The 121,896-nt window shown below is 40.1% G+C and overlaps 4 protein-coding genes across 4 annotated transcripts in view; 2 read left to right on the top strand and 2 right to left on the bottom strand.

Annotated features, from left to right (window-relative positions):
• Positions 1-1,075: 1,075 nt before the first annotated feature.
• dbnlb (drebrin-like b) lies at positions 1,076-49,908 on the bottom strand. Its single transcript, XM_080854629.1, has 14 exons — positions 49,716-49,908; positions 46,293-46,348; positions 39,307-39,419; positions 38,741-38,815; positions 33,325-33,471; positions 21,122-21,199; positions 20,839-20,990; positions 19,906-19,960; positions 13,800-13,893; positions 13,080-13,196; positions 11,097-11,162; positions 10,474-10,565; positions 6,185-6,260; positions 1,076-3,517 (listed from the first exon to the last, which is right to left on the bottom strand). The coding sequence occupies exons 1-14, from the start codon at positions 49,796-49,798 to the stop codon at positions 3,381-3,383; spliced, it is 1,341 nt and encodes a 446-aa protein (XP_080710755.1). The 5' UTR covers positions 49,799-49,908; the 3' UTR covers positions 1,076-3,380.
• Positions 49,909-63,957: 14,049 nt separating this feature from the next.
• Positions 63,958-97,272, bottom strand: ap1b1 (adaptor related protein complex 1 subunit beta 1). The gene is made up of 22 exons (XM_080854387.1): positions 97,238-97,272; positions 94,006-94,066; positions 92,418-92,523; positions 92,021-92,156; positions 88,300-88,545; positions 85,203-85,393; positions 83,343-83,564; positions 83,079-83,199; positions 82,511-82,606; positions 77,972-78,087; positions 77,232-77,397; positions 75,220-75,318; positions 74,245-74,504; positions 73,342-73,546; positions 70,819-70,848; positions 70,020-70,157; positions 69,424-69,569; positions 69,186-69,315; positions 68,052-68,136; positions 67,549-67,635; positions 65,677-65,831; positions 63,958-65,219 (listed from the first exon to the last, which is right to left on the bottom strand). Exons 2-22 carry the CDS (start codon positions 94,040-94,042, stop codon positions 65,145-65,147), a joined length of 2,847 nt encoding a protein of 948 aa, XP_080710513.1. The 5' UTR covers positions 94,043-94,066; positions 97,238-97,272; the 3' UTR covers positions 63,958-65,144.
• Positions 97,273-100,602: 3,330 nt separating this feature from the next.
• On the top strand, positions 100,603-106,431 carry pxmp2 (peroxisomal membrane protein 2; the record flags this gene model as incomplete). The annotated part of the gene is made up of 5 exons (XM_080853580.1): positions 100,603-100,712; positions 101,236-101,358; positions 102,289-102,451; positions 106,150-106,269; positions 106,363-106,431. The coding sequence occupies 5 exons, from the start codon at positions 100,603-100,605 to the stop codon at positions 106,429-106,431; spliced, it is 585 nt and encodes a 194-aa protein (XP_080709706.1).
• A 12,543-nt stretch (positions 106,432-118,974) lies between these two features.
• gas2l1 (growth arrest-specific 2 like 1) overlaps positions 118,975-121,896 on the top strand; it is a gene marked incomplete at its 3' end in the record, with an annotated part of 19,530 nt that continues 16,608 nt past the window's right edge. Inside the window, exon 1 of the mRNA XM_080853871.1 lies at positions 118,975-119,894. Within this exon, the coding sequence (XP_080709997.1) occupies positions 119,226-119,894 (669 nt within the window). The 5' untranslated portion in view covers positions 118,975-119,225. The remainder of the gene's footprint in view (positions 119,895-121,896) is intronic.

Below are 121,896 nucleotides of genomic sequence, written 5' to 3'. Positions count from 1 at the left end.
ATGATGTCTACAGTTGAAAGATGAGTGTATGATGCCTACAGTTGAAAGATGAGTGTATGATGTCTACATTTGAAAGATGACTGTAAGATGTCGACAGTTGAAAGATAAATGCGAGATCAATTTCGAACCAAACCGACAATTCATAAAATCAGTCATCTGATTTTCAAGTTCACAAAGCCCTGAACATATAAATATTGGTTTAGGAATAGAATATCTGCACTGGAATCATGGAGGATGGACTTCTGTCTGAATATTCTATGTAGGCTCTTAACACTTCCAACCCCAAGGGCTTTTTTTGACTCTGTTAGGTAGTTTGCCATGCCTGATATTTTTGTATATTTTATCTAACTAAAACCCATGAGGCAAAAGTGGCATTTATGATTATATTCAAGAACAACTCAGCAATAATACAATGAGAGTAAAAGGATTGTAGTAAAACAAAGTTTTGTATTAAAATGAAATATAAAGACACTAAAATGAAATCTAGTTTTAGAGGTGCTCAAACTTTGTACAAAAACACATTGTAAATATTTTGGAAGTTTTCTTTTTTACTCTGAACCTTGTAAACAAAGGTGTTTGCTCCAAAAAGGTGAGTTTAGCATTCAAAAAGTGTGTGTGGTTTCTATACTTATTATAAGTAATATAGAAAGTGACACTTTTCTTCACTTGGACCACTATGCATATTGATGAGAGAGGTGTGAACATTCTGGGACACCTTGGTCAAAAGACAATGGCCAGCACGTAATGGCCCTGGAATGTCTTTGTGGCCCTCTACCCCCTTCAGGTTTTCTTGACACATCATGAACCAATGGTGATCACTGAATTTACCATCCCCTTATCATATGAATAGTTGTAATTTGCTAATGGGAGGGTCAAAACCTCACTCAGATGCTGAAATGTGCAAAGGATAAGTTATACTCTCCTTACAAAGTGATTATTTCAACTTTAGTTTCAAACTGTATATATTTAAAAAGAAACAGGTTCAAGGTTGCTGTGGGTGTTAGTTTTATGTTTGTAGGACAAAAACTTGCGGAGATTTTTAATTCTATTAATAAAAATACCACCAAGTGCCCCACGGGGCCCCTTCGTTTTGGAAGGGTTAATGGCCGTAGACATAGTGAGACACGAGTGTATGATGTCTACAGTTGAAAGATGAATGCATGATGTCGACAGTTGAAAGATAAATGCATGATGTCGACAGTTGAAAGATGAATGTATGATGTCGACAGTTGAAAGATGAATGCATGATGTCGACAGTTGAAAGATGAGTGTATGATGTCTACAGTTGTAAAGACCTCACAATATTATCAAAATAGAAGTCAGGGGATAAACAACTTTAGCCACAAATGACTAATGAAACTATTATTCAAATGCCAAATTTGCCTAATTGCCACAATTAGGTTTCATATGCCCCCCTCATTTAACCCATTCAACAGGACAGAGGGGAGGACATTTCTAATGATGATAACAAAAATTAAATATTGTATCTTTATGCACCGTGCTTTACAGTGGGAAACAAAAACGATCATCTTAGGAGGAGAGCTATAAGTTAGGCTAACCACAATACTGCACTGTGGTCTGAAATGACACAGCGGATTGTGGATTACATTTTAGAACGGTGTTTCAACTGCTTAAGGATGAATGGTGACATTTTAATAAGACAGAAAATACCAACACTTAATGAACCCTTCAACTTAAAAAAAATCTCATCAATAACTGATGTTAGCTAAACAATTCCGTTTACAGGGAACATAATACAGAAGAAGAGCTATGTCAATAGCATCTTCTAAACAGAGATACTACATGACAGAGGAATGTTTTACAGCAGGTTACCTGATTTACAATTGATTTGAGAATTTAAACAGTAATTTGCGATCCTCACGGGGAGTTGGCCAGCACATTAACATGAATACAGTACACAACAGAAGTGACGACAGCCCTGTGCAATATCACTTACATGGCAAAGCATTCAAAATTAAATATATTAAATATTTCCAGGTTGACAAGAAGAGTATTTCCTCTTATAAACAATCAAACTTAAAAGGCCGTATTGAAAAATAAAGGCCTCAAAGCAGAAATGGCATGAACATGAAAGAGGCCTCATGAATTATGAAAGCTCACTTTTTTGTTGAGATGAGACGAGATCAATTTTTTTGGCTCAGATGTAGTCCAGCATGTTTGGCGTGAACGTGAAATATTTCCAGGACCACCACAGTGAGTGCATAGTCCCTCCAGTGAAGCACGAGGGTGGGAGTGCTATCATATGGGGCTGCATGAGTGCAAAAGGTGTTGGGGAGATGACATTCCTTTCCCCTTCTGCCACACAACCCTCCCCCATCCCCCCTTTCTATCTCCTCCCGGCCGACCTCAAGCAGATGGGCCCCCCCTTATGTGACGTGGTTCTGCTTAAGGTTCCTTCCTGATTAACAGGGAGTTTTTCCCTTGCCCCTGTTGCCACTGTGCTTGCACTAAGGGGGTTCAGGCTCTGTAAAGCGCCTTGAGACAAACTTCATTGCTCTGGCGCTATATAAATCAAATTGAATTGAATTGAATTGAGTTGAGTTTATAGACGGCACCATAAATGCCTGTGAATTTACCGAAATACTGTCTGCCAAGATGAATCCCAGTCTCCAGACGCTTGGCAGAAGAGGAACATTCCAACATGACAACAATCCAAACAGTCCCTGATATCCATGCTGAGGAGATTGAGTCTTTCATCATATATAAGGTGGACATAGGTGTTTGAATCTCAGTAATGAAAGGTGGACATAGGTGTTTGAATCTCAGTAATGAAAGGTGGACATAGGTGTTTGAATCTCACTAATAAAAGGTGGACATAGGTGTTTGAATCTCACTAATGAAAGGTGGACATAGGTGTTTGAATCTCACTAATGAAAGATGGACATAGGTGTTTGAATCTCAGTATTGAAAGGTGGATATACTGTAGGTGTTTGAATCTCACTAATGAAAGGTGGCCTGACGTCTGTTGCATTGAATTTCTACAGTGTGGCCTATGTTTTTATTTTAGTAAATCTAAACTGTTGGTCTTTAATTTGACATAAGAGTAAATACCCTACGGTCAAAAGTTATGCAATTACGGTATGGTGAAACAATTTAGACTCATTAGACATTGAAGTGATATTGCACAAGGGTGTACTCACCTCTGTTAAAGTTTACACACCCAAACAAAGTCACACAATCACACTTGCATCAGCAAAGAGAACCATCAGATGGAAAATATTCTACATATCTTATTACATGATTGTTGTTCATGAACTAAATTTATAATTGCACTGCAGGTCCTTCCAGTGGAAAAGGAGTCTTTCACGGCTGGTTCTCTGTGGTCCACCTGTGTTCGGTCACTGCCCTGAATGACTCCATTAGGCCAGCTCCACATAATTGGCGGGGAACATCCCAAAGTGGCCATCTGGACCCACGCCTCGCCACCAGCCTTCATCGATCATCTCAATACCAGTGATGATGTCATCAGGGTCAAAGGAGATCTCTGTGTCATCCGCTAGTGCACAAACAACACATAGTTAACACAACCTCAGAGTTATTCTCCAAACAACACATAGTTAACACAACCTCAGAGTTATTATCCAAACAACATGATGAAACAACATAAAGTTAACACAACCTCAAGAGTTATTCTCCAAACAACACATAGTTAACACAACCTCAGAGTTATTCTCAAAACAACACGTAGTTAACATAACATCAGAGTTATTCTCCAAACAACACATAGTTAACACAACCTCAGAGTTATTCTCCAAACTAAATGATCAAACAGCACATATTAAACACAACCTCAGAGTGATCTAACAAGATGATCTAACAACAAATATTGAACATAGGATCCTAGGATGCTCGAGTAAGCACATAAAAAAAACTCATCTGAAGGAATATTTTCATGAACGACGTATCATTAAGATTGCTCTCAGAAACATAGCCCTGTGTCTCTACTTTTACCCTGTACAACCAAAATTACTGCTGTTGTCCCTCTTAGTGACAACTCATCAATGACATTTACATATCCACTTAATGTTCATATCTATTTCATCACTTAATGTATGTTCATATTTATATCATCACTTAATGTGTGTTCATATCTATGGAATCACTTAATGTATGTTCATATCTATGGAATCACTTAATGTATGTTCATATTTATATCATCTCTTAATGTATGTTCATATCTATTTCATCACTTAATGTATGTTCATATTTATATCATCACTTAATGTATGTTCATATCTATTTCATCACTTAATGTATGTTCATATCTATGGAATCACTTTATGTATGTTCATATCTATGGAATCACTTACAGTTTTTCTCCATTGCTTTAATTTCACAAAACAGAAATTCCCAAAAATCTTAGTGCATTTGGCAAAATAGCCTTTATGGCTCAGCACAACTACCTTCAAATGTTCATATCTCACCCAAAACAGTTTACCCAAGCTTCAAAACCAAATCATTTTCTCATATGAATAGTCATTGGCCCAAAAATGAAAGGTTCCTTCTCGATTGCTGTGGCTCATCTCTCTCGAAAAAAGCACATTCTCAGGGCTTTAAATACATTTGCCAAAATGACCTAGATGGTTTAGCAAAACACTAAGGCACACCTGCAAAAGGTCATATCTCTCCCAAAACAGACAACTCATCAGTCAAAACTAATTCCTTTTCTCATACAAATAGTCGGTGCCCCCAAAATGAAAAGTCCCTTTGGCATTGTTTAAACTCTGCAGGTCAAAACGTTTAGATGTTTTGTCAGTATGGCAGTGGACCATAGAAATATCCCTCAAGCGCACATTTCAATCTTGGCTCAGTCCTTTGACACTGAATGTTTACTGCAGTAGATGTTTTCTTTCCAGAATATTTTGTGTATCAAACAGAAAAAAGAATAATTCAAGCGTAGCCTACAAGGTAGCACTCATACTGCCATGGAAATTGTTACAGTTATTGCCATACATTGTGGTTACAGTAACAGAAAATGTCTACAGCACAATATACTGTCATACAATAAGCACATCAAAACTAAAATGATGTATAGCCTACACTATCAACACAACCTGGAGCTTCTGGGTATTTTATGGGCCAAGACTGGGAATGTGGGTGACTACACCATTCTCTAAAATGGCATCACACATGGTGATGTTGCCCCCGCGCTGGCCTGGGACATCCGTTGCTCCTCTTCTTCTTCTTCCTCGAACAGGCAGCTGCCCCTGGTTGTTTCTCTGGCCAGGTGCTTCCATGTTCATAAATTGTACTGAACTTGGTCAAGCTCTAGATATTTGATGGAAGCATTTATACTTCTGGATAGGACCTGTCAGCTAACTAAACTAACCTTGTGATTGGTGATCGGATGTGTGAATCTCCCCCTTGATTAGTAAAGTTCTAGTTGCACCTGAAAATGACTGTAAGCTGATGATCCAAGAGATCCATATTACAGTATATAGCTTGATGTTTTTAATGGTATTATGTGCTTGAAAGATTTTGACAGGAGTGAACTATTTTGCAGGTGATGATGTACACAAGGAAATTATGCCAACATGTTTTGCAGAGAACAGCGACTTGACTGAGAAACAACAGTCAGTTTAGACCAACTATTCAATTGGTAATTGGGCTAACGGAAGGCAATTGAACCTAACCATTTTCAAAGATGAACTACATCATTTGAAATGTGTGCAAACTGTAGGCAATTGTACTTGTCATTTACAAGGATGTGCAAATGCAATTGCAATGTGATTAAAGGAATGAGAAATTCCAATCTGTTGTGAACAAGTGCCCAGTGGTTTGGAGAGATTTGCACGTGTTGTTTCGAGAATGTCATTTCTGTTTCGTGAAATTACCCAAAGCAATGGAGAAAAACTGTAGTGTTTGTTCATATCTATGGAATCACTGCTTGCATCCTCACAAGGCACATTCCTATATGGGGCAAAGTAGTTGGAATGGCCCTTGTTTTCTACCCAAGGGCTTACCTGCTTGATAGTTGTATAGTGCCCGTGCACAAGGGCTTACCTGCTTGATAGTCGTATAGTGCCCGTGCACAAGGGCTTACCTGCTTGATAGTCGTATAGTGCCCGTGCACAAGGGCTTACCTGCTTGATAGTTGTATAGTGCCCGTGCACAAGGGCTTACCTGCTTGGTAGTCGTATAGTGCCCGTGCACAAGGGCTTACCTGCTTGGTAGTCGTATAGTGCCCTTGCACAAGGGCCCCTGTTGTCTACGTCTGCCTCACTAGTTTGCTCTTGCACCTGTGGATTCAGAGAATTTCCAACAAAGGTTAATTTCACTTCCTTGGAAAGATGCTTTTCAAGTCGAAATGAGAAATATAATTTAAATCAGTAAGTATTCAGTATAAACCAAGTACTGTTATTTCCTGACTATTCATTTATACATTGGTACATACTGTTTATACATTGATTTTGCAAAGTAAAAAAATAATACTCAGGTGCGGGGGTGGGGGTTGAGGGTAATTAATACTCAGGTGCTGGGGTGGGGGTGGAGGGTAATTACAGTTTTTATCCATTGCTTTGGGCAATTTCACAAAACAGGACTAACATTCTCATAACAACACGTGCAAATCTCCAAACCACTGGGCACTTGTTCAAAACCGATTGGCATTTCTCATTCCTTTAATCAAATTGCAATTGTTTTAGAAACTCCTTGCAAATGACAAGTACAATTGCCTACAGCTTGCACACATTTCAAATGATTTAGCACATCTGTGCAAATGGTTAGGTACAATTGCCTTCAGTTAGTCCAATTACCAATTGAATACATCTTGCTGGTCTAAACTGACTGTTGCTTCTCAGTCAAGTGGTTTTTCGCTGCAAAACATGTTGGCATAATTTCCTTCTGTACATCATCACCTGCAGAATAGTTCACTCCACTGTCACAATCGTTCAGGCACATAATACCATGAAAAACAACATGGTATATACTGTAATATGGATCTCTTGGATCATCGGCTTCATTCTTTCAGGTGCAACTAGAACTTTACTAATCAAGGGGGAGTTTCTCACATCCGATCACCAATCACTCAGTAATTTTAGTTAGCTGACAGGTGCTATCCAGAAGTATAAATGCTTCCATCAAACATCTAGGGCTTAGCAAAGTTCAGTACAGTTGACAAGTATGAACATGGAAGCACCAAACGAACAAGGGCAACTGCCTCACAATGTGTGCTGCGATATCCGAAAACGGGGTAGTCACCCACTTTCCAAGTATCGGCCCATACAACACCCAGAAGCTCCTGGTGTTCTTAGACCGCCTTTACGTTGATCTTATCCCTCTACTTAAGGGGGGTTTGGTAGGGCCTCACTTGCCGACATATGTGATTGTGTGGGACAATGTCAACTTTCACCGTGGCCCGCTCATCAGGGCGTGGTTCGCTGCCCATCAAAGGATAGTGATGGTGCTCCTAGCCCTTTACTCCCCATTTCTAAATCCTATTGAGGAGTTTTTTTCAGCTTGGAGGTGGAGGGTCTACGAGCATCGGGCTCTAAATCAGAGGTCCCTCCTCCAAGCAATGGATGCTGCTTGTGAGGATGTAACGGCTGATCATTCCAGGGGATGGTTGCGGCATGCACGCCGATTCTTCCCACGTTGCATTGCAAGGGAGAACATAAGATGCGATGTAGATGAGAATCTGTGGCCAGACAGACATGAGCGTGAGGCTGAGCAGGAGAGTGACGACCAAGACTGAAGACTTCCTTTTCTTCTGTATGTTTTGTTACAGTAGTGTAGGCTATACTTAATTTTAGTTTTGATGTTCTTTTTGTTTGACAGTGTTTTTTGCTGTACACATTTTCTGTTTCTGTTTTGCAATTACATACTGTAACAATTTCCATGGCATGATATGAGTCCAATACAGTTCGCCATGTGAAACCTTGTTGGCTCCTCTTGAATTTGTTTCTGTTTGATACATATAGTATTCTGGAAAGAAAACATCTACTACAGTAACCATTCAGTGTCAAAGGACTAAGCCAAGATTGAAATGTGCACATGAGGGATATTTCTATGGTCCATTGACATACTGACAAAACATCTAAACGTTTTGACCTGCAGTGCTTAAACAATGCCAAAGGGACTTTTCATTTTGGGGGCACTGACTATTAGTATGAGAAAAGGAATTAGTTTTAATTGATGAGTTTGTTTTGGGAGAGATATGACCTTTTGCAGGTGTGCCATAGTGTTTTGATAAACCATCTAGGTTATTTTGGCAAATGTATTTAAAGCTTGGAGAATGTCCTTTTCTTTTCGGGAAGGAACTTTTCATTTTGGGGGCACTGACAATTTTTATGAGAAAATGATTTGGTTTTGAAGCTTGACTTTGAGCTTTGACCAAAACTGTTTTGGGTGAGATATGACCTTTTGAAGGTGATATATGTAGTTGTGCTGAACCATATAGGCTATTTTGCCAAATGCACTAAGAGCTTTGAGAATGTAATTTCGGTTTTGTGAAATTGCCCAAAGCAATGGATAAAAACTATAATTACCCTCAACCCCCACCCCCACACCTGAGTATTACAGTTTGTATCCATTACTTTGGGCAATTTCACAAAACCGAAATTACATTCTCAAAGCTCTTAGTGCATTTGGCAAAATAGCCTATATGGTTCAGCACAACTACATAGATCACCTTCAAAAGGTCATATCTCACCCAAAACAGTTAAGTCACGCTTCAAAACCAAATCATTTTCTCATAAAAATAGTCAGTGCCCCCAAAATGAAAAGTTCCTTCCCGAAAAGAAAAGGACATTCTCCAAGCTTTAAATATATTTGCCAAAATAACCTAGATAGTTTATCAAAACACTATGGCACACCTGCAAAAGGTCATATCTCTCCCAAAACAGACAACTCATCAATTAAAACTAATTCCTTTTCTCATACCTATAGTCAGTGCCCCCAAAATGAAAAGTCCCTTTGGCATTGTTTAAGCACTGCAGGTCAAAACGTTTAGATGTTTTGTCAGTATAGCAGTGGACCATAGAAATATCCCTCAAGTGCACATTTCAATCTTGGCTCAGTCCTTTGACGTTTACTGCAGTAGATGTTTTCTTTCCAGAATACTTTGTGTGTCAAACAGAAAAAAAGAATAATTCAAGCGTAGCCTACACGGTAGCACTCATACTGCACTCATATTGCCATGGAAATTGTTACAGTTACAGTATTGCCATACATCATGGTAACAGAAAATGCGTACAGCACAATATACTCTCATACAAGAAGCACATCAAAACTAAAATGATGTATAGCCTACACAAACAACACAACCTGGAGCTTCTGGGTATTGTATGGGCCAAGACTGGGAATGTGGGAGACTACACTATTCTCTAAAATGGCATCACACATGGTGATGTTGCCCCCGCTCTGGCCTGGGACATCCGCCGTTGCTCCTCTTTTTCTTCCTCCTCTTCCTCTAACAGGCAGTTGCCCTTGGTTGTTTCCCTGGCCAGGTGCTTCCATGTTCATAAATTGTACTGAACTTGGTCAAGCTCTAGATATTTGATGGAAGCATTTATACTCCTGGATAGGACCTGTCAGCTAACTAAACTTACTGTGTGATTGGTGGTCGGATGTGTGAATCTCCCCCTTGATTAGTAAAGTTCTAGTTGCACCTGAAAATTACTGTAAGCTGATAATCTAAGAGATCCATATTACAAGATATACCATGATGTTTTTCATGGTATTATGTGCCTGAACGATTGTGACAGTGGAGTGAACTATTTTGCAGGTGATGATGTACTCAAGGAAATTATGCCAACATGTTTTGCAGAGAACAACCACTTGACTGAGAAACAACAGTCAGTTTAGACCAGCAAGATGTATTCAATTGGTAATTGGGCTAACTGAAGGCAATTGTACCTAACCATTTGCACAGATGTGCTAAATCATTTGAAATGTGTGCAAACTGTAGGCAATTGTACTTGTCATTTGCAAGGAGTTTCTAAAACAATTGCAATTTGATTAAAGGAATGAGAAATGCCAATCTGTTGTGAACCAGTGCTCAGTGGTTTTGAGGTTTGCACGTGTTGTTTTGAGAATGTAATTTCTGTTTTGTGAAATTGCCCAAAGCAATGGATAAAAACTGTAATACTCAGGTGCGAGGGTGGGGGTTGAGGGTAATTAATAATCAGGTGCGGGGGTGGGGGTTGAGGGTAATTGATATACTTGGCTACAATAAGTGTGGGTGCTACTTTGCCTGAGCATAAAGTACTGTTTGTCCTAGAGGGATATGTGTGTACTAAATGAACATCAACTGGGTGTGTGATTTGATCTAGTGTTATTGTCCCAGAGGGATATGTGTGTACTAAATGAACATCAACTGGGCATGTGATTTGATATAGTGTTATTGTCCCAGAGGGATATGTGTGTACAGTACTTAATGAGCATCACCTGAGTTTGTGATTTGGCCTAGTACTATTGTCCTAGAGGAATATGTGTGTACTTAATGAACATCACCTGTGCCGGCTCCTCATCCACGCTCTCTGGCTCTGGCTCAGGCTCAGGCTCAACATGTCTCTTTTCTGGCTCTTTGTGCTGCTTAGAAAGAACTGTAAAAACATGAACAAGAGTGAATGAGCCACAGTGTTTACAGCTGCTGTAATCTTAATATAAGGGTCAGAGTAGGAGGCCACATGAAACAGGTTGTTACCTCCCTCAATTTCGCTTCCACTAATAGTACTGAATTGTGCACACACAGGATGTTCATTTACAGTTTTTCACTACAGATTTAAATCCAGTGTCCTAAGACCATAGAAAGATCTACCCGCCTTATCATTTTGTTATAGAAGACAATAGGACTTATTTTTTCTTGGGTGAAGCAAAGTCATCTGAATATGGCAAGATTCACTGCAATCATTCAGCAGTAGAACAGACAAAGCAGGTAACGTCAATAACATCTGACCTACCTGGGAGTATTTGTTTTCATATACACATTTCTACACACACTGCCCTAGCACCCATCAGTTGTCATTTATTTACTAAATGATGGCAGAGGAAGTGCTGGGAGCACTAGGGCTCTAGAAGATCGCATGTAATGCAGTCAGTGGAGACAGAATGGGTGATGGGGTCTGTTTTCCTACCTGGAGCTTCTGCCTTGGTAGTGACAACCTCCCTTTCATCATTGGATTCTTCCTTAACATTCAGCTCTGAATATATGCATTAACAAAAAGACCACATAATGTAAGGTCATGCCCGTAAACAAAACAGGACACATACGTACGTGATCACAGGCAGAAATAGTTTCACATAATGCAAGAGAAGCATATAGGTAGATGAATAAACAAATAGAGAGTCACAGAGAGAAGGAGAGTATAGAGTATAGAGAAAAAGAAATATAGAAATGGGTGATGGTGGTGAAGACCTAAAAACCTAAATTATAGATAGAGTTAAAGAAGGGATAAAAAAAGAAAGGTAGGTGGATAGATAGATAGATAAATAGATAGGGAGTGAAGGAGAGATGCAGGGAATAAAGCACTGACAGGTGACTGTTGACAATGGACAGTTTTACAATGTTAAAGTCATGAACACTCCACCATTAGTAACAATGGGAAGATGCTACTTTTAAGTTTAAAATGTACAAAATCCCAAAATAGATAGCATAAGACTGCATAGGTCTTGCTGTAAGCAGGAATGAGGGGGCCACGCAGCAAAGCAGGGCATAGTTGTCATGGTGTCACACATGTGATGTCACTATGTCAAGGGCATTAACGTTAGCACTAACAGGAAGTTTTATGTTAATTGACCAAAGATCAGCCAAGATTGAGCTCACTGCATTCAGCCAGACGGGCATAGTTGCCATGGAAACTTGATGTGATTATGTCAATTTAATGGCTTTCAGCACTCACAGCAGTTGTCATGTCAATTGATCAAAAATTGGCTGCAATATAATCATACTTCCTGTTGGGCAGCTTTGCTGCTGATTTCGATTGGCTGTAATGAACAAACAATAAAAAGAAATATTGAAATCCATCAGATCATCTTTGGTGAGGCTTGGTCTGAAGATCATATGTGCCAATTGTGGTGAGGAATGGAAAAAATCTGTGACCAGTTAACATTTTGTTTACTTTTCCTAAAACCCAATATGGCAGCCACATCAATTAGGTTAACATGCGAGTTGCCATGACTGGACCTTGGGACCTTCCCTGGTATTGCTAGCCATCATTATTTATAAGGCAAAAACATCACAGTTCTTGGCCAAAACACATTTTTCCTTATTGCAGTCCGCCATTGTAGTCAAATGCCAAACATTGTGCTTCCTCAAAATGGGTTCCAGAGTACATGTACCAAGTTTGGTTTTGATATATCAGTGTTGGTCTGAAAATCATCTGTGCCAAATTTCGAGAATATTTGCCAAAATGTGTACAAAATGCCTGTTAAAAAAAAATGAAACATGGCGGAAAAACCAATATGGCTGAAATAGACTAAGTTGAACTTGATCCACAAATCCAGTGGCACCTTGTTCATTGTGAGGATTAGAATGATTAATAGATAGAGGGAGACAGTCAAAAAAGGATAAAGAACTGGAAAGTCTTGCATGAAGGAGAACAACAGTGCCAATTGATAGACAGAGTATTAGAAATAAAAATGGAAGTGATTGGTTAGCATATTATTGATGCTGTTGTCAGGATAGTGCCAATGTTATCTTGGTGGCCCTCGTGAAGACAGTATTACTATTTATGCACAATTGCACCCACATTTATTTTGCGCCCACCCTTATAAGGTAAGGTACCTCCATTATCCTGGTGCCCATATGAGGCTGGTACCCATTGTACCTACACTTTGAATGGGACTTGCTTTTCTACCTCATAGAGTGAGACAGAAAAAAAACAGACTGCAAATCACTCTAAACGTCACAAAACCCCTCTCCTACAGTGTCACAATACTATATTTCAATACTGAATTACACGTAGAATCATCCAAATAACCTCTATGGTAGTCTAACATAGCACTGAAGTAGTTCAGAAGTTAGTGTGCACTTTTGCTCAATAATTGTGTGAAGTGTAATCAACTTTTTAAAAAATACACTCTGAAAAAGGGCTTGGGAATATAAATCCACTGTGTACCTCTGGCAGGTACAGGTGAGAGAGATGTGGCGGGCATCAGGATAGGTTGGCGGAAGGATGATGGTGGCCTATCTGGCTCACACGGCAGCTTAGAGAGAAAAGGGCTGTGCAATCGCCCTGAGGCATAGACACAGAATGGGACAAAGAAGAGCATAACAGACACGGCAAGCACAGAGGCTCCAGACAAGAACCCAGACTAAATCAATAATGTCAAGGCCTTAAGACAGACAGTGTAGAAAAGACAGAAAGGACAGCTGACGTTTAGTTATTGCAAGCTGGTAAGTTGAAGAAGTAAAAGGTGTATGCAGGTACACAAAAACATACAAAGTTTGGCGACGATACATTTGAAAACTTTACCCCATAGTGGTCATGAAGGAATGCTTATCTTAGTCTCTTAAGACTGCTTAACAGGTTTGAAATGTTTACAAATGGCAGGCATTGGCATACTGCCTGATAAGACATGTTTGAACATTGATGGGCTTCTACATGTTTCTGTGTCCTATTAATACTACTACCCATTACATGACCATCATTTCAAATATGGTCATTCTGCCAGCCTGGACAGAAATATGACCAGTATACTGCAGCTGTGAGTATGGCCTTGTCTGTAAGTGCAGTTGCATTGAACTGCTCTTTGTGTGACTGCTGCATTAGCTGTGAGTACGGCCCGGCTGTAAGTGCAGTTGCATTGAAGTGCTCTTTGTGTGATTGCTGCATTACCTGGCTGTGGACAGGAGGGGGCGCTGTCAGCGGTGTCACCAGGGGTGATGCCTCTCTCCCTCTGTTTGAACATCTCTCTGGAGTTGGTAATGCTCTAAAAATATAATAATTGCAATTCAAATGAATAACAATAGCAACAACAATTAATCATAATAACTAACAGCAGAATACAGAGGGATTCAACAGATTTCCAGATTTGTGGAAGGTTTCATGACGTTTGGAATCAGAGATCAGAGAAGATATTGAGGAGTCAACACACAGAAGCAAAAAGACACAGACACAAATGTAACAGCAATGTAGGCATGCAGAGGTTTGGTGCTACTAAGTGAGAACTTGCAACACTTCTTTAACCGATATCACCACTAACAACTGTAAGAGTCTTTATTCTTGATTTTTCAGCAACTCTTGATTCCTTGCAGATCACCTCATAAGTAGTCTTTTTCGTCTCCAAATGAAAAGTGGGTGTTTGAACGCTCTGACAATTAAACATTTTCTTTTTCGTCTCCAAATGCTTCAAAAGGGTCTGTTTGAACACTCTGACAGTATAAAATGTTCTGCAAAGGTGAGAGCCCTTTTGTTTTTACTTCCACAAAAATGGAAAGTCAGTGATAACATAAACATAAACACCAGTCTGCCACGACATTAACTTAATATTAACTTTCTAAACATTTGTATCAAGCAATAACAACATTAGCTTGCGGACAAGTGTGTGTACACTGTGCTCCTGCAATTAGTAGCCTACTACCATAACCTGTATGGTTTTACTATTTTATTTTTAAGCATTGGTAATCCTTCACTTCAAGGAAACAGTCTTAACCAGTGTCCTCTGCCACCATGCAGTTGGATCCCAGCTCGACCTCAGATAATGTCCGATCATGGCCGAGCGGCGCTGTCGGTCAGTAACAAAGCTCGTTTTGCGTTTGGGTCAGTGGCGGTTTTAGGCACGGGCCACCCGGGCGGTGGCCCGGGGCGGCACTTTTTCAAGTCACATGGAGGGCGGCACGACCAAGTAAATAAATAAATAATAATCTGGGCCGCGAAGTGGTTTTCTATTATCTATCATATCACTGTGTGGGGAATTGGCGAATTGGCGCCCCCTTCGGCTGCAGGCGCTCCTGCTTGCGCCCCTGCTTGCTAAGAAGGTGCCATATGTGTGAAAACGGGGAAGGGGATGGAGCGCGGGGGAAAAGTTAACCTCTGGGACTCCCAACTGGAACAGACAAGTTGGGGGACGGGGGGATCCACTCTAGGCTATAGAGCAATACTCTGATACAATTAGTGGGCGCCAGTCAGTCACACCTCGACTTTCTTGCAAAAAACGCACATTCATAATATTATAATTACAGGCCTATAATTCCTGCACGTTTTTTTGTTTTTCTGAATTGTGTGAAATGGCTTATACAAATAGGTAATACTGAACGATTATGTGTCACCAAGGTCAAGGTGAATTGGTTTAGTCTTAACTTCTGTACGAGTGACGGTGTTGGGGGATGGAGAATGTGTTGATTGTTGAGTGCAAAATAAGCACAGGGATGGATAGGAAAAGGCAAAAATCCGTCAGGTGCCAAATTTCAAAAAAAAAAAGAAAAGAAGAAGAGGAGAAACGAGCAAAACATAAAGGTATGCCACTATGCTCTCTCTGTTTGATTACGGTATCCATGAAGTGATGAAAGGCTAATGTTAATTGGTGGTAGGCTATAACTCTTACATTTGTTAGCCTGCCATTCTGCTGCCTATGATTATACAACAATAAATCGGTTTTAACTCAACAAACACGAGATTTAATTTCGTGATAAGACTGTGCTTTGCAACAAAACTGTTACACGTTTACAGTATTTCTCTGTTCCTAAAACACATTTTTTCAAAGCATGCCTCGGTTTCTCTTAGCTCTAAACACAAATCCCAAAACCACTCACACAAAATGCAAAACCCTTTATATCTCCTGCAAAAGGCCACTTTGGTTTCAAAACACTATTATGTCACCTCAAAAGGGCATTTTGTTTTCAAACAACAAACACAGACCATTATTTGAGTAGACATTCTAAGCATTGATTGAACACTGATGTGCTCAATGGAAAACACTACTATGAAATGGGAAAACACTAGTATGAAGGCCTTATCAGGAGTATTATGCCTTTTCATCTCCAGTGTTACTGTACGCTTTCTCCTGTTGTAAAATATTGTAACTGTATAATGTTTTAACTCAAATATAAAACAACTCACAAACAGTTACGACTTAAAGTAAAGATTTCTTTTTTTTTTTCAAAAGTGCTGTAGCCTTTACATCAGAGCAAACACAACCAAATGTGTAGATGATTTACACAGAACAAACAATAGGATATTGATACAGTCAACAAAAAAAGAAAGAAAAATGTAAAATAAAAAAGGACAAAAAAACTAGACCGCATCCTGTTCTTGCTCAAGAACAATATCGACAATTGTTGTGTTGTGAAACATCTGAAAATACAGTAACATTTGATAAGATTACAATACAGTAATGTTTCAGTGCTGATAGGACGTAATCAGTTGTGGAAACGTATATGACTTACTTGCACATAGTCGTATCATACTGTAATTATTTGACTCTATCAGAGTTTCTGTCAAAAGGCACCCTGTACACCTGCTTCATTCTCGAGGTGTTCTGCCTAAGAACATGGTCCTATGTGGCTAGGCTCACTGTATTGATGTTTAGGAATATGTCTTGGTCATCAATGGTTGCACTTTGTATTTGTTTATAATTTTACAAATACAGTACAATGTAAAATATTCTAAATACAAGAATACTATGCTCCTGATAAGGCATTCAAACTAGTGTTTTACGTACTGTCATCGTAGTGTTTCTTACCCATTCTCTCTTCTGAATGTCAGGAGAATCGGTGCAACTGAGAAGCGGCTTATGTTTGGTTGAACCCTCTGGCCAGCCTTACCAGCCTCCTGCATGGTCAAACCCATGTTGACCACATGTTTGAACACATTGGCCTGAATCTCATCAGAGATACAGTAATGGCTCTCCGTCTTGCTCTTCATCATTGTCCTCCTCCTCCTCCTCCTCTTACTCTCACTCCTCTGCCTCTCTGATCACCACTCACTTCAATGTTGCCATAAATTGTTCTCCAAACTAGGAGCTAAAGTTTTGATTTCAAATTGCACAACAGCCTTGGAAATGGAAGTTTTGCCAATTGATTAGCAGTGTTTTCTGTTTGAACACAAGGAGGTTTTGGCATTGATGAAGTATGCAAAGTAGAGAGGATGGTGTTTAGTGTGGTTAACAATTGAAAACTGTGTCTAAAGCAGAGAATTGTGTGTTGTGTTTTGAAGAAAGTGCGGTTAACAATTGAAATCTGTGTTTAAAGCAGAGAATTGTGCTTAAAGTTTAGCAGAATTAGTTTAGAGAGTTGGCACTTGGGTTTAGTGTTCAGAGAAACCGAGGCATGCTTTGAAAAAATGTGTTTTAGGAACAGAGAAATACTGTAGTTTTAGGTTCATCATTGCCGTTGGACCGTGTAATTAGCCAACGGAATGTTCATATCTTCTGTAGGCAGTTTCAAAGACGGAATATTTGCCATTTGCTTTCGTGACAAAGTATAGTTTTCCAGGAATAAGTTGAAGTGTGGCATGCATACAATTCTAGGCAGTAACCAAGCAGCTAATTGTTCCTCCCTGAAAGAAGTTAATATAGCGTTTAATGACAGATATTTAGCATGTAGGCAGTAAGGGCATGTTTTTTTCCCCATTGATTCCCTTAAGTGTGTTATTTAAACTTCTCTGTGAAGGATTTGTGCAATTGTGCAAATTTTATCTTTAATTTATTTAGTTATAAATATATATATAAAATATATCGGAGGGGGTCTCGCCCGGGGCGTATTAACCTGTAGAACCACCACTGGTTTGGGTGGACGGGCCTCAGCATCATCTACGGATTCCTCCAGTATGGGATTCAGTTGACTCTTTTGCTGTCTTTTGCCTGTAGTCAATGTTACGCATACGTTCTGTTTTATAAAATGAGTGTGGCAGTGTTGCTTGTTAAGGCTGGTGGCATCAGAAAACCTGCTTTCTAAATGAAGGGATGATCTTTCTGGAAGTGCGTTTTGTGGACCACTGGATTATGACCCCTGGCTTGTCATACTACCTACTGGTCTCTCCCAGGCCACTTCTCTACTTCCTCCTGTTTGATACTCTGCTTACGTGGTTGGTAACTATTTCATACATTGCTGTTGGTATCTGTTGGAGGAAGATACCGACAGTATCTTATACAGTGAATATCTTTTATTTTTTTAAGATTTATTTATGGGCTTTTTAGCCTTTATTTGGATAGGACAGTAAAGTATTTGGACAGGAAGTGAGGAGGAGGGGAGAGGATCGGGAAACGACATCAGGCCTGAATCTAACCTGTGTCCCCACGGGCATTGTAGCCTGTAAATGGGGGGGCTTATTGGCTTGCGTCCTACAGTGGATGTCTTCACGAAAAAACCAAGCCGTAACGAGTGACAGGATTCGGAAATCATAGATGTGGGGATATCCTTTACCTCATGACTTCATGAACACGAGTGTCAACAGTTATACTATCCACTAACTGAGCTTAAAGACACCAGATTGTATTTTCTTTTGTTTATTTTGATTTTATTTAATTCTCCACCCTTGGTGTCAAGTGTTTCTAAGCAACGAGTACAGTCACTCCATCCAAGCTGATCAGAATGGCTATTTGTGCACATTCATTTGTACACTGACCTGTTGTCATGCTTGTACATTTCCCCAACACCATTTGCTCCCTTTCCTCACTCGAAAACTGTTAAATGTAACAATATAAAATCGCTGCCTGCCATTCTGCTCTGTCATGTTGACGTAAGGGTATGGGTAAGTGAGGTGTGTGAATTAATGAGTAAAAGTAAAAGTTAAAAATCTAATTCGACAAAAGTGTGTCAGACATTTGTGCACGATGAGCTAAGACCCTGTTACCCAATAACTATATCAGACATAGCACCAGTAATAGCTGTATGTTGAGGATGAGCTTAGACCCTGATACCCAATGACTAGATCAGACATAGCACCAGTAATAGCTTTACGAGGATGAGTTGTCATGCAAAACTGCACTCCGTGTGTCCCCAAAAACTCGGAAATTGAAGGTTGCTGTGGATTTTTAAAACCATAACATCTGAAACCATTGCATTTGAATAAGCATAACATTAACATATGATGTTGGATGTCATAGCAAGCTAATGTAACAGCCTCAGTTGATTAAATTAGTAGCTGTAGGCTAGCAGAACATGCTAATTGATCCTTGCAATAAATTAGCTTTAATGATCATCCAATCTGAATTTGATGGGTATTAAACATCCGTACACATTGTGTTAATTTGGGCCAGTGGTGTGTTGTATTCAAATATGAATCATGAAACATGTTGCCTGTGAATTTCCCCCTGCAGAGCTAGTCTCACAATTATCCCCTTTCTAATAATACAGATAATACAGTTGCTTGAGAGACACGTGTCTAATTGTCTGCAGTAGTAACAGATGTGAGCCATGGTCTTGAGCTCTCTGCTTAAAGCTCTCTGATTTAAAGTGCATTTCGGTATAGGATGGATGATACAATGTAAATGTAAATAACTTTGTTGTGTAACTTACTTACACATTCCTGTCGATCAATTTGGACATTAGCAAGATTGGCTGAAGCAAGTTCTCCAAGAACATGGAAATTACTCGGCTTTAGTGTGATGCATTTGCTACTGTTGCGTGTGTTCGTTCGTGTTTGTATTTGTTTTATTGAACATAATATAATTTTTAGAGGGGCACCAGCCTCTTGTGCACATCCCTGGTGGGTTGCTTAAACAGCCTGATTGTAATACAATGTTTCATGATGGAAAAAACAGAACTATTATGAACCTGTAAGGCAGCAGTGCATTACACTTTGTCGTTGCTCATATAATGGGTTGTTAGTTATTGACAAATTCAACGGAAGCATATATTGAATGCTTAACTTCTTAAATAAATGTTATTAAAATGGTAAATAAAATGTTACTTTGTTTTCAGGAAAAAATTGAACAGATATAACAAACATTCTAGATGACTTGACTGAGCTGCCTAAACTGGCAGACGGGAGGAAGACTTACCGACGGCTGTCTCTCATCCTCACTCTTGGAAACTTCCTGTTGCTGCTGGTATTTCCTGTAAAAAAATTAAACTCAGTGGGGCCTCCTTCTTCAAGCATTATTGAGTTCAAAATGACTGAATGGGGATCAGGACCCAGGCTAGTTATGGTGACATTGGCCCAACACTATTCTGCATTCAGCACTTGTGTTCAGAGAAGGGTAGCAAACACAAACAGGATTCATGTCTCTCTAGAGGCATGTTGTCATAATCGTGAGTCAGTCCACCAAGGTTGGTGTCGAAACATAAAAGTGCTGCTGAAATATGGGCTCACTTCCTCTTTGCCTGTTTCTGATAGGCTGTTATGGGATAATGCTTTTGAAAATCAAAAATTCATGGGATCATTTTTTGAGGCTGTCTTAAGAAAATCAGTGACCAATACAGCTGAAATTGACGTCAGGGTGCATTGAACTCGTTATGACCCAATGAATCCAGCGATACTTCACTTTCGAATTTGACTCAACAGGTATGTGTGTGAATGTAACTTCAACTTTGACCCAGATTTCTTGAGTACATCAAACTTGCAAAACAGAATCTGTGTAGCAAATCATTGTGCCAAATTTCACATTTAACATATATTTCTAGTAGCTGTCATAGACCTACATACAACCTTTTACCAGAAACATGTCAAGGGCAGGGCTGTGAGCACTCGATTTAAAAACAAATACTTAATCTACACATCTAACCTGGTGGGGATTTGCCATTCATTATGTTTGCATATGTTTGAATATATTAAGTAGATCATCCGTCACAGTTTGAAAAAAAAGCTTTAAAATCTAAGGAGCTATATAGGCCATTATATTTGAAAAGACGTTTGCGATTAGAAAAGTGGTTCTTAGTCTGACCCATGTGTGTGACAAATATTGTATATGTAAATCAGTGTTGAAAAAACTGACTTTTGCTCATTGATTTGAGAGGCTCTCTCTGTGTCCCTTTTGTCCCTCAGGATGGTTTCCTTGGCCTCCCGGTCTTTTCTTTCTTGGTCCAGCAGCTGACGCTCTTCGTCTGCCTTACGCCTCTCTTCCTGACGCCGCTTTTCCTCATCTCTCTAAGACAAACACAGACAAGCAAGAAAGTGATGCTAAACATAAGTGAGAGATAGAAGATGCGTGGAAGGGAAACCATTAAACTAGAGAGAAGATAAGAGGGCTAGTTTAAGAAGATGAAATCTGGCATTACCTCAGTCTGGGCCCAGAAATTGTCTTTGTTTATTTTCTTGATTTCTGACATGGCGTTGGTCTTCTGATACACAGAGCCCTGTTAAAAGAAAAATGACTTTAGACAGCCAGTGGTGTTTTAATGTTTCAAACCCATTAGACTCATGTTTTACAAACCAATCAAAACTGAACTAATGAATCACTGCTGTAGAAGAAGCACGATGGTATAATTGAGCACATTCCATTACAAAGACCAAGATGATGGTTGCGTCTCTATATAGCCACTTCATGGACAGCCTGGCCCTCTGAAACTGAGAACACTTTGAGGGCTCCATTTGAAAACATGGCATGATGTCTGTCATACAAGCAGTACTGTTAACAACTCAGGCCCACAGGTGTATACAAACAGGCAAAACACATCCTCAGAAGCCTCACAAGTGACAGTGCAAATATTGCAAATTGCTAAAATAAACGAGGAGAAAGTCTTTGGGCCCTATTTTAACGATCAGAAACGCAAGTAGGACAGCGCCAAACGCAAGTAGCTGTGTGGGCGGCTCTATGGCGCATTTGCTATTATAACGGCGGAAAAAACTGTAAAAGGAATTAAGTGTTAAAGGAATTAATCATTAATAACCCTGTCTGTTTATAAGCTTAAAGCTTTGTATTAAACATTAGACACTCATGTGAAGAAACACTGAGTGGAAAACTACTGATACATGGGAATAGAAAAGTGCTGTGAATGTTTTCGTCCACGACCTTGGCGTTATCAGAGTGGCTTCATTCCATTGCTAACATGTGAGCAATAAAACGACTAAGCCAGCCAAGGGAGATCAGAGCTCTTCTAGGGACTTCCCCAAACAAGACCTCTCCTTTGACTGTCAAGGTTCATTTAAACGTTTGTTCTGCCTCACAGTGTGGTTTGTAATCTAAACTTAAATGTCTAGAAGAGGGATTTTTCCCTGACATAACTTGGTCCTTCGAGCCGGATCCCAACATATCGACGAACCGGGAGCGGGAATTCCAACGCATCGAAGACTGTGCACAGCCTCCTCACTAGGTGGTGGAGAAAAACCTGTAGAGTGAATTCTCTGCAGGTCGGTGTGGGGACGCCCGCCTCCCGGGACGAAGATTGGCGGGATCCGACAAAAGAGAGCAACACACTGAGGGGTGAGTATAAGAAAGTAGTGTGCAGATAGGCTGCCGTAGGGGATCATGTTGCCTAACATTACAAGAGAATGCTAGCAAAGTACAAATAGTAAATATGGCCAGTTTCCTGTAGAGAAAGTCTAAGGAAAAGAGGGTTCGACTCCCCACTATTTGTGACTAAGAATTGTGTGTGTGTGTGTGTGTGTGTGTGTGAAGAGGTTGACTGTGAGTTAAAACAAATGAAAAGCCTGTGAGGCCGGACCTCGGTCTAGAAGCTCGCTTCCCAGGCTCTTATTTGCCCTAAGAGGACGTCACAGTACAACCCCTTATTTGCAACAAAAGTAAAATGGGCAATTCGTGCACCAAACAGACTCCTATTTTGGAGCACGTAGGCGATGTAAAATGGATGAAAGGACATCATCCAAACCACTGTAAGTGGTTAGAGCGATGGGCAAAGAAACATGGGTTTACAGGAAAATTAACCATGGCGGATTGTGATAATAAAGACAATACTGCTTAAATAAAATAATACAAGTGCATAACGATTTGAGGATGAGGAGTTTGGCCTGATCAACCAAAAGTCTCTATCCAATGATTGAAATTGCCTAATAAAGCCGCAGGGGAGAGGTTGCGGGGATAAAAATGTATGTTTTCCAACAATGGACGCATACAGAAACTGTGATGATAACGGGAGTTCGTTACATGCACTGGGGAATTTCGTTTTTAAATGTAAAGTTGTTATAAAAAAATCGTGTGATTACACTAAAATACATGCTACGCAACAAAAAGAAGACGAAGACGTGTGGGAGTTTAGAGACCGTTTTGAGAAAACTTTCAAAGCTTACAGCGGACTGAAAGACAGCACACCAGATGAAAAAGCGATCTATGACCAACAACTAAAACAGGATTTACTGCAAAGTTTTAGACCAGAGATAAAGGGTTGGATCGAAAAACATTTCATGACGTTTAGAAGTTCTGCAATGCCTGAATTCATGGAACAGGCTAAACACGCTGAGAAAACGGCTAAAAACAAAAAGCAAGACAAAGAAAAGAAAGATTCCAAACAATTAGTGGAAGCGTTTGTACACGCAGTAAGCGCCCCTGGTCGTGGTCGAGGCAGAGGCCGAGGCCGTGGCAGAGGAAGGGGCAGAGGAGGGAGTAGAGGACGCGGGCGAGCAGGCAGCAGTGGAGGAAAAGCGCATGACCAAAGTTACCACTCTAACAAAGAGGAGAACGATCGCAACAAATGTTACAAGTGTCAAGGCTACGGCCATTGGGCTAGAGATTGCCCAACCAAAGACGATACAAGTGGGCATTACGCAGACGACGAGTACACAGAGGAATGACCTCAAATAGGCCCTGGGGAAATGAGCGACGAGAATGAGGGTCTAGTTGTGTGAGGAATTTTTAGACTTGGCTGAAATTTGTTTAAGCGAAAAACCAGAAAAAATGGTGTTCATAAATGGAGCACCGGTGCTGTTTTTATGCGACACAGGAGCGTGTAGAACAGTAATGAAAGATGTGGAAGGCTTAACAAAGTCAACTCAAGCTATTTTTGTAAAATCTGCAAATGGCCAAACTCAAAGACAGTATTTCAGCGAACCTGTTACCGTGTCACTCGACGAAACAGGGGACACAGTGCATGCACAAGTAATCATAGCTCCAAAATGTCCGTACAACTTATTAGGCAGAGACCTAATGACCAAGCTAAAAGTGGCTATTTTCCCGAACCTACAGGGAGGTATGGAAGCTCGACAATGCGACGAAGCTGACATACATCTCCTGGAAGGGCATAACACTCCAATTTACTCCTGGGTCCTAAAACCGTCGTGTCAGGACCCTGGAAAAACGTTAGAAACAATTCTAAGAAAAACCACAGACAGAATAAACCCTCTAGCAAAAGTTTTTGACAAAAACGAGTTGAAAATAACTCTGAGAACGAACTTAGGGCCCGATCACAAGTATGACGAATATGTACAGAAATTAGGGCCCACCAGAGTGACAGTAACTTATCTGTGCTGGAAAGATAAAAACTCGCATTGTCAAGTAACATTGCCGCCCCAAGTACAGAAACTGACAGCTTGGGAGCCTCCCCCGTACATGCAGCTGTCCGCCATACCAAACGAAAAGAGGAACAACTTAGACAAAGAAGCAAAGCGAGTGAAACAAATACGAGACTGGAATCCTGAAAAGGAAGGCGTGGAGAAAAGCACCACCACAGGGTGGAGACGAGTCAATCTAAATTACGTAATAACATGCACGCCAACCGTAAATGTTTAGAAATTTTACAAACAAGACAACAACAAGCGTCACAAGCAGAAAAGAAACTATGGAAAAAACACGGCTATACAATGCAAGACAGAATCTATGTTAGTATGGAGGGAAAACCAATTCTACCAAAGTCTATGTATAAATGGGCTGCAATATTGAGCCATGGGTTGACACATGTCTCAACAGGAGGGATGTGTGGCCTGGTGCACCAATATTATACCACATATGGCTTTCACTCATACTCAAAAAAAATTGTTTGCAATGTGAAACATGCATACGGCATAACCCGAAGGGTGGGGCACGCCCTGACAAGGGACAGTTCCCCACCCCGCCTCATCCGTTTCATACTATCCACATGGATTTTATACAACTAACAAAACAACAGGGGCTAGAATACGTTTTAGTCATAATTGATGCTTTCTCAAAGTGGGTTGAACTATTGCCTTGTTCAAGCCCAGATTCAGCAACCGTTGCGAAAGCACTGTGTAGGCGAATAATACCGACGTTTGGCAAACCCTGAGTAATACGAAGTGATAATGGATCGCATTTTGTAAACCAAACAATTGACAAAATAGCTCAACACCTACACAATGACCTAAAACACCACACTGCGTACCACCCCCAGTCAGCAGGGCTGGTGGAAAGGCATAATGGTACAGTGAAACTCAAACTAGTCAAAGCAATGAAAGAGACAGGATTAATGTGGCCTGAGTGCTTAGACATAGTCCAATTGAGCATGAGAATAACCCCAGTGGGACCACACAGGTTAACACCGTTTGAAGTACTGTATGGAAGGCCATATACACTGCCTGACTTTGATCAAAGCAAACATTCACCTGACGATGAGTCTTCTTTAGTGGATTACTTAAAGAAGGTGCTGCAAAGAAAAGAAGTGTTGGCTGCAAGTACTGTTCCTTCTCTCTCTGTGTCCCCACAGGCAAAGCCAGTCAGTCCAGGAGACTGGGTGTTCATAAAGGCTGTGAAACGAAAGTGCTGGAGATCCCCCCGTTGGGAAGGCCCCCACCAAGTACTCCTCACCACACCCACAGCCGTTAAAGTAAAAGGACGCTCCACGTGGGTCCATCTCTCTCACTGCAAACTACGTCCGACGCTGCAGGAGCCACTTGTGGAAACAGAGTAAGCCCGGTTACAAAGGGAGGTCACTGTTTTAGAGGTGGCTTGTCTCAACCCGGTGAAGAAAACCAACCCTGTTTTCACAACTAGGGCACCTGTGACCATGGCCAACGCAAGACTCAACAGAACCCGAGTGGGGCTTTTTAGCCTAGGAATCGTATGTATATGTGTTCTAACCTATCTCAGAATGTGTGCTCCACAACAGGAGCACCGGGACAGACGATGGATAGCGCTGACCTCGCTGAATGGCACAACAGGCACAGTCTACCATCTCAACTCCTGGTACCGTTATGTTCATGGTCTAGCAAAAGGATTGAATAGGTCTGACTGTTATGTGTGCACAAGAATGCCTGTGTCCTCCCATTACCCTAGACTCACGATAATACCGTTGTCTAAAAGACAGAGTGAGTGTGTGGCTGTTGTCTCGTCTGATGAACCCCTCTATGCAAACCTTTCTGAGGTACTAATGGCCCGAGGTAACGATACTAACAGCACTGTAGTTGCCTCTTGTGCAGAAACCCACCCACTGACGGCTGTTCCCGTAGATGGGGTGATATCACCTTACGCTGAAGTCACCCCAGGGACAGTGTTTCCTCTTTGCTTCAAAGGAAGTGGAAACTATTCGATTGGCGCTGTTCCTCCTCACATGTGTAACTACACAGCCTATTGTGCAAATGATACTACCTGTTACAAATCAGTGCACGGGCTAAAGTGTTGGGGATGGACCGGGGGTCTGCCAAGTCAAAATGGCACAGTTCACCTCTTAACTGGTGGAGGGGAAGACATATTTTGGTTATGTGGTCACCAGCTATATGATGGCCTGCCTCTCCATTGGGAAGGAGTGTGTGCACCGGTGTTGGTTAGTGACCATACCGTAGTGATATCTCATAGGCCAAGGACAGGTGGGCGTAAGAGACGAGACATTAGGCCACATGACTCAATCTGGGGCACTGACGTGCCCGATGCTTACAAGTTGTGGGGGGATGGCACCAAAGTTACTCTGTCACTGTTTCCCTGGGCGGGGGTAGGAAAGCTCATGTTACGTATGGAAACACTCAATTACACGTTTGGAACCTTTGTCAATGCCTCCATCATGGAAAATGAAGCCCAGAACAGAGATATTGAGAGCCTTCGCTTTATGGTTTTGCAGAATCGATTTGTTCTTGATCTGGTCACTGCTCCCGCAGGAGGGGTTTGTGCCCTTATAAATGAAACTTGTTGTACATACATACCAGATGAGATTAATGCACATGCTATAACCGATGCGCTTGCTAAAATGAAACAAGTTAGTGCAGCAGAGACCCAGGACTTCGTAACCAAGCAAAGCTCAGGCTCATGGGATTGGCTGAACTGGTTCCGTTCTGGTAGCTGGCTAATCATAGTACTTAAAGCATGTACACCTTTTGTGGTGCTGTTAATTCTACTGTGTGCCTGCCTTGGTTGTTTGAAAGTCTGTGTACAGGCTCTGGTGAAACGGACCATGACTGCCATCTTCTTGGAGGAAGAAGTAGCGGCCCTCTTTGGTGACAACGACGAGGACGATGCTATTTGACGAGACAAAGGAAAATCTTCACTGAAAACTTTGTATTCTGATGTTTTGCATCTGTATGGTTATTAGTATGATTAACAGGAGGGAAATGTAAAAGGAATTAAGTGTTAAAGGAATTAATCATTAATAACCCTGTCTGTTTATAAGCTTAAAGCTTTGTATTAAACATTAGACACTCATGTGAAGAAACACTGAGTGGAAAACTACTGATACATGGGAATAGAAAAGTGCTGTGAATGTTTTCGTCCACGACCTTGGCGTTATCAGAGTGGCTTCATTCCATTGCTAACATGTGAGCAATAAAACGACTAAGCCAGCCAAGGGAGATCAGAGCTCTTCTAGGGACTTCCCCAAACAAGACCTCTCCTTTGACTGTCAAGGTTCATTTAAACGTTTGTTCTGCCTCACAGTGTGGTTTGTAATCTAAACTTAAATGTCTAGAAGAGGGATTTTTCCCTGACAAAAACACACTTGCGTCCGGCGCAAATGTCAAATGGGTTGGTCCAAAGGAGGTTACTCAGCCATAGGTGTGGTTTGGGCGTAATATGCAATAAACCAATCAGAGCATCATCTCACATTCCCTTTAAATGCGAGGAGCGCATATTCCATAGCGGGTTGTTATTATAATGGCGGATTTACCTGGAGGAAGACCGGAAAGGTTCACATATCACTTTTCTATGCAATATTCGTTAATTTAGCCAACTCTGGTTTTGAATATAGGGTACCGTTCGTGCGAAGGAAATCACCGGCAGATTGTCGCAGGACATTTCAAGCACTGATAAAGCATGCATGCGTTGGCTATCATAAAAGTATTTTTATCATCGCGATTCAGTGTATAATAATAATCTGAATTAAAGTTCATGCTTGTGAAATAAATGCATTTATATGTGTATGAGTGTTCAATTCATTGGGATGTGCATGTGGGCCTTAGTGGTTCACGTTGCTGTGCTCACAATTTCGGAACAACGGGCTGTCGGAATAATGGGCTTTCGGAACATTGACATGGAACCATTTGATTCAGTTCTACACTACTGTTCCACCCTGTTCTATACAGTCCTATACTCATTGGTGGACAGTAACGAAGTAAATGTAATTCGTTCCTGTGCTTAACATATCTATGTATCTGTACTTTACTCAAGTATTTCTATTTGGTGAGACTTTATACTTTCACTCCACTACATTTCAAAGTGAAACTTCGTACATATGTGTATGAGTGTTCAATTCATTGGGATGTGCATGTGGGCCTTAGTGGTTCACGTTGCTGTGCTCACAATTTCGGAACAACGGGCTGTCGGAATAATGGGCTTTCGGAACATTGACATGGAACCATTTGATTCAGTTCTACACTACTGTTCCACCCTGTTCTATACAGTCCTATTCTCATTGGTGGACAGTAACGAAGTAAATGTAATTCGTTCCTGTGCTTAAGTAACATATCTATGTATCTGTACTTTACTCAAGTATTTCTATTTGGTGAGACTTTATACTTTCACTCCACTACATTTCAAAGTGAAACTTCGTACTTTTTACTCCATTACATTAAGTAAAACCTTTCGTTCCTTTTTACCAAAGCGAATCAAATAATGAAGGGTCAAAGTGAGTTCACAATCGCAATTTTTCTTCACGTTTGGTAGCACGTTTAGTAGCACGCGCCCTTAACAATGCGCCTCTGACATTAGACTAGTTTTTTTCTGGTCTACGGCGCACTGTTGTTTTGAAACTGCAAAATACCACTTGAGCCTGAGAAACGCCTTATCTGTTCCGCCCCGCCCATTTTGGCGCAAGTTAATTTCGACACGCGCCTCTGGAGGGAAAATCCCACTGTGTGCAGGGTGCAAAATAGGAATGATACATGCGTCGGTGACAATGTCAATTGCGCTGGGTGCAAGATAGGGCCCATAGAGTCACTAAGCAGCTCTTGATGAAATACCAATTAGCATCCATTCATATGTCAATACTATCGTTTATCTGGGTTTGTTATGGAGGACAGAGGCATAGCAAGGCAATGGCGGTTGAAAGCATGCTTTATTATTATGGTATTATTATGGTATCTGTGGAATGTTCAGGCCCATACATTTAGTGTGTGTATATACATAACATATTAACATTCAGTGGTGCATTTAGTGTGTGTTTATATGAAATTATACATTACATTATTACAGTCATTGATGCATTCAGTGTGTGTATATATTAAATTATTGGATTCATTGATCCATTTGTTCAAAATAGTTGCTGTGTGTTGCTGCTGACAGCCCTGGTGAAATGTCACATTTCATTGATATTCATGAAAAGACTCAATGGTCCTTAGTTAGTTGGTGCTGTTCAAGACCAGGTGCACCCTTTCTTAATAACAGCATGCCATTTTAAAGGCCAGCCTAAGCAAATTTGTTTGCCATGTGTTGCACTCTTTAGTGACACAGCTGTTTGGTTTGGTGCCACATTTAATGGACTTCTCAGTATCCCATTCTCATCAGGTCATTTCTGTCACTTCATTTAGGCCTGCTTGAATACCCCAGTGAAATGCTCACAAAGGCAGCTTTGATCGGCTTCTGTCTTAAAAAAACACTCTGGCATTCACTGCCTCACCATGAAAGGGAAATACACTTTTAATAAAAAGCCACATTGTTTCTTTGTTTTGTCTTATTTTTTTACTTGTATTGGAAGCTGGCTGAAACCAGTGCTTATTTCATATGAAACCCCAGTGCATTAGCTAGCTAGCTAGTTCATCTGCCAAACTAGCTATTACAGTTTTTCACTGTTGCTAAAACCCGTTTTTTCAAAACAATAACGGCTTTCTCAAAACTGCACACAGAAAACTGAAAACCTCACACACAAAATGCTAAACCTGACACTCCCTTTGCAAGATGACTCTTTGCTATCAAATCTCTTAACTGTTCACAATATGGAACTCGTGTTTTCATTTGGTACACACAGCCATATTTTCAAAACACACACACATACATTCATTTAGTACACACAACTAAGCCTTTGCTGCACACTACCAAGCATTTAAAGCACACGGAAGTACAAAATTGAAAGCACAATCATCGAATCACACCATATGAATGACAATGACTCATTGAGCCATTTCTCCTTTTGTAAATTGTATCAGTGTAGGCCTACATTGTTCATAGTCAAACATAAAACAGCAATACCGTTGTTCTCACAAACCATATTTACAATTTCAGTCTCCTGTTCCACCAAACACTGGATTGTATTGACATAAAATTGTATACAAAATGCTTACAGTTTTTCTCAATTGCTAACACACATTTTTTTTACGTAAAGCCTGCCTCGTTTTCTCAAAACTCTGATCACAAATCCCAAAACAACTAACAAAAAATGCAAAACCCTTTATATCTCCTGGAAAATGCTACTTTGCTTTAAAAAAAATATTGAAAGTGTGTTTTCTTCCTCCACAGTGTGGTTCTCTTTCAGTCCTGCAAAATACAAATACTGTGAGCACAGCACACTATATTCTATTGATATGCAGTATTACAGTACACAAGGCAAACAGATTTCGTACTTGTTCTCCATCCTGAAGGTTCTAATGAAAAACCATGAAAACATGGTCTACCACAGCGGCCCAAATCTCATTAGAGATGACCATTCTCCTTCTTCTTTCTCTTCCTCCTCTTCCTTCTTCACCTTGTCCTCATTCTCTTCCTCCTCCTTGTCCTCCTCTTCCTTCTCTCTGTCCTCCTACTCCTCAACCTCCTACTCCTCTTCCTTCTTGTCCTCCTCTTCCTCCTCTCTCTCTTACCCCTCTCCTTCTCTGGTTGTCGATCTTTTCAAAGTTTTCAATAGTTTACCAAACAAAACAGAGGCTCAAGACACTTTTATGGTGCAGTCCTCACTGCAAATTGGTCAAAAGACCTGAAAGTTTAGAGATTTGACTATATGTGTCTTGCAGGAGATTTTACTTGAAAATTGTGTGCAACAACAGAACTTTGTGTACAGTGTTTTGACAACAACGTGATGTATAATTGACATCAGTGTGTTCACAAGGAAAATCAGAGTCTAATGCAGATAAGGGAGTCTTAAGTATTTCCCACTTGGGGCGAGCGATTGATACATGACGTGAAGGTTGTGCAGATTGTGCCGAATTTTCGCTTTTTACTTCTTAACAATAGTGAAAAACTGTAAGGTAGAGGAATGTTATTGCTGGTGAAAGTATATAATAATGGCAGTATAACATGATGTCACACCAACTCTGACATCTTCAATTTGTACATTATTTATACAGACCTTGACCAGCTTTGACACTTGCTCAGAGTGACTGTGTTTTAGATCCAGCTGTTACTGGCTACTTATGGCCTGCAGTTCATACTTAGAATTAGATGAACTGCAGGCCATAAGCAGCCAGTTTCACTTTCCTGCTGCTCAACATTTCAGCATGTACTCAATAGCAGGTGTCAACAGGTCACAGTAACAAGTATCTCATTTCGGCATACTCAATAGCAGGTGTCAACAGGTCACAGTAACAAGTATCTCATTTCGGCATACTCAATAGCAGGTGTCAACAGGTCACAGTAACAAGTATCTCATTTCGGCATACTCAATAGGAGGTGTCAACAGGTCACAGTAACAAGTATCTCATTTCGGCATACTCAATAGCAGGTGTCAACAGGTCACAGTAACAAGTATCTCATTTCAGCATACTCAATAGCAGGTGTCAACAGGTCACAGTAACAAGTATCTCATTTCGGCATACTCAATAGCAGGTGTCAACAGGTCACAGTAACAAGTATCTCATTTCAGCATACTCAATAGCAGGTGTCAACAGGTCACAGTAACAAGTATCTCATTTCAGCATGTACTCAATAGCAGGTGTCAACAGGTCACAGTAACAAGTATCTCATTTCAGCATGTACTCAATAGCAGGTGTCAACAGGTCACAGTAACAAGTATCTCATTTCGGCATACTCAATAGCAGGTGTCAACAGGTCACAGTAACAAGTATCTCATTTCAGCATACTCAATAGCAGGTGTCAACAGGTCACAGTAACAAGTATCTCATTTCGGCATACTCAATAGCAGGTGTCAACAGGTCACAGTAACAAGTATCTTCTTTCAGCATGTACTCAATAGGAGGTGTCAACAGGTCATAGTAGAAAGTATCTCTTTTCTTTCAGACAAGTATCTCTTTTCTTGAGGAAACAATACTGTCTGGTTTGAGTTGTGATACCGACCAAAATCTGTTTTTCTGGTATATGTCTTAACCCACATGTACTCCACGGACCCAATGGAACTCCATGTTAATGATATGTAAAGAGCAATGTGTCAAGAACGTGAACCACTCACGTATAGGTCTTTGACAGTGTGGGTGCAAGTAACAGTTTATCTAATAGAGATTGAACTTGTACCAAAAAAAACCTCATTAGCGACAATAAATGGCATCAGGGCCAAAATGGAACCTCAATCACTCAGCTTCAACCTACATGTGTCAACAGTATTTCAGGCCTAAAACATAAGTGATAAGACAATGACACATTTTTTTAGAATTACATTTAAACTCAAAAAAGCCTATATTAAAATGAAAGTAGCGTGTGTACTTAGAGTCCTATTAGTAATCATTATCACAATGATGACAATTATTATTATTTAGGTTTCCTGATTGTTAGATTTAGGTAAATTGTTTCAAATACTTTCAACTCATATAAATTCCTCCCCCACAAGAATGTATCACATTCTCGCCACCTTCATTAACACACAAATGGTCAGCAAGAGCTTCCCTGTTTGCTGACATTCACACCTTTTCATACATAGGTAAACCCTTGCCCAGCATGCCCCCATCTTACACCGTGACCCAGACCACAGACACACCCATTATGCTAAGTTGTGTATTCTACTATAACTAAAATGGAACTTGTATGCTGAGTGGCGTAGAGACACCGACCGTTGCGTGTGGTGAGAGAACGGAGCAAGGAGCATTAAGGAGACATTGCAGCCTTTGAAGACAAGGCCAACAGAGAAAAGAAACTACACTATGGACCATATCACCTAATCGCTCCTTCTCTCTCTCCATCGTGGCGTGTTGTTTGTGCTCGAGGTCTGTTACTGAGAATAAACCATTGGAGTTATTTTTTTCGAAACTCAGGCAATGACTGGATAAGGACTCTTACCACAGGGGCCTGAGGTCCGTCATCTTTAAAGCGGTTCGACTCTTTATGAAAGCTGTAGTTAGCACCAGAAGCCTTGGCCACTTTCTGCATAATGACCTCAGGTTCCACATCCTCATCTGCACGTGCATTAATGGTGATATGGGCCCCCTGAGGAAACAAAACTCCATTGGTACACATCCTGACACATATACACAGACACACACACCCTCTCCCTCTAATAACACACACAGGTGTTAAAACACAACTATTAATATCATTATGACCATGACTTCTGACTTGATCTATGTTTACTAATCTGTTTTGTGTGAATGTTCCCTTAAGTGAATTTCTTGTTTCTGATTCATATAATGTTGAGCTGTCTAACCAGTCTACCCTACCCCCTACCTGACACCTGTCCGCCCACAGATAATTAAGTCACCATAGTGACAAAATATTAAATAGATTATAGAAAAAAAAGTAGAGTATGAGTGCCAATAATTCAATCTCAGAGGACCTAAGGGACATAGGCTCTTAAAAACCTTTGTGTCAGCCCCTGTAGTGCTTTAAAAGTAAAATCTTAAAACAATTCAAAAGGCACATCTCGCCAATTAAGCAAAGCAAGGATAGGGGTGAGCAGCCTTTTTTTGAGTTGATAGCGGTTCTAGCAGCTGTGTTTTCAATAAACTGCAGCTATGCAATGGTTTGGCTGCTAGCAGAGTATTGCAGTAGTCCAGACAGTAATAAATTAGTGTAGCATTTGTTAAAATAGGTCTAATTTTAGGGGTGCGTTTCTCCACATAGGGATCACAATTCTTATTCCTACAAAATCCTATCGAAGATAACTTTTACTGTGATTTGACAAACACTAAGAGGGACAGGAAGAGGGTAAGTCTGTTAGAGTTCTTTTCTAAGCCAGTAACAAGGACTTCTGTTTTATTCGAGTTTAACAGTAGGAAGTTGGTCTGATCTCTGACTTCTGCTAGAAAACAATGCAGTGCGGTGATCTTCTGGCGATCATCTGGTAAAGCAGAGACATCTGTATATGACTGGTAAATGGAACTGTGCTCTGCAGAAAGGGATCCGGATCTTAAGGCGAGACACGGCAGGCAAAAACATTTGAGTTTGAGCTAGTTCACTCCCTAAACATGTAATCTTTCATACTAGCATAAAGAAAATATCCCTATTATAAATGAATGTGTATATTTATTCACATTTTGTCTGTTCGCGGCGTCAGCATTCTCCTATGGTTTCCTGGAAAGTTAGCATTCTAACGTAACGTGCAGTATATCGTCTTTCTGATGCCATACATGTTTGGTATGGTTGAAAAGCTAAGTTTCTCCCACACAACGCTATGTACTCCAAATAAGGACATTTCCTTTCCAGCAGTAACCAATGATGTTAGCAAAAACGGGGCTTTAAACCTAAAGACGCAATTTCATTGGTTTGCGGTGGTTTCTGATAACGTGATTCGTTCAGACGCATCACGTGGTATGGCTTGATACTTCCTGGAATCTTTAAATGCGATTTTCCAAGGAAAAAATCTCCACTTCAGTTCAACCTATATATACCAAACTTTCCAGTCTTGTACCCAACTATGTTATGAAGACATTTACAGAGGGATTTGTAAATATATTATTCCTAGCCTGAATTATATAACATTATATCCCCAAAAACATGGCGAAAATCGAAAAACAAAAGTAGATATCCATAAATCCCTCTGTAATTTTTTTCCCATCTAATATGCCAACAAAAGGGAAAAGTAATTTTTAACCTAGCTTTAACCCATGATCAGATTTGTTATTTTAAACATTATGCAAATTAGCGCATATTCAATGAGATAATGCCTAATTTGCATATTCAAACATCAAAATACAAAAACTTGTAATACATTTTTTTCTCATCTAAACATGAGTAATCAACTGAGAAAGTTTCATGGTGATACCTATTATTTAAGATTTTTACCCTATTCACCTGTAGTGTCTCGCCTTAATAGCTCAGACTGTGTGCGTGTGTGTGGGGAGGGGGTCATTCACATGCTGGACTTTTCAAAAGTGTAGAGCTGTTTTCCTAGTTTGAATGTGGTAATCATTGGTGTAAAGTCTATACAGAAATGACATACACGTGCATTTTACTGAATAGAAACGAAAGCGGGTTCTCTCAAGCACTACCATGAACATTATCTAAATGTGGCTAATGAAAGCTATGTCCACTAACTGTGGTCTTATACTCATGGTACACATCACCAAATGAACACTGAGACATGACAGGGCATACAGCGTTTGATACAGTACTGAATTGGCCTGGATACCAGCCCAAACCCCGCCCACACAATTTTTGGTCTGGGAGATTGGGTCTGGCGTTGAGCTAGTTGGGGAGCGATATCAGAAGGTAGGATTCTGTCGGACCAATCAAATTGTCAGGGCGGGCTTTATACGATGATGGACAGATGATCAAGCGGTAGATTCGAAATTCTCCCAAGATGGCGGCGTATCGAGAGCTTGTAAGTGGGACATATTTTATGTAAATTATGCTATCTACCCGACTTTTTTATGTCTACATTGACTCGGTTAGTTGTATATATATTCAGTCCTTCATAGAGGACAACAGCTCATCTTGTCATGGGTGATTTTAATGCTGACATGTTAGATAAATCTTTATTCGCAAAACATCTGCAGCAGTTCTGTACTGAAACTAAATTAATTATATCAAGTAAAGTTGTTTTGCCTGATACAAGTTTTACCTATGTAAGTGAAGCTTGGCACACAACTTCCTGGCTAGACCATATTGTGACAACAGCCGATGCTCATGACTCGCTGGAAAGTATAGAGATATGTTATGGACTGGCCACCACTGATCAGATACCAGTTGCTATGCTGCTACATGTTGAGAGTGTACCCCTGCTGGCCAACAATGGTAATGCTGCTCCCTCAAAAAAACTGGACTGGTCAAAATTGACCAAAGAGGATATGCACAGATATTCTTTATTAACTGATAGCTTACTCAGTGATGTTGAATTGCCTAGGGATGCCCTTATGTGCACGGATATGAGCTGCAAGGATAAACATCATACTGAAAAGCTCTGTGCCATGTATGATGATATTGTCAAATGTCTTTATACTTCCAGTGAACCTTTTATTAATTACAAGAGGAAGGTCCCTAACATACGGCCTGGCTGGAATTAATTTGTGTCTGAGCAACATGCTGCTGCTAGAGAGGCATTTAGACTCTGGTCAGAGGCAGGCAGACCGAGACAGGGAGTGTTGCTTGAAAACAAAAAACTCACAAATGCTAGTTTTAAATATGCACTTCGTTTTATTAAGAAAAATGAAAATACAATGAGAGCAGACTCGCTGGCCAGAAAGATGCAGAATAACAATCTTACTGACTTCTGGAAGGAGATCAAGATCATAAATAATAACAGAACTCCCCTTCCTTCTGATATCGAGGGGATTAGTTGTCCAGAGAAGATTCCATCCACATGCTTGACAACAACAAAGCTTGTGGTATGTATTGCATTTCTGCAGAGCATCTAAAAATATCCAGTTATAGACTCAGTCCATTACTAGCCATGTGTCTTACTGGAATTATGGTTCATGATGTTCTACCGAACTCTATTATGTCAGTGCTGTTAGTGCCTGTTCTTAAGGATAAGTCTGGTAAACTGAACAGCAAAGACAACTATAGACCCATTGCATTAGCCAGTAAAGTGTTTGAGAGAATTCTATTAATGAAATTGGAAATGTATGTTCTGACTGCTGCGATCAGTTTGGTTTAAAAAAAAAAATGGTACTGATCTCTGTATCTATGCTCTGAAGGAGATTGTCTCTAGGTACAAAAGTCTTAATTCATCTGTATTTTTATGCTTTATTGATGCTTCCAAAGCTTTCGATAGAATTTGTCATGAAAAACTGTTTATGAAGCCCCTAGCAAGAGGTGTCCCTAAACCTCTTGTGAGGATTTTGGTGTTCTGGCATGCCAATCAAACTTAAACTCATGTTAAATGGGACAATGTTGTATAAGCTCTTTCCTATGTTGGCAACGGAGTTCGACAAGGAGGAATTTTATCTCCCTTTTTGTTTAATGTTTATATGGACGAATTATCAAGCCAGCTGAATAAGACAAATACAGGCTGTCTTGAAGGGGAATCTACTGTCAATCATCTGATGTACGCAGATAATTTGGTCTTACTCAGCCCATACAGTGCTGGGCTGCAACAGATGCTGAGGGTGTGCTCTCAGTATGGCATAGACCATGATATTAAATATAATGCAAAGAAAAGCCACATAATGATAGTCAGAAGTAATCAGGATAGGAAATGAACCTTCCCTACCTTTTATCTATCTGGCAGTCCCCTTGGTGCCCGTGAGGAAATAAGATATCTGGGCCATGTCATTTCTGATGATTGGACTGATGACAACGATATATATCGACAGCGCTGCAAAATATATTCTCAGGCCAATATATTATTAAGAAAGTTTTCTATGTGCTCAGATTCAGTTAAATGTTCCCTGTTTAGAACCTACATAACAAACTGCTCACTGTACACTGCTCATTTGTGGTCTAATTACAGGAAAAGGAGTATACAGAGACTGAAAGTAGCTTACAATGATGCTTTTAGATTGCTGCTTCATGTGCCTAGGTGGCATAGTGCTAGTCAGTTGTTTGTTTCTAAGCACGTACCAACTTGTGAGGCGCTCTTGAGAAAACTGATGTATGGTTTCATGTGTCGACTGGACAAGTCTGAGAACTGCATAGTAGAGGCTCTGGTCAACCCTCTAAAGAGCTGTTATCGCTTTACCTCAAACTTAAGACGACATTGGCACAAAAGTCTTCATACTTTTTAATGCACTGTACTATGTGTGTTGTATCTTTTAGTTTTTTTCTATTTTTTTTTTAATAATTGTATGTCTGTTACTTTATATGGAACTTGGTATCTGAAATAAAGAATAATAGTGTATGTGCAACACGAATGTTGCCGAGGATTGTATGTCTTAACTGAAGCGCTCTAAACCATTATTGTTAGGTAATTGCTAACGCTTACACCAAAAATCCATTGAAACACATAGTAGCTAGCTAGCCTTGCTGCTAATTAGTAACGTGAGCAGGCATATCTCAACAGATATTGACAGCGCATTCATTTTGAAAGAGGAACAGAGAAACGCGATCAAGGCATTTGTCGATCGAAAATATGTTTTTGCCGTCCTTCCTACGGGATCACGTTAAAGCTTTAATGTATCAGATGGTCATACTACGTTGCTCTGATTGGTTCTAGGTATCCAATTGAGCGAAGAGGCATTTTTTCCCCCTAGTTCGTTGAAACACGCCCCATAATCACAGCCCAATGGTTCAGTATCAGACTCATATTCTGACTAGAATTATGAGCATGACATCGTCAGGCTAGTACTGAATAATAGGCATCATAGGACTTGGCTGTTACCTTAAGGAAGTTAGCCATGGAGCTAACATGATTGGCACAGAGTCCTTTTCTGGCATCCTTCACCCCTTCACCTGTCTGAGAAAATCAATACAAATAAATTAATTAATTAATAAGGAAATTTTTTTTATGATTCTCTAAAGAACTCTAAAGTTATAACCATAATTTCCAGACTAATAACTTTGGTTTATACACGTATTTTCTACAGTTTCTGCATTCCTGCGGTTATTATTTGGGGTCTATACATGAGAATGCATTTTTGCCTGGTAAAGCGTGAATGTGTCTCTCTCTTCATCTTTCACATCTTTCACCGTCTGCTATACGGTGTGGTTAAAAGTCCCTCCCCCTCTCTCTATGGCAAACCAGGATCAGATTTACGATTACTAAAGTATTTTTCAAAGATGAACTGCATATTTTACACGCCAGAGTGGTGGAATAACCGTCATCATTCAACCACCAACACAGAAACCTATAAGCCATTGGCGGTTGGCAGGTACTAATTTTGATTTATTTTTACTAATTTAAAAAAAACAATCTTAAAAGAAAGTGGAAGAGGATAGGTAACTCACCCAGTTGATCAGAACATACTTGGGCAGGCCAGAGTTGGGGTCTTCCACACGGCAGAGGCCGTACATCACTTTACCACTGTTCAACTCTTCTATGAGCTCTTCCAAGCCACCATCTGGAAAAACATTTCAGTTAAAGGTGCTATACATCTACTTCTGCCTGTTGGAAATGGTTTCCTCTGTCAGCTTCTTTAGGAAACAAGGTCATGTGATCAGAGTTTATATTTTTTTCAGAAAGCAGTTTATTGAAAAGTGAAGAAAAAACAGACAACAAATTACATTACATCTACATTACAACAAAAATCTAAATAAAAAAACAAATGTAGCCTAAAAACAATGGGCCTCATTCTCAACAGCAGTTGAGAAGACTTTGAGAAGGACTTTCTTCTGATCTCTACTTCGGTGGATTTAGGAAAACATTTGCCAACATAGTCTCCATAGGGGATTTCTTCTGAACTTGGTATAAGTAGCTCGCAAAAAAACCCACTGCTGGCAACCTGTTTGAATGGTTTTCGACGGGACCAGTAGCACCATCTCGATTTACTGACATTTTCGGTAAATTAACACATAATATCAATTGGTTACTGGTAGGGGTGCAACGGATCAAAAAACTCACGGTTCGGATCGTTCCTCGGATCAGAGTCACGGATCGGATCATTTTTCGGATCAGTAAAAGAAAAAAGAAAAATAGACAAGACCAATAAACAGGTGGAGGAAGGGGCTGCTTAAAGGCACCCAGTGCAACTTTATGTAAACATTCAAAGAAAAATAAACATTCAATTTCTAGTCTTTTTTACACGTAGTAAGTTTCAATAACTCCATACCATTACATATCTACATTCAAGGAGCAAAGATGAGACGTCGTTGTGTGGTGAGAACTGATAGAAAATCGTAAACAACAACAATTGCCGGTGGGGAGAAGCCATTTTTCCATTGACTGGAAGCCTGCTGTATTTATTGTAGGTTACAAAAAATAAAGAAAATGGCGGCGATTGTTGTTGTTATCAATTTTCTATCAGTTCTCACTACACAACGACGTCTCATCTTTGCTGCTTGAATGTCGCTATGTAATGGTATGGAGTTATTGAAACTTACTACGTGTAAAAAAAGACTAGAAATTGAATGTTTATTTTTAAGCCTCGAAAGTTGCACTGGGTGCCTTTAAATGCCGCGGTGATGAGCGGTTGTTGAGCCGCTTTCGGTTTCACTCCTGTCAGTGAAACACCGGGGTGATGTCGCTGTAAATGCGTGGCCATGCTCGATGTGTTTCCACTGTTGTATGGCTTTCTGGTGCCACAGTGCCTACACACTGTCACGGTTTTATCCACCAACCTCTTTCCTTCTGCATTCAATTTGACAGGGGAGCCAAAATGCTCCCAAACAGGGGATTTAAATGTGGGGCGTTCAAGTTCTTCTGTTCCTCCGCTCGCCATGACCACGCTGTGTTGCAGGTTTTTCTTTATGTTAGCAATCGCTATGTCAGCAACGTTTTACGTCTGTGTGGTAACCTAGGCGACAGGTTTGTGTGGCAGCGCTAGTATATGGAAACAGACGTAGCACTAGAGGCAGCAGTTATCGTTACAGTAGTCACCGAAGTCTAGCCTACTTTTATTTTCCATGCCCACTGTTCTACATGTTGTACGCTGAGGACAATAAATCACAACGAGCCATAGGACTGTTTGCTTATTGAAAAGGGAACTGTTGCAGACTTTTACCCAGAGCGTGTTAAGTAGCTCTGTCCCTGGAACTAGCAGGAATGGTTACGGCTGTGTGTGGACTGAACATGCGCACATTTTTTTTTTTTTTTCATAAATCAATCCGCGGATCATGCGTGTGCCGAACCGAAATAGATGATCCGAACGGATCACGGATCAATGATGATCCGTTGCACCCCTAGTTACTGGTGTGTTGTATCCTGTTTATGTCTGATACTTTATAAACATTTATATTTTACGTTAACTAATTACACTAGGCAGCAATATTGTGAAGCAGAACTGGAAATGGCTTTGCTAGCTCCCATACTGTAGCTCACAACAGCAACTAGTTAGCTAGTTGCAAGCTAGTAACTGTCAATGATAACTAGTTATAAGAATATATTAGCCAACGTTAAGTTAACTTCAAATCGACAGTCGAATGTATAGGTTGTGTCAGCTTGGATAGCTAGCTAGTAATTTTCAATTGAAGCCTCACGTTAGCCTCTGCAAACGTTTAGCTAGCTAACGTTAGCTAACTATGAGGTAGCATATCCTAATATCCTAGCTAAGTTAGCTATCGATAGCTATCTAATTATCTCATTTCAGTATGGACTATTGGACAGGCCACGCATAACATTAATCAAGAAAAAAAAATTATAATATGTGATTGGTTTAAATATCCTTGTCTATTTGCGCAATTGCTATTATCATTGACACCCCTTTCAACTGTCAAAACTATCTGTCTAGCTAAATCTGTTGGTTATGAGATTGCACAGCATTTCATATGGAGGATATGTGGTTGATTTAACTCTAAGGCCAGCTAGGCATAGAAGTTGTATTGTGCTATATCATTTGAATTTTCAAAATCTAGACGAGATATTCTCATATATTTGAATGATAATTCTGTTAATTAAGTATTGCCTTAAAATGATTATTTACATTTAATTAATTGGAATTCAGCTGTAGGCATATACTTAGAGATCTGTATCTTGGAGACTTATTGCATCCACAATTTAAGTACTGCAAGCTTGACTATAATGCAGTTGTAGACACAACACAGGGGGTCCCTGGGCTTGAGAAGGGAAGGAAAGGAGTTTAATGTGGCTATAATATGGACTTTCAAATGTGCCTAAAACTAGACTAAATTGTAATGAGTTTTCGTCAACGAAAACTAGACTGAAACTAAAAAGGATAACTATGACTACATGTGATTAAAACTAATATGCATTTTTGTCTTAAGACTAAATCTAAAATAGCTGCCAAATGAATACTGAGATAGGGGACCCCTTAATCTGCAATTCATTGTTGCTTGCTCTAATCAGATGTACTAACTAGGCTAATAAGAGAAGACTAGCTTTGTATGCCAACGAACACCAATAACTAGAACTTATTTGACAGACTATAAACCAACGTGATACAAGTGCTCTCTAGCTAGCTACAGTTAAAGTGTTGCTTATGTTAGATACAGTGTAACTCTAACTGCATTAAGTCTAACACGCTTTATCTTACAATACATTTAAGTAAAGCTGGCTATTAGGGGTGTAAAAAAGAATCGTTTTGCATCGATGCATCGATCCAACAGCCGACGATACGATGCATCGACACGTCCACAAGAGTATCGATTGAAAAAAAAAAAAAAAAAAATTTTTTTTTTTTTTTTTTTTTTTTTTTTACTTTTTGTTGCTAGTGCACTTTGATGAGTATTTTTATTTTATAGTGAATGAAGTAGACCAACAGGGGTATTTTTTGTTACCATTTGCTGATACTAGTGCACATTTGCACTCATTGCTCTGATTTTGTGGAGCATTGTCATTTTAAATTGAATTAACTACAGGCCTATTTTTTGTTACCGTTTGCTGCTAGTGCACTTTTGCACTGATTTTGTTGAGTATTGTTATTCTATAGTGAATGTGGTATAGGCCTATTTTTGTTACTTAACAATTTGTACTTTGTACAGTACTTTTGGAGGCAAGGCCTTTCAGAATCTATAACAGGGGCATTATTATTTTTCAGTGAATGAGGTTGTCAAAGGCCTAGGTTGAGTACAACTTTTCTACTTCTGTTATTGGCTGTTGTTTCTCAAATAAAATGCATAACGATATAACAGCTTTCATTGATTTATTTCAAATCTGAAACATTGTCTAGCCTGTAAGGTAAAAAAAAGAAAAAATTAATCGAATCGTATCGTGGTGTATTCATGAGTATCGAAAATAATCGAATCGTTGGGTCAGGAAATCGATACTGAATCGAATCGCCATGATGGGTGTGATTTACACCCCTACTGTACTGGCTATGTAAAATGCTACTAATAACAATTGATAAGAGGTCAACCAAAGTGTTGAAATATGAACAAATGCAGTCATTTGATCAATTTACCAGCTACCTTGCTTTGGAATCACTGAACATGAATGGGGTTAAACATTGGAAAATACAATGTATGGAACTATAGGTCACAAATGAGTATGACATGCTTTACTTCCACTTAAAAAAAACCTGCTGTGCTCCTAAATTTCTTTGTGTGCTCCTAATTTTTTTCATTTAGGAGCAAATGTGCTCCTTGGGAAAAACCTTAGCAAGAGCCCTGCACCGGTTAAGTTAAATCTGCACTTTTTGCTCGCTTTCCGATTCGCGATGTGCATGCTTTCGTGTGGATTCGGGAGATTCCGACAGCAAACGTTTCTACGGTTGGGTTGCCCTAACTAGACGTAACGCAAAGCGTTACAAAATATGACCGCCAAACTGTTCAGTATGTTTTGGCACAGAATGAGTCATGGTTGTCAGTGTGTTTGTGTGTTTTTATGTGTTTTGTGTGTGTGTAAATTGGTTTGTGTTAAATTTTTATGTATTAAAGGAATTATTTGTGATAGATTTTGATGATTTGGTTATGTAATGTTTTGTGTACTACTTTTTTGTGGATTGTTTTGGTATATTTTTCTTTTGCTTTACATAAAATGAGTGGTTATGGGATGGGTTGACATGGCCCCTTAAGACAAACATACACAAAACATTTGGCCCTCCTTAGCCCTACAGTTCTTGGAATTTTCGAAGAAAACTGTGTCAGGCCACCTACAGGCCAGTTGGTGTACAGTCACATAAAAAAAAATATTGTATGGCCCCCCATGGACAAAATTGCACGAAACTTGGCATGCATTCAGAGGGTCTCATAATGATCCACCACTTTCAATTTCGTGCACTTTCGACAATATATGCATAAGTTATAAGTGACTGGAGTTGTGAAGAGTGCATAGTTTGAGGGTCTGCCACGCCCACACCCTTCAAACTTTGTAAAAGACTCTCATAACTTTTAATTCCCCATTGCTGAAGAGTAACCTGACCACTTTTGAAGGCATTACTATTAAATCTGTAGGAGGAGTTCAATCACATGCAAGGTGTGGAAACAAAGTGAAGTTTCCAACCACCAACAGGTGGCACTATAGGTGATATCAGTCAGGCATATGTACGCGTTCGGGCCAGATCGAGCGTCCACCCTAAGACATTGTCACTGGATCAAACAATGTACGCAACAGTTATAAGAGACTTTGTGTTTTGTGGCAGGCACTGGCAAGTTGGCAAAGTTTGAGGGTCTGCCACGCCCACACCTTCCGACTAATGAGAAAATCTTATATATCTTTTAGTCGCCCATGGCTGAAGAGTAACCTGACCACATTTCAAGGCGTTATAATTAAATCTGTCGGAGGAGTTCGATCAGATGCGAGGTGTGCAAACGCCGTCAAAACGCATCTTCCACTCAAAATGGCCGACTTCCTGTGGACCTTCCACCATGGCGTCAAGAGACTTTTTGGTGCGTCCAAGCATGATGAAGACGTTTACCGAATTCCGCAAACTACGCCAAAATAACCCAAATGCGCAGGGTTTTTTGGAATGTTCTAGGGGGCGCTACAAAGCCAATTTGCTCCATCCATGGACAAAAACTCTACCGAAGATGGACGGTTACAGGCTTGATGTCCCTGGCAAATTTGGTAATTTTTCGAGCACTTTGACATATATGCGATTAAAACACCTAATTTTTGCTTTTTAATTTTTAACTAGGTGGCGCGATACATGTAATGACTGGTTATGGTATGGGTTGACATGGCCCCTTAACACAAACATACAAGAACAATTTGGCCCTCCTAGGCCCTACTGTTCTCGGGATATTCAAAGAAAACTGTGTCGCGCCACCTACAGGCCAGTTGGTGTACAACTATATAAATCAATTTGTTGCATTTCCCCCCGTGAACGGAATTCCACGAAACTCAACGTGCAATCAGAAGGTGTCATAATGATCCCACACCTTCGATTTCGTGCAGTTCTGACCTTGTCAACTTACAATTAAGCAATAAGCCCCAAGAGGCCGTGGTTTTAGCTGATTTTAGAACAGTTAATGGGAGTTGTTAGGCACGACGCGAAGCAAACAAGTACATCAAGTAGAATAAATCCCATTGTGAAAGTAGCCTCGACTGTGTTTATCTCTTTTGGACCACCATGTAGAGAGAACCATAGATCGATAGGCTATAGGGCCTATCCGTAAGCCTGGGACTCCACTTCTCTGCCAGGAATGACTGCAGGTCTACTTCCAGAATTAAAGTGCATCAGAAAGGTTCTACAGATCATAGTGAAACTGATTTTTTTTTCTTTTTAAAGTAGAGAGCATTTGATCTGTTAACAAAAAGCATCTGAGAACAGATATTAAGTGTGAAACTACAGTTGAACACCTTTGATGTTATCCAGAAGCTGGTTCCAGAGCTGAGCAGCATACCAGCTAAAAGCTGCTTCACCATGTTTGGGTCTAACAGTAGGTAATTACAACAGATGTTTCCAGTGATCTGAAAAGTCTAGCAGGTGCTTACTTCTCAACAGTGAAGGGGGGGTAGTTAACTTCTCCACTGTTAGTACACATTTATTGTTTATATTTCTACTGACGATGGAGAAGAAAGATTCTCTTGCATCGCATATGTCAGCACTATATGTGCAGAGCATCTGTTTATGGGTTTGATAGTGGCCCTGAGGTTTGAAAGAAAATGGCTTTAGGTTTACTTCAAAATACAGTCTTTCTAAACTCCCCTTTAAGGTGTTTAACAGTTGGGTTTTGTTTCCATAGTGCCTTCTGTTTGTCGGTGACTGTGTGAACTTTTACTGGAAGATGGTGATGATTATTGAATACTTTTGCAAGGCACTAAATATCCAGGACTCCACATTTCACAGATAACCCTCTATTGTTCCACATTTGTGTGCCAAAAATGGTCCCCCATCAAATGCATTAAGATGTAATTAATGAATAAACCACTCTCTTACCTCCTTTCTCTGCAAGCCGGATGTCATTGGTATTTCCTTCATAGGTGAACAAGGCCCTGAAAAAAAAGAAGTCACAATAACAAGTGTTATTTTATAGTAAACACGTCTGCAACTAAGTGGACGCTAACGCTAAGCCTAACCTTTCACCCTACAAAAAACAGGTTTGACTCACCTACCACCTGTTGGATGACAAATAACATAGAATTATATTAATGATCATACAATAAACATTAAGGTGCAGGGCTGTGATTCTCTCTCAGTAATGGCCCACTGACATTCTGACATGTTTACTAGACAGATAGCGAAACCACAGAACGTACCTCACAGGTAATGCTTCACACCCTAATCAGTGCACAGCCACCATATCCACAAACAAACTAGATCTAGATTTTCACTCAGACGTACAACACACTTTTTTAGACAAATCTTTTTAGAAATGTTATCATTAAAGATAAACACATGTTCTTATTTCATGAATCTGTATGGCTTCCCCGTCACCAGTGTCATGCAATCATGCATCACTTACCCCCGACAGCGTCCTGTGAGCAGAGTTCTCGTCCAGTTTTGGTCAAACCGAAAGTAGAAACGTCCATCACAGGAAAACGATGAAAACTGAGACAACATTTGATAAAATTGACATAAAGCATCGTTTTCCTGTGATGGACGTTTCTCTCAGGCAACTTTTGTAAATCAAACTTTCGCGAATCAACTTTCGAGAATCAAACAGGTAGACTCTAGCTGTGAGATTGCATTATCGAGCGTATTGAAAATAGGGCCAAATGATAACGAGGTGTGACTTTTTCCACTACAATGTTTTTGGGATGCAAATATATCACTCTTTTGAACACATAATGTTTTGGGAAGAGAAACTTTTTATTTTGCTGGGTCTAGCAAACCTGCCGGACTACTTTCGGTTTGACCAAAACTGGACGAGAGCTCTGCTCACAGGACGCTGTCGGGGGTAAGTGATGCATGATTGCATGACACTGGTGACGGGGAAGCCATACAGATTCATGTCTTAAAAACCGAACTATCCCTTTAAGTCTAGCCCAGAATATCTTCACCTTGAAAACAGCGGTGCTTATAGCAACAACAACAAAAAGCAAACCAACAGTGTGGAACTTGACTTGCAGTCTATATGAGAGAGGAGCAATCAAGCACTGCACAGTGCACACAAAGTTGGGAGATGTGAGCACCCAGACGAAAAGCTCTGGTTTAACAATCTAGCCTTCTTGGCAATTTCAAGAAGAAAACTTAACATGAATCATTTAGTGTGGGTACAGGGTATCGCTGTTGATGCCGAACCACATGTTTACTGATTATAGCAACCTAAGCTAGATAGCCCTTACACCTATAGTTAGCCTATGGTGAACTGATGGCCAAGAAACTAAAAAAAAAAACAATAAGCAGGAACAATACAAAGGGCATGGGGAACAAACAGGGCTACGGAAGATAGGTAAGTAACATACAGCAATCTACAGCAGTCCTCCCTCTCACCCAGTAGAGCCAGGAATCCATCCAGGTCACTTAGATAAAGGAACTCTGGGAACATTTTAATTTATTTTGCAAAATATTGGTCTCGGTTGCACAGGACGCACATGTTGCACCATGAAGGTGTGCATACAGCATACGGCGTGTGTTGTGGTTGTCGCCAGCCAGTTGTGCACTGCTATTGTATCATGCCACCCTTACTATGCTTGTATAACTAAAACTCCCCATGCACCAAGTCCGCCATCACAACTACACATAACTCATCACAACTTAACACATATAAAATTCCCAATCTCAATAACATCAACAGCATGCAAAACGTATTGCGTCTGTCGCCAGCCAGTTGGGCAATGTTGTGTATCCTGCCACCCTTGCTATCCATCTTCATGCACCATAACCCATGATAACTAAACATACACAAAGTAGAAGGCAGCCGGGGGGCAGGGTTTTTTTTTTACACGCATGTCACTTTAATATCTAGGATAATATACCTCCCCAACCTACCAATGCCTATCTTGCTTCAAAAGAACAAACAAACAAAAAAGCCCCAGTCAAACTTTCCTTTTGAAGCCACTGATCTTTTGAATAGCTAAAAACTACCCTAGTCTGATCATTATGTATGTACTGCTTTAAATGCATGTTTTGCACCCTATGTGAGTTCCTATATGTCCTTGCATGTCTAGCCTTTCTGTGTGATAGTTACAAATAATACATTAAATACATGTGATTTAAATAACATTATGATACATTAAGCAACCTTGCCTTGTTTGATCGGTTGTGAAAGGTCAGGCTGGGTCAGTGGCAAGGCATGCTGGGACAGGAACAACACGAACAGACACAATGTACTGCTACAATTTGTCTCATAAATCCTGTGTGATGGGCTATAAACTCCTGTTGTAACTATACATACTATTAACTGATCAATATCAGTTAATGTGAATGAATATGGTCTTTATTTTGTGTCCATGTGCTATGTGTTGGCAATCTTGGTATGCAATCTACAGGTATTAAATAGGTAACGTGAGCAGTGAGCACAGGGTGGTTGGACTGTGAGTTGCTTCTTGCTCATGTGTTAAGTTTCAGGTGACATTGACCACAGGTAGGCTAAACAAGGTGCTGATTCAGGGGAACATACACACGATGGAGCTATTTCACTTTTCAGATCACGCCCCCTAGTTTTGGGTACATCACCAATGTATACCTGCTCTCACCTTCAGTTCTGAGCTCTATTACACTAGATGTTATAACCACATTCACACATTGCCTTCCTGAGTCTGCCTAGCCCACTACAAAGTAGCCTCACAGTATTGTACCGTATTGTGATTTATAACTGACCCTACATAAGCATACTCCAGGTTGTTATTAACATCACCTAATATGAACCTAATCTGTTATTTGCAGATGGAAAAGAAATAACATGATAAAAGTGCAGCTCATGCAATAAGGAAAGGTTTCAATCAGCAGGCCAACCAATGAGGAAGTAAAACATTTGCAAATAAAGCTAGCTAGACTGCAACCGGAAGATGTTCTCTTGGGTTGTATCAGTCAGACCACAGATTGATGTAACCGTTAGCTATAATAATTGAACAGGAAGTTAGGAGCCTGTCATACAAATACCACCATGTATATGAAAACTCACTTTTTAGTTACATGGAAATACCTTGACAGTGATATTTTAGTGGACGCGCTTCAAGCTAGCCCGACCTGAACTGGTTTTGTTATCCAACGTAGCTGGCTAGCTATTGATGGCAAGCTCTGTCTTAGAGGGTATTCTATATGTAGGGACAATGTTATACATGAGCGAAACCTGTTCTTAATGATAGCGAGACAGGTTCCTGGCGTTACTTCACTAATCAATGTATGAATGCAAGAGCAAGAAAAAACGTAACTAGTTAGCCAGCTAGCTAATGATTGGAAAGGTATCGGACTTACCAATTGGTTTTAGACTTCTCATCCACCACTTCTTTATATGCTGCTGTAAGGGCAGGGCCGTTTTTACACAGATTCACAGACATCGTATGTGATGTCAATATCTTAAGCCTGTAACGAATTCAAGACAATAGCTTGGTGGGTCTAATAAAATAGCTTTAGATTGTTGTAGATAATTGCTACGCCTCTGTGCTAGCTAACGGTTGTCGAAATGGAGAAATGATCACATCCAGACACAACCCGCTTTACGCTTGCGCATGGGTGTTTGCACCGTTTGCGAGACCGAGGAAGAGTGGCAAAACTATCAAGTCAAAGTGCGATAATGTTTTGCATATTACGGGCTGCGGTCTGCGGAATGCTTTCTATAACTTTTAGCCACTAATGTTTGCTGTTCGGTCGTACGGATCCGCATGAAATCGCCCACTTCGACGGCTTCTGGACCAGATCCGTAACAGATGGAATGTTTAAGATGACACCTCTAACTGCAAGAAATACACTACTTGTTTATGCCGGTTTGAAAACAACTCAAGGCTAAACTGATTTGGCCCAAAGCTGTAATAATGCCTGAGCCTGCAGTGTAGTGGCTGAAATGATTGAGTAATCTTCAGTTTTTCAAAGTCATCTCTTCACCTCAGATGCACTTCTGTTCAAACGTTTGGAAGATGAAAATTGGCTCCAGCTGCTTTCATTTAGCCTGCACCTCAAAAAGTGTATTATCTGTGATCCAAACACATCAACTTAGATTTGGCTATCAGATCTTTTTTTCAGTCAGGTTCCCCCCAGTACCTGTTTCCTTTGCCCATTTAGGTCTTTCCCTTTCATTGGTCAGCCACTTGTATGGCTTTAAAAAAAAAAAAAAAAAAAAAAACTGCTTTGAATACCAGCATTCCAAAGCCTCTTCCCTGTTGAATTAGACTGGTGTTTTCTGAGTAAGCCTGCTATTTAATAAAGATGGCAGCTGTAGTGTCCACTGATGTCAATTGAAGTCAATGTACACATTCTGCTGTTTGTATCCACCTGCATGTTGGCAACATGGCCTCCAGCCTCTCTGTCTATCCTAAAGCCAGTTGAGTTCTGTGAAGGATGTGGTACATTATACAGTGGGGGGAAAAAATACCCCTACCATTACAATTATAGATCACACATTTCTTTGCAAGTGGCCAAACTTGGGAAATCCGCAGGGGTTCAAATACTTATTTTCCCCACTGTACCTTTGTGAGATTCCTTCTGTTTCGTGGTCATTTCTTTCATGGAATAGCCATCATTTCTGAGGACAACTGTAGACTGATGAGTTTCTGAAGAAAGCTCTTGCTTCCCAAAAAACTTTAGATCATAATCAAATCCACAAGTGCTGATGATACGTTTTATTGCTTTCTTAAACAGCCCAACAGTTTTCAGCCACACAGACTTAATTGCAAAAGGGTTATCCACTATTGGGGGGCTACAATAACTCGGTTTATATTTGGTGCAGTAATACAGTTACACCAGTGGTGTAGTGGTCCCTGGAGAAGTGGGTACTCTTAATTTTTTTTAGCAGCCCATACAGCACAGGATAAACACCCTGTTTTAAGAAATGGGTATACTCAATGCTGACTGAAAAATAAGTGGGTATACTCTGTATACCTGCGTATACCCTGGACTACACCACTGAGTTACACTGGAGATGTTGCCATGCAGCAAGGGGTAAAGAGAGAAGATATGAAATAGTGTTTCTGACCTGGCTTCTTGTAGCCAATGTCATTCCATGCCTCCATACACATTTCCTATCCCATGATGTTTCTGATTATGTTCACTAACATCCAAACACAATGTCTTCACTTGAGCCACCAGTTTTCCTTTCTTAAATATGCTGCAAGATCAAAATAAATGCTGTCACAGTTATGATTCACACTTCACAGCAGTGTCTACCTAGATCACTGTCACAGTTTTAACACAGTACACAAATTCTAAACGAACCACTAGCTATTGTGGAGCCTCTCCCCTAGCTATTCTTGTCTTGGTCATCTGTTGAGCTGCAATCCAGGTTTGTGAGTTAACTACATATGTATCAATCCAGGGTTGTGAGTTGACTACATATGTATCAATCCAGGGTTGGGAGTTGATTATATGTATCAATCCAGGGTTGGGAGTTGATTACATATGTATCAATCCAGGGTTGGGAGTTGATTACATATGTATCAATCCAGGGTTGGGAGTTGATTACATATGTATCAATCCAGGGTTGGGAGTTGATAACATATGTATCAATCCAGGGTTGGGAGTTGATTACATTTGAATCAATCCAGGGTTGGGAGTTGACTACATATGTATACATATGTACTTTCTGTCATCACCTCTCGTCAGAGGGCACAAGAAAAAACTGAAGCAGGGAAAATTCTGCTGATCAAGAGGGACAAAGTATCAACACTTAAAAAGATTTTAACGATTCCGGTGCCTTCCTTATTGGTTCTCTTATCGATTCTTATTGGGCAAGGGGTGAAAAAAAGAGCACAAACGGTTTTATTTACCTTAATTTTCTTTTATATAATTTTCTATAATGCTGCACACTCCATATACAGTAGGTATACACATTTACATTTGGTAAATAACCAAAAACAAGTACGTATTCCTCTTGAACTAAATATAAAACTGACATTCTTCTGTAGAAATTAAGATAAAATAAAACTTGCGTAACAAATTTAAACATGTTCCTAGAATTACAATGCTCCTTTCTTTTTTTTAAAGGGTATATGAACTGAGCTGCCAAAAATGAAACTATCAGTGGCAAATACCATCAAGTCTGCAACCATCAATTGTATGGATCATCAACAATTCATGTGCAGAAAAATAAGCATGTCTGCTTTCCCCGGGAGGATACAAAATCATTTTTATTTTTCCCTGCTTAGAAGAAAGGATGGGCTAGAGGTGCACAAGACGTTCTGTCTGTAACCTGTGACCAAGACAGACTACCAGCCTCTGAACCTGTCTGACTCTGAACGTCATCATCAGCTAAATTGGATTAAAAACGTTCCAAAGACATTTTCCGGGACAGGCTACAGAAAAGATGGCCAATCCCGGTAAAACCGGGACAGGTGGCAACACTATGTTGTATACAGTGGAGAAAATAAGTATTTGAACCCCTGCCGATTTTGCAAGTTTGGCCACTTGCAAAGAAATGTGTGATCTAGAATTGTAATTGTAGGTGTATTTTAACTGTGAGAAACATAATATCAACACAAAAAAATCCAGAAAACTGCATTTAATAACATTTATGACTTTCTTTGCATTTTATGCAAAAAATAAGTATTTGAACCCCCAAGCAAACAGCAAGAATTCTGGCTCCCAATGACCAGTTATGTGTCCAAGAAGCACACAGATTAGTCCTCATTAGGTCTAACAAGGTACACCTGATCTCAACTAACCTCACCACCATGGGCAAGACCAAAGAGTTGTCCAAGGACGTCAGAGATAAGATTGTAGACCTGCACATGGCTGGAATGGGCTACAAAACCATCAGTAAGCAGCTTGGTGAGAAGCAGACATTTATTGGTTTGATTATTCGCAAATGGAAGCAACACCAAACAACTGTCAATCGCTCTAGGTCTGGGGCTCCATGCAAGATATCCCCTTGGCGGTATCAGTGATCATCCGAAAGGTGCAGAATAACCCCAGAACTACACAGGGGGAGCTTGTGAATGATCTCAAGGCAGCTGGGACCACAGTAGTCACCAAGAAGACCATTGGCAACACACTATGCCATATTTCTTTTGAGTACTGCAGCATTGCAAGGTCCCCCTGCTCAAGGAAGCACATGTACAGGGCCATCTGAAGTTTGCCAAAGGACACTTGAATGATTCTAAGGAGGATTTGGAGACAGGATGTGGTCAGATGAGACCAAAATCAAGCTCTTTGGCATCAACTCGACTTGCCGTGTTTGGAGGAGGAAGAATGCTGAATATGACCCCAAGAACACCATCCCCACCGTCAAGCATCGAGGTGGAAACATTATGCTTTGGGGCTGTTTCTCTGCCAAGGGTACAGGACGACTCCACCTCATCAAGGGGACTATGGATGGGGCCATGTAACATGGAATATTGGGCTTGAGCCTCATTCCCTCCCATTGAAAACGGAACCTTAAGGATTTGGAGAGGATCTGCGAAAAGGAGTGGACCAAAATCCCTCCTGAGATGTGTGTAAACCTGGTGACAACTACAAGAAACGTCTGTGCTTGCCAACAAGATAACAGCTCTGAGTCTTCTCCTATAATGCGTGATGAGGTTGGTGAACACATGGCACGGGATCTGAGACCATTCCTACATGCAGTATCTCTCCAGATCCTTCAGATTCTGAGGTTTGTAGACTCGGCTTCAGCTCATCCCACATATTTTCTATGGGGTTTAGGTCGGGGGACTGTGATGGCCATGGCAAAACCTTTATTTTGCGGTCGGTGAACCATTTTTGTGTTGATTTTAAAGTGTGCTTCAGTGTGTGGTATTCAGGCTGCACAGTGGAGAGCAGGAGGGACCTGGCCAGGGTGATTAGGTCAGCAAAAAAGATCATAGGAGCTGAGCTCCCAGACCTGGAATCTGTGTGTAATGACCGCCTGAAGAGGAAGGCAAGGTCAATAAGTACGGACAAAACACACCCTGGACCCACCTTGTTTGTTTCCCTACCATCAGGGAAAAGGTACCGCACACTGCGGGCCCGCACCACAAGACTGAGGAACAGTTTTTTTCCCAAGAGCTGTACATCACCCCCTCAACCCCCGCCCCTACCTGACCCCCTAACAAAGCACTAAAGACTTGATGGGCACAATATGTGCATGGTGATGTGTGTGGGTGTGTGAGTGAGCGAGTGAGTGAATGTGTTTCTGTGCATGTGTGTGTGTAATGATATCTTTGCACTTCACAACTGCCTTCCATTTTTAAGTATTTATATATATATATTTTAATAATTTCTGTAATTTGGTCTTTGTCCTTGAATTGTCATATTTTTCATGCTCTTATTGTGTCTTTGTGTGTTGATGTCAATTTTATATATCTAAACAAACTGCTGCTGGAGAGCGCCAAACTGTTTTTCGTTGTGTACTACAATGACAATTAAACTCCTTGAATCCTTGAATCATTGTCCTGCTGGAAGGTCCAACCAAGGCCCATTTATAGCTTACTGGAGGGGGCTGTTAGGTTTTCATTTAATATCTGCTGGTATTTGATGGAGTCCATGATACCATGTATCCAACAAGATGTCCAGGGCCTTTGGAAGAAAAACAGCCCCACAACATCAAAGATCCTAGCCTGGTGACACCAGCCTACGTATTTCCGCCTGAATTGATTTCAAGCTCATACTCAGTCTGGCCTAACCCCGTTGACAATCGTCTCCAGGACTCAAAATTTTGTAGGACCAATCAGCGAACAGTTCAGAGCTGTGACGCAAAACTTGCCTTGGAGGAAAAGACACGAAAAGCTATCGGAAAAGTTGTCTCAACTCTCGAGAACATCAGAAAATTAAAAGGAGAACAAGAGTATTTTCTTGTAAGTTTTATGATTGGAAAGGACGTCGTAGCTCTTCTCCCAACTGGCTTTGGGAAGAGTTTAATCTACCAAATGCTTACTAAACGTTGCTGATTGGTTAAGGGAACTCCAATGATTTTAAACCTCAAGATAAGCACCCGCCCATCTCGGAAACCAAAATGCATTGGGTTGGCCCAGACTGAAAGACGGAATGAAATGGAGTCACAGGCTGGTAATGGCCAGGCTACAAAGATCCATCACCATACTTCAAATTGGGTATGGGGTGCTCTTCTGTATGGCTATCTTTCTGTCGACGGCAAACCCACCTTTGATGTTTGTTGCCAAAAAGCTTTATTTTGGTCTCATCTGACCATATAACTCGGTCCCGTTGAAAGTCTGACTTACATTTGGCAAACTGTAGGCGCTTTAGTTTATTGTTAACTGACAGCAGAGGCTTTTTTTCTGGCAACCCTCCAAAACAACCTGTGGTGATGTAAGTGGCAGTTTGGTAGTTTTGGAGACTTTCTGACCCCAAGACTCAACTTACCTCTACAATTCTCCAGCTGTGATCCTTGGAGATTATTTTGCCAGTCGAACCATCCTCCTCACGGTGCGTGGGGTCAATTTACAGACAGGTCCTTTTCCAGTCTGATTCCTTACATCTCCTGTCGCTTTAAACTTCTTAATTATTTCCATGATAGTGGAAATCGGTATTTTCAACTGTTTAGAGATTTTCTTGTGTCCATTTCTTGATTTGTTCAGCTCAACAACTTTCCTTTGCAGATCGTCACTGTGTTCTTGGGACTTTCCCATAGTGATGAATGACCAATGGAATTTGGCCTGTGTTACCTCGTATTTGTACGCCAGTGGAACAGGAAGTCATGGTTGACCTCTAAGAGTTCCTTATCAAGGTGAACTTAAAAATGTAAAATATGACCGGAATTATACTTCAGTTAGATTTTTATTACAAGATTTTTCTAGGGGTGCCAATAATTGTGGCACACATGTTTTGGGGGAAAATATGTTTTTAATGTCAACAGTTTTTTTTTCTTTCAATAATTTTACTTCAATGAAAAGGTAAGATTTTTGTGAATATTTTGAGTGAAAGACCAAGAGGATAAACAGCAAAGACATATTTTTTCATAGCCTGTTTTGCTCATATTCACTAGGGGTGCCAATTGTGGAGGGCACTGTAGCTACGCTAGCTTAGCTATAGAATCTTCCAATTTCAGCCCCCTTCATTGAGGCAGAAGTAGTGTTTGCCTCCCCTCTGTTCTTTCAATGTTGCTTTGTCAGATCAGCAAATTCAGCAATATTGTTAGTGCCATTTGTTTTTATTCTGTAAACCAGCTTTCACTATATAAATCATTTCCATTTCCATCCCATTTAGCTGATGATGACGTTCAGAATAATATTACGTTTAATAATGGGTTAACACGACAACGCGAACGTTTGCGGATAACGCACGCCCTCCGATAATTAACACCGTTACAATAAAACATTTCTCAAAACTGGACTTTCAATCCAAACGTGAAGTGATAAATAATGGGAGACCAATGCCGGAGCTAAAATGTATGCTTCAAACGAAGGGACAGAAGATAACTTGATCGACTACACAAAATAAAGGCAAGTGCAAAAGGTTGCGCATGCGCAATGGCACAGAGGCCCGTTAGCAGAACCGATAAAGAATTTGGCTGACGATTCCAAAGATTCGGTTCAGTGAGAACCGGTTCTCGATTCTCATCCCTACCTAAAAGTGAATTGTCTAAATTGAAACTTGAAATGACTGAGTTAGAAAAGTGACTGACTGCTGAGAAAAACAGTATCAAACCTCCTCTTTAACTCAGCCTTGCCCTGCACCAACCCAGTATCCAACATCCTCTTTTACTCAGCCTTGCCCTGAACCAACGAACATGCTCACTGGGCAGCTCTCAGTGATTTGCATGACTCAGGCTGCTAAAGGGTTCTCACTAAAACACTGCCATAGATGGTTACACTAGTTGTAGAGCCATGCTGTTTTTTGTACATTATAGAAATTAAACTATATTTAATATATCACTCAGTGCACAATTCATGTCCAAATGAGTATCACTGGCTCATGTAATCTTGGTCAAAGTGAAAAATGGTAATTCCCATAACTAAACGGGATTATAGACTTCACGACATTACTTTGACAGCAATGCAGCCAGGCATCCATTTTGTGGTATTTCTCATCATGTTTCAACTCGGTAAATCACCATGTTTCTTGGCAAGATGCAGAAACATATCAAATACTGTCAATGGGGGACTTCCGGTGAGAGTTGACATGGCAGCATAATTTCTAAGCTCCGGTATCAGCTTAATTTTTCCCCACTCAATACTATAGTATTCATTTATTTTGTCACAAATACAGTTGTAAGAATGAGTGCGGACAAACTCAAGGAAGTAAGGACGACCAAGAGAGGGCGAGAAACTGAGGTAAAGACGGGTGCTTTAGGGAAGATACTAAAAAACAAATGGACGAATTCACCTCAGAAATACACAGAAAGATCCAAGATGTGTCAGGTCAGATTGAAGAGGTAGCCGAGGGGGTTGGAGAGATAGAACATAACATAGTGGATGCAGAGCAGTGGGACATTGGAGTTAAGGGCACGCTCACCCAGTTGCTAACAAACCAGCGGGCATTACAGGATAAAGTTACAGAAATGGAAGGCCACTCAAAACGGAATAACATCCGAATATATGGAATTCCAGAGGAGGCAGAGGGTACTTCTGCAACGTTATTTGTAGTGAACATGATTAAGACGCAACTGAGTGAGGACATCGACCCGAACTGGAGTAGTGACCTGGAGATAGAGCGAGCACACCGCGCCCTTGCAGCGAAACCATCCGCAGATGCTCCTCCACGCTCAATGGTGGTTCGTTTTCTCAAGTTCAATATCAAAAAAAGAATTCTCTATGCCGCGTGGAAGAAAGGGCTTAGCCACAATAATCAGCGAGTTTATTTCGACCATGACTATGCAGTGGCTGTCCAAAAGAAGAGGAAGGAATATGGCCCTATCAAGAAAGCCCTGAAGGAACACGGAATACGCTTCCAGACTCCACTGACCAGAATGCGAGTTCATCTAAAAACGGGTACGGTTACGTACTATAACGCGATACAAGCAGCGGAAGATTTGAGAGGACGTGGATTCGATGTGGGCGAGATCACGTATGAGAGAAAGGCGGCGGCTTTCACAGAGGAAACTCTGGCCAAACTACTGCCGTGGGAGGTGATTCAGGAGTCCCGACCCAGAAGGGAGAAGTTCCAGCAACGGGTGAGAGAGAGACTGAAGGAGTACAGCAGGAAGGATATGGACACCCCCGAAGAGGAGAGTTGATCGCCTAACTAGTCCTCCTTTTTTGTGATTATTGGAACGGCTGATACCAATTGCATCGTCAACAGACTGCCACAAAACTTTTTTGTTTTAGCGTTAGCTTAAGGCCGATTTAGGGTCGTTTTAGACGCAGAGACGTAAGCACGTAAGATACATAACCCCCCCTTGCGCGGTAAAATATCCCCCCTTACGTGCTTAAGTGCGTCGCCCAAAATTCCTGACTATGCGACTAAAACACTACGGCCCTACGCAGCTCGCAAAGACTGTGATTGGCCGGCTAACCACACCTTTCACAGAGTCTCACGTTTCCGGGTTAATAGCATACTACAGTCTTTTTTAGACCCAGACATTTTTTTAAATCATGAATACCCTGCAGACCGTCTCACAAGCCTTTTCTTATGGATTAGGAACAAACATAACAGAAGAGGTCCGAAGACATGAACTCCTTTACAAATACTCGTTAAACACTTATAAAGACGCTCAAATGACCGCAAATTTATGGAGAGAATATCCCATTCTCACCCACGATTATTTGGAGAGAATGTGGTAATTCACAAACAAATAGGTACTTTCATATTCATTTTCCGCCACGTGTGAGTCATGGTGATATCTTTCATTGAGTTCATATTGACGTGAATCAATCAATTGCACCCACGAGTTTGATAGAATGAGCCCGGTCTGCTCATATACAAAAGTTAACATTAACCTGCCGTTACCTTGTGGCCAGCACCATTGTATTTACAAGCATTGACAACATGATGAGATTCTCTCGCCGCCACCTCATCTTTGAATAATGTAACTCATAAACACATCGTTTTAAAGCCTGTCGCAGTCATTAAAAGATGTGTCAATAAACAAACTTTTGCGTCATGTGATCTGTCTTTTTCGCCACTGGTACTGAATTGCCAACATTTGTATTTTGTGTAACACATGTATTCATAACATCAAGCCTTTCGCCCAATACACTTTCATGCTCCGGTACGTTTTTTCCTTTGTCCTGTTGCAATAAATACGCTTACTTAACTCAAAATAAATCTACAGTTCTGGCGTCAATTTACTTTGCAACACGCAACACGGCTCACAAGCCTTGCAACACGGCTCTGCGTCTAAAACGAACCTTAAATCAAAACTTGTCTAAAACAAGTTCCTTGTGTAAATTACGTGCTTACGGCTCTGCGTCTAAAACGACCCTAAATCGGCCTTTACCGAGGGAACCCACCTAGTGGCCACCCCTCCCCCTGTCTAAAGGTAATATGTCGCCTTTTGTGTTGGAAGCTCTGTTTAATGACTTGTATAGTTCCTCCCTATTTTTTCTTTTTTTCTCTTTTCCTTCTTGTCTGAGGTCTTGGAATGTACAATCACAGGATATCAACGGTATGGTTAATGCACTATCAATATTATAATATATTGTCATGGAATGTGAATGGCCTTAAAAACCCTATAAAACGCAGTAAGATGATAGCCAAGGTTAAAAGGGATAGGATAAATATAGTGTTTTGGCAGGAAACTCACATGTCAGGAGATGAACATGAAAAATTTAAAAAGATGGGTTTTAGAAATACTTTTTTCTCATCATACAAAAATGGCAAAAAAAGGGGGGTTGGAATACTAATTTCAAACTCAACTCCATTTGAATTTATATCTGAAATAAGGGATAAAGAGGGCAGGTTTGTTTTGGTTAAGGGTAAAATAAACCAGAGAGAGGTGACTCTATTTAACATCTACGCCCCCCCAGGGAATGAGATACCATTTTATAAAAAAGTGTTTGATCTGATTGCATCAGAGACGTATGGAACACTTATTTGTGCTGGTGATTTCAACATGCTCCTTAATCCTTCTTTAGACACAACCAATAAAAATAGGAAAAGGAACCATACTGAAAAATTAATCAATAAGGCCCTAAGAGAACTGGGACTAAATGATGTATGGAGAGCAGTGCATGGCTCAGAACCTGGCTACACCTTCTATTCAGATGCAACTCACTCAAGACTAGACTATGTCCTTATGTATAACAGGGATTTGCATAGAATCAAAGATTGCAAAATAGGCCAGAGGGTCCTCTCTGACCATACAGGAGTTCATATAACTATGCATTTGGAAGGCGGAAGGCGCAAAACACTCTGGAGATTAAACTCTGGAATGTTAAATGATACTACTTTTGTGTCAGAAATGGTAAGAGAATTAGGTATATACCTTCAAGAAAATGATAATGGGACTGTAAACCCTAGTATACTATGGGATGCGTCTAAGGCAGTCTTGAGGGGTAAGATCATAGCCTGGACAGCCTTATCAAAGAAGACAAAAGCACAACATCTGCTAAATCTAGAAGAAAAATTAAAAGACCTTGAACAAACTCACATAACCAATAAAGACCCGGTCATTATTCAACAAATAAGAATTACTAAGCAGGATATAGATAAAATACTGAGTGAGGAGGTGGAGAAAAAATTAAACAAAGATACTTTGAGGCTGGACCCAAAGCAGCAAAACTACTAGCTTGGAAACTCAAAAAGCAACAAGCAGAACATACAATTCATAAAATAAAAGACCCTGTCACTAACAAGACTGTTACAAATCTAGAAGATATACAAAAGGCTTTTGAGAAATACTACACATCCCTATACTCCAAAAGAGACCAGGCAGACATACAGACAATAACTGAATTTCTAGATTCATTAGACCTTCCTAATATTGGAACAGAAATAAATTAAAAACTAAGACTACCTATAACAAAGGAAGAGATAGACAAAGCTATTTCAAGTCTGAATAATAACAGGTCGGCGGGAACGGACGGATATCCCCAGGAATGGTACAAATCCATGAGAGTACATTTGCTACCTCTACTGGAAATTTGATTTAATTATATCTTGGAGAGAGGTATTCATATCAGTTATCCCCAAGGAAGGGAAGGACAGGATGGATTGCAAAGGGTATAGACCAATCAGTGTATTGAATGCAGACTATAAGCTTTATGCTACAATCTTAACAAAAAGAATGGAAACAGCAATGTGTCACTTAATAGATGAGGACCAAACGGGATTCATCATCAGAGATAGACAAACACAGGATAACATCAGAAGATCTCTCCATATCATTGAAAACATTAACAAAGAACAATCCAGTGCCATCATTTTGAGTTTGGATGCGGAAAAAGCTTTTGATTCAGTCGGATGGGAATTTCTTTATGCAGTAATGGAAAGATTTGGTTTTGGGAATACATTTATACGTGGTATTCAGGCGCTTTATTCTTCTCCAATAACAAGGATCAAGGTTAATGGGAGCCTCTCAGATCCCATTAGTTTGGAGCGAGGATGTAGACAGGGCTGCCCTGCCAGCCCCAGTCTCTTCAACTTGTTTATTGAGCCTTTGGCCCAAGCAATAAGACAGGAGGCGAAACTGAAAGGTATTTCCATTGGAGGAGTGGAGTGCAAAGTTAGCCTGTACGCCGATGATGTACTTGTCACATTGACTGACCCAGCCACTGGCCTCCCAGTTTTAATGGATATGCTGGGAACATATGGGAAATATTCAGGATTTGTCCTTAATGTTAATAAAACCCAGGTTATGACATTTCATTTCACTCCTACACAGGAATTCACCACAAAATACAAGTTCAATTGGTACTCCACCCAAATCAAATATTTAGGAATACATTTGACTAAAGATCTGTCCCAGTTATAACTCTAATTACAACTATGTAAACAAAAAAATATATGATGACCTTGATAGATGGAGCCTCCTCCCCCTTGATTTTGGCGATAGAATTAGATCAGTCAAGATGAACATCCTGCCCAGATTACTATATCTTTTTTCTGTCACTTCCTATAGATATTCCCCTAAAACAATTCAGAGAATGGAATAGGCATATTTCACTATTCATATGGAATAAAAAGAGGCCAAGAGTAAAATTTTCCACACTTCAGTTACCAAAGGAAAAGGGGGGCTTGGCTCTCCCATCCTTAAAGGATTACTATATAGCCGCTCAGCTAAGGCCACTTGTATGCCTGTGTAGCCCATCTTATGAAGCCAAATGGAAAGATATAGAGACATCTTTGACAGATGTCCCAATACAATCATTAATAGGTTGTATTGACAATAATAAGGAAAAAGCGCAGACAGACAGCCAATGGGTGAACTTATCATTGAAGATATGGGCTGGCGTAGTTCAACGCTCTCAGCTTCAGAGAGAGGTAAAATTACTCAGGTGGCCTGCGTACGATCCTGACTACAAGCCGTCATTGTATGATCTCAGATATAGACAATGGGTTTATCATGGCATTACATCTCTATGCACAATAATTAAAAACAGGGCACTTCATAGCTTTGAACATCTATGTCAGGTTTATGGGCTGAGTAAAGTGGATTTCTACAGGTATTTACAAATCTCTGATTACTTCTGTTCAGAGGTTAAGGATCCTTACCAGAGGGAATTGTCAACTGTTGTCCAGCTGTTTGTTGATGCCTATAATGGTAGGAACTGTAAAGGTATGATAAGCAGACTGTACCGTGGCATCACATCACTCAAAAAGGACTCCACAGAGTATGTGAAGCAACGATGGGAAAAATAACTGGACATTGAAATAACAGAGGACATGTGGATGAACACTTGGAAAACACAGTCCTCTACTACTAACTCTTTTGGTTGGAGAGACTTTTGCTGGAAAAATTTGATTCGATTTTTTATCACCAATAAACAAAAAGGTAAACAGACAGACACTCAGTTAGGGTGCTGGAGGGAATGTGGAGAAAGCATGGTAGACCACGCACATGTGTTCTGGCTGTGCCCCTCACTCCAGATCTACTGGAAGGATGTGACAGAAGTCATTGATAAGGTTTTGGGTTTTAGTGTGGATGTAACATTCATTTATCTTTACTTGTGCCATTTCCCTGAGGGATTGTCCAAAGACTATGAGTATCTTTTAAAAATTATGTTGGAAGCTGGGAAAAAGGCGATCACAAAATATTGGCTTCAGAAAGACGCTCCTACTGTGGGCACGTTTGTTGGTATTGTGAAACATTTACACCTCCTTGAACAGACGACATATTCCATACGGCTCCAAAAAGAGATTGGAGAAAAGAGATGGGGAAAATGGTCCATTTACATAAATGACCTAGTTCTGACATTGTAAATTAACTAGCCATTCCTGACTGATTATAACTTGTACACATTATCTCTACGACCTCATGTTTTGTTTTGTTTTTTTATTTTCTGTTTTCTCCCTTTGTAGTATTTGCTTCCCTTGTTTAACCCTTAAAATAGCACTAAAGCACTGTGCTGTCCATGATTTATGCCCTCTGCTTTCTTCCTGTGGGTTCACAGGAATGTTCTGTAGGTCATTGAGGAAGGCTGTGTGTGTGTTCGACTGTCAAATTCTAACTGAAAACACAACTGAAATAGTCTTAATTTCATACTTTATTACACAAAACAGATCAAGAACATTGACTGGAAATAAGGGCCATTTCAGAGCACATAATCTATGGAGGATTTACACACAGCAACAGTTTTTCTTTCTCATTCCTAAATTAAAATCCAAAACTTCAAATCTTCCATCTACTTTGAATTTAAGTAAAGCAAAGGCTAAGATGGAATTTCATTCTGTTGTGCATTTTGCATCACATGTCACTGGTGGTCTCCCAGTATTATGACAGCTTGGTCAGAGATATATTCTAATGATGCACTGCTGCCCAACACCTACAGTGCCTCGTCTTTACAAGATCAGCAATGGAAGTGGCCGCCCCAGAAAGTCAAACTAATTTCATACATTTGAGTAATATCATAATTCTGATATGAACATAAACTAAGGAATACAAACTGGAATGATTGACAAGTAGTAGGTGGATAAGTCTATCCCAGCGTGAGAACCTGACAGTGGCACACACTTAACAAACAAAAAGGAAGGACACACAAACGCTTTGAGTTTATATGATGGAGTTGCCAAATGGTCAACATAGAAATCATGACTGTAGGAAGAGATGTACTAGTTATTAGTGTTTCTCAAAAGGCCAAAAGGAAAGCGGTCCCTTTAAACACAAGATCTAAGGGGATTCAACTACTATTGAAGAAGAGCTCAAGGCTCAAAGACAGAGAGAGAGAACTTAACACGCTGAAGATGCTAGGACTGACTAAACATGCACATCAACTCCACAAACTCAACAGAAGCTCAGGAGAAGAACCCAAGTGTCTAAGTGTTGTTCCTTATGAAGCATATATGGGATCCTAGATGGAGGAACAGACTGGTTCTAGGAGTCCCAGCCCCACAAGGAAACACATGGGACACACACTCCGGTTTAATTGCTGTGGAGGACAGGACTGAATGAATGAATGAATGAATGTCAAACTAACAGATCATGGTCAGAAAAGGGTATTATTTCTAAAATCATAAGAAGAACCTGATTTAAGGTGATGAAGAGATTAAAAGGTGTTTGAGGAGCTGGAGTCAAGTGCACCAGAAAGAAAACATAAATGCAGGGATTGGCCCGCCAGTGATTTGTCTGTACATGCTGAGTGGTGAGGGGATCCTGGATCAGTTCTTCAGCATCATCTCATAACACTGGTGCACCAGCTGAGTGGTGAGGGGGATCCTGGATCAGTTCTTCAGCACCATCTCATAACACTGGTGCACCAGCTGCGAGACCTCTGCGGCTCTGCATTTCACTGAGAGCTAGAACACAGAACAGACACAATAGGTAAGTTTATTGGCTAGCGACATTATGGAGTTGAGGTACGTATATAGGTAGCTGTTTTTACTTTTTCTATTTATTTATTAAAGGCTATATTAGCAAATATAACAAGAAGTTATTTTATTAAGGGTTCCCTCTTTAATTGTCCATGGACTGGCTAAAACCAAATCCTGTCAGACTGCAAGAGGCGTGTTGATCTCCCTTTCAGATTTGCATGTACTACCAAAATGAGTTTGAGGATCTTTTAAACACTGCCTGCAAAGACATACCATTCAAATATGTTGCTTCATATTGTATTACATTCAATATTCAACCAGGCCAACAATATTTCTTGAGGGAATGAACACTGAAGTTCACAAACATCATACTGGATATTTAAGAATGAATTCATAATTTGAACTTAATGAGCCCCTTAATCTGTGTTATGCTTCCCCTTACCATATAGGTTGGATTCCCAGTCTGCACCCTGAGCTCCACTAGGACCCAGATCCCATTGGTGAGCTTGATGGACTGGTAGAGCATGTCCTGCCCCTCCACTGTGCGTTTGGCTATGGTGAAGATGTTACTGCTCTGGAGGCGAGCGCTTGCAGCATCTGAGGCAGAAAAACAACACCATTCATTAGCAGCTATTGGACTGTTAATCATGCTGACTGTTTAAGCTCCAAGTGGGGTGCCCAGACCAGTTTTAATGGATGAATAATTCAAAGAGTACCTGAAGGCTCTGAAACACCAATATCAGTTACTCAGTGCAATCTATGGTTGCATGTTTAAAAGCGGGGTCTAAGTATGGTGAACAGAAGGGTGATGTGCTTACTCCTGTTTGACATATAAGGACACTGAAGTAAGTCCCAACTACCATCGAACACTGTGAGCGTGAGGTTTGATTGATGCATGCCATATAACCCGACAACATTTCTGGAATTCTTTCCTTGGATGTTCACCATTAAATCGGACAAGACTCTAACCTTCGGCAGTCCTCGTGGTTTTTGATGCTTCCATTCCAAAGATAACATTTTTAACTGGATAGTACAGTTCAATTTCATAAAAAAATAACAGTAAACCTTTTGTACACAACTGTGTAGGGTCCTGTCTTTTGTATCCAAACATAAATGAAAGGTGCTCAGTGCCTGACATCTCTTTGTTTTCTCTTCTTTGTTCTTTGTTCATTTTTCGTACATCAGAAACACACAGATGCTGGGTCATCAGAGAATGCCTTCCCCAGCCATGCATGAAGCACATTTCCAAGCACATTCTTTTGTTCATATTTACCTTGTTGAGTTTGATTTGCTTTGAGCCGTTTCCCCGTCTCTATGACTAGCATGTTGTGAACACCACTGGGAAAGCCTAATGTGTTTGTTACCTATGTTGCTGATGTCATTCTTAAACCTGTACACACTCATCTACTAGAACACTTGTACGAGGGGTAGTATGACAAGTACACTTAAACATGTACACACTAGAACCCGTGGGGGTAGTATGAGAAGTACACTTAACCCTGTACACACTTATCTACTAGAACCCATGTATGAGGGCTAGTATGAGAAGTACACTTAACCCTGTACACACTTATCTACTAGAACCCATGTATGAGGGCTAGTATGAGAAGTACACTTAAACCTGTACACACTAATCGACTAGAACCCATGTACGAGTGGTAGTATGAGAAGTACACTTAAACCTGTACACACTAATCGACTAGAACCCATGTACGAGTGGTAGTATGAGAAGTACACTTAAACCTGTACACACTAATCGACTAGAACCCATGTACGAGTGGTAGTATGAGAAGTACACTTAAACCTGTACACACTAATCTACTAGAACCCATGTACGAGTGGTAGTATTAGAAGAGGGGACTATAGGTCCACAGTGACTGAACTATTCCACTGGATTTTTTTATTCCTTCTCATTTTTTCCCCCACTTTACAAAAATGACCTAATGAAGCCTATCCTCTAATCTATTTGATCTTATCTAGCCTTATCCATCTTCTTAGCCTTATCAATCGATTTGATTAACTTGCTATGCTCTGATGGGTCAGTGCTGCTTCAGAGATGACTAAAAACTCAAGCCAGTTATTAGTCGGTGTCCAAAAGGAATAAGTATGAAGTAGACTTAATACTCTTCCAGAGCTGGGGAGTCTTTATGTTACAGTCAACTCTAGAAGAAGTCTAGAAGGTTTGATTCATTTAAAGAGGGAGGCACAGTAACATCACACAGGTCTAGTTCTGATTGGTCACCTGAGTTGAGGTGGCAGTCTTTAAAGAGGGAGGCACAGTAACATCACACAGGGTCTAGTTCTTATGGCTAACCTGAGTTGAGGTGGCAGTCTTTGATCGTGTACTGAGCCTCACTGTCATTGGGAATGTCCTTCCATGTGGCCAGGAACACCTGACGTTCTGTTGGAAATAGAAGATACATTAGGCAGTGAAAGCAAAGAGTAGGAATGAGAGAGAGAGAGAGATAGATAGAGAGAGAGGGAGAGACTTAAGACTACAAGAATGGTTAATGGGGCAAGATACCTTCCTCATAAGTTTAAATATTAAATAATTTTTGCCCCTAGACAAGCTGATTTTGGTTGATCATCGGCAGCAATGCTCATGTTTGGAACATGTATCAGATATAATATAGTAATATACTATATACAGTTTATGTAATATTTTTTTGCCACTGATGGATCTTGTTGCAACTTGAACTATTTTGGTGTCATTCTTGAGGCTATCCCAGAGAACACATTATTTTTCAGAAGATATCGTTCAAAACAACTTGAAGAGGTCCATCAGAGCATGTGAGGCTCCAGACGAATGTCTCTCACCCATCTTCCCATCCTCCACAAACAGGATGCTGATGGGGTACTGGCAGCTGAAGTAGAAGACATCAATGTTGTTCTTCACAGCCACCTGCCAGGAAAGTCAAGAGAGGCACATTAACTTCAAGTTTCAGCACTGCAATCCCTTTCAACTTGTTTTTCGTTTAAACAAAGTAATGCATAATCTATATTACAACTGTTGTCTGTGTGTCGTTACACACATAAACCAAGAATACATTTTGATCACATACTTTGGCGCACTGTGCCATCAAGTGATGCTGATCTTTGTCAGATGAGTCCGAGAGGTCACAAGTGGTTATTTCTAAGTTGTAAACTTAAGACCACAGTCATTGGCAGAAACAAGTGGTTATTTCTAAGTTGTAAACTTAAGACCAGTCATTGACAGAAACAAGTGGTTATTTCTAAGTTGTAAACTTAAGACCACAGTCATTGACAGAAACAAGTGGTCATTTCTAAGTTGTAAACTTAAGACCACAGTCATTGACAGAAACAAGTGGTTATTTCTAAGTTGTAAACTTAATACCATAGTCATTGACAGAAACAAGTGGTTATTTCTAAGTTGTAAACTTAATACCACAGTCATTGACAGAAACAAATGGTCTTTTCTAAGTTGTAAACTTAAGACCATAGTCATTGACAGAAACAAGTGGTTATTTCTAAGTTGTAAACTTAATACCACAGTCATTGACAGAAACAAGTGGTTATTTCTAAGTTGTAAACTTAATACCATAGTCATTGACAGAAACAAGTGGTTATTTCTAAGTTGTAAACTTAATACCACAGTCATTGACAGAAACAAGTGGTTATTTCTAAGTTGTAAACTTAATACCACAGTCATTGACAGAAACAAGTGGTTATTTCTAAGTTGTAAACTTAATACCACAGTCATTGACAGAAACAAGAGGTTATTTCTAAGTTGTAAACTTAATACCACAGTCATTGACAGAAACAAGTGGTTATTTCTAAGTTGTAAACTTAAGGCCGCACTTGTTGACAGAAACGCTACCACTGAATACTTCTGGTTGAGTTTATGGCCACAGCGAATATCCAGGATGTACTGCTACTGTTTAATGTGTCAGTGTTAAGTCAATGTCACTGTAAGGATTTCTGAAAATGTACCTGCAAGTTGTTGAGGGGCTCCATCTTCATGACAGGCCCGACTGTACTGAGCGGTAGGCCCAGCTCAGTGGTCTGGTTTGGGTTAAGGGGAGCCACGACCTGAAGAGGCCCAGCAGGGGCCAGTCCAAAACTGGAACAGAGCAAAAGAAAATGGAACAGAAGACAAAAACAAGTCATGCAAGCAATGAAATAGGGGCAGTATAATGTGGATAAACCAACCCCATGTGACATTGAATACCTGTTCCGGTTAAACTGGACAGCAAAATCAGACATGACACTCATTGCCTTGTTTGTGAGGGAGAGCTCCATGTGGAGGACGCCACCACGGCGGGCAAACGTGCCCGAGATCTCAAGCCCCTTGGCCTTCATGGCAGGCAGCCATATCTAAGGATGAAAGATATTCAACTGAGGTGGAATTTTGACTTTAAATGGCTTTTACTTCAAATCCAACCACAAAGAAGCTATGATCCAACTAAAACGAACAGAAACTCACCCATAACAACAGACAAAACCAAATGCATTCATATTCATGTGTTCATGCAATCATGGCTATGCCCAACTAATAGTCTGAATATACATACAACATCTAGTGTCTAATTTGTCCCTGGATGATATTTTGAAAAAACCTTTGAAAAGAGGAAATGGACTAGTTTTCTCTCCTCCCTCTTCTATGATTCTCAACTGGGGAGGGGGAGTTCATGATACGAGACATTCTATTCTATTCTTATTTTGTGTGAACCCAACTACAACCAAAGGCAGTTTCATATACTGAAGATGCCTTAAAACATATGATAGACTTTTTGAATTAGCTCTAACAAATTTTGAAGTACTCACAGTTTTTGGAACCACATAAGCTCCTGTTGGCATGCTAACACCCCCTCCCAAGTCAAAGAGATCATCCAGTCCGCTGCTCACAGGAGCACTGAGAGACGCTGGAAGTCCAACTGGTGCTGATGCCAAACCAGTAGCCATCTGTAGTGGGGGCAGACAGACATTTACATTAATACAGGGAGAACCAATTAAGTCCAAAAGCATACCAGCAGTCTATCTCCAAATATGCAAGTTGTTTCTGAAACGTTGGCAAAAGCTCCATACTTCCAGACACATGTCCTTAGGCACCATGTGATCTTCTAAACCTACTGCCAATACACATCCTATGTTGTGGACATATAAAAGCAGTCAGTGCTTCTCTGATTGTACAGGCTAGGGCATCATACCATTATGATGGTATCCTTCAGCTTCAAATGATCTGGTCATGAACTTCAGGTCATATTCCAACAAGCTCCTTTTAGAATAGAGGGGGTCGACTACGACACGCACAGCTAAACCATACAGCCCGGTCCAGATGCTTAAGCCACTGCTGTTCAATGTTATCATGACCTTTTGCTTTTGTCCAACTGGTAGAAGGAGATGCCACTACCTGTGATGACTTATTATAATCATACTTAGTGTTTTTATTATGATGGTTTTGTGCTCTTTCAATAGGTGACCCTAAATTATGCATTACACAGCGTCATTAGATTGACACACAAATACAGTATTTACTTTCTCATGAATTCACAGAGGTGACTAACCAAATCATGCGCCACATTATTATTTCCAAGTCAAGGATGAAATTGAATCTGAAACTCACCGCAGGACTCCCAGCAATATCTCCTGCGAGCTGTCACAAATAAGACAAAACAATTAATATGCAAATCAGTTCGTCTATTTACAGTTAACCTCACCATTCACCATACAGTTGAATAGAAAAAGACAGGGAGAATTACAGAGGGTAGAATGATCACATCAGAAAGGAGAACATCGGTTTATGAACACACCTGAGCACATCTACTTGTACATCAGGATCATGTCCACAAGGGTCTGTTTGTGCACATGACTACAAGGGAGCACAGTCTGGATATAGAACTGGACCTACAGCTGAAGGTGTTAGGAGTGGGAGGGTTGGAAATCTGAGGATGACTTTTTGCTACTCTTAAAGAGTTGAACTCTTCCTACAGCGCAAACGGAGTTCAAAGGCATTATGAGGGCAAATGGTTGACATGGTGGGATGATTGTTATAAATGATCAGGACATATTCATGTCAAAAGTGAGTGTCCCAACAGACCAACTTCACTTCAGTTTGAACCTTGACCCCTCCACAGACCTCAGGGTGACTATACTCTGGGGGGGACTGTGGTGACTGACACTCTGCCCGAGGTGGAACCGGAGGCTGATGATAGAATGATCATTCATTAGCACAATATTTACAGAATGTGCAAGAGACAATTATTCTCTGCTAGACTAGTCAGAAATTGCAATGATTGTTACGATCAGGATTAGGGTGGCACGTTATTGAAAAAAAACTACAATATGACTTAAATTATAAAAACCTATAATACTAGAAAATGTCAAGTGTATGGGTAAACCTTATATGTGTTTAAATGAAACAAGACACAATATTATGTTTACTGTGTACTTCTGTTTAAGTATTTGAAATGTACTGCACTAAATGGCATTGTCATATTATTTCACATTGACCTGGTAGATTCACACAGTTGTCTGCTGGATAAACCAATATCCCAAATCTAGACTTGGTCAAGATTTTAAGACTTATTCATTGACAGCTCCTTTCAGAACACTTTGTAGCATTTAGAGAAAAATATGTCTTTTCATTTGGGTCATTCCATGCCAACTCACCTAGATTCTAACCCTAATCTTCACTGGTCACGTCATGGAAAACTCACCTAGATTCTAACCCTAATCTTCACTGGTCATGTCATGGAAAACTCACCTAGATTCTAACCCTAATCTTCACTGGTCATGTCATGGAAAACTCACCTAGATATAAACAGATATTTGATATAAAAAAATGTTCTCAATGTTTTATGTCAACTCCCAATCTATTGACTGACAACTGACTGATTGACTTGACTGTTGTAATACTTAGGTTAGGTGGTTGGATATGAGTCCTTGCATGTTATAGTGAGAGCTTTGGTCATTGAGGGAAGTCCCCAAGCAATAGGCACAAGGAATTTAACATCTTTTCCTGTGTAGAACTTAAATGACAATTTAGGATTTGTCACACTCTCTTCTATGCACTTCCGAGTTGTGAGATACTTTTAGGCTGTCTTGCATGCACAGATTCACCCAGATTTGGGCGACGGCTCATTAGTTAGTGTATTCTGAGGTATAGTTTCATCATTGTCCTGTTACAAAAGCCAACCTCTTTCAGCCTTCAGTTTCTTGACTGCATGACATGTATATAAAGAATTTGTGCCAGGGAGTCATCTTTGAAAATGTGTAAGACAAAATATGAATGCGACTGTTTGCACAGCTATGTGAATAAAATGGGCACATTTAACTAAATGTTTCTTTGAAGATCCATGGTATGACCTGTGAGGCTAAAGGTGAGTTGGTATGAAATGACCCGTTACATATTAAAAATGATTTACTAGTGATAGCACAAAGGTAAGACAAATTGTGTGTGCAAAATAGACCTTTGAGTATAAAACTGTTCTTTGTGGTTTAAAAGAAGACCGTTTAAGAAACATCTACCAGAGTAGATGAAATGGCTAGCCTAGTGACTCAGCTAATACTCCCACAGCCATCAGATAAGGTTTCTAGGCTATTTTCTCTTGTCAGTAATTACCGTGTCTGATTCATCCCCCATCTACAGACATGGAATGCACAAGAAAAGAAAAGAAGGGAAGAAAGATCAAGCTGAAAACAAGTCAAAGTCAGTGGAAGAGCAGAGTGAAGGGCATCATTAGGAGAAATACACTGAAATCATGCTCCAAGTCACTGAATGCTGGGCTGACTGATATACATCGGAGCGGACCAGAGGAGTCAGCCTCTGGAGGACACTTAAGCCCCATGAACCTCTATGGTAGAATATCATTTCACTTGTCATCCATGAACCTCTATGGTAGAACGTCATTTCATTTGTCATCCATGAACCTCTATGGTAGAATCTCATTTCCCTGGTCATCCTTCATCTGGAAGTGAATATGACCTTTACTTTGGTGTATCCAAAGTTGAAATGGAAACTGCCATCACGCGCCATCTTGTGCAGGATGGTTCGGATCAGCATGTATGCAAGATTTTTAATCAATCAATTTTTTATTGATTGATTTTTGTTGGCTCAACAACCAAGAAAAGTTAAAACATGGCATACCAGGCTATCGAGGCCGCCTCCGAGGAGATCCATCGCACCCATCTGCATGGACGGGGGCACGGTGGGACCAGAAGAGGTGGGTGGGGCCAGATCCAGATTGAGCAAGTCACCAAGCAGGTCCCCTTGGGTGGGGATGACCGCCGGAGGAGCGTCTGCCACCACGCCAGCTGACTGACCAACGTCTGGGCTCTCAGAACTCTCACCTCTGGCAAACACAAGAAAATCACAGCAAAACACTTTCAGAAAGGGAGGTACAGAATGATACCAACTCCACCGGTGACAAACTCAGATCCTCTGCAGGAAGACAACACAGAAATCTACACAACAGAAGATCCAGTAGTTGGAGCAGAATTACAGGAAGCACACAGTTCCCTGATGAAGGAAGGCACATATTGTATATATCATTTATAGAGTCAGTTTTCTTCATAGAGCTATCAAAGTTCAGAATATTTTACAATAAATATAGCTTTGAAGGACACAACTAAGGTCTGGATTTCCTAAACAAAAGAAAAAGTGCCAGTTGCTTTGAGCTGGAGAGAATGCAGCTCAAAGCAGAGTTGCAGTTAGAGTTAAAGATCATTATGAATTTCTATGAGAAAGTTTTATGTTTTGAGCTTGTACATCTCTCTGTAAAAAACACTGTAATAAGACACTGAAGTGTCATTATACATTATATAAAGATACATTATAAATCAGTTAGGTCCAGTTGCACAATGTATTCATTTCTGATTGGACGAGTGTCATCCTGGCAGTCTCACTCATGTCATATTCCTTTATCAGCCTCCAAACAGGCTTTTACCAGGACCTCTAGAACAATTACCACTCAGTGAAAAAGATCAGCAATATGAGTATGTGTGTGCATGTGTATTTAAACATGTGTTGTATGTATATTGAGTGACTCACGAGCCAGTGCGAGCCGGGAGCCTTCTGTGTTGGACCCCACGGCTGCCCTCCACAAAGGCACTGGGTGGTTTGTGGTAGACAGAAGCCAGAGTTCCGATGCAGCATATGAGCTCCTCAAGCAGGGTGGGCTCGATCAGATCTGTCTCCTCTGAGATCAGAGGCTTTTCTGCAAGCACAACCTCCTTGGCTGCCACGGGGTCAGTCGATAGAAGGCGCCAGTAGATGTATCCACGATCACGCAGGTCAGGGTTGTCAGAGTCCTACGAACAAAAGAAACAAGAAAGGGAGCAAATGTGGAAACAGTGGATGAGTAAATGTCAGAATGAAACAATAGGTGAATAGTTGTAACCCTGAAGTCTATGACTGTTTGACAGAACTCATACAAGATCAATAGCCTGCTTGAATGAACTGAGTTTTATATATCAGATTTCAGCGGGCCCCTGCCCCCCACCCAAATTTAGCTGAAAAAAAGCTTGACGGCATGCTTGTTAGCACAGTGTCTCCTGCTACACCTTTTGGTATGTGATAATTCTGCCTTGGAGACAAGCCATCAAACCATGGATTTTTGCAGAGAGGTTTCTGCAGCATGCATTAATGAACTGAAATGAAATGTTCCTGAAGTTCCACAACATGGATAATGTAATGCATATTTGCTTTGATGTGTTAAATTGTGTTCAGTTGTGAAATAATGGGCAGTATAAAATATCTTGTATAAAATTGTATCAATATCTTCAGGACTTTCTTCAGATATTTTGACATCTGTTTCATCAAAAAAAAACGCTTCCTCTTTCACTGCCTGCAGCCTAGCTTCGACTCATAGCCTTATGCCCATAGCCTTGGTTACAAGACCCTGCCATGAATTAAGACAAATAAATCATTTCCTCCAAGGCCTGAATATTAGATGCCTGATGTCGAGGGAAATGGCCACATATCACCGATATGTGTTAGTGATATGTGTAGTGGGTAATGCCTCACCTGGGTGGCCAGACTGAGCACCTGCTGGACCAGTTCCTGAGTCTCAGTGGGCTTCTTCAGGAAGAGTTTCACAATGGCTGTCAGCAGCTGCAGCTGCACCTGGAACACACAAACAGCAGGGCCATTATACTCACACAAACACCAGGGACATTATACTCACACAAACACCAGGGACATTATACACTAATACAAACACCAGGGACATTACACTCATACAAACACCAGGGCAATTATACTCTCACACAAACACCAGGGACATTATACACTAATACAAACACAAGGGCAATTATAGACTCACACAAACACCAGGGCAATTATAGACTCACACAAACACCAGGGACATTATACTCTCACACAAACACCAGGGACATTACACTCATACAAACACCAGGGCAATTATAGGCTCACACAAACACAAGGGCAATTATACTCTCACACAAACACCAGGGACATTATACACTAATACAAACACAAGGGCAATTATAGACTCACACAAACACCAGGGCAATTATAGACTCACACAAACACCAGGGACATTATACTCTCACACAAACACCAGGGACATTACACTCATACAAACACCAGGGCAATTATAGGCTCACACAAACACAAGGGCAATTATACTCTCACACAAACACCAGGGCAATTATAGTCTAATAAAAACACCAGGGTAATTATAGACTCACACAAACACCAGGGCAGTTATAGTTTCACACAAACAGCAGGGTAATTATAGACTAACACAAACACCAGGGCAGTTATAGTTTCACACAAACAGCAGGGTAATTATAGACTCACACAAACACCAGTGCAGTTATAGTTTCACACAAACACCAGGGCAATTATAGTCTCACACAAACACCAGGGCAATTATAGACTCACACAAACACCAGGGCAGTTATACACTCATACAAACACCAGGGCAGTTATACACTCATACAAACATCAGTGACATTATACACTCATACAAACACCAGGGCTTAACTGCAACACTTCTACAACATGATACTTTAAATGTAGGCCCTAGCACACATATTTACTATGTTTTACAAAGCTAAATGAGTCACTTGAAACAAACAAAACTAGAAAGCTATCAAACCAACCATCATATAAAATATATGATGCATTTATACAGCGCATTTCATACACATGTGGAGCAACATCATCTGGGACACTGAAGCGTCAAAATCAGGATACCCCTGTCGCTGCACCAGCAAAGAGGAGCCCGTTTGAAAACTATTTCAACAATTGCACTATTAATGGCGATATACAAATGAATGTGAATATAATATATAAGCACCCCTTTTTTGTCGGTAGCGCAAGTGTTCCATCTGGCTGTTGCGTTGCTTCAAGGGTTGTGTGGCAACGATTTATTTAGGAACTATATTTTGTAGTGGCGGAAGAATGACGGTTTATCATGAAACTATTGTTTATTAAATTGAATTGTTTTTATTTAATGAAATCATATCAAATATTTGTAGTAACAGTTTTAGAAAAGCAATAAGCCCCACGAGTCCGTGGTTTGCGCTGATTTTAGAACAGGTAAGGCTTCGCGTCGTGCCTAACAACTCCCCTTACCTGTTTTAAAATCAGCGAAAACCACGGCCTCTTGGGGCTTATTGCTTAAATGAATGATCAGCGTGTTGGTTGCAGTGTTAAGTGTATAATGAATGAGCAGCGTGTTGGTTGCAGTGTTAACTGTAATGAATGAGCAGCGTGTTGGTTGCAGTGTGAAGTGTATAATGAATGAGCAGCGTGTTGGTTGCAGTGTTAACTGTATAATAAATGAGCAGCGTGTTGGTTGCAGTGTTAACTGTATAATGAATGACCAGCGTGTTGTTTGCAGTGTTAACTGTATAATGAATGACCAGCGTGTTGTTTGCAGTGTTGACTGTATAATGAATTATCAGCGTGTTGGTTGCAGTGTTAACTGTAGTGAATGACCAGCGTGTTGGTTGCAGTGTTAAGTGTATAATGAATGAGCAGAGTGTAAGTTGCAGTGTTAAGTGTACCTGAGTGCTCTCGTCATGGAAGCCCTCCAGGAAGCTCTCCAGAAGCTCGTCTGCATTATCGATGCGCTCGGCGTACTCGCCCACAATCCAGATCATGGCAGCCCGCGCCTCGGGTTCATCCAGAGAGTCCAGGTTCTCACATAGTGTGGCAATAACACTCTCATATCTGATCACAAAACACACGTACATACACACACACTGATTAGAAATGAATGGAGCCACTAAGGTGTCATTTAACATAAACAAATCTCTCAATATTTCATAAGCTGCAAATTGGTGGAGCAGTGGAAGTAGAGATAGCACCAACATGTTCCATTGTGGTCTTTAGCCCAGGCGTAGACGTAGGCTAACTAAAAAAAGTCATTTCAAACAAATCATTGCCATGGACAGGGCAAGCGTCTGTCTAAAACTAGTAAGAGCAGTCTGATTTTTATAGTTTGGTATTATCACCGTTCACCTCATTTATGTGCTTGTGTGTAATATGTGTCTGCTATTGTATCACTATTTGTTTCACGATCATATGTGGAGTGTCATGTGCTGCACAGTTTAAAAGAGTTTTACCGCAAACAAATTCCACTGGCCTTGGTTGTGTGGCTAATCAATCAATTAATCTATAGATCGCCAACTACTCATCACGTGAGCACGCTTTAATGGAAGCCAACTAGGCTGTTGGTGGTGTTTGTAAGGTATGTCCTTCATGCGGTGTTCATACTTGTGACATATGAATCCAAAGGACTTACTTGTTAGGATACTTGCGGAAGATATCCTTAATGACCACAATGGCCTCCTGTACCACATAGTTGACTTTGGTTTGGATGAGGTCCAACAGAGTGCTGACGCACCGCTCGGCTGATTGCTGCCGAGAAAAGAGAATGTGTGAAGACAAGGCAGGAGAGATCTCACTAGGAAAGGTATTCCATGCATGATACTACTACTGTCAAAAGTCTGAAATCACCCAAAAGAAGATATTTGTATTCATGAAGGTGGTAGCTTTACATACAGTTAGGTCCATAAATATTTGGACATTGACACAATTTTCATCATTTTGGCTCTGTACACCACCACAATGGATTTGAAATGGAACAATGATGTGCGTTAAGTGCAGACTTTCAGCTTTAATTTGAGGGTATGTACATCCAAATCAGGTGAACGGTGTAGGAATTACAACACGTTTTATCTGTGACCCCCCTCCCCCTTTTAAGGAACCAAAAGTAATTGGACAATTGGCTGCTCAGCTATTCCATGGTCAGGGTCAGGTTATTCCCTCATTTTTTGCATTAACAAGGAACAGATAAAAGGTCTAGAGTTAATTTCAAGTGTGGTATTTGTGTTTGGAATCTGTTGCTATCAACTCTCAATATGATGTCCAAAGAGCTGTCACTATCAGTGAACCAGGCTGAAAAATCGAAACAAACCCATCAGAGATAGCACAAACATTAGGTGTGGCCAAATCAACTGTTTGGTACATTCTTAAAAAGAAAGAACACACTGGTGAGCTCAGCAACACCAAAAGACCCGGAAGACCACAGAAAACAACTGTAGTGGATGATTGAAGAATTATTTCTTTGGTGAAGAAAAACCCCTTTACAACAGTTGGCCAGATCAAGAATACTCTCCAGGAGGTAGGCGTATCTGTGTCAAAGTCAACAATCAAGAGAAGACTTCACCAGAGTGAATACAGAGGGTTTACCACAAGATATAAACCATTGGTGAGCCTCAAAAACAGGAAGACCAGATTAGAGTTGGCCAAAACACATCTAAAAGAGCCTGTTCAGCTCTGGAACAACATCCTATGGAAAGATGAGACAAAGATAAACTTGTAACAGATTGACGGGAAGAGAAGAGAATGGAGAAGGGAAGGACTGTTCATGATCCAAAGCATACCACCTCATCAGTGAAGCATGGTGGAGGTAGTGTTATGGAGTGGGCATGTATAGCTGCCAATGGAACTGGTTCCCTTGTATTTATTGATGATGTGACTGCTGATGAAAGCAGCAGGATGAATTCTGAGGTGTTTGGGGCAATATTTTCTGCTCATATTCAGCCAAATGCTTTAGAATACATTGGACGGCGCTTCACAGTGCAGATGGACAATGACGCAAAGCATACTGCGATATCAATCAAAGAGTTTTTTAAGGCAAATAAGTGGAATGTTCTGCAATGGCTAAGTCAATCACCTGACCTGAATGCATTTTACTTGCTGAAGACAAAATTGAAGGGAAAATGCCCCAAAAACAAGCAGGTTGCATTAGAGGCCTGGCAGAGCATCACCAGGGACGAAACCCAGCGTCTGGAGATGTCTATGGGTTCCAGACTTCAGGCTGTCTTTGACTAAAGGATTTGGAACCAAGTATTAAAAGTGACAATGAGATTTATGATTATGTTAGTTTGTCCAATTACTTTTGGTCCCTTAAAAAGGGGGGGCTCCATATCAAATGTGTGGTAATTCCTACACATTTCACCTGATTTGGATGTAAATAACCTCAAATTAAAGCTGAAAGTCTGAAAGCACATTGTTCCATTTCAAATCCATTGTGGTGGTGTACAGAGCCAAAATTATGAAAATAGTGTCAATGTCCAAATATTTATGGACTAACTGTATAAACCAATGACCAAATCACTATGACCACCTGCCTAACATGCTGTTGGCCCTTTACATGCAACCAACACGGCTGGACCTGCTAAGACAACAGATTCCCTCTGAGCAACAGATCCTGTATGTTACGGACACTACCAGGTGGAGCCACCATGGCTGGTACTGGGCCTTGCACCACTTCACACAGATAACCGCTTGGACGGAGATATGAGGGTTTTGAGGCGAGAGCATCAGGTCCAACTCTGTGTCGTCTTCAAACCATTGTCAAATTATGTGCCAATAAGGCTCTTTGCTCTGTAGTGCTTTTTTAAATGTAAAAATGTAATAATGATGACACTCTAGCTAGGGCTGTCAAAATTGCTCAAAAATGACATTCGAATGTTCGTTTGGAAAAAAATCACGAATTCAAACTATTCGAATATCTGGTTGCCTATTTTACGCAGTTGCCGTCAATACGTCAATAATGCGTCAAAACCATGGTTCAAATTAGTGGGATAACTACCTTAAACGGGAATAGATCAAGAAACAAAGCATCAACACGATTAAAATTGGATTACCCAGCTGCGCTCTACCTAAGTACCTAAGCAAGCAAGTAGGGTAGGCTAGTGTATTTTGTCATCCAACTAGTCATACTACAATGTCAGTAGAAAATATATGGGAAGATCATTTAAGTTGTCATTCACCAGACCAGGTTGTCTGTAGTCCCACAAAATACTTCATTACCCACAATTCCCTTATCACCTAAACTCTCTTATCGGCATTTTATTGAGACAGCATTGGCTGTGAACAGGGTCATAAAACCGTGACGCACTTTTGCCTTTAAAGTTCGGTGAAATGATACTTCTTTCTCTCTCTCAACACTGGCTCTGCCAGGCTCACTTCTCCTTCCACTCACCTCCAAGGGTGAAGAAACAACTCTCTATGTTCTTAACGAAGATAAGACTCTCTCTAAGATCTCTCGTTAGCCAAACACTGCCCGCTAACGCAGCAGAAGTAAGTTTAGCAAAGCAGCTAACATTAGACCTGCTAACTAACTGCAACGGAAACGAAGCACAACAGAATTCGCGATTCTGCAACATTCCGAGCGATCAACTCCTCTGACCTAAACTGCAGTGCAACACCGACGACATCACAGCAAGGACAATTTTCTTCATCTATGGACAGCATCATCTCTTCTCTGCCTCATTTACGTCGGCTCAGCCCATGCGACCCCTATTCGCAAAGGACTGGTAAACATCAACTGGGCAGTAAGCTATCGTAGCTTATTCACAACCTGGCTAAGCATTGGACTGTTCACATATGCCATTGTTCATGTATTGTATCTGTTTTGTTTACCGAACATAACTGTTATATACTTTCATTGTTAGTTGGTAGTTGGCTTCGCCACACCATCTAAGGGTTAACGTTATGATTGCTTCTCATATACATCGGGACTTGCATGCGTTACTAACCATTTCCCTCTTCTAACATGGCATCGTAAGCACACACGATAAATATTTGGCCTTTACATAGCCACACACCCGAAGAGAAGACTCTAAATTCGCGCTGCACATATAGGCTCGTCCTCTTTCACACCATACATGTATGTTCACGAACGTGCACACACATGCACGCGGAACTACGGTGGTCAAGACAAAGGCACACACACACATATTTCCAGGCGCGCTCCTAACAGCGCAACTCCGAGCTTACCAGCTCGCACACACACACACACACTCCCTCTCTCTTACACATCCCTATACTCCTTCAATTCATTAGTTAGATACATTTAGCTAGATTACATATTGTGTGTCATTTTCTTATCATTGTGTAAATAAATACTGTGATTGATATACGCTGGTTTATTTAATGTTACACAAGAATGGACGTTGTCAACCTCTTCTATTCAGAACTCCAATGACCTTCAACCATACTATTAATAAGGTAACTTTGATTAATAATTAAATGAATAACTACAAACAGAGGAAATTGGGTCAAATGATAAAGAACATCGTTGGGTAGGCTAAAGGCTGTTAGCTTACAGCAGGTAGCTCGCTAGCTGGTAGCAAGCTATTAAATGGCACTCATCTTTGCTCTGATTATGAAGATGTTTTTAGTTTTCACCTTCCAGACGACATCGTTGTGAACCCAACCACTTCTGAAAATTAAATAACTATCTGTGCTTTTGTACGCTTTCAGTTTTTGAGATGTGTATGGGGACGGATTTCCTATTAGATAGATGTAAATATCTCCACACTGGAGCTCAGACAGGGACTTCGTCGAGGTTAAAGAAATAAAAATGTCAGGAGAGCTGCAGTAAATGTATCACAAGTTCCTATTTTTTTTTTCTTCTAAATATTTCTGTCTGGCTATAGTGGTGTGGTTGATGCCGATCGTAGTTGAGTAGGCACTGCTCGAAGTTTTCCACTGTTTCTCGCTGTTTCGCTGTTCTTTTTTGCCCGCCAGCTAACTATTGTAGTCACGTGACTGAAAACTATCAATACACATACATAAAGATAGATTGTGTTGGTTAAATAGATACAGAGAATGACGTTGTTGTGCACCTGCAATTTTGCCATGTCATGTTAGGGGTCAGTTATACAATGTTCAAGGATTTCTGTGAAATTCTGAAAGGTGTTCAATCGTTTCATCGTATATACTCATATTCCCTGTAGGGTGTTCAGAAGAAGTGTTTCACAATTACCTCTACTTTAATGGCACAGCGGCCAATTGCTCTCACTGCTTTCCGCACAAAGTCCACATCAACCTCTGTAGCATACTCCTTCAGCTCAGCCAGAACCTGAACATAAAACAAACAGAACATACTATAAATCACACTGATAGATACAAAGCAGCATAAATAAATAAATGATGCACAAAACAATCAGCAAACAAGCTATACTCCAATCAATTCCATGATCTAATCATTTAGGGCTAAAAGAGAAAACTCTAATGACCAGCTGGACACCTGAGGAAATACTACACACGTAGAATGTTCCAGAGGTTTCATACAGGTGGGACACCGAAGGAAATAATGCAGATGTAGAACTTGATACAGGTTTAGATATACGATAGTTTTCACTGTTATACTGTTGAACTTGATACAGGTTAAAATACATGATAGTTCTGACTGTTATAATGTAGAACTTGATACAGGTTAAGATACATGATAGTTTTCACTGTTATACTGTAGAACTTGATACAGGTTAAGATACATGATAGTTTTCACTGTTATACTGTAATGTTTGGTAGAGATTGTTGGAGTAGATCACCTGGGCAATATTGGCCTGGGACGCCAGCCTGATCATGATGTCCAGTTTCTCCAGTTTGACATAGATTGGGTCATTGTATTTCACAAAGAACACTTTCATCTCATGCTTGAGAATCTCAGGGCTACAGGGGAAAAGACAGGAGATATGGTCAACATTGCATGAGTATGCTTCAAGTATTTAGCCACTAAATATCTTCATTTAGATTTGTGATTTCAAATTCATCCCCCCGTCCCTGTCAGTCACTTCCCCGTCAGCAGTACCTACCGTTTCTGCACGATGAGGTTGATGTTGCGCAGGGCCACATACTGGAGCTCGGGTTCGGCTGACAGCAGAGTGACCAGCGGTGGAGCCAGCTTCTTCAGTAGCGTGCCGTAGTAGTCCAGGTCCTTAGGCAGCATCTCCATGAACTTCATCAGCACCTTCACGGCCGACAGCACCACGGCAGAGTTGGCATGAGACAGGCGAGGGGTCACGCGCTCACAGATGCTGAAGAAAGAGGACATTAGGAGATTTCAGAGATTTGGTTTTTCCTTTTAATTTCCTTATCATTAGATGAATCATTATAAATAATATAATATGATATGGTCAAATATGTAATATTATAAATATAATATGATATGGTCAAATATGTAATATAATAAATATAATATTATATGGTCAAATATGTAATATTATAAATATAATATTATATGGTCAAATATGTAATGTTATACATATCATATTATAAGGCTTATGGGGGCTGCTAACCAATATTGATATTCAATACAACTACTGTTCTGTTCTAATGAAGAAATAACTAAAGATCATTTTGATGAACCATTTTCACATATGAACCAGTTAAACATTACACAGAGCAACACCTTATTACTGCAATAAGAAAAAAGGTAGTGTGTTTTTGGAGGTTCCTCATTACATTATAATACAGCTTCAAATACATTAGATGACAAGACATAAACAAAACATTGCGATGTTAAATCCATGACCTCATTGATATTCTAATTCCGGAACATCCTGCCATTTCTCTCTTCTGGCAACTAATGCTCAGCCTACACATAGAGTCTCAGACTTCAGAACTCACTAATGCTCAGCCTACACATAGAGTCTCAGACTTCAGAACTCACTAATGCTCAGCCTACACATAGAGTCTCAGACTTCAGAACTCACTAATGCTCAGCCTACACATAGAGTCTCAGACTTCAGAACTCACTACTGTTCAGCCTACACATAGAGTCTCAGACTTCAGAACTCACTAATGCTCAGCCTACACATAGAGTCTCAGACTTCAGAACTCACTAATGCTCAGCCTACACATAGAGTCTCAGACTTCAGAACTCACTAATGCTCAGCCTACACATAGAGTCTCAGACTTCAGAACTCACTACTGCTCAGCCTACAGTCGCAGGGTTCAGAACTCACTAATGCTCAGCGTACACATACCGTCTCAGAACTCACTAATGCTCAGCCTACACATACCGTCTCAGAACTCACTAATGCTCAGCCTACACATACCGTCTCAGAACTCACTAATGCTCAGCCTACACATACCGTCTCAGAACTCACTAATGCTCAGCCTACACATACCGTCTCAGAACTCACTAATGCTCAGCCTACACATACCGTCTCACACTTCAGAACTTTCTACTGCTCAGCCTACACATACAGTCTCAGGCTCCATGAGTCATAATCATGCTATCCATGTTAGGTGCTTGATGTTATTCTTGAATGCCAGACAATCCTCAACTGATGGGTTGAAGTGACGGCCTGATGTGAAACAGTGGTTCTTAGGGAGTCACAGGAAGGGTATTGAAATAAATACTTTTAAATTGCGATTATATATTTCCATCCCTACAAAGGATTCACAATCAGAAAAAAAGTTACAAACCACTGCTCTAGAATAAATCTATTGCATACTTCATGGGAGTTGGAGTATGGGTATTAAGGGACCAGGACAACATGTATATAGATAATCCAGCTAAAGCCCTTGGCATCAGGGTCAATGGCAAGGGTTAACACGCCACCATCCATAATCTTATATAATGCAGTTTTTTTAATTCTTGCATGAAGTTCACTATAAAAGGGTGGGTCTAATCTGGACATGCTAACAGTTAGCAGACAGTCTCTCACCTCTGAGACTCACGGTCATCTCTGGGTGTGTAGTTTGCAAGGCAATCCAGGATGAAGATCTGCCCCCATTCAGTGCACTCATTCAGGGCTGTCAACAGCTTGTTGATAGACTGGGGGTTGAGGTCTAGCAGGTTGCTGTTAGGGTGGGACTCTGCAATCTCAGACAGGGCTGCAACAGCATTGGCCACCACCTAAACAATAACACACAGATTACTACACATACTGAACCACCACCTAAACAATAACAAATAGATTACTACACATACTGAACCACTAACTAAACAATAAGAGGAGGCAGATAACACACAGATTACTACACATATTGAATGATGATTTACATTGACTCATGATGATGTTAAGTATATTGAGCCATTTTTTCATTTCAGGTCTCTCATAACTATCAAAGACAAAAACAAACATTAGCTTTATGCCAGGGATTGCATCTAGAATGCTGAAACCTGTGTTTGCATAACGATATGCATCTCAGTACTTTTCATGCTTATTGGAATCACAACTGCTCCAGAAATGGAACAAAATGGCTGAAATCTAGGTGTGTTTGAGAATGCTGGTAAAATCAAAGTATTGCATCAACTGAGTTGATTGTTATGGAATACTGTGGTAATGAAGATTCCACTATACATTTCTACTGGAAAATTTGACAAAATGATCTCACATTTGCTGTGTATCAGTGTATCAAAACAAGCATTAAAACAGAGGTAGATGAAATCAACCATTCTGAGAGTGAGTTCCGGGGTGTGCCTTAATCAGCTATATAGTAACTGTACGACCTGTTTTCATCTACCTGAGCGTTCCATATCAGTGCGCACTAAAAAAAAAAACGAACCAAGATGGCGGCGTGTGTAGTGGGGAATGTTTCATGTGAATTAAGCAATTTACACGACTTTTTATATGTCTACATTGACTCGGTTAGTTGTTTCTGTGCTACACGAATGTTGCAGAGTATTGTAAGTCTTAACTGAAAGTCTCGAATATTATTTGTAGGTGACTGCTAACGCTTAGACCAAAAATCCATTGAAACAGATAGTAGCTAGCTAGCTAACCTCGCTGCTAATAAGTATAACGTAGCTCTCACACACGAGTTAGTGGCGATATCCAAATCAATATAAACAAATATTTACAAAGTTGAAAGTGTCCCATTGTAGTTTTTGTTATTTTAATGGCAACTTTATAAAATGAGCAACGTGAATGAACAAAATGGTGCGAGATCAATGTCGATCTCCTAGCTAATCATGAACAAACGTTTTGTGCTAGGCTAACAGACGTGAAGTTGCCAATGCTATTTGTCTGTTGCATAGCAACAGCCACACAAAGGGGGACTATTTTCTCTTGGCTACTGAAATGCGATACACAATGTTTGGTGACTAGAACTTTTTTGTGCTGAAAGGCAGCTTACTGTTTATAATTTAATTTTACTTAATATTTATAAAGTCGCTGGCAACCGTGTTATAAAAGCAATAAGGTACTCGAGTCAGTACGGTATCGTCAATAATGTACTTGTTCGAGGGTTTGCCGGCCCTCCGCTGCGCATCGGGCCTAACAACACCCTCGAACAAGTACATTATTGACGATACCGTACTTCCTCTCGAACCTTATTGCTTAAGTGAAACATGGACGTGGGGATATTGGAGTCTGAGGGAGCTCTGCTGAGTTTGGAGTTGGAGACCTGAACCTGAAGGACAAGCACCACTCCATTCTTCAGACATTTGGGGGTTTTTGTGGAGGAGGGGTTCAAACAGCAGCAGGATTAAAAACCTCAAAGCTTGCCAGGACTATTTGAAGACCAGGAAGCACTGACTGTAATGGCCTTTTCTCCACATTCACCTGACCTAACCTCATCTGCACTAAACATTTATGGGCCAGTAAAAGACTAAGAGTGTCCAGCTCTCGTCACATGACAAGAATGTCATTATTACATTGCATTATAAAATCAGAATGCAATACCCATGGGTCATCAGGTATTGCACAAACTTGTGGAGTTTGAGTGCATGCAGACATTAAAACTAAGTGGGGCCTAAATACTATGAATTTCAAGATGATATGAATTTTATGCACGTTTCTCAAACTGCTAAGATATTATCGGTATGTATAAGCTATTATAGTAAAACCCTTTCAATACAATAAAAAAAAATCTAAATTACAGCATTTTCACCAGTGGCTTCAGACCTTTGAATCCCTCTCATATGTTTACAGATTGAATAAAAAATGAGTCACAACATGGTACTGTCTAAGGTGGTTTGTTGGACGCAGCTGAAATGATTAAAGAGTGGTCAGCTCGAATTTGGATTTATATTGCCGCAACTCATGGACTGCCAAATAGTTCCAAAGTGATCCCAGCGATAAATGGGAAACTGTCATTATATAATTGTAACTGAATTCAATGGAGTAATGGGAATAGTGCAGGTTTAGCCACAACTACTGGAGAGAAAGGCAGCTCCAGGTGCTTTTCAAGTTCAACAGGCCAAATCCAGAATGATGCCAAATGACTAGCATGAGTGGATTAACTGCACAGATATCAGATTTAACTATGATAATCGCTCAGTTGTTCCAACAGGGAGGGTTGCATTGACGGACACCAACTGAACTTTTGAGCTGCTTCACGCTCCACCATACTGAAAAAGAACAGCCATACTGGCGAGCTGACCTATGACTTTTGGAAGGATACTAGGGAGTTATTATATGGTGTAAATTGGTTAATCCATTTTTCTACCATTTAACGCCCCTTAATTGGCGGTTTGTTGCTTAGAAAGTCTGAAGAGTTCTCAAGAATACAGCATTTCTAAACGTACTGCACCATGTCATATTGAACAGAGACATCCCAAAGAAATTGTGTCAATAGAAAGTCAATATGGTTAATTGTAACACAGGAGACACAGAATCTTGGACAATTTTAAATGGAATATGGAGAAACAATGGACATCACAGGGGCCTAAAAATGTAAAAAAAATTAAAATAAGCATCTTGAGTACGGTTCTGTGAGATATTGAGAGTATGAAAGAATTTGTCCAAATGACTTCATGTCAGCGTCCATGCACAGAACTCCAATGCCTCCCTCCCACTGGAGTAGGAATGGACTCACCATGGGGTTGGAGTCAGAGATGAGGTCCTTCAGAGTGTCCAGAAACCCTTGGTCTTCCACCAGCTGAGCGTTTATGTCATGAAGTTTAGCCACACATACAGCGGCCGTCTTCCTCACGTACGGGTCCTCATCTTTCAAGCACTTCCTTAGGGGCTCACACAGGTACTCTGTGATCTTATCCACACGAATGCATCCCATGGTGCGGACTGCCAAAGCACGAATCAGGGGATTGGGGTCTTCACAATCCTGATGAAGAGGAAGCAAACAGAGCAATCAGACTGGAGGAATCACAGATTGGCTCTTGGAGCTACTTCATGACAAACATGATAACAGCACTGACAAAGTTTCAAGTCTTTTCCTTCCAGAAAACCCACTCGCAAAATAACATTGTTATTGAAAAAGCACCTAAAGGAAGTGAGATGTAGAGGTAGGTACCTTTCTCAGTCACAACATGGTAAACACCCACAACATCATTAATTGTGCAGGAACGCAAACTCATCAGGGTGAAAAAAGAGCCAGAGATGTGAGCCCCTAAGAGGGTCCAGGGGCAGGTACAAATGTTTTGATTGTAGGGAAGTGCAAGCGCTGGTATTTACTATGGTTTTTAAAGTTACCATTGAAAACAAAGTTTTAATCCTTGCAGACATGCCATGCCTACCATTACCAGCAAGTTACTGATTGAGTATGAATGCTTTGTTCACAAGCTGTAGACGGTCGGCAAGAGCATTTGTATCTTTAGCCATGATTTTCCACTTGTGGCCAAGCTGGAGCATGAGACTGCCACACAACGACAGTATGGCTTTGGGAACAGAAAACAGGTCGGCACTATGCCTACAGACACTGACCCAACTCAGGAAATACACCTCTTAAAACACTCATTCTTAAAATACCCATACACATACAATTGGGTATCGCACAGCAGGGTATCGTGATACCTTTATAATATCGGTATTTATGTTGGGTAGAATACACATTCACGGACATTTTAAAAGAAAAGTTCCTGCAATTTTGTGCAAAACTAGATTCTTTATGTGTAGGGTGATTCCATGTCAGATCACCCAAAAACAATATAAATACCTCACTTCACATCCATCTGGCAAGAAAAGCTTTAGCTGAATTGGACAAACATCTTACAAGATACAGCCCTTGCTTCCTCTCCATCTTGTGCAAAACAAGGAGGGGAGGGGCTAAATATAAAACTCACATAATTCAGAGACCAATTGTGTCCAGTTTTGACAAATAAGGCCACGTTGGAAATCAAGAAGAATCCTCTGACTAAAAATCGTCCATATGCATGATGTAGTCCACTGAGTCTCAAGTAGGGCTGAACGATTAATTGCATTTGCGGTTTAATCGCGATATGATGAGACGCTATTTTCAAACCGCAACTTAAAATAAAACGCGATTAAAAAAAATAAAAATAAAAGGTTTTTTTTTTTTTTTTTTTTTTTAAAGATGGAAAATTTTGCACACAGTGATTAAAGCAGCATAACGGATCACTTGCTAATCACTAACGAGATGCTAGTGGCTCAAACTAGCGAAATCTCTTGAAATGTGCTTACTTTGACACTATGACCAACTAGTTAGTCAACAACTGTCCTAACACAGTCAATCATCAAGCAAGTGCAACACAAGACGGCAAATAAGCTACTTACTAGTTCGGCAGACAGTAAAAACCAGGCGGCTTCAGGCACACCTACATAACGCAGTCATTTGCCTACGGACCCTGGTATGGCAATGGCACAGAGGCGATTCTTCATATTAAAAGTCATTGTAGCGCCCCAATTTTCAAAGCTACTATTTTAAGGTAAAACTGCTTATCCTCACCCTAACCCTGAAGTACAATTACTGCATAAGGCCAATTTAAAAAGTGCATGCCTTTGCATGCATTGACTTTGTTTAAATAACTTAAATGGACAGTGGCAAAGCCACTGATTTGTTTCTGTAATGAGCAGTTAAATGCAAAAGTAAAATGTGGAAAAGAATATTTCACCCTAAATGTATCTAATATTGTGTCATATTTAAATCATTCAGTACGTTTTGTTGGAGAAAAAAAGAGGATAACATTTAAAAAAATCGCAAATCTAATCGCATCGCAATATTTTGGGGAAAAATCGCAATTAGATTATTTTCCCAAATCGTTCAGCCCTAGAGAATTTTTTTTACACGAAAGTCACATCACCTGTGTTGACAATGTTGAGTTTTGGCTCCAAACTCTCAGTTCTGTGTGTGTGTTTACAATCGATTTAACCAAAATGATAATAATGGCATTCCTACAGCTCAGTCTACTGTTGTTGAGTTTGTGTTGAATACCAGCACGTGTCCACTTTGAAAATAACGTTTTTAGTTCGGGGGAAAATATAAAAATGTCAAGGCATGCCAAACTACCTAAAAAATAACAAATCAAGGGTTTACAAATACATTTTCTGGAGGAATGATTGATTCATTCAGTAAGTGGTACGTAATCAAAAACACATATGTTCCCTCTGAGGAGGGAGAGGTTGGTTCAAGAGCTAACCACCACCTTTGTCAGCGAACTTGAAATCACACTAGTGGAAACTAGAGGTAGCGCAAAGCGTTACAAAATATGACCGCCAAACTGTTCAGTAGGCAGTGTTTTGTGTGTGTAAATTGGTTTGTGTTTCATTTTTATGTATTAAAGGAATTATTTGTGATATATTTTGATGATTTGGTTATGTTATGTTTTGTACACACGTACTACTTTTTTGTGGATTGTTTTGGTTTATTTCTCTTTTGCAATGTGGTTTGTTAAAACAGGTCAAATAAAGATCCAGCGTCCACCCTAAGACATTTTTCTCTGGATCAAACAATGTACGCAAGAGTTATAAGAGACTTTGTGTTTTTGGCAAAGTTTGAGTGTCTGCCACGCCCACACCTTCCGATTAATGAGAAAATCTTATATTACTTTTAGTCGCCCATGGCTGAAGAGTAACCTGACCACATTTCAAGGCTTTACCATTAAATTTGTCGGAGGAGTTCGATCAGATGCGAGGTGTGCAAACGACGTCAAAACGCATCTTCCACTCAAAATGTCCGACTTCCTGTGGACCTGCCACCATGGCGTCAAGAGACTTTTTGGTGCGTCCATGCATGATGAAGAGGTGTACCGAATTCAAGCTTCGCCAAAATAACCCCAATGCGCAGGTTTTTTTGCCATGTTCTAGGGGGCGCTACAGAGCCATTTTGCTCCATCCATGGACAAAAACTCTACCGAAGATGGACGGTTAAAGGCTTGATGTCCCTGGCAAATTTGGTAATTTTTCAAGCAGTTTCACACACATTTGATTAAAACACCTAATTTTTGCTTTTTCATTTTTAACTAGGTGGCGCTATACATGTAATGACTGGTTATGGTATGGGTTGACATGGCCCCTTAACACAAACATACAAGAACAATTTGGCCCTCCAAGGCCCTACGGTTCTCGGGATATTCGAAGAAAACTGTGTCGCGCCACCTATAGGCCAGTTGGTGTATAATCATATAAATCAATTTATTGTTTATTATTCAGTGTCCCGGGAATCGTTGACAGAAAATCGGCCGGCTGAATCGGCACGGCGGTCATAAAAAAAGTCAGTGACCTGCCTGTATTTGGTATTTCGGAACACATATTACACCACAAACAAATCAAATCACAATAAATCATTCAGGTAACAGCATCAAAAGGCCAGTAAAACAGTCCTTTAAAGCTCTATGTAATACCTTCACAAACGTGTTGACTGCCATGATGGCCATATCCGGCTGGCTCTTGGCATAGTTCATCAGGTACAGGTAAACTAATTTCTTCAGTTCAAGATTGTCAGTTTGCATGCAGTTCACCACATCTGGAAACAGGGCACTGTTGAAAGGAATGAAGTCACATATTATGTTTCAGAACGCTCATCAGATGTGAGTTTTGATGGTTAACAGCAGGCAAGTAATGGGGAAAGAATCCCTGCAAAGTAGTCGAAAGTAAGCTGCTTGTGACAAATGTTTCTGTAACCAATGTTACACGTCATGTCAAATACTGCTTTGTTAATACCTGTCATATTTTGTATGACATTATATGATCAACCATTAAGACAATGTATGCAAGTATACAGAAAAATGGTGTCTTCACCTGACATCTTTTCCCACAGTCATGGACGCGATGACCTTTTTCACCGCCTCCTTCTTCTTCTCCTTCTTATCACTATTGAGCTCTGCTTTCAGCTCAAAGATTTCACCTGTATGAAGGAACAGACACACTTATCACTATTGAGTTCTGCTTTCAGCTCAAAGATTTCACCTGTATGAAGGAACAGACACACATCACTATTGAGCTCTGCTTTCAGCTCAAATATTTCACCTAGATGAAGGAACAGACACACTTATCACTATGGAGCTCTGCTTTCAGCTCAAAGATTTCACCTGTATGAAAGAAGACACACACACACGAAACATATACCCGAAGGAAAAAGCTGGTAAAATACATCACTATCAATAATACTACTTGATAGGAGTACTAGAGCACATTAAAGGGTAGTTTCCCTTTACAAACAAATAAGTCCAAAAGTGAACACCTGAAGCGATAAAATAGTCTTGGTAAATCAACAGGGACATGAAAAGTGTCTGTTGTTGAATTTCACTGAGATAACATTCTTCCCTCTAATTGAATGTGTATACAATCTTAACTTCACAAGAAACCAAACTAGCCTAAGTAACTTTCACAAGACATTCTCCAATGTTAACGATCAAAACCGATAGATAGGACAAGGCATGAAATGCAGAGCTGCAGTGGAAAACAAAATCCATTTACCATTAATACTCACTTCACTCACATTGTCCATCACAAAGTTTATATTGATCATTTTCCATGTAAAAAAATGGTGATTTGAACCGAGTTCAAAAAATTCAAACAACATATCCCAAAAGTTGGCCAAAGCAGGCAGAGTAAATACTCAAGTGAACTGTCAATGTGTAGAAACAACCAGAAACAGATAGCTGATCTGTTGTTTGCCACTTGAGCCTAGACTGGATAGTTTCTGATGGTGTTTGAGAGGAAACCAAATGGAAACAGGACTGCATTGTTGAACCTTGTCATGACAAAGTATATTTATTGATTTATAGCCTGGGTATTGTTCTTTTAAAAATGCTGCATGTTTTTGCCTTTCATCCACTTAGGGCTCTAGTTTTACAGCAAAATCAGAACGGCAGCACCTGGTACCTGTTTGACTAAGCCAGGGGTTACAACTGGTTTTGTCCCAGGAACCGCTATTCTGACTAGTTGGCAATCCGCAGCCCACTGATGTGCCTGAGCGCGCGTGCGTGCGCATGTGTTGAGAGAGGGGAGACCTGTCAGTGTAATATCTGAGCATGGTGAAGTCCACACAGCCTGTTTAGTTCGGCGAAATGGTAGACAGCGACAGTCTCATATCATTATCTGGTTCAAGCCTTGCCCTGTACACAGGTAGGTAGTTGGAAAGGGCAAAAGACACTTCATTGCTTTTGCCACTAGCTCTAAATCCCCTAACATATGTTGCATGTACTCAATAGGCTTGGCATAAAAAAAAGGTTATTTGAGGTCAGTATTACAGGCTAATAACTTTTAAAATGTAGATTAAAGACTAAGCGACTGTGTAAAACAACATGGATTCCAGGCAGTTCTGACATTCATGAAGTTACTGTAATTTGTCAGGACAAAAGAAAAGAAAGACGGACAATCAAACCTTTTTTGGTGGTAGTGAAGTACTTGGAGTCTGTCATCTTGGATCCGATGTGTCTGTTCTCCTGCAAAAGAAAGGCAAAACCGCTTTCACTCTGTGAAACAATCAGGAACAAAGAAAATAGGATGTTCTGTGTGCTGATTCAACATTTCACCGTCAGGTTTTTCAAAAGAACAACCTGAGGAGAAAAACCCATCTCAAAACAGGAAATGTTTAAAAATGGATGAGATGTTCTTGCAAAACTTATATCAGATTCCAGCCACTCTGAAAACTCGTTTTATATTAAGCAGTGCATAGCACAGCAGTTTCCATTTCCTGTTGTCTATGGCAAATCTGCAGTAGTTTGAACTATTGTGAGAAATCAAACAGGACTCCTAACTAAATCTCGAACCTTAGGCCTAGATTATTGATAGGCTAATCGTACACCAAAATAATTAAAACCTACTTGACCTCTGGAAAACACCTCAATTGTGGCTGCTTTGCTGACCTCCAGAAAGCATTTTTCACAATGGGCTTCAAAACAGCCAATCAAATGAAAGCCCTCCCTTCAGTACTCATGTTCATTGGCTGGAATAGTGGATGGATCAGTCCACTGTCCACTTTGGTCCCCAAAAACCAGGACTTCTTTCTTAGTGCACACACAGATAGGACCGCAATAAGCCATTTGTTGAATTTGACAAAAAGTGCATTGGATTAGACTCAAGGAATCACTATTAATGACCGATACAATCAGAACACTACGTAAATTAATAATACAAAATAAAAACTTGGTCAGTATTGAAGTTTGGGACTGTTTATGTTGTAGGCCGATTTTGGGATGGTGTTAAAAAATATTAGAACCCTGGCATAAGCCTAGAGCAACATCTTTATTTTTCTGATGCAAGTATATTTTCACATCATGTAGAGTTTGCCTAGGTTTTCTAGGCATACTTTCACCCATTTCTTAATTAGCTAATCAATGTGGTCAAACTCACAAGGACAGACCTACCTACTTCACAGACCTTCCACTACCAGGTCAGAGCATCGACCAGGCAGGCAGTCACACGCCCACTTCAGAATTGAAATTTAGCTTCAGCTTGTAAAAATATTATAATTTGTCAGATTAAGCGTGACTTTAAAATGATGGTGGTTGATTTATGTGCGAGAGAAAAAAAAATTGTAGCTGCAGTTCCGAGTGAGGGACACTGGCTACTAGTATGCAAAGGTACTAAGGGGCCAAGAGTGGTTCAGGAGAGTAGAGGAGTAGTTTAGCAATGAAAAGGCTGCTAGTTCAACGCCAACACCTCCTCAACAAGTGTCAGAGTCCTTGAGTCACTGAGCCTCCAACCGCTCCCCAATGTACAGACCTTAGATAGCAGCCATTGCCATTGCATGAATGGGTAATGCCTGAGGCATACATTTTTCATAGGGATTTTATATAGGGAACCATCAAGTTTAAAATGATAACACTAACAACTCCAAACTTCCAGTCAACTTCCACAGGGAGGAAAAATGAAAAATGACAAACAGGGCACAAAATATACCTGGCAGCCTGTACTCTGTCTTACTATAATGATATCGATTACTTTCCCTCCCTATACATATCAAAGTCTGTATATGTGAACTTCTGACGTCAAATGTATATGACTGACAGTATGGAGAGAAGTGTAGTTCGTTGAAGTGTTTAAAGCAGCAATAAGAGCTCTGTTTCAAAACTATCAAGCTCACTACCTAAAAGGAATGGAAAAGCCTTGCAAACACAACCAATAGCCCAGTTAACACTGATAGAAGCTTGCCAACATACTAACTGGTGTCTTTTGGCAGTATGGCTGGCAATGTCATGCTGTGAAAGCATTTTTGCAGGGTGTTCCAGCTAGGAACACTGAACTACAAAGGGCATATCCTGGACGGCTAGTGAGAAAGACACAGACGTCACATGATCATGCTATCAAAAATAATTTCAGGATGGTACCAAAACGATCTGCCTATAAAACCATACCTCCCAAATGTGTCAACTTGTTGCATAGTGTCACTATAAAATATGTATGATCATTTGTTGGGCTACATTTATCGGTTACATTTACGTTGATGTACATTGTGGTGTGAGTGTTGTTTGAATGACAATATCTTGCACTGTTCAAAAGCACAGAGGGCACAGGTTTTGCAATTTAATCTGTTTAATATTTCAACTGCACCGCCAAAGCATTAAAGTGAACGTTACCTACCAAATACAACAGCTAAGTAGACGCTAACAAGCAATTGTCAAGATTACTTGGTTACTTTTTATGTTTTAACCTACTCGCAGGAAATTAACGTTGGTTTATTTATTATTTCAGTTAGAGATACCATGTAAACGACTGCTAACTTAAACGTTAGCCAGTTTATACCATTCTTTCGTGGCTCATCAAATCGACTGATTTGGGACGTGGATGATGTAACTAAGATTTAGTGGTAACAAGTGACAATAAACCTGAAAAGCAAACATTGACGGGAATGGTCGACAACATATGTAGCTAACGTTTATTTAGCTGGTTAAGACTAACATTATAAAGGTAATGTTAGCCAGCCAAACAGCAGGCAACGACTGCTAATTAGACAAGGCAAGTTCACTTAACATTAGCTGGCTAACATTAACTGGAACAGGGTCGAATAGAAGTTTCCATAAGGTAAGTTAACCTCGGCTGAGCAACCAAATAGCGACATTAATGCCAGGCTCGAAGCTACAATCAAACGTTTATTCAATGAGCTCATCTGACAGGTAGAGGTATCCGAATCGTAGCTTGCCATCAACTGAGTTTGACATCAATATCAACTAACGTTAAGCTAGTTTCCTAGCAAACATTAGCTAGCTAGCTTGCTAATGGTAGCTGACGTTACCAGACTATGCGAAGCCTTAAAACGAACCCAGATCTATTTCAAAACACAGAGAAAATATCCTGCATATTTCAGCAGTATTTACTCACGCATAACTGACTTGCCCATTCCATCTTTAACAATCAAATAAACTTGTATTTTTTAGGAATATAAAATGAAGCGTGAATGTTAGCTTCAGAGTAACAAGATACCGTGGCTTGCTGAAACTAACGTTAGCTTGTACCATGACATGACCTTCTTAGTCGGAGATTAAGAGAGTATTTACTTGCATAGTTAATCTTTTAATCTGTCACCCTATAGTGAATAGCAAGGGCACATGGTAAAAGGCACAGTGAAGTTAAAATTAGACACGATTGCTCGGAAATCTCGGTAAAACTCTTACCGTTCAGAAGTGTTTGGCGTTACAATTTCGTTCACTCCCACTTTTCTCGTCATTACAATATCACTTCCGGCTTCCACACTGTTTTACGTTGACAGATGGGATTAATGTGAGGTTTATGATTTAAAAAAATAAAATGAACAAAAACTAGAAGTAGTGCGTAGAGGGGATAAGGGTATTTTGATGAATTAACTCCTGTTCACAATAAAGTGTAAGTGAATAGACATTTTATACAGTATTTTTTTTTTAAGTAGTAGGCATACTTTAACATAAATCAAAACATAGATATTTTTTCATTAATAATCATCATTATTTTCTTTGTTTATTCTGCCAAAACACAATTCAATCCATAAACTAGGCTAAATAGGTTGTAACATGAATTACAACCCAAATAAAGTTGAAAACAAGTTATTCTTATGCAAAATAATAAAGACACGATTGCACACCAACAAGTATTATTTATATAAACCAATCTTTTAAAAACAGCATGTAAAGAAGGAAAGGTTTCAATTTTTTTAAACAAACTCTGAATTGAATTAGGCTCACTTAATGTCAAAGTCCGCAGACATTTAAAAACAATAATGACCTAGATAAAAGGCCTACCCTTCTACGTCTTTTAAAAATCTCTAAAATGTTCCATTAACGAATCCTGTTAACGAGGTGTGGCAATTTGCTGTTCTCAATGTTTCATTAAGGTTGACAAATTTGATGATAATTCAAAACGTGCCAAAGCTTTTTGGAGTACAAAGCAAAGTGGACCGGCAGCCAAAAGGTGGGGCGAGACACATGACAAAGCAGTCTATGATTGGTCAACAGACACATCATTCGCACAAGACAAGACCAGACCTCATCAGACAGCTGTTGAAGGCAGATGAAGAAAGAGCTGATGGTCCTTTTGGTCAATGAGCAATAGAAAAGTAGGGCCTGGGAAGACGGAATGGGTTTTCAAGCATCAAACAAGTGGACATTTTTTTAAATTGTGGTTCTGTTGCATTGCCCGCCTTCCATTGCTTGCAGTAGAACTTTGAGAAAAGTGCAACTCTGCATTTCTGCAGATATTCCACAACATTATACAACATTTGGTCTCTCACCACCAAAGCTCCTCTGGTCACACACATACACACACACACACACACACACACACACACACACACACACACACACCACATGTTAATGGAAAGGGTGTGCCACTAGGCTTTCCAGACTATTTAAGATGTCATGTCTATTTATAGGTCACTTTGAAAATGTAAGGGGCTGTTTCACTTTGAAAATGCAAAACACGTGTTTTCCCCTGCGTACCCCCTACATCACTTTGCCTACCGCTGGGGGTACACGTACCCCAGTTTGTGAAACAGTGACCTACACCATCAAATGTGTTTATCTCTGAACTTTCAACTATACTAGCTACTGTGAGTGCTATGTCTCCTTATGTCATCCTGATGGGAGATTTAAACCAGCATACGGATAATTCCACCAAGCGATTGACTAAAGACTGTAGGGCCTTGTTTGATTGCTTTGGTATCCCCCAATATGTGGACTTTTCAACCCACAGCAAAGGCCATATTTTAGATCTGCAAAGGTCTTACACTATATTTTAGATCTGCACAGGTCTGCACACTTACACCTTTACAACTCATTGCTGCTGAACTACCCACCTCAGACCACAAGTTTGTGCTATAAGACACCTACCTGCCTACCATGGTATGAAAAGATCAGCATGACAGGTCATACTTCAACATTAAATCGACACATATGTTGAGCCTTTTGGGCGGGACCTAAGAGAGGCCTTAGCTTAGTCTAACATTGACAAACAGCAGCTTAAGCAGACAAAGCTGTATAACAGGAAGCAAAGGGTCAGCTTGTTAATGTTGGTGACAGAGTCCTGCTGACCAACAAAAGTGAAGAAGAAACTAGCAGATATATGACACACTGTATGCCAACGGATCAAATCAGATACAATAGATGGCACACTATATGCCAACGTTTCAAATCAGGCTGTGTGAGAACAGCGCACAGAAACCCTTATTGTGCCAGTGGACTTCTTGCATCTTGACACAGATGACACCTGTTAAGTCCGGTCTTGCCTCTTTTCTTTATTTCATCATCTATTCTTCAGACCGCAACCAAAGCTGCAGCCGGCTGACACAATTGACCATGACATGGTATTTATAATTTGGACTCAGTCGGTCCTTCACAATATTCATGACAGTAGTTATAAGTTGCATTCACCACAGTAGACCTTATAACTTCAGTAAATGATTTTGGGAGGGCAAACCATGTTCTTCGCACACCTTCCCAAACCATAAAGCTGTCCTGGGATGGGAGCACACTTCCTAATACAGGAAAATAAATCCATGGCGGCAAGAACTCATGCAAGCTTGTTTGGAGAACATACATAGTAAGTATTGTCTATCATTCCATCACATGTACAGACAATGGCATAACATGGATTTTGCAGGGCAATATTTATACAATAAACAGATATTTTAAACAATGGTAAACTGCCAATACTGGACCCGCCGTGTCTAGTGTCTCATCTGGTTGTCATTGGGATGCGTTATGTATATACTGGGGTGACTAATTAGGCTGGTGAATAGGCTCAAACAAACTATGTCTGCTCAGTGGGTGCGGAATCTTTTAAGGGGAGTTCATTAGAGCATATTCACATGTACCTGTGAGTAGTAGTAATTTTTTTTTGTACCAAACTTTTCTTTGCAGTTTTGGGTGTTTTCATTTTTTTAAGGTGTTTATGTGTCCCCTTTGCCATGTTTATGGCCATGGTTGGTGTTCATCACTGGTCAGCTTTCTTTGGCAGGTGGACATTTTGTCCAAATTTGGGTTACCTATCTGCTTTGTTTTATTTACATTTGTGTAAATGTATTTTACTGGGTGTGCGTCTATGTTCAGCTTGCTTGCTGTGTTTTTGTTGTTTTATTAGTTGGAAAATGTGTCACAGAGCAATCAATGCAGCGAGTCCCAGGACTGGTTGTGGTGTTATGTTATTAACCATCTACACAACTCAACATAGAGAAGGAAAAAGTTTCAATACACAATCGTAATCCCATAGACTTTTTGTTTAGATTCAGGGTATTGATCCTCACTGTCCTCTAGCTGTCTGTTCAGTGTTTCTGCACTCCAAAAACTCTGGCTCTCTGATAAATTGATTGATTAACTGATTGATTCCTATTGGGAGAGAACAATCACTCCCACAAAAATCCCAGGTCTACCAATTGAAACAAAGCTACAGTACCCTAGGGGTGGAATAGGACCTGTCTGTCCACTGCAGAGCCTCCAGCCACTGGTCTACAGAGTTGGGTTACCAGTCTACATAAAGCCCACTTGTGTCACACACGGGGGAAGTGTCAAAGATGCCTGCTCAAAGTGTACTGGTGGCTCACCCAGCTTTTCACATGAGGCTGTTGCAGCAGTACTTAAGCTTGCTGAGGCAATACCCAATCATCACCAAGTCTGTGACAAGGTCGGTTTGACACTTCTTTGTAAATATTTGGTATAATGTTAAGAATCCTTTAATATGTCCTATAACATCCTACAGTATAAGCCTAGGTTACTACTTGTAGAGGCTATTTATCTTTTTATATAGGCTATATGTTCCTTGTCAGCAAAGTAGGGTGATAGGTTTGTTGAGTTTTGTATTGCCACTTGTGTTTGGCATGTAACTGTGCAGAGTAATGGAACAAGTTTCATTAGCTTATCATTTAGTTTCCACAGAGTTTATTCAGCTTGTATTTGAAAGTGAGAAGTGGAACTTGAAGAGGGTAATTCTGGCTGACTTTCAAGCTCATAGATCTGCAAGCATCAGCCACAGAGCGACCTTTGCACCCTTTAGTCAATTCCTATGTTTGTCAAAACGTGGCTTGTTGATCATTACCTTTTCTTGGAATGTTTCACTGAAAGTAACATTGTTTTTATTTCCATTAAATGGCAAGTTTTAAGTTTTGAGTTTTGAATTTTGTTATCCCATGAAATTGAATAATTTGCAGTGCCACACTGTCAGCCTTGGGCAACCTATTGTCACAAGGCTTGGAAGCAAGAAGAAGGACCAAAGAAGGTGTTCCAGTCAAAGACTTTAATCATCTAGGACTACTCCATTATGCTCTTTATGGGTATGTAAACTGTTACAACAATGTTGTGGTCAACAGCTAAAGTTTGAATCATTGATAATGGTGGAAGGGAGCCTTTCTGAAACATCCCAGCAGTCCTTCCTTCTATGTTCTCTAGCTGTATTCAGAGATGCTCAACAGATTTGATAGAAAACATAATAATAATAATAAACTTTATTTGTATAGCACCTTTCATAAAAAACAATGCAGCTCAAAATGCTTAACAGTAAAGAAATGACGTGCACAAAGAAATTACATGTACAGTGATCCACATAAAAATACACATCAAATAAACATAAAACATAAAAACTCAGATAGGGTGCACAAAGATTTAAGATAAATAATAGAATACATAAAATGCTCAACATAACATAGAAAATAAAACTCTGCAGAGATATAGTTTATCTAACCACTTAATATTTAGTTTGGTGATAACCGTCCTGAGAAGTCCTTTACGGTGCCAGTATGCATGTTCCAAGTGCTAATGGAGGTGGGAACATTGCTCCTTACCCCCATTATTCCTCATCTATGCACATAGCCATTGTCAAATAGAATGGACACATCTACATCCTGCAACAGTACCTCCACCTCTGCACTGGTGAAGTAAGATCTGCGTTTACTTGACCGGTGCTCGCTTTCCGCTTTGACATGACTCGCATTACGAGTTGCTTTTGTGTAGATTCTGTCGATTCATTGTTCTTATTGGTTGGGTGTTAAGAGGTTTGTATTGTATCTGTCATCCCCTTTTAGATGAGTATATTGATAACTGTCAAAATGTAAGGAGATCGTCTCTGAATCAGATCCCTGCCTCTAACTTTACAAGTTGACATTAGTGTGAGCCATGATATTTGATATCTTGTGTCAAAATGACATAAAATGTATTAATTTTGATCTATTTTGTTGTTCAATCTGTTGTTGTTGCAATGGTTGCAGCTTGTGTGTGACAGGTCCTGTCAGCCACTACTTCTACCAGCTGTTAGAGGAGCTGTTGCCTGCCTCTGTGCCATTCTGCATGATTAAGAGACTCCTGTTGGACCGCCTCGTCTTTGCTCCAGCTTTCCTGCTGCTCTTCTTCTCTGTGATGACACTTTTGGAGGTACATTTCTACCCTGCTCTCATCATTAGTATGGCAACAAACTAGCCTAGCATTAAAGGTGCAGTCCATGATTCAGTTTTGCTTTTGAAAAAGCTTGTGAGTCCTGATGCACTTTGTTGATTGGCGGGGATCGTTATATCAGAATCAGAATCAGAATCATGTTTATTGGCCAAGTACATTTTCATATACAAGGAATTTGTTGTGGTGTTTAGTTGCTCTCAATGTACTTTAACTGAAAATGTGCAATATATCACAACAGTTTAGGATCAAATAAATAAATATAATGTAATATAAATATAATAATAAATATAATACATTTTCAAGTGTTCATTAAGGTGACGACAAGGGGAAAAAAACTGTTCCTGTGTCTGGTGGTTTTGGTGTGCAGGGATCTGTAGCGCCTGCCAGAGGGGAGGAGCTGAAACAGATTATGTCCAGGGTGTGAGGGGTCTGCAATAATTTTCCCTGCCCGTTTCCTGGCTCTGGTGGTGTACAGGTCCTGGATGGTGGGCAGGTCGGCACCAATGATGATTTCTGCTGATCTGACTGTCCGTTGTAATCTGTTCCTGTCCAGTTTAGTGGCCGATCCAAACCAGACAGTGATAGATGAGCAGAGAACAGACTCAATGACTGCAGTGTAAAACTGGATCAGCAGCTCCTGAGGCAGGTTGTACTTCCTGAGCTGGCGCAGGAAGAACATCCACTGCTGGGCCTTTTTGGTGACTGATCTAATGTTTGGCTCCCACTTCAGGTTCTGGGAGATTGTGGAACCCAGAAACCTGAAGGATTCCACGGCAGACACAGTGCAGTTCAGTATGGTGAGGGGGGGCAGTGATGGGGGGTTCCTCCTGAAGTCCACTATCATTTCAACAGTTTTGAGCGAGTTCAACTCCAGGTTGTAGCGACTGCACCACAGGGCGAGCTGTTCAACTTCCCTCCGGTATGCAGACTCATCTCCATCTCGGATGAGGCCGATGATTGTAGTGTCGTCTGCAAATTTCAGGAGCTGAACAGACGGGTCTCCTGAGGTGCAGTCATTTGTGTACAGGGAAAAGAGCAGCGGGGAGAGCACGCAACCCTGGGGAGCACCAGTGCTGACTGTCCTGGTACTGGATGTTATTTCTCCCAGCCTTACCTGCTGCTTCCTGTCTGTCAGGAAGTTCGTTATCCACTGACAGGTGGAGGCGGGCACAGTGAGCTGGGTGAGTTTGGTGAGGAGGGCTTCCGGCATGATGGTGTTGAAAGCCGATATATATATGATACAAAGTTTGAAAACAAATCTCCTGGCTCTGTAAATGAGAAACAAGTATAGTGGCTCTGACCATGCCATAAACAATTCCAATCTATCAATATGTTACTTCAGGGTCAGAGAAGGGAGGGATACAATTTGATTGGCTGTTGAGCTCAAATATCAACAGCCTTTTCCCATAATCTTGAGCATACCTTTAATGTTTCAGGTAAAGAGGATTAAAAAATCTGCATTGAATTGTCACCCTCAGCATCCTCTGTTTTCCAAACACCTGTTTTCCAGTGCACCCAACTTGCTCTTGATCTTTTAATCAACACTTTGTAGTCTTCATAACTCTTGAGATATTAGATGCAATTTCAGAAATTTTTACTTGTAGGAAACATGATCAAAATAGCGCACATATATCAATGATGCGTAGGCACTCAAATCGGGCAGAGCAATTTTTTATGCATAAAACGGTATTTATGAAAATATATTTGCCGGGAAAGATTGGGCATCTGGGATGGACCATCACACAGTGGAAACATGTATTGTGGTCAGACTAATCAGTATTTTAGGTCTTATTTGGAAGAAATGGACGCCGTGTGCTCCAGACCAAAGAAGAAAAGACCATCCAGAATGTTGCAGCAACAAGTCCAAAAGCCAGGGTCTGTCATTGTGTCAGTGCCCTTGGCAAAAGTAACTTACACTTCTGTGATGGCACCATTAATGCCGAAAAGTACATAGACATTTTGGAGCAACATATGCTGCCTTCAAGACAACATCCTTTCCATGGAGGTCCATGCATATTTCAACAATCAATGCAAAACCACATTCTGCACAAATGTCAAAGGCATGGCTGAGGAAGAAGGGTGTGCGGGTGCTGGACTGGCCTGCCTGCAGTCCTGACCTGTTTGCAATAGAGAATGTGTAGAAGACCCCAAACTGTTGCACACCTTAAGACTTGTTTGCAGGAAGAATGGGACAAAGTTACACCTGAAACGCTTCCTTACTTGGTGTGTTCAGTGTGAAAAGGAATGGCAACATTACAAAGTGGTAAATGCTTTACTGTCCCAACGTTTTTTGAAATATGTTGCGAGAAGTGAACTTGAATTAAGTGCTTCTTTTGAAAAAACAATCAAATTCATGAGGTAAAACATCAAATAATGTGCTGCTGTATTGTTTTCAGTATAATACAGGTCAAAGAGAATTTACAAATCACTGTTTTCACGTTTAATTTGAATTTAACATACCGTCCCAACATTTTCTACATGTATCAGAAGCAAAGGGGTTGCCCTTTAGATGTTGCCCTTTAGTCTCTGAAAAGCATTTTCAACCACAACCCACACAGCGCAAAATATTGTATTACTTTGGAAAACCCTGTAAGACAACTCTGAAGCATGATGGGGATATACGGTAACCATGGTACTGTGATATAGGGTAACCATGGTACTGAGATGTAGGGTAACCATGGTACTATTGAAATAGCATATCAGTATGTGCCAAATGTGTGGATTGTCTTCCATTCTGAATGAAATCGTTTCGTTTAAAATATTCCAATCGCTGTTTACGCGTGTTCTGATCCAATCCAGTGGGTATTTACTTATTCTAAAAGTGGACATTTTCTGGGCAAACACTGCTAAGGAGAAAATAATATGGTCCTGCATGATCTTCATACTTAAACTGTAATGGGGATGAAATCTGGCCTGAGGAGGATTCTCTCCGGCCAGGACGGGTTCCATGAGGCGGTAATTAACTTGCTGACCACATCCTTATCCAGAGATCTCAAGGATATTTCCCATCAGTCGACTTTGTTCGGATCCTGCCTTTGGTCCCAGAGTTAGATATCCCACATCAGACACCAAATACATGTCGTAAAAACTTTCAGGTGCCATAGGTGTGAGACTGCAGCTTTGTATATGGCAACAGGGAAAGTTACAAGCACCACAAGAGTCAAGCAACAAATTCAAAGCTCTGTGGGGCAAAGCCCCTTATTATTACAAACTCAATTCATGTCACACACACCAAACTAGTTTTGGCTGGTTTCTATCAAGACTAGAAAAAAGTGTTTCATACCTCGCTGCCAGGGGTATGGAAATGGTACTTGAAGAGGACAAGATCATATAGGCTAAAACCTAAACAGGACTTCAAAGGAGAACATATTGGCTGTAGCATCGTTGTTGGAGAAGCCAGTATTTCAACTTAGCAACTTTCCTTAATCTCTGATGACCTATGGTCATTTACGATTTAGCACAGTAAATACATTTCTATATTTAATTGAATATGACATACGCAGATTATTTGTATTCTAGTTATTGGTAATGAAAACAACATTAGCCACTAGTGGAGTTGGGGTTGCTTAGTGCGTGCCAGGTTGATGTCTGGGGGTGAAGGGGTGTGATGTCTACAGAAAGTAATGTGAATTGTATGTAAAGAGTTTTATAATGACAATCAGAGTTTTCTGTCATAGGGCAAGACAAAGCAGGACCTGAAGGATAAATTGATGAAGGGTTATTGGACTGCACTGAAGATGAACTGGAGAATATGGACTCCGTTCCAATTTCTTAACATCAACTTTGTACCTGTGCAAGTAAGTATGTTGGCAATATCAGAAAATAATATTCTTTGACTTAAATAAGAGAGCTGAAAAAACAGACTCAAACATGTCTTTCCTTTTTTCCAGTTCCGAGTGCTCTTTGCCAATGTGGTAGCACTGTTCTGGTATGCCTACTTAGCCACAGTGAGGCAGTGAGCTCCTGTTCCACTTCCTTCCTTCTTCTTCTTCTGGTCACCAGTCTGCCCTCTACCTTATATTTTTGGAATTGCTTATTTAGTGCCAAGGGTTTTCTTTTGAAGAATATTGAAACTGATCCATTGCTTCACACAGTTCTATCTTGAAGTGTTCAATAATATGCCAACAGTATGACTCAAATAATGTAACTGAAAGGAAATTATATAATTGTATGTACACTTTGTCAGAAAACATGCAATATATGAGTTCCGCATAACACTGGCTATGTTGTTAAGGGTTAAAATAATAAAGCCTGTGCATTGACTTCATATCTTTAGTATGTCTTAATATATAATGTAATTCTTATGATTTCAGTAAATGTCTTATCACATGTTTTCCTTACTACATACTGACATTCTCTTGTGGACATGTTTTAGGGAGGCCAACCATGTAGCTGAGCAGAAGTAAGAGCACCAATGATCCATTTGGGTCAGGACTCACTGTGTCAGCCATGTTTTAACGTTATATACTGTATGCATAATAAACACATCTGACACTTGACCAACAATCAGTTTTGACCATTTCAACCATCAACACTCTTCTCCGGTTTAAACTATGTTTTTGTAATGTTACTTACTTGATTCCTTTTTCACACTTTACTCTGATAAATGTAACTTAGCTAACATAACTGTAAAAAAAACACCAACATTTAGTTTATACCTGAAAAACAGCATGAGTGATTAAAAGGTATTGGAACCGTATTGGAAAACTACAACAGTGTGCATTTTTACTGTGTGTGTAAAAAAAAACTTGATTTACATGTGAGAAGTGACGTTTCGGTGAGGTTAGGAAGATAAGTGGCAGCCTTCAGGTGTCTCTGTATGCTGAAGTCATCCATTATGGCATTGGGTTCATTAAGACCTGATGAAGTCATCCAATATGGCATTTGGTTTATTGAGACCTGATGAAGTCATCCATTATGGCATTGGGTTTATTGAGACCTCTTCAGGTGTCTCTGTATGCTGAAGTCATCCATTACAGTTTGGGTTTATTGAGGCCTGACATGTTCAATTCTGCAGATCTGTGCTCGGAACTAGGGGGCCGAATAAAGGAACACACACACATTCTTAATGGCACACACCCCAACAGAGCACACTTGAGTACACAAGCTTGCACACTCACACACTCTCCGTCTCTTTCATACATACACTCCCCTTTAGGTCATTAGTTAGATTATATTTTAGAGTTAGAACATATTTGTGTCTTTACTTCATTTTGTGTATAAAACCTTTTGATTGTATATGCTGGTCTATTAAATGTTGCACAAGAATGAATGCTGCCAACCTCTTCTATTCCTTCAACCTTTATTATCTATTGATAAGGTAATTTTGGTTCTAATTATTAAATTAACTATTAGATATGAGTTCCTAATTGATAGTTATGATGTATAAGAGATTGTTGTATGCGACTAATTTGTGAATGATCTTTGTGTGGCGTCCCCATTGATCTGCTATTGGTGTTGATGGTTGATGATGCCTATCCAATCAGGTGAGATCACATGTGATGGGTGCTGTTGTCAGGATAGTATCAACATTACCTTGGTGGCCCTTGTAATGAGTACTATTAATGCACAATTGCACTCTAATTTCACAGTTCACAAGGTGGGGTATCTACATTACTTTCGTGCCCATATGCGAGGATAGTTTATCTGGAGCCCGTATGAGGCTGGTGCCTACAGTGATTATACCTGAATATCCACCTAAGGAAATTGCATTAAAAAAATATCAGATTGGATATGTTGTTGATGCTATAATTATGCAGATTATGTCTCTATTATCTTGTATCATGCCTGACAGTCAAACTGAAAAATGTTTTGGACACAGGCATATTTAATTTCATTTTACAAATAGTAAATCAAACTAATGTGATTTAAATAAGGCTATGGCATGTTAGCAAGCCTGCCTTGTTTGATTCATTGTGAAAGGTCAGGCTGGGTCAGTGTCAAGTCTCGCCAGGTCTGGAACAAGATGAACAGACACAGCTACTGCCTGTGGTATTATTAGTTTTATTACGTCAATGATACGTCCAAATACATGAATACAGCTCATTGTATCATGTTTTGATGTGGTGTGACTCCTGCAGGTCACATGTATTAAATAGGTCACATAAACACAGGGTGATTGGACTGTGAGTTGCTTCTTGCTGTACATGTTGCTCGCCCAGGAGGGCCGAGGAGGCGCTATGCCTTGATTTCATAATCCATCCATTGGATCATTCTCTCACTTTGTGTGGTGGTTATAGCACCATTATGTCATAGGTCTGGTTTCAAAATAGCACACCAATGCATTACATTTCTGCTATTGGTTCACATTCCTATCTTTAAAAGGCTGTTTTCAAATACAGTTTGGATGGCCTAGGCTACCAAGCCTATGCAAACTGAGTCCAGGATTAGTAGCCTACATCGGCTTCTCAGAAAGACTGACTGGAACAAAATGAAAGGTTTCATCTATGTCGATTGTGTTCGTTTAGGTAACGGAACTTCTCTGGTTGGTAGTTGTCATTAACAACTGAGTGAGTGGTGAAGATATTCCGGGGAAAAAAACAGACTTTCCGAGATGAATGTCATAACAAACATTCGGGTATTCTCTGAGTTTGTAAAGTGAAAAATGCGAGTACAAATCTCAGAAATGTACTGAAATTAAAGTCGTTGATTTACCGGGAGGAACAACTCGGAAAGATGATGTTTATTTGGGGGGCAATGAACCATCGCTTTATTTTGAAAAGTTGGATATAGCCTACACTGTAAAAAAAATTTTTGTAAAAAAACAGTAAATTACTGGCAGCTACGGCTGCCAAACAAAAACCGTAAAATTAAAGTAAAACATCCTAATTCAAATAAAGTGCAAAAACCCTATATTTACAGATATTTCCATTTAAGGATTTGCAGAGAAAAACTGTTTTTTTTATAGATTTTTCCTCAATTAATACAATCAAACACCATTAATAAAGTGACAGCCCTAACAGTTTAGCAGAGAAAAACTGTTATTTACAGATTCTTCCAAATTTATTACGAGCAAACACCTTTTATTAAGTTAGGGTACTAAAAGTATAGCAGAGAAACACTGTTATTTTACAATGTTTTCCTCGATATTTAAGATTAAAAACCTTCAATAAAGTGGCAGCCCTAACAGTTCAGCAGAGAAAAACTGTTATTTTACAGATTTTTGTATCTATTATTAATATCGAACACTTTCAATAAAGTGACAGTACTACAAGTTTAGCAAAAAATGCTGTTATTTTACAGATTCTTCATAATTTATTATGAACAAACACCATTCATTAAGTCAGGCTTCTTTAATTAAGATTAAAAAATCTTCAATAAAGTGGCAGCCCTAACAGTTCAGCAGAGAAAAACTGTTATTTTACAGATTTTTGTAATATATTATTAATATCGAACACTTTCAATTAAGTGACAGTACTACAAGTTCAGCAAAAAATACTGTTATTTTACAGATTCTTTCTAATTTATTACGAGCAAACACCATTCATTAAGTCAGGCTTCTTTAATTAAGATTAAACACCTTCAATAAAGTGGCAGCCCTAACAGTTTTGCAGAGAAACACTGGTATTTTACAGATTTTCCCTCATTTATTACAATGAAACACCTTAAATTAAGTGACAGCAATTCACATTTAGCAGAGAAACTGTCATGTTATAGATTGTTCCTACATTTTTATGATCAAACACATTCAATAAAGTGCTGACACATGCTCAAGATTGTAAAATGATGGTTTTATTTTGGAGGACAATTATTTCAAACATTGACTTGCAGGGTTTGTGTTTAGAGTTTATGTTTAAACAAAACAGATACATCTAGAAGTTTAAAATTAAGTTAAGTAAAAAAGCATGAAACAAAAAAAAAAAGTTTGTCACGGAATGTAGCGGCTCAAGGCCGGATTATACTCAGATTATAGAGAGTTTCAGGTGATGCAGAGTTTATTGATGGAGTACAGCCAGGGAACAGGACACAAACATAAACAGAGTATCCAAATTCACGAAAGGGTTAACAGACAGACAGAGTTCTAACACAAAGAACAAGATCTAGGAACATGAACTAAAGATCGCACAGAGTCTCACTCTGGCTACTGTGTGCAAGGGCAAATAACAGAGGTACACGGCTACAAGCCGGACAAGACAGTCACATTACTCCCGATGCCGCATGCGCGGCACTCTGGATAATGCAGTCCTGAAAGTCTGCCGGCAACGAACTGGCTGACTTGGAAGCCAGCAGACAGGGAGCTTGCTGGGTTGGAAGCCAGCTGACAATGGGGTTGTAGTTGCCGGTGGCCGGGAGGCGGAATCCCAGGGACGTAGAGTGGGCCACAGAGCTACAAGTCTTGGGCAAAGGTTTCGTCCTTGTAGCGACGACACCAAACACGGAGTGAGGGGAGTGCAGGTTATATATAGGGGGTGAATCAGGTGTGTGTGATCATGTGATTGGGGACATGAATGCAGTGCAGCTGGGACGGTGAATGATACTGATGACATGCAGCTGAGAGTATGAGTGAGAGTGAAACAGGTGTATGTGCTTGTGTGATTGGGAACGTGAAGTGAGCTGAAGGGGGCGTGGCCGGAGCGGAGCTCAGCAGCAACATGACAATAGCCTCTACCCACAAAAGTTAAAACATTTGACTTCAGACTCATATTAAACTACATGGAGTGAGTCAGTCCATTGCAAAGTAATTTCCCCCTTTTCTCGTCTTTATTGTTCTGCATGAGTTTCACGCACATCTCATTCCAAAACTACTCTATAACAGCTGCCTCTCTTTTTGGAGTGGTTTTGTTGGGTTTAGTGCCCATTCAGCATAAGGGAATTTTGGACAATGCTCTTGTGTGACTAGACCAGGCTTGCCGATGCCGTTAAAATGGGTCCCAAATATGTATAGTGGTGTTTAGTTCAGGGGTGGCTTGATTTTAACCGAATGAACAAAGTGAGTCTTATTTTATTTTATCTTATCAGGATAACCCAATCAGCCAGCAAGATACGCGAAACTGTAACTAATATCATAGGTTGACTGACCTGTCAGTCTGACACAACGCGCCCACCCAAGACTATTTTGTAATTCCAGGCAGTCTATGATTTACCGCATTTTTTCACACCTGCCTAAAACTTTTGCACAGTACTGTATGTCACCACCTCGGTTTCAATGCAACTTCGCTGAAATTACATTTAACAAATACACATAGAAACATTGCAGAACAATGACAGTGTACAGGGTTGTTTTATCTTTTATTTCAATGTAAGACATTGGGGTGATTGCAGGAAGATAGGTGCCAGTCTTCAGGTGGAGGGTCTCTGTATGCTGAGGTCAGTCAATATGAAACAACAATAATCCTTGGCACTACAGTCATCCTCTTACTGAACTACTCTACTACCACCCCATACCCTTTCTGAACATTCATATAGCTATCAAATGAAATACAACAGGTCATTCTCCATGAATGAGCATGCAAACATCATAGATATATAAATTAATATCTTAGTATTCAATAGAAGTGATCATCATTTGGAGGTAGAGCATGCATGGTGTGTCATAGTTTTGGGAGACGACAATATTAAAACAGTGGACCAGACATAATATTCTAATGAAAATCAGGATCACAGGGACATTTACCTCATCAGCCTCTCTGCCACTCACACTCCTCAGTGTGGGCGATGTCGAAGACACCGTAAAGCAGTGTACCATTTATATCGCAGCCGTAACCTCACTATGGCTGAAACATTAAGCATGGTAGTTCCTGACCAGTTGTCCAGCTCAAAAAAATAAATGAAAAAGAGTACCCCAGTTCCAAGGATCCCTTCTTTAACATGTCAGTTTAGGTGGGAACATGTCTGTAGTGGATATGTAAACAAATGTGTAGTAAATATGTTAACAATTGCATGCCTGTTCTAAGGGATACTTCAAGGGAGCCATAGTGAGGGGGAAGAGCGGCGTAAAGTGGGGGGCATGGCATGTCCTGATCTGCTTTGTGTTGGCTGCTCCGGTGCTTAGTTTGCCAGGTGTGGGTCCATGGATCACATTTACTAGTGTACTACTTAACTTGCACTTACAGTAGTTACATTTCTGCACTTTTGTTCTATTCCTTATGTAAAATGTATTTAAGTAAGAGATGCCATGAAGTTCATGGTGCAGAGCTGTGTTACAACGGCAGTGCCTTACAGAACATCCTTTTTTTCAAATAAGGCATGACATCTGAACCCCTGCTCTGGTAGTGCTAGGCAGTTCATCCCACCAACGTGGAACTACAAATGTACGTTGGATGATGGATGTATGGATGTTGCTATGGTTCCCAGTTTTGCCTCTCTGTAGGTAAACCTGAAGGAAAAAAGAAACACACATTAATTAATTTAGCAGACATTTACAAAATGCCAATCTGCACCATACCAAAAACGCAATGTCACTGAAACTGATGAAGTATATGGTTGACACTAGGGTTGTCACGATACCAAAATTATGACTTCGATACTATACCTGCCAAAATATCACGAAACCCTATACTTACAATACGATACCACAATACAATACCACAAATACGATGCGATAGGCTACTGGTATATTTATCTATGATAGTAATTTAAAAAACATCTGTAAGGTTCCCTTTTTTACCAGCTTTTTCCAGCTTTTTGAACACTTAACAAATGACATTCGAATCAATATTAGCCTACAGCAAGATATTATTGAAAACTAGCCTACATGGTGACATAATTGCATTGATTATACAGGGCTATGTAGACCTATTGTCCATATCTGACTATATGACTACATAGTTATTTCCATAAGTACGAATTACATACTTTGACAGATGTGAAATTCATTCACATTCATGTTTTGTCTTAATTCATGGAATAATTATTTTTCCTTCACTAAAAGTAAAAGAATTAGCTCAAGATCCACCCTCAGGCTCCAACAGCATGTAGCCTATTGCATCAAGTGTGTATTATTTGGTACACTTTTGTGTGCATTCTGACCTCATGATCATATAGGCCCACATAAGTGAAATTGTAGGTTATTTAGCATGTATAGCGATTTTAATGTTGACAATGAACTCGGTGATGTTTGACTGTGTTAGGGAAGTTGTTTGCAACCTAGCCAACATGTCTATCACAATAACATGGATGTCTTGCTAGCGGCTACTTGCTAGCAGCTGTTTTTGACAAACTAGCAAGTCAACAACATTCCTTACAGTCAAACACAACCATCAAGCAACTGAAACACAAGACAAGGCACTAAGGCAGACGTCCTCTTTTACACGGACATTTCCTCTTTTCGAGACCTAAATGCGTCCGGGTAAAAGAGGAGAAAACAAATACATTCCCGTCCCCGTCAATCAACCGTAGCAAATGGCATTACGTTTTAGGCGCAACCGTCGCTAATAACAGTAGGCTAGCCCCTCCACTTTGCCTATGTTCAGTGGCGTCGTAGGGGGGGGATAAAGGGGACTGAGTTACCAGGGCCCCATGTGGGGGAGGGTCCTTGAGGAGTGTGGAATTTTATTTTTCCTTTAAATATTAATATCATTTAAAGGTCCAAATTTTCTTGCTAACTAATATAATTTTAATGTTTTGGGTAAATACATTGGTTGAATGATGGATTGAATTGTGTGTCCTAGTCAACATATAATGTCTGGAGACCCTCACCCCCCCGGCTCACGCACAAAATGGTTTAGTCCGCCTTCAGTGGGCTTTTTACCTATAGGCGCATTTGACGAATGTTAACGTTCATTCGGCTGAGGCAACGGTGCGCATTGAAGATGTCCAAGAACGTTAAATCCGGGTTTCAGAAAAGAAATAAAAGGCAGGCAAGAGAGAGAAAAAGAGACGAGGGAAAGCAACTGCTAACAGACTTCTTTCCTAAGGAAGATGAGCCCGAATGTGAAAGCAAACACCCTACATTAAATTAACTCATGATGTGGTAATAAAACGAATCAATACCACCGCGATTGTCATTGCTAAAAACGGCATAACACAAAATTAGAAATAACATGCCCTATCTGTAATCTGAGGTAAACTCTAAATACATGTTTGTTTGCATAGCCTTCCACAGTTGCAGAGTGTGTTGCACGCACATCCAATCCAGGTGCAGGGTAAAAAGAGATCCGTAAAAATGAAAGAATACCCACACTGTTGCTGCTGACACCTGACGAACACCTGACGAAGACCAACAATGGTCGAAACGTTGTGCCAATAAAATACACGGGAGCTGCAGCAACAGTGTGCGGGTATTCTTTCATTTTTATGCATAGCCTACCACACCATTGCAATAGTAGGTCTATACTAATTAGAACATTTGGCTAAATTAATATTTGTTAGGCCATAACATAATTAGGCTAATAGCCTTATTAAGTAGGGCTAGTCTAGGCTCAATAAGTTCATAAGGTTAGGCTGTCAAATTAGTTGGCTAGCAAAGTTAACTTGTGAAACATGGCACTCAGTTTCAGAAGCAGCTAGTGATGCAGACCCCTCATCCTCTGACACTGTGGTCTTGAGGCAAGGTGAGCAGTTTAAAATGAAAGTACATAATTGTAGCTATTTATACTGTAGGCTTAGCAAATAGCAACACAGGCTGTTCCATCCAAAGGTGACTTTTTTTTGTTGCAATCAGGGTGTGAAGGGGATTTTAAGCAACATAGTAAAAAGTGTTCCAGGAAAACATCCCATACTCTACCTTTAAACATGTTCAGTCACACAAATTAGGCTACATTGGAATTGCCTGTTACAGTAATATCTATCAGATGCATCATGCTTGTAGAGGGTTCTGTCCAGGAAGATGGAGAAAATGTGGTAGAGGATGACACAAGTGAAGGAAGTGATAGCAGAGAAGATTCTGAGAAAAGTGAAAGGGATGAAGAGAGGTCAGAAAGTAGTCAGAGCAGCGCCAGGGAGTGTATGCCAGAAGATCCAGCACTATGGACAGAGAAATTAACTAATGAAGAGAGAGACAAAATTGTTCACAGACTGGCAAGCAACATAAAAACAAATAAAATTACATAAAAAAGACAAGGAAGGGAAGCCATTTCCTAACTACCTTCAATTTGCACAGTTTCACCGTCAGGGGGGAGGGGGCGTGGCACTCTTTTTTTTTTTGGCGGGGGGGGGGGCCCTATGAACCTACTGTGTATAGGGCCCAGAATCTGGTGCTACGCCCCTGCCTATGTTACAACAGTTCTAAGTTAACTGCAAAACATAAAATAGCAGAAGATAGCACTTACCTTTACAGGAGGTCGTACGTGTTAAGTTGAGGTTGAACTTGCAGTAGAAATCGAAACCTTGCACGCTCTGGATTTTTAGCGTCTAAGAAAAAGTTTAGTTTGATACCCAGTGTTTAGGAATGAGGCCTGCGTCAATCCACATTTCTGGAATCGATAAGCCTTGACTTGATGTGCAGGGTAACCAATCAGGTATTAGGAATCCGCCCACTGACTTTGATGGGTGAGTTTGACAGATAAAATAAATTATTGATGCGCTGCAACACAGGACCATGACATAATTAATTAAATAGTGAAATAATTAAATACGTTTTTTTTTAACATAAAATGAATTGTATTAAATAAATTAATGACACATTTAATACAACATGTATGTATTTAATTCTAATTTAAATTAATTAATGACACATTTAAATAATTATTGATGATGTATTTATTTATTGAATTTTGGCACTTTCGGTCCTCCATACGAAACACATTTATTCTACATCATCATGGCTTCTAAAAATAAAACAGAGAATCAGCCCCCAAAAAGATTGTTTTTATGGGGTAACAGCAGCATTGAAAGAGCTTCAACCGTTGGATGACGAGAAGATTGAAATAGAGTCTGGTAGAATCAGAAAGCAGCAAAAGTCACGGAAGAGTATATGGAGAGGTCACCGATTATTTATCTTCTAACTTTTGATTGGGATGAGATATCAGTTCCATTTGTTCAGGTGATGGCATACCCTTGGGGTCACAATTTTATGACATAACTGGCCATTTCAACTCATTTCCCCACTTACATCCACAGTTATCTAGATGCAAAAGGAAAAAAAAAGAATTAGGGGGCGCCTATATTTTGGGAAGGTTATCAACATCTTTCTAAAATTTGAGATAACATATATGGTACTCTAAAGGTATTTTATCATAGCTTGAGGGGTACTCTGTAACATCAAATTGAAATTTGCCATCATACTATGCTTTAGACTCTAAAGTAGGACTTTACATTTGGGCATGGAATTTTAGGTAGAATTTGCCAAAAAACATCAAGGTTCTAACAGGTTAATGAAAATGGGTTTGCTGTGAATTTACTGTAAATTTACATAGAAACATGATAAATTGTTAGTATCTACATAAACCTTAATATAATGAGCTACATATTTAATTACAGATTACCAGTGTAATTTTATTTACATTTGCATGTATTTTAGAAAAATGGAAAAATTATGTATAAACTAGAAAATGCATTTCCTGAAGGAAATACCAGTGCATGAAATGCAAAAGTTAAGAAAGGAAGAAGAAAAGAAAGAAGAGTGAAAGAAGGAAAGAAGAAAGGAAAGAAGAGTGAAAGAAGGAAAGAAGAGTGGAAGATGGAAAGAAGAGTGGAAGAAGGAAAGAAGAAAAGAAAGAAGAGTGAAGAAAGGGAAGAAGAGTGAAGAAAGGAAAGAAGAGTGAAAGAAGGAAAGAATAGTTGAAGAAGGAAAGAAGAAAAGAAAGAAGCGTGAAAGAAGGAAAGAAGAAAGGAAAGAAAAGTGAAAGAAGTAAAGAAGAAAGGAGAGTGAAGAAAGGAAAGAAAAGTGAAAGAATGAAAGAAGAGTGGAAGAAGAAAGGAAAGAAGAGTGGAAGAAGGAAAGAAGAGTGAACAAGAGTGGCTCTGGATAAAAAGAAAAAGAGAGTGAAAATATTGAAAAAAGGAGATAAAAATGGAGTGAAGAAGAGAGATTGAGTGTGAGAGAAAGTAGACTGAGAGGAATAGAGAGAAAGATGGAGAGATGGAGAGAAAAAAAAGTAGAGAATGGAAGGTGTCTTAATGTTCCTAGTTACAGTTAAATTGAGAGGGACAGAGAAGAGGTTCCTTTGATTTGGCGCAGTTTAAAGACCCTATTATGATGTCATAATGGCCCAATGTAAGTCAATGGGAAAATTCAGATTCGTTTTTATTTAATATCTTAAAAAGTATAAAGTTTAGAAAAGTGAAAAATACATAGCATAAGTGTCCTTTACAAGACCTACGCGACAAAGTTTGAATGAAGTTTCTACGTTAAGCGGTTCGGGCTGAATTAATCGCAGAAAAAGGTAACAAGAAGAAGAAGAAGAAGAAGAAGAAGAAGAAGAAGAAGAAGAAGAAGAAGAAGCCTCGGAATAACAATACAGGGCATTTCATGCACTGTAATAATACAGTTATTTTCTGTAAAAAAAATAGAAATCCATGTAATTTGTCATTATTGGCATTATCCTTAAATTAGCAGTCGTGTTTTTAATTTATAGTTAACCTCCATTATTATACGTAGTTTTGTATACAATTTCACAAAACAGAAAACCACTGTAAAAATGTAGAGTTATTAACTGTAAAATTAGGTTGTTTTTTTTACAGTGTACCTCATCACACCATAAGTTATCATGAACATTCAAGGCAAAATAGTGTCAATAGATTGTTTGGGCAGCCTATAGGCTGTTCCTTGCTTTCATAAAATAGCTTCCCTCAGCCATCGAGAGAACCTGATTCAAGGTAAATGTTGACGCAGGATGCTCTCTTGCTGGTGCCATCGGACGCTCGATGGCTGCTGTGGGGCTTCTCAGGTAGGAGACAGGAACTGCACTTTCATCCCATTGGTACAGCTTGAAATGCGTTATCATCCCTTAAACACATAGGCCTAATAGTTTATTTTCGCCACCTACCAATAGTTATGGATTGGTAGAATATTCGAGTTTTTCTCTCCTTAATTTTTCTTTCTCGCAGATTTACCACAATGGCAGAGAATATCAGAGTTTCTTTATCGTAAATCTATACTTAAATCTCAGAGGATATCCGATTTGCCCGTAGATTTACGATTCAAGTCTGTGAAATTCTGAGTTTATTCTAGGAATATAAGCGCCCCTCTCCGAACTCCATTTATTTTTTAACCTCCAATGACCCTAATACACCGTCGTAGGTGGGTTTGGATTAAGTAGAGGTTATCTGGGCATGTGCGTCACTGTTCACGAAAGGCTGCACAGGGTTAACTTTTCTCTCCTCGCCTCCTCGCGCTTATCCTCTCATAATGAGATATGCCTGTGAGGAACACCGTTCAAGCCTGAAAGGGTTTGAATGTTGGGCGAGGAAAACGAAACACCCTTGATTTAAACGCCAGGAGGTCAATACCGACATGCATGTTATTCTTGTTTAACGCGTTGTTGCTTGGACTGCTCTGCCTAATTTTCAACATCTTCGGCAACCGTGGAAACGGCCTTGATAGGGGAGGCCTGCTTGGTTCTGGCTGTGGGATATACGAGGATGCTCGACACACTTAGGTTAAACAGTGTGGATAACGCTTTGATTTGGTTTTCATCATTTTATTAGTCGAGGATGAGACAGTCGTCATGTAACTCGAAATGTTTCTGTAGCCAGCATTATGCCGTTTCCACGCTACTTCGAGGGAGATCATTTCGGCTGTGAATAATGGCAAGTGTGTTAGCATTATATGGATTAGTCATGGTTATCAAATAGGTTTAATCAGACAATTTATGATATAAGGTAGGCTACATTAATTGACACTGGCAAGGAATAACCTTTTTTCGGTGACAACATGGCCGATCAGAGAAGTATACAGTCTGCCGCCTCTAAAAGTATACGCCCATTTAAATCAAGCGAGGAATATCTGTATGCCATGAAGGAAGATCTTGCGGAGTGGCTGAACATGTTGTACGACCTGGACAGTTCTGCAGAGACATTTATGGAGAGCCTGGAGACTGGATGTGCTCTTTGCCGTCATGCCAACAACGTAAACCGCGCAGCGCTAGATTTTACATCGTCCTTCCCAAAGACAGTACAGTCACTACGGATGCCAAAGAAAGATGTGTTTTTCCAATCTCGTAACGTCATACCAGGCTCTTTCCTGGCGCGGGACAACGTGTCAAACTTCATCGGATGGTGTCGTCAAGAGCTGGGAATCAAAGATGTGCTTATGTTTGAGACCAATGATTTGGTTGAGAAGTGTAATGAGAAGAATTTTGTGTTATGTCTGCTGGAAGTTGCGCGCCGCGGAGCCAAATTTGGAATGCTGGCCCCTATGTTGATTCAGCTCGAGGAGGAGATTGAGGAGGAGATTCGGGACCAGGAGAATTTAAGGGAACACAGTCCTCCCAGCAAAACGTTAAGTCGAAAAGAGAGTGTTGAAGACTTAGACCCACCTGTGTTGGACCACTGGCATCAGAAACAGAGAGTGCTGTGTGATATGCGCAACCTGGACGAGCTGGTGAGTAACCGAGTACAGTGGTGGGTCGAGTTAGCAAAAGCTGTAGGCTACTCAAGCAAAAGTATTGTTAACTGTAACTACAAATGTAAGAATGCCCAAAAAACAAAGTGTCAAAATTCTTGTGTAATAAACACAACATAACATGTGCACATTCAAGTATGAAATGATTAAATGTCTTTATGGCTGGCCTCACTCAATCTTGTAGGCCTATCAGAGGCCTCTCCGAAGGTGACATAAGTGACTCAGCAGGGCAGAGCAATGATGGATAAGCTAAGACTTTCTCTACACTAACGTCAACTTACCTAACGTTATAGTAACTAATATCAAGGTAAAGCCCATATTAAACTTCTTATACATTTATAGGTAGCCTACCACAATAACATAGGGTCTAATGAGAAAATGGTTCAATGACTAACGTTATCTTTAGTAACGTATTTGTAATGTCATAATGAAGTTACCTTGAATAAACAAAACCTTGAATGGTTACCTTTAATGCTTTAATTGTACGGGGGGCATTCCTATAGGTCTTAATGTGAAAGGGTCATTAGGTTTCCTCCGGTAGGACATGGGAGTCAATGGCAGCCCCTAGAACCATATGGTAACTTTTTGTGAAATTTGGCACACTCATTAAGGACAGTCCCTTCTTTATTCACACCAAGCTCACTCTAGCGCCACCAACAGGTCAAAGTTGGACTTTTGTAACACACGCAACTTTTGAACCGTATGACCGATTTTCAAAAACGAGGTACCATTGGATTCCCTGGATCAAGACAAATTAAACCCACCCCTTGGCGTCAATTTCCGGTTATATAGATTTTCCGCTATTTCCGGTTTTATCAAAAACCTTTGAAAGCCTACTCCTCCTACAATTTTTGGCAAATCTTCTTCAAAATCACCAGACATGATCTTCAGACCTAGCCTCACAAAAGTTACTTTTTAGAATTTTGATCCTCACAACCGTTTGTCCGGTACAGCCACTCAAATTCAGCAGAAAAGTCGCCAAACAGGAAGTGAGGTCATATCTTGGCAAATCTTTGACAAATCAACACCAAACTTGATATGTCACTGGAAGACACTACAACATGTTGCCATGTGCAAAGGCAACTTCATATCTTGAAAAGTGATTGATATAAAGCAAATTGGATAGATTGTTAACGCTAAAACAATGCTTTACACATCAACAGGTCAAAAAGTGATACTCTGATTGAATCACAAGTTCATGTGAAGACACTTGAGAATGTTTAGAACACAAATCTGAAAAAAATTTGACTGTAAGATGAAAAGTAGATTTTTGGTGAATATTTGAAATACGCATGCTTGGCTAATTGCTAGGGTGTTTCTCAAGTCTGCCTCTCTGCCCCTGCCCCTCTGGTCTTGCGCGCGTGTGCGCTCCAGATTCTCTCACACACACACACACACACACACAGGGACAGGGACAGGCTCCTTTGACACGCGCAAGCACACACACACATCATTTAAGGAAATTTAGGGATGACCACACCCCTTCTCACTCTTAGCTTGAAGCCATGGCCCTTGAGGATCTTCAAAGTAATGCATTTGAAATGTAATATCCCATTGGCAAGTCTGCAGCATGGATTTTTCTATACAGTGACAAATTGTCACAAAAATACATTTTTCCCTGGTTCGCAATGTCTGGAGGAGGAAACCGCCATCGCTGCTTGCAGCTATAATTTACATTCTTATTAGGGATGGGTATCGTTTGGGTTTTTTCCGATACCTGTACTTAACCGATACTTTTAAAACGATACCGGTTCTTAAACGGTGCCTGAACCGATACTTAAAAAAAAAGCACAAAACAAGGATTGACGACATTAAAGAAAGGCTTTTTTTTATTGCCAAGGCCAATTTTTTTCTTCAAATTGAACAATATATTAACTGTTTAAAGTATACTAGGCTCAAACTACAGCTTCAAACTATGAATATTAAATTAACTGTTAACAACAGTTTATAGTATGCTTAAATAAATATAAATAAATACAAA

The sequence above is a fragment of the Sprattus sprattus genome (genome assembly GCF_963457725.1).
Source record: "Sprattus sprattus genome assembly, chromosome: 16".
Lineage (NCBI taxonomy): Eukaryota > Metazoa > Chordata > Actinopteri > Clupeiformes > Clupeidae > Sprattus > Sprattus sprattus.
The sequence above is the reverse complement of the archived record's forward strand: the minus strand, read 5'-3'. Positions and strand labels throughout refer to the sequence as shown.

Bases quoted from the DNA above. Each gene is read 5' to 3' on its own strand.
- dbnlb (XM_080854629.1), bottom strand. From the start codon at position 49,798: ATGTCTGTGAATCTGTGTAAAAACGGCCCTGCCCTTACAGCAGCATAT. The intron at 46,349-49,715 runs GTAAGTCCGATA...CTTTTTTTTCAG, and splicing joins GAGAAGTCTAAAACCAATTG to GGCCTTGTTCACCTATGAAG. The intron at 6,261-10,473 runs GTGATGTTCATT...CTGAATCCACAG, and splicing joins TGGATGAGGAGCCGGCACAG to GTGCAAGAGCAAACTAGTGA.
- ap1b1 (XM_080854387.1), bottom strand. From the start codon at position 94,042: ATGACAGACTCCAAGTACTTCACTACCACCAAAAAAG. The intron at 85,394-88,299 runs GTGAGTCCATTC...GTTATTGTTTAG, and splicing joins TCTCTGACTCCAACCCCATG to GTGGTGGCCAATGCTGTTGC. The intron at 78,088-82,510 runs GTAATTGTGAAA...TTTTCTCGGCAG, and splicing joins GCTGTGCCATTAAAGTAGAG to CAATCAGCCGAGCGGTGCGT.